General features: G+C 43.6%; 1 protein-coding gene across 1 annotated transcript; it reads right to left on the bottom strand.

The window, feature by feature from the left end:
• Nucleotides 1–18,851: 18,851 nt before the first annotated feature.
• Nucleotides 18,852–103,079, bottom strand: DDAH1 (dimethylarginine dimethylaminohydrolase 1). Its single transcript, XM_054981720.1, has 6 exons — nt 102,622–103,079; nt 48,454–48,553; nt 46,704–46,777; nt 45,921–46,040; nt 25,281–25,424; nt 18,852–24,185 (listed from the first exon to the last, which is right to left on the bottom strand). The coding sequence occupies exons 1-6, from the start codon at nt 102,925–102,927 to the stop codon at nt 24,069–24,071; spliced, it is 861 nt and encodes a 286-aa protein (XP_054837695.1). The 5' UTR covers nt 102,928–103,079; the 3' UTR covers nt 18,852–24,068.
• Nucleotides 103,080–121,714: the final 18,635 nt, after the last annotated feature.

Here is a 121,714-nt window from a genome sequence, read left to right as displayed (position 1 = left end):
GCCTTTGGCCTCATACAATAAATGCTTTCTATTCTGCATATACACACACACACGGGTGTGTGTGTGTATGTTTCTGCAAACTGAACAAGGACCCCAGGATTGTAGAAAAATACAGGGTGCTAACCCCCCAAATGTAAAAGTGATTTTGAACATGTGCAGATTTCATTTAAAAAAGGACTTCAGGTGGCATTTTGGGTTGCAAGAGCTGCAAAAAAAAAAAAGGAGGAGGAATTGAGACGGGGGGGGGAGAGATGGGAGGAAAGCCAGCAACTGAAAGAATGGACAAGGGAGGGGAGCAACCAAGAGGAAGAAAGACCAGGTAAGCAGTTGAGAGATGGGATAGGCAGAAAAAAAGGTGGGTGACCAGGAGGGAAGGGGAAGAAGGAGGTAGGCCCAGTGCGGAGGGAGGGAAGATGAATGGGCAAGGTGAGTCAGGGCAAGAGTAGGGAAGCGGGGTAATGGGAGTTTTCCTCAACCACAAATCCTCTTTTGTCTTTTATTTTAGAAAAAGCTATAAATAAATAAAAATAAAAGTACCTATAACATCTTTAAGGGAGCACAACATATCTAAATAACTATTTTTCTTCAATCCTGTTGTGATCTCAAAAAAGCAAAAGATACTCTATTGAGTTTTTGAAACAAGTTCAAACATTAAAAGGAGAGAGAGTTATTTTGGATGACTGACTGGACTGCCTGTCCTTGGAAGTGTTATCGAAGTCAAATCTGAGGATCTTTTGGAAACTTCATAAACCATTTTTATTTTGGTCGGCTTTTAGCAGTTGGTATTCAACAGTTCATCCAGGTCAATGACAGAACAGACATTAAGTTTGTCAGATACTGACATTTGCATTTTAATGCATTTAAATGCCTGGTGAATGTAGCCAGTCCACCACTGTCATGTAGTTAAACGATGTTGAGCCCCTTGTTTTCAACTCTACACACTGGGTTGTATGCTATTATTGTGTGGTCTATGACCGTAATAAAGATTGACTGACAACTCTACACAGGACTGCACCAAGAGTGGCCCACAGAAGTCAGTCGATCTTGACATAGAAACAGCATCGTTTTATCACCATCACCAGAGTGCCCAGTCCCCAAGCGATTGCTATCCAAGCTCTCTCTCTCTAGTCAATTTCACCCTCCTCCTAGTTCCTACTTCCTTTCACATCTGAGAACTGGAAGTTCACTGAAAACTTGCTTCCCATCCAGTTCCCAGTCCCTTCCTCTTGCCCACCCATTACAAGTGTCCTGTGTTCCATTAAAAGGATTTTTGAAGTCAACTGAGATATCAATTATGACACTGTAAAGGGTATTAATAAAAGATACTCAGGGCAAATTTCATAGAGCTCTGGGATGGAACTGTCTTAAATATAGAAAGGAAATCCAAATATTTTCAATAAATTATTTCCTCTGGATTTTGTTTTAACTCAAAGAAGCCAGGGCAGGCAATGATTCTGGGCAGAGGGAGGGTAGGTGAAGAATTCCCCTCCTGTAATTTTTTAGTTCAAAATGGCTGTTGTCATACAATTGTTTTGCCCGGAGCTGTTAGTTCTTTTAGGTGCACCCAACTTGTGAGGTCTGTCCTATATCTGTCCCAGTGTGAAGGTGCTGGAACATAGAATTCTGACAGTCCTTAAAGGACCACAAAATGCACAATGCCTGACATTCATTAGTATGCTGAGTGGAGCATGCTTTTAAAAACCTGATTCTTCTTCCACTCAGCCCTGACTGTTGATAGCATGAGGTCTGAATTAGGATCTTTGCTGTTTCTGTATACATTTCCCATCTGCAGTTCTTTTTTAAGTGTATTGTCTTCACCTCCTCCCCCCTCCCTCACCATAGTGCATGAAATGTGACTTATGAACAGTTCTATAAGTAAAATGATCAGGTGGCTATTTGCACCAGAAGGGTAAGGATCAGTTGGAGCTTTACATGGAACAAAACTCACCTGGAGCTAAGAGAACTGTCTCTGCATGAACCTCATTTATCTTTGTTGTTTGTCACACTGTTTCACTTTAAAAGATTCAGCTTTTGTTTAAGCATCAGACACTGAGTTCAGTTGCCTCTCTTGAGGTTTTATGTTCTCTTGGGATCTGACAAAATCATTTCCAGTGTCTTTTTATTCCAATAATGAAATGCAAATCAAAGCATTAGTCTACATGATTAACACACAGGCCCTTGTTGAGTTTTCACTCTGTATGAACTGTGAGAAGCATTTGTACAAGTGTATCTCACTAAAGCCTGTCAATACAATAGTATTGAGAAACAACTATCACTGTGTGATCCATTTAGTCCCGGTGAAATTTTTGACTAGTAAACCAAAATCTTCTAACTGCCATGTCAGTGAAATTGACAGTAATGGCACGGTAGCCTTTTATCCACCATCCCATGCACTGGATTGAAGTGTGCTTGCCACCAACACTCAGATAGTTTAAATATCTTGGGTTGATTATTTTAGACCTCAAAATACTCCTCAAAATACTATGTGAGTATCCTTATGGAGGCAGGAATGTCTGTTAAATGAAGCAAAGCTCCTTCCTGCTCTCTTCCTCTGTTTTTATTGTACTATTTAGTGGACCTAGGAAATAAAATAAAAAGTTGACCCCTTTACTTGCCCCACTATTCTGAGTCATAATAACATAGTTTTCTGTTCGTTACCTTGATCAACAGTCTGTAGGACAAAGGAACAATTCTCCATTTCATCCTCATCAGTGTTTGTGTATGTGCCTCTGATCTCCAATCTAGTCCAACATCCCGTTCTTCCCAGCCAATAGTTCCTTCTGTCCATTCATCTTGTGTTGGTTTTTACCAGTTTATGACAGTTTATCTCTGTCATAAAAATTGGTTTGTCAACTTTCAGTTGACAGGAACCGACAAATTAGAACAATGACATGAAAATAGCCCAGTTACTGGCTGCAGGAGATGGGATGGAAAGATGCTAGCAGGTAGTTTTTAGCTTGTGCTGGTTATCTTGCATATGTCTTTTAGGGAGAAGTCTTTTTAATATTCAGAACTTTAAAAAATAATAATATTTGATTTATATACTATCCTTTAGGAAAACGTAGCGCCCACTCAGAGCGGTTTACAAAGTATGTTATTATCCCCATAATAATCACCCTGGGAGGTGGGTGGGGCTGAGAGAGCTCTGGAAGAGCTGTGACTGACCCAAGGTCACTCAGCTGGCTTCAAGTGGAGGAGTGGGGTTCTGGTTCTCCATATTAGAATCCTTAGCCACAACTCCAAACTGGAGAGGTACCCTCAAGTTTTGGCAACTCAAATATTTTCTTGCAAATTCAGTAGTACTGAATCCATTCTAACTCCATCCCTCACCTAGAAGCAAATTATACCATAATTTTCATGCCATATGTATGCATCAATTTCTGTTACCAGATGATGCATTGAGAGCCAATGTGGTGCAGTGGTTAGGGTGTTGGACTAGGATTTGGAAACCCAAAGTTCAAATCCCTGCTCTGTCATGAAAGTTGGCTGAGTGACTTTGGGCCAGTCTCACGCTCTCAGACTAATTTACCTCATAGGGTTGTTGTGAGGATGAAATTACTTAATCTATACCCAGGCTGGGTATAGATTAAGTAAGTAAATACTGTACATTCCTGAAGTCAAAAGCTTTCAGTCCTGCCCATCCATGCAATAAAATGGAACACACTGGAAATATTCTTGAGTTTAGGGAAAACATGCTAATTATTCAAATTTTACACGCAGCTGTATAGCAGGGTTGTGTCAAGTGAGAATAGAAAGTGCTGCAAATGTATGCTCTGCTATGGCCTAGCTAAGAAATTGTATACCAAGCTCTTTCTTCTGAGGCTCTGCAGGAAATCAGATATGTTCAATAAAGAGAATCTTGAGTGAACAGATCCTGTTTCTTTAGAATGTTGCAGGAAATGAGAGAGAGAGAGTCTCTTGTAACAACTGATCTGGAGATATCGAGAAGAAAAGACTAAGATTTCTTAACCAATCAAGTTTGTATAACTATTGACAATAGCAAAGTCCTCTTCTATGACAGTCAATGAAGGCTCTGGCAGAGTCATTCCGGTTTCCTGTAAGATGTCCAGGCAGCAGATTAAGAAGGGAAACTGTCAGAGCAAAAAGATTTTAAAAACTAGAAGGCTGAGCAATGTGGCTGGTATGAAATTTTACTCAGGTAGGTTCAGACACTTGTTCTAAGCATGTTTAATCTTGTTCATTTTTGCAGGAATTGCTAAAAATGGATAAGGGGATGATGGGATCAATCAGTAGGATATTAGTATCAGTTCCAGCTGAGTCTTCCTCCCAAGTGCTAGAAGGATAGTTCTGAGAAGCAAGTCTCCTTAGTTCCGTTTCCAAAACTGAGAGCTTTGTGAGCTCTTTTATACAGCAGTCCTAACAGGTTCGTCCATAGAATGATGTGCTTTGCAAGAAGGCATGGCTTCAAGGACATTCATCAATATATGTAATTCTCAATGTAGCCTTATCTAGGGTTACTTAAATTTGAAAACTGGAGACATGAACAGACAAGACAGATCTTTTGACAAATCTGAGAAAAGCCCCAGGTTTTTTTAAAAAACGGAATCTTATCCTCTTTCCGCCCCCACCCAGACAATGCCTGTATCTTTAAGAAAGTAGTGAACTTTCAGTGGCCATGGTAGGTGGGGGTCGTTAGGCAACCACAACAATTTTGCCAGTCTTTAAATCTCGGTTTCTGTCAGTAAAAAGGTAGAAGGAGGCCCCATTAAGGGGCTCTTTTGGCCTCCCGCTCCACTGCTGCTACGTTGACTCCTGCCTTGGATGGAGAATTAAGGCCAGGGCAGCAGCAACCACCAGCAACATGCTACAATGCAATTAGCAGGACTCACTCAGATGCATTAGTGGCAACCAGACAACTTGGTAAAATATAACTTACCCAGGCCCAACAGCAGCCTCCATATAACTAGTGTAATTTGGCTGGGGCTGGCAGTGGCTACCACACAGCTCCTGTGAGTGACTTGCTACCATTACAGCAACTTGGCCAGATTTTTCCTAGGGTGGGATAGGACACCAGGATAATGGAAGGGGGAGAAGCTGATGTCAGTATGGTGTGTGCCTCTGTCTTTATAAACTCAAGACTCAGCTTTCAGCTAGAAGTAGTTCTGGACTATCAACCTTGCCTGTCAGTTAGATCCATTCAGTTTTGGCATTGGAGGGCAGCCAATGTATGGAAATACTTTTTATATACAGCTCCCAGGGGCCAAGAGATTGTATGGATGTGAACAAATCCCAGGACAACATGGACTGAGATTTTGCTCACCATATGTTCCCAGAGGCTGCTCTACTCAGCAGACAAACATCTACTGGTGTTCCCTGGTCCCAAGGAGGTTCGCCTTGCCTCAACTAGGGCCAGGGCTTTTTTGGCGCTGGCACCAGCCTGGTGGAAAACTCTCTGTCTGTGGAAACTCGGGTTGGATTTGTTTTATTTCCGCTGGGCATGCAAGACAGAGATGTTTTGCAAGGTATATGGTGGTTGAGGCAGGTGGGCCACCAAACCTGCCTCCTGCCCGGGGTGGGGGGGAATGTCCTCCCAGACTGTGTATTCATCTGGTAGCTGGATTTGTTAAGGCCTGATGGATTGTGCAATATGTGTGCAGCTGTTTTAATGGATTATTTTATTGATTGATGTTTTAATTTATGCTACCATGTTTTTATTGTATTTATTGTATTTTGTGTTTCGCTCTGAGCCCACTTGTGGGGAGACCAGAATATAAATTTAATAAAATTAAAAAAATAAAATAAATTGTACTCACTAGAAGAAGAAGAAAGCTTTGTATCCTCAGCCAATCTGTTTCTGGTCCTGGTTTCAATGATACGATCTGATATGAAAAATCACAGCATTCAAAAACCAGTGGGAGAACATTTCAGTCTGCCAGGACATTCCATTACTAACCTAAGAGTAGCAGTTCTCAAGGAAAGAAATTTCAACGGAAAATTACAAAGCGAGTTTGCTGAAATTAAGTTTATTTGTAAATTTAGAACAATGGATCCCCCAGGGTTGACATAGGATTTTTCTCACATTACAAATGCTAATTTTCTTCATTTCACACCCAGGGTCTATCAAGTTAATTACAACATGTATTATAGCCAGCTTCTTGACACTCTAATATACAATACCCCGCCCTCACACCCTCTGTTTGAATTATAAAGACCCCTTCCTTTTTCCACTTCTCGTATCTGACAAAGGGAGCTCTGACCTTGAAAGATCTTACCCTGGAAATCTAGTTGGTTTGTAAGGTGCTACTGGACACAAATCTTGGACTTCTACTACAGACCAACAAGGCTACCCACTGGAAACTATGATGAATACAGAAACTGGGCTACTCAGCATTTGTATGCAGCTCTTAAGTCATTTTCTAATCATACTTTTATGGTTCTTTTCATCTTTTGCAGCTGTCTCCCATTTTTCTATCTATGCAAGTTATTTCCATTTCAACACTTTTACAACAAGACTATTATGAATTGACATTAAATTCATTCAAAGTGGCCTTTAAACAAAGATGTGGCTTTTCAAGATCATGCATGTCAACATCTTTCAGAATGTATGCAGAACTTGTAACCTTTGGCTGTGCTGCCAAAGACGATTTCTTGGAAATGAAGTAACAGCTTTCAGCAATGCTGGTACCACTGCTAACATCTTTTCTCTTCCACTTTAAACTTATCTCTGCATGATCTTTCTGTTTTTGATTTCCTCTTTGATTCACAATTCATCTTTGTGAATCAAATTGTACCAACTCGAGCTTATGGCTTCCCACAGAACTTGTCTCCCAGCTAACAATCTCTATTCATGTATACAGATCTTTCACACGTCAGCTTTTCAGAAACTTTAATAGAATATTAAATCTGTAACAAATGGAAAACTCGACCATGTAGAATTGGCTAACAGGGCATAGAAGCTGTAATAAATAAATAAATAAATTAAATAAATAAATAATAGGAGTCTTGTGCATATTTCAACAGCTGGGAGATTCAAATGGCCTCAGGCTTTTCAAAAAGTACACTGGAATTATCAGCATGGAAGTAGCTATCACATCTTTATCCCACCCTTCTCTGAAGGAGCTTGCGATTCTCCCTTCTCACTTTTTCTGTACAACCCTGTGAAGTAGTCTAGGCTGAGAAATAGTGAGCATGCTTTATGGTAGAGTGGAGATTTGAACTCGCATTTCCCAGATATTAGTCCAACTACTAGCAACATTTACTTTCCAGCATTTAAAGAGCTAGTGTAACTGTGACAAAGTTGCGCTTGTCCTTGCATCTGCACTAGTTAATGAGGAAAGTGCATTCTAGTCCAGATGAAGCTTTCAAACAGTTTGGAAGGGAGACTATACATAGAGAGCACTAACTATGAGGTTAGGTTGGTTGCAAGGTCACACTATGCTGCAGGAGCCACACGTAAATCCGATAGAAAAGAAGAATATGCTCCTGGCTTCCACTGCCAAGAATATCCAAGAAAAGTGCCAAAACTTACTAAACGTATGAATCTGGTCCTTCATTGAGTAATTTTCTTTAGTAATAGAAAACCAGAATTCTAGGATCAGATTCAGTTTGTTTGATGATATCCAACCTGACTGAAATGGCATTAAATTGAAAGATAAAGCTTAGTATCATCAGAAGGGTAATTATATCACACTCTTGGTGCATCCAACACTCCTTTCCAATCCAGTTATACAGTCCCAGTATAATCTAGATCAGTACACATACCACCAATGGGACACAAAAGTGGTCTCGGTAAGATACAGGGGTTTTATAGCTATTAGAATTTGGTCTGTCTCATTCCCATGTCCACCTGCAAATTTGATGTGCTGACTCCCACAGAACCTACCTGCAATGGATTGTCCGTTGGTGACCTTTTGGCATGGTAGTAGTAACCTTTCACATTCTGTATTTCTATTAATCTCTCATTCCCCCGCTCACCAGCAAGTGTCTTTGACATATCACTTCCTGCCAATCCTACCAGCCAGGGATAATCCTTCATGCTTCTGCAACTGTTTATGTCCTCAAAACTTACTGTAAATGATAAATATAACAGAATTACTGTAATGTATTGGTCGAACTGTAGCTGATAGAGAACTCAAGGCTTTGCTATCAGTGGCCACTAAGTACGGGTGGCAGCAAATCAGGAGAGCCAGATAAAGACCAATCACTGAGCTGTAAATAAGTTACAATGTATGTGAGTTATGCAAACGAGGGTATTCTAAAGTACGTGTTCTCATTGGCTATAACTCTTTGGGAGGGAAAACTGGTATGTATATATATTGAGGGTTTCTGTCAGTTGTTGTTGTTGTGTGTGGTTATACTGAATAAAGAGCTGTTGGTTTACTTCAAGTCTGAACCCACTATTTAATACTGGCGACGAAGGTGGGATTTCTGATTGGGTATGCAGCCCCAATACCAGAGCGATATCACTAACAAGGTGCTTGGGTAGGCAGCCCCAAGACCTAAGCTGAAATCTTAAGCGTGAGGAATTGTCACCTCCACCATCCGACATACGCTCGCGTCGTCCAGAAGGCAGACATGGCCGCTAAGGGCCACTTCGAACCGTTTGACTCAACAGCCGAGGACTGGGAATCCTACATTACCCGCTTCGACTTCTACCTTGAAGCGAACAAGATTGAAGACACAGATCTCGCGAGAGCAACGTTCTTCAGCGTGTGTGGGCGTTCCACGTTTGATATAGCACGGGCACTAGTGGCGCCAGCCCAGCTTCAAACTACACCGTTCGACACAATAAAGAACAGACTCAAAGAACACTTCTCACCACAGCCATCAGAAATAGCCAGCAGACACGCGTTCTACAACCGCAACCAAGCCCAAGGGGAATCCATAGCGGCATTTGTCACAGCCCTCCGGCAGGCAGCCCGGCAATGCAATTTCCCTGACCTAGAGATGGCACTTCGGGACAGGTTGGTGTGTGGGCTGCGAAATGAAAAACTACAAAGACGACTCTTTGCGAAGAAAGAGCTGACTTTCAAAACAGCGCATGAGGAGGCACTCGCTGCTGAAGCAGCAGAACAGTCTGCAAAAGAGGTCCGGCAGTCGCACACTTCCCCATCATCCCGCAGGGCCGAACAGGTACATCAGGGGTGTGTAGAGGACCTGTCATCATCAGAGGATGACGAAGAAGAGGTCCTGAGAACTAAGTTCCACGGCAAGCAACCGGGGGGGGGGGCCACAACATTTCAGGGCACCCCTTGCGCAAGCTGTGGAGGACCTCACTGGAGGAAGTCCTGCCGGTTCCGGGAAGCACAATGCCGGAACTGCGGGAAGATGGGACACATCGCTCGAGCCTGTCGCTCTGCAAAGAACCAAGTCGGATCGCCCAAGTCCAGCCACAAGTCAGCACTGGGCTACAACAAGGCACCCAACCGCAAGAGCGACTGCCATACAGTCACTATACGCCACGCTAATGTAGCCCAGACTAGTGAGTCATCAGTGCAAGCATTACGACCTCCAAGCAGCAACAAAATAAAAGTAACCGTGAAAATCCAAAACATGCCATGTGAAATGGAAGTCGACTCAGGGTCCGCGTTATCCATCATCTCATCACACACCCTCAAGCTGATACGCAGAGGGTCATCCACACCTCATCTTGAATCAGCAAACATGGTGCTGAAAGACTTCCAAGGCCGCCGCGTGCCGATCATGGGCATCGGCACATTCCAAGTAAAGTACAAGGACTTTATTGGCCCACTACGATTAGTGGTAGTTCAAGGCCGCCAACCTAGCTTACTTGGCCTCGACTGGTTCCGCCCTCTCGGCATCCAAATCGCAGGCATGCAGCGGCTGCATCGTGATGAGGTAGCATCAGTATGCAGAGAGTTCTCAGCAGTCTTCGACGGGGCCCTTGGTAATTACACAGGACCGCCTGTCTCGTTTGACTTAGACCCAGCCGTGGCCCCCATCTGCCTGAAGCCTCGCAGGGTTCCATTTGCGCTCAAGCCAAAGATAGATGAGGAACTGGATCGTCTGATCGAACAGGGGATCCTGGAGCCAGTTTCTCACGCTAAATGGGAAACTCCCATAGTAACCCCACTGAAACCCAATGGAGCGGTCCGAATTTGCGCAGATTATAAATGCACAATCAACAAAGCACTACACAGCGGACACCCAGGCATAGTCCGCATGAAGGCAATGGCGCGCAGCTATGTTTGGTGGCCAGGCATGGATAGGGCTATCGAGGAATGGGTCCGTACCTGTCAGCCGTGCCAAGAAACACGCCCAGCTCCAGCGCAAGCCCCAGTACATCCTTGGGAGTCAGCGAGAGCACCCTGGTCGAGACTCCACATTGATTTTGCAGGGCCATTTCAGGGACAAACCTTCCTAATAGTTGTGGACTCTTATTCAAAATGGCTAGAAGTTGTTCCCGTCTCCACAATGACTACTGCTGTGGTCATTAGGGCCCTACGTCAGCTGTTTGCAACACACGGTTTGGCTGACACGGTAGTGTCAGATAACGGAACACAATTCACGTCAGCGGAGTTCCGGCAGTTCCTGGCCAACAACGGCATCAGGCAAGTCACGTCTGCTCCGTTCCACCCTTCCACCAATGGGCAGGCAGAACGGATGGTGCGGACAACAAAGGACAGCCTTCGGCGAATCAGCCAAGGAGACTGGCAATCGCGATTGGCTGCGTTCCTGTTACAGCAACACGTCACGCCGCATTCTACGACAGGGCATAGCCCCGCTGAACTACTAATGAACAGGAAGCTCACCGTGACTCTCGACAGGCTGCACCCCGACCTAGCGGATGAGGAAAGGCCCATGCCGGAAGGAGAGGTAAGGACCTTCCAGCCAGGGGATCTCGTATATGCCCGCGACTACAGCGGACGTCTGCCATGGGTGCCTGCGACCGTGGACACCACAACGGGACCAGTGTCATACGCCGTTGTCGCTGCGGATGGCAGGAAACTACGAAGACACGTGGACCAGCTACGATGCAGATGGCTGATCAGGACAACGGGAGCCGAGAGCTTACCAACGCCCAGTGAACAGGATACCATCCCTCCAGAAACGGACAGTGAAGCTATACCACAGCAGGCACCAACGGTCAGCTCACCGGCTGCAGAGGCAAGTACTACCCCCGAGAACCAAGCGGAACTAAGTAACGGGCTACCAACCGCCCAAACACCGGCTCAATTGTCGGACGCACTTTGTCCCTCGCCTCAAGTGACCTTACGAAGGTCCCAGCGGACTCGGACTACTCCCAGCCACCTGAAAGATTATATTTGTTAGGAGGTCAGTTCTGACTTAGGGGGGAGGAGTGTAATGTATTGGTCGAACTGTAGCTGATAGAGAACTCAAGGCTTTGCTATCAGTGGCCACTAAGTACGGGTGGCAGCAAATCAGGAGAGCCAGATAAAGACCAATCACTGAGCTGTAAATAAGTTACAATGTATGTGAGTTATGCAAACGAGGGTATTCTAAAGTACGTGTTCTCATTGGCTATAACTCTTTGGGAGGGAAAACTGGTATGTATATATATTGAGGGTTTCTGTCAGTTGTTGTTGTTGTGTGTGGTTATACTGAATAAAGAGCTGTTGGTTTACTTCAAGTCTGAACCCACTATTTAATAATTACTATAAACATATAAATATTCTTCCTGGGAAAAGTTTGCTTTTCTTTCTGTCATGGGAGAACCTAGTTTCTTCAATACAGTGATTGGTGAGGCCCAAGATATGGAAGGTTGAGAACCACTGATCTGGACCACAGTATATGCTAGAAGCAGAAAGCAGGTGTCAAGCAAATTGCTTCAGATAATCTATCTATCTATATAAAGACAAGTGTTCTGACTAACTCATCAACGCCCAGCTCAAACCCCTGGACCTAGAAATGTAAAATTTGGGGAGAACGTTCCTTTCATGATGTAGAGACTCACTAACAAGAGATTTTAAGAAATTCGTCCCCTAAGGGGTTAAAAAGGGGTAAAATGTGTTTTCCCATAGGTATACAGCTTCCCTGTGTGGCTGGCAGTCTGCTCATCCCCCTGCCCCAGCCAAGTGCCAACTTGGCCACTCTTTCCTGAGGTCATTTGCATATGCGGCTTGATTGGTCATCACCCCAACATTCTAAACAGTATGCAGTTGCTGTTGGGAGTCATTGAATGTGTCCTGAGGTAAAAATACACCTCCCAGTCTTCCCCTCCAGGGTTGCCAATCTCCCTGTGGGGCCTGGCTTTCTTGTGTGGCTGGCAGGCTTCTGCCTGCTTGCATCCTCCCCCTCCCTGATTGGTCAGCTGTGGAACGCTGTGTTCCACAGCTGAGGTTATTCTGGGTAAAAATCAGGTAACGGAAACTGCATTCAGTTGAAGAAAGACAGTACAAGACTCCTGAATAGGGATTTTATATAGAAGTCAGTACGGCAACTGAGTTTTTGAATGTTCATGGGGAGATGGTGCATGACTTTTCTAGGGGCCATTTCAGTGTGAACCTCTCACATGAACCTGCCAAAGAGCCCAGCACACCACCCCTCCCTCAGTCCAACTCCACCTCACACCTCTCGCAGCCATCACCTCTTACTGCCACTAAGAAGCCTTCTGGAAGACGTCGTGCAAGATACACCAACGCTGAAAGGAGGAAGCAATTTAGTGATGCTGCAAAGAAATATGCACATCCTACTCCTGCGGTGCACCGAGCAGCAGTGGCCAAGTACCAGCAAGATCACCCTGAGGTGCCCAGAGGGGCAGAGTCTCTCTATGAGCAAAGCAATCCTGGAAGACGAGTAGAGAAGGCGCTCACTTCCATGGAAGGTCAAGGCTTACTCAGGCACAGCATATGGCTACCTTAAAGCTGCCTCTTAACCTCATCCATGCAGAAACACCCCTGTTCAGCATCTCAAAACAAACAACATGGCCCAAGTGCTGTGGAACTGTAAGCTCATTGTTTGGGATGAGAGCACCATGGTGCACAAGGGATGTTTTGAGGCACTGAGCATAACCCTCAAAGATGTCAGAGGCACTGAGAGAGTGATGGGGGGGAGTCACCGTGCTGCTGGCTGGAGACTTTTGGCAGACTCTGCCAGTAGTCCCAAGGGAAACTCGAGCTGATGAGGTTATGGTGTGTGTCACAGTATCGTGTCTGTGGCCCCTCATCAGGAAACTCCTACTAAGAAAGAACATGAGGGTCCACTTGAGAGGCGAGGCGTCTGCTGGGGAATTCTCTGAACTCCTACTAAAAATAGGGGACAGTATCCCGAGTCCAAGGGAAAAGTGACCTTCCCGGCAGGCCTGGGCACAGTAGTGACAACAACCCTAGCAGACCTGATATCGTCACCATCATGGAGAAGTTTATGGCCTGGCTGTTATAGTGTGCCATTCTGACCTCCAAGAATGACAAGGCTGCCATCATTAATGAAAAACAACTCCCTTGAAGAGGCAGAAATGGAGTACAGATCTGTGGACTCAGTGGTGCAAATGGATGATGTGGTCCACTGCCTTGTGGAGTTCCTCAATATGCTCAATCCCCCTGGCTTCTCAGCCCACAAGCTTCTCCTCAAAGTGGGGGTTCCAGTGATGCTGCTCCGGAACCTCAGCCCACCCAAACTCTGCAATGGCACCAGACTGTGAGTCAAATCCCTCCACAGGAACATCATTGATGCCACATTGTTCACCGGCAGTGCTTGGGGGGGGGGATTGGTGTTCATACCATGCATACCACTCATACCATCAGAGAACCCCTTTGAATTCAAGAGAGTGCAGTTCCCCTCAAGGGAACTTTGCTATGACAATCAACAGGTCCCGTTGACACTGAACATGGCAGGAATTGACTTGAGGGAGGATTGCTTCTCACATGGGCAGTTCTACGTGGCCTTCTGCATAGTGAGCTCACCCAGCAGCCTGGTGATCCTAGCACCTGAGGGGGAAACCACCAATGAGGTCTACAAATAGGTCCTTCAGTAGAAAAAAAGTATGTATGTATTTTTCACTTTATTTCTTGCACTACAATCTTTTCCTTTTAAAAATCTCTTCAATAAATGTCACATTTCGAAATTCACTTCATCAGTTTTCGGCATCAACACGCTTTGCTTTATTTAAACACCTTTGTGAAGCTTGGGTACTATGCTATTATACTACAAAACCAACTCAAACCATGCCCCCTCAAACAAAAAAATGTTACATACCCATAAATATTATAACTGGATTTAAAGTAGTTAAATACTGTAGCAAAGCATGGGCATCAAGCTAGTCTATCTATATATAAAGACAAGTGTCCTGACTGACTCATCAATGCCCAGCCCCAAACCCCTAGACCTAGAAACATGAAATTTGGGAAGAACATTCCTTTAATGATGTAAACACCCACTAAGAAAGGATTTTAATAAATTCACCCCCTAAGGGGATAAAAAGGGGTAAAATGTATTTTCCCAAAGAGATATAGCTTCCCTGTGTGGCTGGCAGGCTGCTGCCTGCTTGCACCCTCGCCCACTGCCAGCTCGGCCACTCTTCCCTGATTGGGCCAGCCTTTCAAGATCATTTGCATATGCATGCTGATTGGGGCTCACAACATTCCACACCTCATCCCCCCTCCAGACAGTTGGAACACAGAGGTCATTTGCATATGCAGCCTGATTGGTCCTCAACCCCCACATTCTAAACAGTGTGCAGTTGCTATTGGGAGTCATTGAATGGTCCTGAGGTAAAATGCACCTCCCATTCTTTCTATAAAAGTTCACTAGGGTTGCCAATCTCCCTGTAGAGCTTGGCTTTCCTGTGTGGCTGGCAGGTGCCTGCCTGCTTGCACCCCCCTCTCTCTGATTGGTCATCAGTTCTCAGGTAAAAATCAGGTAAAGGAAACTGCAGACAGTTGAAGAAAGATGGTACAAGACTCCTGAAAAGGGATAACACGCTTCACTTTATTCAAACACCTTTGTGAAACTTGGGTACTATGCTATTATACTATTAAACCAACTCAAAAACAAAAAAAAACCCAAAAATGTTACATACCTATTAGTATTATAATGGGATTTAAAGTATTAAATACTGTAGCAAAGCACGAGCATCAAGCTAGTTTACATATAAAGAAATACATAGCAAAGAAGAAAAGGCAGCCAACCCAGAGTCTCTGGACAAAGACCTGGGCTGTTTCCACACTACTCACCTTCATCCGGAATGCTGTGGAACATTGCGAAAAAACCACAGAAGATAGCGTCTGCTTGCACGAGTTTTGCACATCGTGCAAAACTCACGTGAGAAGACACTATCTTCCGTGTTTTTTTTGCGACGTTCCGCAGCGTTCCAGATGAAGGTGAGTAGTGTGGAAATGGCCCTGGTGGGGAAAATCATTGCTTTTCAATACGAAATAGTGCTCTGAAAGAGAGCAAACTCATAGAATCTCACAAAAGGTAAATGTATGTAATATATGAGTATGTAATAAATACATGAGCATGAGCGTGCAAGTGTATGATACGAAGCATTTCTTCAAGGCCCTAATTCCTCTGAAAGAGAGGGGGCAGAAAGTCAGGACAAAAGATCACATGATATTAGAATGTTTCATATACAAATAGATAGGAAGTTGTGTAGTGTAGAGTGTAGTGTAGTACAGCTGGGAACAGCAGTGGTCTAAAGCCACAGTGGGGTGCATATCCTGCCATACTATCAAAGAACCTGAATTACATGTACACTGATACTTTTCATGTACACCGATACACACTTTTTTGGCCTGAATTGCAAGTTACTGCTGAACCCAGAGAATTAATGTTTTGATTCCATCTACTTCTGCAAGTAGTAGACATTCAGCTTCCACTTTGAGTACTGAATAAGCAGAAATTTTACTTTAGTCCAAATGAAGCATGAAAACCTCAGTCTCTGCAAAGTGACAGTTTCATAGTAGAAAGAACACCTTCCACTGATGCTGTTACAATCTGTCTCAGTAGTAATTATCCTGGAAGAATAGCAGACAAAGGGTATGACCAAGTATGTCCTTAGTTGTTTGGGTTATAGATATTGTTTAGTTACGTTCCCCCCCATTATCCCATTCTATGCTTTATAAGCTTACTTGACTCTGCAGTTCCTTCCCCCTTTATAATAATATTATTTCCCTTAGGCCATAAATCATCATGAATCCAATAATTTTTTTGGGAGATGAATGGTTGGGGAAATGAATCCAGATCAGACATCATGGGACAAAGAGAGATCTGAACTACAGTTTAAGTAAATTAGCACTTAAGATCTCTAGAACTGCTAGCTGTAATTCTATAACAAAGCAACAGATGCACTGTTTGTGTGTAGGAAGTTTCGGGGAAGGTAGGATGTACTTAATGTTTTTATGATCCCTGTATTTAATGATCCCAGTTTTTATGGATTGCACTTCATAATCTCAAGGGAAAGGAATTCCTTCAGGACATACATATCCTTTAAAACTGCTCAAGCAAGTCTCGAGGAATATTATAAAAAGTTATATCACAGAACTATCCTGCAGCAGCTGTAGGGCTATATGATCCAGATTACATTTCTCTGATTTCATACTGGCACAGGCTGCCATCGATAAAAGTAATGCAGTGTGCCATATTTTTCAGTAGCCTATCAATTGTATCCAGGTGTGATACCAGCTATTACTCTTTTTAATTACAAAATTTGTTTCCTTTTGCACCACTTGCTAACACCTTATGACATTCCAATAATTTCCAAAATTACCCATAAAATGCATGTCAAATTATCCAGCAATCAGATTTGCAAGCAATATGCCTGTATTGCTACTTGGTTTATTCTACTTTTGATCATACTGAGAAAGCTATGCAATGGAAACTGCCATACATAAGCTTTTACAATGCGTATTAATAATGCTCCAGGCCAATGACTGTCACTAGATGGCAGTATACTGCTGTAAAAAGCTTCTTGCCTATGTTCTGATCAGCCTCTCCTATGGGTACTCTCTCTCTCTCTGTTGGGCAGCTGTGGGGGATGTATGATCTGCACCCAGGGAAATGGCTGTAAAGCAATCAACAAACAACAACTCTTTCTCAGTCCTTCTCAACTCCTCCTCCTCCAGCTGCCAACAGCTTCATTTGGAGTGTTCAGAAATGATGTTCCGATGTTTGCTGATGAGATGAAAGTGAATTTACTCACAAAAGTTCTTGTAAAATGCACAGGGTGCATGAGAGTTCATCACTATCACAAGGCGCAGCCAGAAAAGACGGTAAAAGATTTGTGTTTCAATCTTTTTTAAAAGATGCTAATAGAGAACTGGGAGAGTCAATTCAAGTCAAGCCTGTGAAACTGGGACAGGGGATAAACATTCTCCCTGTATTCACACAAGACATTTTCCCAAAGCATGTCACTGATCTTCCCACTGCTATTTTCCCTGCAAGAGAAACCCAAGTAAGCACCCTATGGGCACCTGCACCGTTGCTCTGAACAGCAGACAGCAACTCTGGGGTATGTGCATTCTGCAGCAGGAAACTGGGTTTTAAAGCTATCAGTAATAGCCCAGGTGAGCCTGATCTCATCAGATCTCAGAAGATAAGCAGGGTTGGCCTTGGTTAGTAATTGGATGGGAGACCTACAAAGAAGACCAGGATTGCAGAGGCAGGCAATGGCAAGCCACCTCTGATAGTCCCTTTTCATGAAAATCCAACCAGGGGTCACCGTAAGTCAGCCATGACTTGAGGGCACCACACACACAGAGTCTTGATAAGTGTTCATATTTCCCTCCCCCCCCTGACCTGGATAGCCCAGGCAAGTCCGATCTCATCAGATCTTGGAAGCTAAGCAAAGTCAACCTTGGTTAGTAATTGAATGGGAGACCCCCAATGAATACCAGAGCTCCTATGCAGGGGCAGGCAATGGCAAACCACCTCTGTTAGTCTCTTGCCTTTAAAACCTCAACTGGATAAGTCAGCTATTACTTGAGGGCATTATTTTTAGATCATGAATGAGTTTTGAATGCGTTTTGTGAACACTAGTATGCCAAATTGCTCCATGCATATTATTAAAATTAATGTTACTATTAAATTAGTGTTTTTTAAAAAGGGGTTGGGGTAATAAGGTGTGAGCCGCCGCCCTGCCCCGCCTGTTGCTCCCGCCCTCAGCTGTCTTCCTGGGTGCCTTGAGGAGGCCTCCCTCTGCCTCAGAACTAGGCAAGGGAGGGGGTTGCTCCACCTAATCCTGCTCCTGCCTGCTGGTCGTGCCTTCTGCCCTTTCTCTATCACTCTGCTCAGGCCATGCCAGTCATCTCCTCCCTGGCTCCCTTGGGAGGTCTCCCTTTTGTGGCTCCCTCTTGGCCCACCCCCTCCTGGGCAGCCAATTTGCTTCCCCACATCTACCTTTCCTGTGTCCCTTCTCCCCCCAATTGGTCCCCCTCCTGCCCTTCTTCCCTATGCCCTTCCTGCTCCTTGGGCTTTGCCACAATCAGCCTTCTTTTCCCACTCTCTTGCCCCGCCTCTCCATCCCACGATCCTGCCCTCCTCCCAGTGCAAGCCCCACCCCCTTCTGGCGTCCCCTCTGGTCAGGCCATGGCGCCAGGGCTAATGGTGTTCCTCAGGATCCCTTGTGGCTCTGACGGTCCTAGCTGGGCCTCTGGCCACTGCAGCTCCAGCTTCGAGGGCCGGGCTGAGGCCTGCATCAGCGGAGGTGGCTGATAGGCCGCGGGGCTGCTGGGTCCTGCCCCGCCCTCAGTTGGGCTTGGGGTGGAATTGGGGCCAAGTCCGAGGCTGCTATGGGTGGCTTCAGACATAAGGTTAGTAAAATACACTTACTTCAACAGATTTAGAAGGGTGTAACTCTGCTTAGGATTGCACTATTTACTAAAAATGCAACATTTGCAAAAAATCATATACGATTCAAGTAATATGATGGAATTAAAAAGAAAAAAACAAACACAGTTCAAGTACAGCTAACAATTTTATTCCATAGTGATGGGTGTACATAAAGTACTGAAACTGCAAAAGACAGAACAAACAAAAAGAAAACCCAGAATAACTTTTCCAGTGTTAGACTATGAAACGCTTTAACGTTTTGGCACGCACACACAAAAAAAGGGGGGGGGAACAGTATTCTGTACTATAGTAAGCATCTTTCAAAGGTAACAGTCTAATACTGTGGTGATTTAGTAGTAATATTTTGTGTTCCGAAGAGCAGTACAATGCACATGATTCATATGTGACTCTATACAAGTTACATCATCAGACATCCACCAGCAGGCTTTCTGGGAGTTCATGTGAGGTTCCTGATATTTTGTTCACAGCTACTAAGAGATGAAAACTACTTTCAAACAGGTTCTCTTATTCTCTATGGATACGCACCAACTCCTGAGGACTTTTTGATTGTTACTCAGATTAATTTTAAGTGGCTAGAGTGTACCAACGAGAGTTTGTTTTTAATAAGGGAAAGGAAAAAAGGGAGCAAATTTTACCATTCTGTACCAAGCTGAACATGGTGTTCTACATGAGCCCCTCTCAAGGGGATTGTTGTATTGCATATGTCCTTAAAAATCCACATGATGCTTCTATAACACTGCATCTGTGTAAGATTTAACTGAGTGTATAGTTTGCGGTGTGGGTGGGACTGGAAAAATGCCGAGGGTAGCAAACTAAGGTACAACATGTATACAAACTCTTTATTGGCACAAGCAAGGGAACCTTAGCTGACACTGATCATGTTCTGTCCAACAGGGAAACCCACATATTGCATCACATTAGTCAGCCCATAATCATGCAAAACAAGCCAGGCAGCAAGGCCTGGAACAGGGAAGCCTATCAAGGATTTCCAACATCACTACCACCAAAGTTCAGGACAAAAGATACCAGCCTATATAACAATCACATTAAGGGCACTTAAATTTTCTCAAGAGGGGGTGGCAATTTCCACTGATTCTCCCCTCTTAGTGCAGACCATCGTTATGCTGTTCCTGAAGGGCCAGTGACCGCCCCTAGGACAAAATATTGGGAAGGAGGGACTTCTATAACACTGCATCTGTGAAAGATTTAAAGGGACTCAGGAGGCTGCAGTGAGAGAGGAGAGGTTTCAGAAATCACTGCCTCCTTGTAAGAGAATTTAAAAACACTTAGCTTTTCTTAAATACTTGACTGGATACAGGCCACCAAGTACACAATGGACAATGACAGGGAAAAAGTGGAACGAGGTAAGTGCACCTACAATAGTGTTAGACTTGCCACTTTTTCATTTAATCTGTTCAGGACATTTTAGCATGGAGATGGGTTATGTGAGAGGGCCAGGTTAGATGCCAGTAACAGATACAGGGCCAATTTATACCATCAGTGGGATCAAGTGGTAAATATATTTTCCTGAATTTAGCTACTTCAAGCTGCTCATGGAACATTGTACATTTGAATGATCCAACAAAAGATTCTCTGCACATAGAAAAAAAACACCTTATCAGTGGAGAAAGATATGCTGAACACTGCTCTTTGACCTGCTACATTTTATACAGGAGACTATTCAAACATGCTGTCCCCTTTCTGAAACCTAAAATGATGCATAACATGAATGGCTTTGCCACTTAATTTTGCTGATTGTATAACTGTCTGTGAGTCAAGGCCAAACAGAAGTTCAACCCACTATTTCTTGTTCAGGTCAATGTTCAGTTCTTTAGCCTAAAAATAAACTTTATGGCAGATATAGGATGGCCACAGAAAACAGCAACTCTGTCTGACCACACATTAACTGTAGAGATTTAAGACTCAAACTTACTGGTTTTGGCATCAATCCTACATACCCTGTAAAATTTAAGCCTCAACAGGAAACTTTGCTACGCTATGAAATTGACCTATATAAATTGAGTCTGAAGTATACACGTGTTTATGTATGTATTTCTATTGTGCAAAGGAGAATGGATAGAAGGGTCAAGCCAAACATGAGAAATCACAGAATGAAAGAGTCCAAGGAATCTTTTCTTCTCTACATGAAAATCATAACATTGCTGTGTTGTTGAGAAAGATGGTTCTTGATTCAGGATATGATCATGAATTGTCATGATCAAATCAGGAAAAATGGTAATACTACAACTATCAGATGCATTAAAACATGTGACTGAAGAGCATCTGATGAGATACTTGGGCTCTCAGAAAATTTGTCACAAAAGTTTCTATTCTCGTGCAATATTTTATGGTTTTCCCAGCTGCTTTCCCTATTCTTCACTTCCTAACTGCAGTTCCAAACAAGTCATATGAGGTATCATAAAAAATGTATGAGCATAAAACAGACATAAATAACCCACCAGATTTCATTTGGAAAGATACATGTATACGTTGGAAATATACTAACAGCTGAACACTAGGTAGGCAACAGAGATGATAGGAAGCACCAAAAATACTGAACCTTTCACAGGGCTGTTCAACTTCTGGCTTCATTTGAGAAGAATAACTGGCTTTGCACTGTGTAGTAACAAGAATTATAGCAATAACAAAGCAGAACTCCTCTCCTTTTGTGCTGTGGGGTTTGTGTTAGAAGGTAGTGGTAGTTTCGTGCCCCTTCTCCTTCCCTTCATTTGGTGAAGGATGAGGACTTGTTGAAGAATTTAAGACTGAGTTTACGCAGCCATTTTTTTGGGCAAGGAAATACCATTATGAAGCTCCCTATAATTTTTACATGGTTAACACCTCTTACCAATATACTTTCATATGGTGAAGCAGCCCTTATTTCCCATTTAAATACACATTACATTAAATCTTTCCATTAAGAATCAGCACTGGCTCTTCTGTGGATGTTTTTCTGTTTCCCCATATGTAAAATTATGTTAAGGTCTCTGGCAGAACATGATCAATACTTAACAGGCAAACAAGATGTTTTCTACCATTCTTGAGAGAGAACATTTTCTCATTAAAGGGAATAAAAGATTAATTCATTAGAAAGCATTTAAGAATAAGCCATTTACTTCTTAGATTTTCATATGGTTACATGGAATAGTTTCAGCTTTCATTTCTTATCCTATTTACGTAGCGATATGAACTTCCTGATATTGCAACTAAACTGCTGGCCAAAAGCAGCTTTAGAAAGTGACAGGATTTCCCAGGAAGTTGCTAAAACAGTCTGACTTATATGTGAGCCTTCGGAGAGTTCCAGCCCCTACTTTAGTTACATAATCTCTCCATTCTTTATGATTTCTTTATAGATTTCATGAAAATGCAATTGTATTTTCTTTTCTTTTGTGCGGTGAAAAACATATGACTAAGGCCATAAATGTGCTGCAGAATTTGCCATAACAAGTATTTCAATTGAATTCCATAGTAAACATTCACACAATTAAAAACAAAAAATCCTGCCTAAGATATCCATTGTTCTAGGCACGGCAACTGTGGTGCTTAGATAAAGTACTCATGGTAACCTGTTGGAAAATAACTCTCTTCCTTATTTCTAATACCTTGGTAAAAATAACATTTTGACCTGACATCCCACTTTTTTCATTCTCAGACTTTTCCAAGAAGTTTAGCATCAGCTCTTAACAAAGTTGACCAAATGAAATTTTAAAACATAAACAAATTCCCTCAAAAGCATAAGTAAAGCATAATAATTTGGCAATATAACTTTTGCAAAGCCAGTTATCTGAGTGTCACCACATTATTTCTGAGATTTGCATTATTATACTCCCTATTTTTTAAAAAAAACATAATCAGGGGAAAATTAAATTGTGAGTTCTCAGGATTTGCAGTGGTTAAAAAAGGTAAACAAACAGGTCACTGTCACAGCTTCTAGTACATACTTACAAATGATTTAAACCTTGCTGTAATTCAAGACTACCAGAATAAAATCTCCTTTGAATCCTCTTCTGCAGCAGCTTTTTCCCCAGGTGCCCCCTGCAGTTTGCAAAGGATTCTGCTCATGCAGAACCCAACAAGTAGCAACATGATACTATGGGATAATGAGCACTGTTAGTTTTACACTGCAGCTGGTACTGTAGGGGAGGTCACACAGACCTCCACACAGAAACACAGGTTCCTAATGCTATTGAATTTCTTTCTTTTTAGAAACGTTTCCTATAACTTCTATGTCTGGAAGAGAGCAAGAGAACAGTTATGGAAAGCAAAGGAAGGGAAAAAGAACAGAGGAGAAGGAAAATGTAGCTTTCACGTTTATGTTATAAATAGACAGGATCCTCAAAAGTACAACAGTATTTCCACTAATTGGGGGATGGCACTATTTTTGTTGATGTTTCAGAGCAGAGGAATGGTGTAAGGTTGCTTAGCCCTTTTCTTGCTACCATTTTCCACTCAAAATCCTTCCCTAAGCAGACTGGGGGCCATATGATTCCCCCATGAGTGGCAATTGTTGAGCAGAATAACAGCCACGGAGGAATGAGTTAAGCAGTCCTTTCCTGCCATTCTTCTAATCATCTCCAGATTTTCCTGTGACAGTCTTTTTTCACTAAGGAAAAAAGATGTAGTTGGCGTTTATTCCTCACCAATACTGGGCATACAGGATAGGGGCATCCACAGGACAGGACTGGAGAAACCATGGAACACATGGAAGTGTTCTGTGATGTCATCCTCGGCAGCAGAAGCAGAAAATTAAGCACTTTACTATTAGGCCCTAGCACCTGTGTTATTCTGGGATATTAGGCACAAGGGTGCAGGTCAGCACAGTCCTCCTGGGTACAACTCTGGTTTGTATAAGATGGTCAAGAAAACATTACACATTCTATAAAGGCTGGTCATATGGCCATAGGGAGACTTGTTTGTTTCACACTTTGGAAACCGTGAACTCGAGGCATGTCTTGGGAGTGAAGCCTACATAAAATTAATATGCACCTAACCACTGCAAAGTGATACTTGACACGGGGCTTAATATTTGGATCAATCAAAAGTAATGCTAGAAGTGCCCCTAGCTCTAGTTCCTAGTTCAGTTTCACAGCAATTATATAAACCATTAAACATTATAACGGTCTTCTGTTAGGCCAGCCAAACATGCTGCAGAGTCCTTTTACATTAGGAAAAAACCATATGTACACCTTAATTACCATCTGAAGGGGCACCATTGTAAACAAAGGTTAGTAGCACAGTGGCACAGTAGATTGTCAACAAAACCAATAAAAGTGGATACAGATTCATCTATCTTGCTCGTACATTATTATTGCCAGTTACAAAGGAGGGAGTCTCTAAATTCATAATTCTGAAGTTTTGTTAATAAGAACAGAAGTACAAGTGAGTGATCCATCTATTTTTTCTAGCTCTGTACAGGCTATAGGGATCAGCATGTGGTCCTTCAGTTTTTCAAAGACCTATTTAGGAAACAAAAGGTGAAAAAGGAATTATATATGTGAATAAATGTTTCAACAAGAGGTTGCACTAGTACAATTTTGTCTCTGCCCCAGATTAATTGGTAACTCTCCACTGTTCTTATTTAGATATCCTTATGTGCATGCATACAGGTATACTCAAACAAACCCATACTTAGAATGTATTTCAGTCTGAGGAGAGACCTCTTCGTAAGTATTTGTGGCAGAAAGGACTAAACTTTTTCATCCTAAGAAGTTACTGAAGTGGGAAAAGGTAGAATATGAACCAAATTATTCCTCATTCAGAGAAAAGGAATGTACACATCAGGGAGCGGATTGGAGGAAGGGCTGAAAAATCAGGTAGTAAAAAACATTTCGTGAGTCAGCATTTGATTTAGAACTGGCTCAATGGACTAAAAATTTAACAGCAGCAAGTATTCCAGCCTATGAAATGAATCCCCCAGTCTAGAGAAATGTAGGGTGAAGTGGAATTCTTGAAGAGGTATAACAGATCAGCAAGGACCTAGAAAAAGTCTCTGCATTTCCTGTGTGGTAACTAAGCAGCCAAACGAACGCAACACATAAGAATAATGAACACACACATGAAGCTGCTTTATATTGAATCAGACCATCAGTCTATTGAAACCATTATTGTCTACTCAGACTGAAAGTGGCTCACCAGGGCCTCAGCTAGAGGTCTTTCACATCACCAGCTACTTGATCCTTGTAACTGGAAATGCGAGGGGTTGAACCTGGGACTTCCTGTATGCCAAGCAGAGGCTCTGTCACTAAGCCATGGCCCCACCCTGTAATCTTTACAATGGGATCACATATTTTTAGATTAGTAGTTCAGGGTTCCTCAACAAAGAACACAGCATCCATCATCTAAAACTCTCGCTAGTTGCATATACATTTCTATATCTTTAGAGTTCGTCAGACCTTTCCCTCATTCATGATGAGTAACATCAGTTTTATGTACTGTTGGCAGTTTTTGAACACCAAGGTCATGATGAACCCCCTCTCCCCCCAACAGTTATTCTGAAATATAGCACAGATCAGTACCTTATAGGAACAAGGCCTCATTATTGTTGCATTTACCTTTGCACTTTCTGGATACTCCTCAGGGGCTCGGTGCAACAAAATATGGCCTTTGCCAGGAATGTTTAAATATACACAGTTTGCTGCACTATCATCAGGAACAGTAAGCTTGTCATAGCGGTGATCACTCATCTGCTGCATAGTCTGTAATTAAATTTAAATAATAGATTAGTATAGTTAACAAATAAAACCACACAAAAAGAATAGTTGCTCAACAGAGGTTGCTAATTCAAGTATTGCACCAAGTATTTCAAATGGAGGGCATCTCAGTACACAGTGACATCACAATTAATAGTACAATTTAAGACTTAACATGTCTGTATAACAGTGGATGCTAAAAGTAACACGTACCACTGCCTGTCGTCCTTGAAGAGTGTCCCAAGATGCTCAGTATCTCTGACAATCAAGCATGCTAGTGTCCAATAAAACTTAACTTTTTCAGGAAACCCTGAATTTCAAAGTTTAAAGCAGCTAGGCTGCTTTAATTTAAACATCTTTGAATCATTTATCTGAACAATTAAAGTGGTGGTGATGGAATTCTTTAAGGCTACTATGTTCTTACCTTAGTTTAGTGGTGAAGCTGGGCTTGCTGTACAGCTAGGACTCAAGTCATAGCTGACTTATGGTGACCCCTGGCGGGGTTTTCATGGCAAGAGACAAACAGAGGTAGTTTGCCATTGCCTACCTCTGCAACCCTGGTCTTTGTTGGAGGTCTCCCATCCAGTTACTAACCAAGGCCAACCCTGCTTAGCTTCTATTTATTATTATTTATTATTTCGATTTATAAACCACCTATCCTCAGGGGCTCTGGGCGGTGAACATCAGTTAAAATTAATAACAATAAAAAACAATAATTCTAAAATCAACATACAATAAACAATAATAAAATAAAACAACCAAATACATTAAGGTGCAATGGTGGGGAGAACCCCCCACCCCAAAGGTGGGAGGCCAACATGGCACTGCCCCCTTCAACCACCGAACACCTGGCAGAACAGCTCTCTTACAGGCCCGGCAGAATGATAATATGTCCCGCTGGGCCTGAGTCTCCATTGACAGAGCGTTCCACCAGGCTGGGTCCAGGACTGGTTGAAGTGAGACGGGCTTCCTTAGGGCCAGGGACCACCAGTAAACATTTATCCGCTGATCGTAGCGGTCTCTGGGGAACATACAGGGAGAGGCGATCCCGAAGATATGCCGGTCCCAACCCGCTCAGGGATTTAAAGGTAAGAACCAACACCTTGAACCTGATTCGGAGATCTAACAACATCAGGCTCACCTGGGCTATCCAGGTCAGGGTGAACAATTAAAGTACATACTACTTAATTCACTCTGCAATTTAAAAACACCAGGCAGACAGCTGCTTGAAATGGGAAACTTTGGAGCACTTTGTTTAACCTTCCCCGAATGAAGGGGTAGGTGGAGGCACAGGTAGTAATGAACGAAGAAGCATGGAGGGGACAAGTCTGACGGCTTGAACTAGGATTTGACTGGCTACTATGCTCTTACCTAAGTTTAGTGGTGAATCTGGGCTTGCTGTACAGATGGAGTACATGTTGGGAATCAGCTTTTATATCACATCAGCCTTTACTCTGAATGTGTATGTGAAATGACACTAGCAGATGTGCATACAAATGCATGTATTCTATGGCATGGTGTCTGAAGAAGGGGGCTCTGAGGGCCAGGCTACAAGTGACAAATGACACAGGTTGGACACTTGTCAGCTACCCTCAAGTTTGGATGGGAAATGTAGGCATCCTGGTCTTGCAGCTTGGCTCTCCGACTGCTGTCCAGTGGACTTTTCAACTGTTACTTGTCCAACATTCCACCAAGCTGCCTACATTTCCCATCAAAACTTGAGGGAAGCTGACAAGTGTCCAACCTGTGTCATTTGTCACTTGTAGCCTGGCCGTGACTTTCTAAAGCTTACACTCTGAAAATCTTGTTGGTCTCTTAAGGTGCCACTGGACTCAAATCCTGATGTATTCTAAGACATTGTCTAGCATAGTTTGCCGTGCTACGGCTAAGAAGGTTCATTTTGAACATATTATAGGATTATATTTTTTCTTCTGTATCTTTAAAGAAAAGAGCAAATCTTTCTTAGCTTAAACATCATAATCAGCAAACCAAATGTGGCCATTTAATTTTTCTTGGTTATTAAAACAGTAAAGGCCTCTACTTTGCTGTTGCTCTATACACTGGAGTTATATCTGTTTTATACTAAGCACCATCAGTGCCATTGCAAGAGTCAACGTTCTAAAATTTTTAAGATGGAAATTATTATATTAATTTATTAACACATTTGCTTCAGAAGCCATTTGGCTATCAAGACTAACAGCCACCAACAGACCTATCCCCTACACATCTCTCAATACTTTTCAAAGACAATCTGGAGGCCATCACTGCATCTTGTGGGAAGCAATCTCCATATGATGATGATGCATTACATAAAGCATTTGATTTTATCTGTCCTGAACTTTCTGCCATTCAGTTTCATTATATAACTAAGTTCTAGAGGGGAAGTTTTTTTCTGTCTTTCCAGAGCATTCATAATTCATAGTCCTGACCACATGTTCATATCATGTTCCTGCTTAGTCACTGGCTTTTCCCACAAGTACAGATTAAAGAGTTGAAATCAATACTCACTTATGCTGGTGGAAGTCACTTTTGCTTGTACTAAGGGGATTCCCTCCTCCAAATGCACCCCCAAAAGCCACATCCTGCACTATTCCCAAGGGTTGGGAGGGGGCTAGAAGGCTGTAACAGGAAGATGAAAGAAGGAACTATCTGTTCTTTAAGTGAACCTCCACTGTGGTTCTCCAGATCCTGCTCAACAGCCGTGTACTTCTTCCCAAGTATCTCTTTGCTAATGAGTGCTGTATGTCACACAAAGCTGCCTTATACTGAATCAGATCACTGACCCACCTACATCAGTACAGTCTACTCTGACTGTCAGTGGCTCTCCAGGGTTTCAGGTCAGGGTCTTTCACTTACCTGACCCTTTAAACTGTAGATGCCAGGAACTGAACCTGGGGCTTTCTGATTACAAAGTAGATGCTCTACCACTGAGCCATGCCTCCTCTGAGTTCTTTCGTATTTTTGTTCACATAAACCTTTTTGTTCCCTCCCCTCCAAAAATATACTCAACCTCATTTACAGAAGATGCAGTTTAGAGAACAGTAGCTGAACACTATTTCTTTACATGTTACTTGTCTCTAAACATACAACTTAAACATATGGATATTCCTCTGATAAATATGGCATGAAGGCCATGTCAATCTGCCTACAAAATGGAACACTGAATAAAAATCTAACTCACAGCCATGCCCCCCCAAAGAAGCACACAAATCTTTCAATAGTTCCTTGGTATGTCTGGTCACAAGAGCCACAGTACGGCTGACTCACAAATATCCTGTGGAGAATATGAAAGTGAGTAAGGAATGTCATACATTCCTGAGGAAATGTCATAATTGTCCTCTAAACTTCATGCTTTTCTACCATCTTTGAAGCAGTTCTTATGGCTGTCTAGGGTCATTTTTGTTTCCTTAGTAGAACAAACAGCTATTGCTAGAATACAAGACTACTTAGTAGGTGAACATGTATAGCTATACGCACAAAACGATTTTTAAAATTCCTATTTATTTCATTCATAATTCTTTCTTCCAAATCTTTGTTCACAGCAGTATATAGTCAAAAGCACAAATCCTAAAAAGAAAGGTTTCAGAGCAATGAACAGTTAATACACATTTTAAAATGCAAATGTTAAAATACTACTTAAAAATACATATACTTTGATAATTTCAATACTGAAGAACTGGAAAGTTGCAAATGAGACACCAGTTTTTAAAAAGAGGATCCAGAAGTGATACTTGTTTGAGGTAGCTAAGTAGAAACTGCTATTAAAGATAGAATTATTAAACTTGCAGAGAAAGAAAGATTTTCTGCAACGAGAAGTCCTACCTCAGCATTCCTTTGGCATTCTTTGAGAAGGCTAACAAGGATGTGATAAGAATGGATATAACTGGATTTCCAAAAGGCTTTTAATAAGGTACCTTACCAAAGACTCCTGAATAAACTTTGCAATCATGCAAGAAGAGGCTGTATCCTCTTATTGATTAATTGTTTAAACAACAAAAGCAGAGAGTAGGAATAATGCACAATTTTCACAGCTAAAGGAAATAAGCAGCAGGTTCCCATACGAATCAGTGCTAGTTAATCTGTTCATAAATTATTTGGAATTAGGGGTGAGTAGTGTATTGCCAGGTTTGCAGAGGAGACCAAATTATTCAGTAAGGTGAAAACCAAGATTGTGAAAAATCCCAATATCTCTTCAAACTGGGAGAATGGAATACAACTCCGGAAATGAAATTCGATGTTCATGACAGCAAGGTGGAACAAAAATTCTAACTTTAAATATATGCTGATAGGATCCAAACCAGTGGACTCAAAGGGAAAGACATCTTGGGTTTGTGGTAGTTATAGCTTGGCAAAAATGCTGAGACAGAGTGCTGAAATGGTGTAAAAAAAAAGATAAACTCCATGCTGGGGATTGTTAGGAAAGATGCTGACAATAAAATGGCCAATATTGTAATGTCCTTGTATATATCTATATTTATTTATTTAAAATATTTATATGCCTGCCTTTTTCCTGAACATCTCAGGACCTAAGTCTATGTTGCAGCCTCTTCTTGAATTCTGTCTATAGTTCTGGCTGCTGTAACTTAAAAAAGATATTGCAGTGCTGAAGACAGTACATCATGTTGTACTCATCTACACTGAACTTCATTCATACAAGAAGCATCTGAAGAATCTGGGGCTTTCCAGTTAAGGAAAAAATACAACTAAGAGGGGAATGGGGGTATGCACGGGATGGAGAATGTGGATGGGGAGAGAAGCTCTCCTGTAATATGAAAACTAGGGGGCACACAATGAAGTCCAGGTGCAATACATTCAGAAAGGACAAAAGTAGTACTTTTTCACTCAGTGAATAACTGAAGGTCTCTCTAGATGATACATTTCTGCATGGGCTCGCACTGGTTTTAACATGCTTCCCTCAGCCACATGTCAGCTCAGGGGAACTGGTTCTTTTTTTTCTTTTTTTTTAAAAGGAGACTTGAAACAAGCTCCGAACCGTGTTACAGGGGGAGGAAAGGCTCCTGTCCTCTCCAAATGCCATTTTCTCACATGAAAAATGCATGTGAGGCGAGTTATTTCATTGATTTTGCAGCTCCACATGGAGCAGCAAAGTCAGCAAAACAATCCCCCCACATGTTGTTTTCATGCAGGAAAATGGCTTGGGGAAAGGAAAATGGCAAGGGGTAAGCAGCACTCCCTTGGAGTGCTGTTCTGAGCTTGTTTGAGCTCTCTCTCTCTCTCTCTCTCTTAAAAAAGAAGCCATTTCCTTCAGCTGATATGCGACTGTGGGAAGCCCATTAAAACCCGTGCATGCCCATGCAGAACCATATCGTCTACAGAGACCCTAAGTTATGGCTTCATTGGAAGTGGATGGAGAGTTGGTCATGAGCACACATGGCTTTAAAAGAGGAACAGACATATTCATGGAGGATAGGTCCATCAACGGCTACTACATCATGGGAGGACCTTAGCTTCCATGTCCTGCTTGTTGGCTCTCCAGAACCACTACAGGATGCTAGATTAGATTGACTACTTGTCTGATCCAGCAGGGCACCTCTTGTGTTCTTACGTTATCATCTCCATGTTCTCAGAGACAAGATTCTTTTGCTTTTCAGGGTATAAGGCCAATTACAGAGGGTGGATATATGTATCATGTCCTGTATGTGAAGCATCTGGCTGTCCACTATGGGACACAGGATGCTGGACTTGATATACCTGTGATCTGATCCAGCAATGGTGCTTCACATCCAATAACACTCAACACCAGTAAAACAACTATGTAATTCAAATAATTAGCAGAAGAAGCCTAAGGTACACAAATATTGGCAAATGAGTGCAAATGTTTTTCATTTGCACAATTTATACACATCAGATATTTTAATTCTTCTTGGCACAGAATGTGTGTTACCTTGGTGAAGTGTTATTTCAAAATACACTATTTTCACAAAGAACTGAACTATCTATCTTCCATCTTCATATATACCATTTATTATATTGGCATAAAACTACTGGTTTTAGCACAAAAAGAATCAAGGATTGGTTTAGTCTAATGCAGTGGGGAGTCTCAGTCCTGCTGGAAAAAAAGTAAATCAAAACCTGCTATTGTAATTTTTATGGAAGCAGTTGCTCAGCTCTCAGGAATGTATTTTGATTCAGTTGCAAAAGATCATTTAAACAGAAGGCACAGAAACCAAACACCTTTTGCTTTTGTTTACAGTATTCAGTGCTTCTTTGGAAAATATAACCGTGTATTGAGCAATACCTTCCATGATACGTAAGGCCCCAAGCACAACAGCAACTTAAACTAAGACCAAACACTGGGACAAAGGATAGTAATAATTGGAAAGCAACCTGGACATATAAAATATGGATATTATGATCATGTTAATCCAAACAAAAATATGTAGATGTTCATGGATATAGATCAACGTATATTATGTGTCTTTGGAAGAATATTAAGCCAAGAACTTTAAGGCCATTTGAAAAATAGTAGCTACATTAAAAGGAGGGAGAGGAGAAGAATCATTACTCGAGCCTGCAGTAGATCTTCGAACCAGTGATCTGAAGAATATCAGGCATGGAACAGAGGAGAGCAATCAAGATAATCAGGGGCCTGGAGACCATGCCCTATGAAGAAAGCCTAAGGGCCAAACTACAAGTGACGAATGACACAGGTTGGACACTTGTCAGCTTCCCTCAAGTTTTGATGGGAAATGTAGGCAGCTTGGCGGAATGTTGGACAAGTGACAGAATAAAAAACAAAAGGAAAACAGGAAACTACTGAAAATTTTTGATCCATGTACTTGAGTTTGTGTGAGATTTCTGAAAATCTACAACACTGCTTCTATCCATGTAACAATTTTTGAGCGAGTAGCTTACCTAATCCATGCTTGCAACAATGCCTGAATGACCACATGATAGGAAGACTATATTATAGTTTGAGTGTTTGGTCTACCCCACCTTTTAACCACCTTGAGCCTTAAAAATAGAGCAGAATATGCATTGATGAAAAACACTCTATTTGCAGTTACTATACAATGGACCAAAGGAAGCAGCCTCTTCTATTCTTCTTTAGTGTAACTGTCCTGAAAATACTGCTCAGCTTACACCCTGCTCCCTTTCACTTTCCTGTCAAGAAAATGGAGAAAGAAAAAGGAAAATCCTTAACAGTTAGCAAACAGTAGCACTGTGTATGTACTACTGATAACACACAAGTCTATGCAAGAAGCGCCACAGCTGCATGGTACAGGAATGGCTCTACATAGTGAACAACACTGTCATCCCGACTTGATAGCGTAGCAGGTTGCCAGGCAGATGTGGGACACTGCATAGAGAGCACAGCCAGGTGTTGAGAACAACCTGTTGAAAATGTAGTGCAGTCATGACTACAGCAGGATCATTTGGGGACCACTAGCTTCTTTCTGCTGTGGGTGCAAATCGGTTTCCCCCAAACTGCTCTACATAAGTCCTCCAGTCCTCCAACAAGAAATTCTACGCATCTTCTCTCTTTTAATGGGAAGCACTGCATTCACTGGAACCTTCCTTTTTTTACTTCTCGCAGAAAGGTTTTTTGAGGCAGATGATGGTCCAATACCACTACTTAATTCAGTTTTGTAGAACAGAAACAATGAACATTCATTTTGCCAGACTACATTATGTAAGATGTACTATTGGGAGAACTTCCTTCCTTGTTTACAAAAATTACAACAGTGACAAATTCAATTTGTCTGAGACTGGTTTCCTGCCCAGAAACCTTTGCATGACCAGCTATACTAGCAACCTGGCATTTCCTGTATGCCTGATTTTTCTGGGAATTTTTGTCCCTCCTGGACAGGGTAATTTTTGCTTGACATTCTCTTAGTCCTTAGTCATGCTTTCCTGACATTAAACAAAATGATTTCCAAATTTACAATCTCTTTTTTCTCCAATTGTGTTTTACAATTAATATTAAAGACTGAGTGGCAAAGACTGAAGATAGATTGAATATTGTTAATTCACGTGAAATTTCCTCAGCTATGATTTGCGCTATTATGTCATGATCCTCTATCTATCTAGTCCAAGCACTCCAGAATTGTAGTTGAGCCATCAGATACCTAAGAGTTTGCACTTCATTTAAATAACTATGACAACCAGAGTGGTATAGTGGGCAGAGTACTGGGCAAGGATTCGGGGGAGACAAGTTAAAATCCCACCCTGATTAACCTTGGGTCAGTTACTCAGCCTTATACTAAATTTATACTAAGTTAAGCACTGCTGCCAGAAACAAGTAGAAGATGCTGAATTAAGCACTGCTGCTAGAGAAGCTGCAACGAAGGCCTTCTCCCAACTCAGACTAGCCTGGAAGATGGCCCCTACCATGACACAGCCGATCGGACCACTTGAATTCATGGCACTGTAACATCCAGACTAGACTACTTCAATGCACTCTATATAGGCCTCCCCTCAAAGCTGACTCTGAGTCTACAGCTTGTGCAGAATGCTGCAGCTCGTATATTCTCAGGAGCTAGATGGAGCATGCATATCACCCCCGTTATTTAATTTATAGCCTGCCTCCCCACAAACAGACTCAGGGCAGGTTACAGCAGTGTAATCATACAAAGAAAAAACATTTAAACACATTTAAAATACATTAAAATCAAAACCAACAATATGAACAATCAAACCCAAGATGGCAGTCTCATCCACTCTTCCTAGTACAGCATAAACAAAGTGGGAAGAGGGGGTACAACTGATGATTTCCACTGTGACTTCGCATATGAGACGGCAGGGGGTTATAGCCCCGCCCCCAGCAGACCAGTCAGGAGGCATTTCCAAAGAAATTTTAGGCTGGCCTCAACCATACGCCTGGTGGAACATCTCTGTCTTCCATCTTATATTTTCCACCGAAAAGATATAAGGTCTTGGCGGGCCTGGGTGTCCTCCATCAGAGAGTTCCACCAGGTTGGGGCTAGGAATGAAAAAGCCCTGGCCCTGGTCGAGGCCAGCCGAGTCTCCCTGGAGCCGGGGACCACCAGTAGATGTTTTCCTGCTTATCTAAGCATTCTCTGTGGTATATACGGGGAGAGACAGTCCCTCAGATATGCTGGTCCCAGTCCGTGTAGGGCTCTAAAAATTAAAACCAAAACCTTGAACCTGATCCAGAACTCTATGGGGAGCCAGTGCAGCTGCTGCAAGATCAGAATAATGTGTGCTCTGTATGGAATACTCATCAGGACATGTGCAGCAGCATTCTGGACCCATTGCAATTTCCGGGTCAGACCCAAGGGAAGCCTTGCGTAGAGCAAGTTACAGTAATCTAGTCTGGAGGTGACTGTTGCATGGATCACTGTAGCTAGGTCATGGGTTGACAGATAAGGTGCAAGCTGCCTGGCCTGCCGAAGATAAAAGAATGCAGACTGGGCAACTGTTGCGACCTGGTCCTCCATTGATAGGGAAGAGTCCAGCGTCACTCCAAGATTCCTGACCGATGGAACAGGTACAAGTGGTGCCCCATCAAAGGCCAGGAGCTGGATTCCCAAATCCAATGGCCCACAGCCCAAGAACAGGACCTCCGTCTTCACCGGATTCAACCTCAGCTGGCTTTGCTTTACCCATCCAGACACTGCCTCTAAAGCACTCACCAGAACATCTGGGGCACAGGCTGGCCACCCATCAACAGATACAACTGGGTGTCATCCGCATATTAGTGACAACTCAGTCCAAAACTCCGTACCAACTGGGCAAAAGGGACAACAAGGGGGAGAGTATCGCCCCTTGTGGGACACCACACACCAATGGTTGGCATGCGAATAACTTTCCCTGGGTGCCACCCTCTGTCCCTGACCGTGGAGAAAAGAGACAAGCCACTGCAAGGCAATCCCTCGAATCTCCACATCAGCAAGGCAGTGGGTCAACAGGTCACAGTCTACCGTGTTGAACACTGCTGAAAGATCTAACAAAACCAGTAGCACCGCCCCGCCCCGATCCAGGTGCCTACGGAGTTCATCCATGAGGGCGACCAACACTGTCTCTGTTCTGTGGCCCGGGCGGAAACTGGACTGGAATGGTTCCAGGATGTAGTCCTCCAGGAAAGACTGCAGCTGTTCTGCCACCACCTGCTCAATCACCTTTCCAAGAAACTGGAGGTTCAAAACTGGCCAGTAACTGGATGGATCAGTAAAGTTCAAAGATGGTTTTTTCAGAAGAGGCTTCATCATGGCTTCCTTAAGAGCCCTGGGAAAAACCCTGGAGCTCAATGAAAGATTAATAATGACCTCCAGTGGGGCCCTCAGCTTATCTGTGCTGTCTTTCACCACCATGAAGGGCAGGGGTCCAGGGAGCATGTAGTGGCTCAGGATCCTGTCAACCTCCTCCTGGGAAACCAAGCTGAAGTGATCCAGAAAAGGACCAGAAGACGGCCAAGGGGCATCCAGTTCCCTTACTGTATCAACATAGCTCAGAGAGATACATTGGTAGGGACAGGGACTATATAAAATTGGTTAGTCTTAAAGGTGCTACTGGACTCTTTTTGATTTTGCTACTACAGACTAACACGGCTAACTCCTCTGGATCTGTTGGGTACTGTTTGCTGATGTAGTCATGCACCTACTAGGGAGTTTCCATGTTGCTAAACATGCAACGTAAATTAGGTATGCTTGGTTTAGAAAGATTTCATCTCAGTGTCTTGGCTTTATGCTTGTTTTCAAATTTTCTGCTTATCATACCCTATTGCATCTGTTTCCCTGAAAGCTGTAACCATTGTTCTTAGCTGTTGATTATATTGTATTTTCACTTGTACTGTGTAATCCACCCTGGATCTTATTGAGAAAGGTGAACTATTAATCATCATCATCATTGCAATCATTGTCTACCTCATATGGGTGTTCTGAAGATAAAATGCAGGAGGGGATAACCATGAATGCCACCCTGAGCTCCTTGGAGGAAGGGCGATATAGAAGTGCACTAAATAACTTAGATCTTTAAGCTACGTATGGAAACTTATTTGAATAACTTAAGAACTCAATTAAACAGTTCTTCAGTGCACTGGAAAATGTATCCAGACAAATATGAAGATAGCCACTCGTACACACAACTATGCAAGAACCAGTTATGGTTTAGTAAATTCCTCCTACCCGTACAAAGGTTCTTCAGAACTAACAATTTTCATGCTGTTTTAGCAAGAAGAGCATCTTTTTAGTCAGGATTTCCATAAGGCGAATGGCTTTTTAAAAAGCACATACATCCAACCATAATTATTTCTCTTTTGCCTTTAAAAGCCTGTTTCATCTTGCATTAAACTAGCAACATGTGCTGGGCTTACTTCTAACATGTGCTCATCCTTTGCTGCTACATCTGAAATAACCTTATACCACAATTCTAGCAGTGATTTAGCATCAGCCTCTGAACAGGAACTTTTGCAGAATGCAAAAGCATGTGCAAGAAAGAGCTCAAGGAAATGGTTCAAATTGTTGTTGCATTAAATGGATTTCTGAGAATTAACATCCTGTTCTTTGGAACATGAACATGGGAAGGGAAGCTGGTCCTCTGGAAAGCAAACGAAAACAAATGATAGCAAGGGAAGCAAAATTCTTATTTATGTCACTCTGACAGCCACTTCTGTAACAAGATCTAACTCCTCGAAGAGTCAAATGCATTTTTACAGGAGAACCAAGGTTTTGCATATCTCATGCTTTTCTTGATTGTTTCCTTTTGCTATCTTCATGATTATATTTTAAGTGTTTTGGTGTTTAACTAATGTCTAGCAACGCTCAACTAGTCTCCCCATTTAAAATGCAGCTGCAAAAGTTCTTTAAAAATCTCAATTTTTTTTCTAAATTGTGAAGTAATGAAACTGCTAAGACAAGCGCCAGTAAATGGCTACTTAAGAACAACCATTACGAGTCAAAATATGCAAGGAGAGTGTTTCAGGCTTGGATGTACTTGGATAAATGGGATCTTGAGTAAATTAACTACCATCCTAAATGGTGTTGTTCTTGTGGTGTTGGCCGGGCACAGGCAAAAATATATTCAACTGTCATCAGAGAAGACCATCCGAAGGAAGAAGCCTCCTTCCCTATTATGTCTGGATCCAATGCAGATAAGAACCGTCCCCTTGCCACGGACATGTGCATTAAACTTTAATCTCACTCTAATTATTTTTCATTCTTGTATACCGCACTGGGAAGCAGATTTGACTGAAAAGCAGGATAAATGTAATCAATTAATTCAGTTCAATATACCTAATGTATAATCTTTCATTTCAGTGAGTGAATTGTGATTATTTGGAAATAAATTCTGAAAACATAGGCATGACAGATTCCCATGACAGTACTCTTCCTGCCCAAGATATCAGAATGGACTAATCAAAGAACAAAATATTAAAGAAGAGTCACAAAAGACCAATTACAAACAGTGTAGTTTTTCATAGATGTCAACCGACAGAAGCAAATTTTAATTACAGGGTTTGAAATTCAGTAGCATACATGTTTTATTTCTAAAGCCCTTTTTTAGCTGTGGTGGGTTAACTGATAAGAAATGCATGTTTCTCTCTCAATGATTGTTGCTTGATAACTGATTAATCACTACAGACAGCACTTTTGTATCAACATAACGTCTCTAAGCATAATACATTCTCCCATGAAGACAGAGCCCACAAAGGGCTGAGCAAAATTCGTCTTGGCAAGTCTGATAGCTAAAAAATTACTTTAAAAAGTGAACCTAGTCTTTTATACAAATGTCCTTGCTTCTCATAATGTATTCAGTCTGTTTTCAGTTAGACTTGTAAGTGTACTTAATGGTCAATTATAAGGAACAATAGGCTGCTGCAAACAATAATTAAAACATTAGATGGCAGTGGCACACATTATACTACTGATATATAGTGCCGAGAAAGGGAGATGAAGTTTCATGGAAAGCTCCCATTAAAAAGCCATTTATGATGTTTTTAGGATTTCTTTTCTTTCATTCTTTGTAGTCTGGCTTAAACAGAAATCAGCCTTCTCTACCTGCTGATTCCTTACCTGAAGTAATTCTCTTTTAGGTTGTTCGTATTTGGGTATATAATCATTACCAGAGTTACCCACTAACTACTACATAAAAGGTGAACCATATTGGTGATGACTCACTTTTTATCCTGGCACAGGTGCACTGAGAAGCCTGTGAGTACGCCTGAGTTGTTGGTGCAGCAGGCGTCTGAGGGGCTGCAGAGCCAGCGGAGAGGAGCAGTGTGGCCCTGCAGCCACCGCAGAGGTGATGGGAAGGCTGTGTTGGGGGCTGGGCTGTCCATAGCCTCTGCAGGGCCTTGGGAGGTCCATGCTGGGACTCTGAGTGTCATAGCAGTACAGTAAAAAGCTATAAAGGTGGTGGAGTGTGTATGGTAGGCACTAGGAGATACTACAGATAATTCCCCTACGTGGACCCTCTGTTGCCACTGTGAATATTTTCCCTTCACAGTAGCAATGAGAGCACAACAGAGAATCATCATCTTGTGGAAAAGCACTGTGCTAGGAAAGCACTGTACTAGAACCAGTAGCCATTAGCAATGATCAATATCCATTAAACATCTAAAGGCAGCTGACAAAATTTCAAAAATTAACAGTGACATGTTAACCAAATGTCTGGCACTATCTTAGGATAAAAAGCCTTTGCATCAACCACATCTCACAATGACAAATGTTTCTAAACCTCACTGGGCCAAAAACCATGTTTAGATTGTTCTGTAGCAGCCCCCCCCCCAATCTATCTAGGAGATGTTTGCAGAACTTGATTTCTCTCTGCATAGTGCCCCTACCTGTCCCACTCTTTTATTGTCAAGTGACTTTTTGTACTGGAGAAACTAGCAGATAACTACAGTTTCACCAAACCTTTGATCACTGTCATCAACTAAAGGCTCACTTCAACCCTGCTGCACCCCTTCCTCTCACTGCAGGCAAATTGAGTTATGACCAACATACCTTTTCTAAATCAAGATACTACAGGGAAGAAGTACTGTGTGACTCAAACTTACTATATTCTTCACTGTCCAAAAAACTGTAGTGTAAAGGATGTCACGTCTTTATTTTTCTATATAGGCAGCATCTAATGAACAGGAAAATGTCTACTAAAAACTATCCCAACAAAGCAGTATCAATTTTTTATGGCATGTACACAAAAACACTTAATGCTGAAAAGAAATTCAGACTGTCATATACAAAAGCCCTTTGGAACTATGGAAACACTCTGAAAAGCTTTAAAATGACAGACAGCTTGTAGCACAAGATACACTTCTTCGGCTAGTAGATTCAATATTGAATAAGCCACAGTCTCTGCTTTCCTACAACAAGGAACACTGAAATATGCTGCCTGGTAAGACTGATACAAACTCTACAAGATTATACACAACCTGGTAGCTGACCACTTATATTTGCCTGGCCAGCTAAGTAAACAGACTCTGCAGCAGGGAAGGATGAGGAGGGCTGCATAATAAGAATAAAGTTGGGTTTTGTTCCTTCAGTAATTCTTGGTGGTGATTTTGTCTAGCCTATGTCCCCAGGGCTAATGAAACTTTAACTGAATTACATCAGAAATAGGCATCATTTCAACTATTGCATCAGCAGGATTGTAAGGGCTGCTGAAAAGTGACTCTAGAAACAAAACACAGGATAGGGAGGCCATTTTAAAGCATAATATGGAGATAGACATCTGTTGGCTGAGATAAAATCTAAGTTACACTGAGCATGCTCACAGTTTCATACAGCTCAAATTTCTGATGGAACTCAGGAGCACTATTGACCTACTGGAATAATATCCAGGAAGACAGTGTGACTTATTGTTTTTTTCCAGATTAAGTCAAAACAAGTGAAACAGTATATGTCACCAGAATGGAACTGGGATCAAAGATCCAGACTCTATTAGAGACTCTGTAGAGAATAGGAAAGACAGTGCAGTCATAAGAACATTTTGCTGAGAGTAAGCTCCATTGATCTGAATGAGATTCTGAGTAAACTTACTTAAGATTGCTCCAACAAATGCCCAACTCTTGTAGCTCTTCCATTTTCCTACTACAGCTGAGGAAGATAAGAATCACTGCACTGGTTTTCTAAGCTGTAGTGTTGGAGTTCTATTCGTTCTATGAACAAGCAGTATTATGGAAGTCTAATATTAATATCAAGGCTGAAGAATCTACACAGTATGCCGATTAAGTTGGGAGATTCAGGCAACAGAATTCTGAACTGTACCAATTCAGACTTCAAAGGTAGTCATACTTTGAAATGCTTCTTCAGACTCCGCCCTCAAAAAAACCATTTTCCTATGCAGTATACTAACACATCCAAGAGAAAAACACAATTTGAACAACAGAAAATCTCAGTAATTATAAACAGAATTAAAATTCAGAAACAAAGTAAAAATGCAAAGAACTTCTGTCAGGATCCACAATAGACTTATTTAATCTTATGTGGCTAAGAACATCTGCTCTTCTTAATAGAAACCATTTTATTCTCTGTTCTCAAAAGGAACAAGAAGGGGAAAAATCTTTATATATTTTTGCTGGAAAGCCATTAGATGGCACTTTAAGTAGCAGTTATGAGTTCAGTAAAGGGGCTGGTGTGCAACCTTTTCATTCTAGGGGCCAAGGGCCATGTTCAAGCTTTTGGGTTAGAGGTTCTGCCGAATATTTATCACACCACATTTTTCTTTACATGAAGTGAGATGCGGAGTGACTACAAATCTCAGCCTACATTTCCCCTCACCTGCATTCTGGACAAGTCCAATAGTTTTTGACACCCTAGGCACACTATAACTTTGGTGACCTCCCACTACATTCAATACAGAGAAGTCTAGAGATAACATGCTCAGACCTGTGTAGCCCAGGTGAGCCTGCTCTCATCAAATCTCAGAAGCTAAGCAGGTCGGCCTTGGTTAGTAATTGGATGGGAGACCTCCAACAAAGACCAGGGCTGCAGAGGCAGGCAGTGGCAAACCACCTCTGATAGTTCCTTGCCATGAAAACCCCACCAGGGGTCGCCATAAGTCAACTCTGACACAAGGGTGTCTGACACACACTCAGAGAAAACATATTTGCTTCCATTTAATTTGGTGCCCCATAAAATATGACATGCTAGGCTAGTCCTGTCCCCATCATTTTGGAGCTATAGTTGAGACATGCCCATGACATTGTTCCCCAACATGACAGGGAACTAGCTAACCAAAATGCATTTTAACCCTTCTTCATTTGCTCCTCTCATGTATACCACTGAGCTCAGAGCTCCTCACATTTCAGAAACAGCCCATTTAAACTTTTGTTTTACTTTACAAGGATGCACTACAACTCATTAGAAAATTAACACTTCTTTTCCCTTTCTACTTAGGCAGTGCTATGTTTCAAATAAGACGGACTGCCTTCTCCCATATTGTTCAGCCCAACATTTAAGATCTGCCTCAGTAGGCCTGCTCTTTATGCCCCCACTTTCAGAGGTGAGGTGAGTGACAACCAGATAGGGCTTTTCTGGTAGTACTACCCCTTCTATGAATCGCCCTTCTCCTTGAGGGTTACCTGGCACCTATGCAAGTCTCTTTTATACATCAGGCGAAAATGTTTCTTTACCCAGAACTTCCCCTTTACCCTTTTAATTAAGAGGCTGAAGTTTTATCATCATTTTGATAGGGTGTTTTAGTTTGGAAACTAGTACTAATTTTATGCTGCTTAATTATCTATGTTTTAATGCTCTGGTTGGTTGGCTTATGCGGGGTTTTAGTTAAGAATTTATTTTTTTTCATCTCAAGTACAGTCAGCTTTAAAGAATCATAATGTGGTAATAAACACAAAGTTCAACATCAGAGTCATAGTCGGATGCATGAGGAATATGCACACCGAGAATACAGGAAATAACTTGAGACTAGGGCGGCATAGGTTTGAGAGTGTCAGATCAGGCCTAGGGAGAACTAGGTTCAAATCCCATTCAGTCATAAATTTGCTGAGTGACCTTGGGTCAATCACTCTCTTTTAAAACCACAGATGCACTCTGAGATTCTTTGAAAAAGAGTGGGATAAAAATGAGATTGATAGGGTACACACAAGACTTCTGCCACGGATACCACCTTCAAATGTCCATGTACTTCAGCATTCTGTTTCTCACAATGGCGAACCAAATAGCTCTAGGAAGTCTACAAGCAGGTACATAAAGGCAATAAACCTAATTTAAAACATGAATGGTGGTATTAAATCAGAACCCTGTGCAACAATCACAATGTATTTATTAGGTACTATATGATTAGAAAGTAGTTCTTGCTAGGTACTGGTTATTACATACAAAGCTCTTCACAGCCTTGGCCCGACATACCTACGGGACCGCCTCCCTCCCTATGTCCCTCCACAACAGCTTCGCTCATCCGAACAGGGTCTCTTGCAGGTGCCAGTTTGCACATGGGCGAAATCAACAGCAGCCCGCACATGGGCTTTCTCTGTGGTGGCCCCTACCCTATGGAACAGCCTGCCTGAGGACGCAGGAGAGCCCCCACACTCTTGGCTTTCTGCAAACTATGCAAAACTGAATTATTCAAAAAGTCTTTCTACTCAGATAGGAGAGAGGTATTGTAGGGAGGGGGTCTCAGATGTTTTGCTAATGAGTTAGGAGGAACCATAGACTTCACCATTATGTTGCCTTACATACTATCTGTTGCTTTAAATATGTACTCCTATATACTACTTGTGTTTCATGTTGTCTAATGTCAGTCCTAGAACTGATTATGTTCTGTTTCAGTAATTCTTCAACCCTGGTAATGCTATGTCTTTGTAAACTTGTATTCATTTATCCTATGACATTGTTTATGGAAATATCTTTGACACCGTATGGAAATGCCTGCTCTTGTCCCTGCCACTGATAGTACTAATCTCACACTATGTAATCCGCCTTGGGTCTCAGTGAGAAAGGCGGACTATAAATAAATAAATAAATAAACAAACGAGCAAATAAATATTTCCCCTTTAAAGAAAAATGTTTATTAGTTGGGGTGGGTTTATTAGGGGGTCTGTTTATTAAGTGGGTTGGGATTTTCCCCACAGAAAGTCTTTCTATAGATGTTCATACATACAGGTTCCAGTTTTGTAGATTAACAGCTTTAAAAACAATTTCTATTGATTGTTTTTCCTGTTACATTTGAGAAGAATTTGTCATTAAGAGCAGATATACAATATTAACAAAGCTTACACACAGGAAAAATAGCATTTGTTTTGCTATGCATAAATAGCCTTCACTTTCCTCCAGGCAACCTGCTGCTCCTCATGTTATTAGAGGTCAATGCTAAAAGCCGTCCTAGACAGACAGAATCCTTAAAAGTAAGAATATAACAAACAAATTAATGATCCGGATGCTATTTCCTTTTAGAGCTATTTTACTTTACTGTATACTCATAAGCCTTGCCATTTTAGTTGCAGGACAAAATGAGAGGAATCCTTTTACAGGTATATTTGTCTCATGTCTAAATTAAATTTTCCAGTCTGAAATATATCCTGCTTCAACTTCCTAGCCCACTGAATTTAAGCATATAAACTGAACAACACGAAAGAAAAGAGCCCTTAAAGATAATAATATCAAGAACCTAAGTTCTCACTGGGTTCTATGGACAAGCTTGACGTGACATGGGAAATCCATGGTTAGGATTTCCTATAGCTTTTGGGTTTTTTTCCTATAGCTTTTGTTTCCTATAGCTTTTGCAGCAATGTGTGGCTATTGTTCTAATTATGGAAACAATAGTGGGGAAGAACGTATGTACAGTTCTCCGGTGTAATTTCCCCTGTGCAATCAAAAATTGCCATCCAAGGCTGCTATAAATCCACAGGGAAAGGAGAGGAGCACCTTCTGAAATATAATTTACCTGATAGTTTAAAACCACTTGTCTTTATCCAATTTGATACAGAACAAGCATGGGGTGGGAGGAGTCCTACAAAAGCAGATAAGGTTGCCAGTTGCTGCCTGAAGATCTGAAATGATTGATCTCCAAACGACAGAGTTCAGTTCTCCTAGAAGAAATAGCTGCTTTGTGAGGTGGATTATACCCCACTGAGGTCCTTCCTCTCTCTAAACCCCACCCTCTCCATGTTCCACCCCCGTAAATGTCCAGAAATTTCTCAACCCAGAGTTGGCAACCTTTGGTATAAAGCTGTTCATTTTCGAAAGCTTATGCTACAGTAAAGTTGGTTAGTCTTAAAGGTGCTACTGGGCTCTTCGATTTTGCTACTACAGACTAACACAGCTAACTCCTCTGGATCACTTGGTATAGGGAAGGATTTTTTTGCAGACAATAATTACAGACTTGACTGTGTTAATTGCAGGAAACTATTTTCTTAATGAAATATCTTCAAAATGTAATTGTTTTTGATATACCAAAAGATTTACTTTAATCAGTTACTTAATCTGTTAAGTAAATGCTAATTGATTCAGAAGACCCTGTAATTGACTGATAACTCTAGTACATAAATATTCTCAAATTTATTACCTGGCTTTACTCCCTAAGCCACTGTTCTAATTCTGGTCTAGAGCACCGAAAAGGTTGCTAAATTTGATACTAACACATTAGGCCAGACAGCTGAAAACGTTTCTCTGATTGTGCTTTTCCTCTTTGTTCCTTATCATATCAAGGTTATTTCAAATTTAATTTGTTCAATGGTAAGTTAAATCTACTTACTCTGTAAAGTAAGTATAGTATGATATAAGTGCAAACATTTATCTATATTTTAAATTGCAAAAATACGCTTTAAAACAGGGAAAATAAAAACTGAAGTGCTACAACTGCAACCAAGGCAAGACAGAAGTCAGAAAACTGCAGGGGCAGGCTCAGTGGTATTTGGGTTGGTGTGGCTCAGACGTAGAGCATTTGTTTTGCTAGTAGAAGGTCCCAGGTTCAATCCCTAGCATTGCTAGCTCAAAGAATCAGACAACAGAGGATGAGAAAGACCTCTGGAGAGCTGCTATCAGTCACAGTACTGACAGCAGTACAGTAGAGATTGCAGAAACATCTGTGAAGAACACATGTCAGGAGTTGCAATGTTAGCCAGAAGGGAGTTTAAAAAGACAGCGCCAGGGGCAGAGCAAAGGCTTTGCTATACACTGGAGCAGTGTGAAGGGACTGTGAATTGCCAAAAGGGAAACTTCAGCCTATTATAACTTCTCCAGGTCCAAGCCCAGCTCCGGAAGGCAGCTCCAGCCCATTTCCATTCCTCACTGCCCTCTGGTTAAGATTCCACACAGCTTTAGACTGGAGAGGTAAAACTGACAGAGCCTTAGGGGAGGCGAAGATGAAATTAACAAACCCACTGAGGTGTGATCTCTGCTGCCTCTGTCTTTTTAAACTACCCTTCCCAACTAACATTGTGTCTCCCTATACTTGACAAACACGCACCAAGGCATCTCATGGAGAGAGACCTTCAGTATAAGGCAGCTTCATGTGTTCATGTGTATACAGAGGTTCTCCCTCACGTAGATTCTATAAGAAAACAACAGGGTTTTAAAGCAACATTTGTCAGTGCAAAAGATTTTCAGCATGTTTTACCTTGAGGGCTTTCTGTGCAGCTTCACTTGAACCAATAGCAATGAGGTTTGGCCCAGCCATGCTACAAAAACTCTTCAGATGCAAAGCACCAAAAACGGGGACTGTTGAGACGGCATAATCCTGTATAGAAATTAGGTATTTGCAAGGAAAGCACATTAGACCACCAATCTCAAATTACCTTATTGGTAAACTGTAGTTTCTTGGTAAAGGAATGAATGTGTTTATCTTAACAGCATAAACTGCAGAATCAACTCAAACTATAGCATGTTTCTTATCTGCTGTTAGCCAACAATACAAATTCAGAATTATAATTATCTTAGAAGAAAAATAACAATAATTAACAATATTTATGGAGAAGAAGCCTGTGGAACATTGATATTTTAAATTCACATGATTTCTCCTACTTTAATCTTCACAGCAATCCTGTGAGGTAGGTTAGTTTGAGAGACAGTGATAAGCTCAAGGTCCAGGATCTGAACCCAAGTATTTTAAGTTTAAATCCAGCATTCTAGCCACTGAACAGCACTGGAATTGCAAGGTTCCCTAGAATTTAACTTTATAGTGTGTTCAGCATGGATGCAAAGAAGCAATTCAGATAAAAATCTACACATGTACCCTTTTTCTTATGTTAACCACAAGTCAAGTAGGGCTCTTGATTTCCCAGGCACTTTAAGGTAAGGAGCTACCACAATGGATTGAAAGTGACTGAAATCGCACTGAGTCTTAGTAATTTCCTTCATGAGTGCCAGTTGTCTACCAGTTGCAATCTACAAGTCTACTAACCTTAAAGGTGTCTGCCAGAATTTCTGCACCACGACGATTGGTCCGATTGGAAAGACCCACAAAAAATTCCCTTCCTAAGAACAGAAAAGATGGTCAAATTTATGTTCTAGGTAATCATATAATACTTTACTTCTGAATATATTGAAGTCTAAATCTAAATAATTAAACCAGCTACAGAGATGACACACACGATTGTTCAACACTTGAGTTTAACTATAGTTCTAAAATGTTAAAAGTAGTATCTTACAACAAAAAAATGTATCATCCTTTCCATTTAAAATTCCATACTAATCATGTCACAGCTCTACTGATTTAATAGGTCTTTGGCCTTTTGCTTTTCCATACAATTTTCCATTTGAATTTAATTTCTTATGCTTTACAGTATCCATATAAATGGGCTTTGGATTTTGCCATTTTAGGAGACATGACAAACAGACAAACAACAAAACCCAATTCTGAGAAGCATAAGGATTGCACGTACTTACTAGTACAAACTGACACATTAAAATTATCATCTGTACGTCTTTGGTTTTCATTCTTTGGAATCAATACTGCAAAATAAAAGTATACCCAATCCCCTAATATACATAATGGCCTATACCACAAGCAAGCTGAGCCTGGACTGTTGGTCATGGATATTGACCTAGGTATGCTGGATATACCTAGGCTATCTTAGTAACTCATCTGTCAGCAATCAGCACTTCTATATATTAACAATGCAAATGCTGCCTGATCACAGATGAGTATTATTTCTACAGTTGCTAAATCACATAATTAAAATAAAGGGCCCCAGTTCCTTTAACATTCGCGTATCACTACAGCTTAGCAGTGTGGACAGGTTTCTTAAGGCCCCTTATTCATTTTACATATTACTTAGAGTGGCACGGTTGCTGCACTTTTATGGCTGTCTCACACTGCTCAGAGAAATGTTGATGTGGTTAGAGCAGTTTATAGGTTGGCTCTAACCAGTTTCTTTCCTGGTGAAAAAGTGGGGAGGGGTCCTATTTCACCACCAAAAACATTATGCCAGGGATCTGGGGACTGGTATATTCAAAAGCCATGGAAGATGGGGCCTGTAGCAAGGCGGGGAACTAGGTGAGAGAAGGAGCTAGCTGGATGCAACCCTATATGGTTATTTACCAAACATATGAAAGTTCTGGAAAATTATCTATCCAAACATGGCTGTCAATAATGACAATATTATACTATTATAGCAAGGTATTTATCTGGTGGTGGGAAGTGCTGTCAAGTCACAGCCAAATTATGGCAGTCCCGTAGGGTTTTCTGGACAAGAGATGTTCAGTGGTGGTTTGCTATTGCCTGTCTCTGCCTAGCAAACCTGGCTTTCCTTCATGGTCTCCCATACCAAATAGTGACAAGGGCCAATCCTGCTTAGCTTCTGAGATCTTATGAAATTGGGCTAGCCTGGGCCTTTCAGGTCAGGGCAAGTGGACTGTCTACCAAAATCATAATTTTTCTTGGTACATCATACATCACAATACAGTTATACTACGGTAACTGATTAAGAGCTAAGCTAACATAAATGTTAAGTACTTTGTTTACTTCGTGTAATTTTGACATTAGGGAATTTCTGCATTTCAACAATATTTCCCATACTCAAAGACTGTTTTGTAAACAAATGAGCTCATAAAAGTGTTATGTCAATAAAAACTGCAAACAGAATTTAAACAGTTTCCTATCATAAAGTTTTTACGTAGCCAAACATTAAATGGCAGTTGCTTTTTATTACCTGTAAATAAAACATCTCCTCCATCTAAGGTTGCATTTTCATCTGTCATCTCTACAATATTCAGGTTAAGGCTTTCAAGTGCTCTCTTCATTGCATCAACCTGTGTGAAAAATGTACAATTTAGCATTCCATTTAAGGCAGCCATCCTCAGCATGCTTAGGTGGGAGCAAGTCGCTTTATATAGGCTTGGACTACAAGTTTGTTTCACTGGGAACATCCATTAACCAAACCAAAATGAAGTCCCTGAAATTATTTTTTTAAGGTAACATAATTTTTCAGATTTTGTTAAAGATTATTTTCTCATTTAGCAGACAGATCACTAGAGATGCTCAGGCACCCACTGGTTTGGTTTACATCTAGTTTGCCACTTTTAAGCAGGGAGCCAATTACTTGCTGAGTTGTTTGGAAGTATCTGTTGCACATGATTACTGCTTACTTGCATGTGTTGGATTGTACCATCAACCTCCATTTGTATTGCTTACTTTGGTCGCCATTTTTTTAAAATGGAAATTGCCACTATTTCACCATTACAATATTTCTAGCATTAAGCAGTAAGCCTGGTGAAACGGTATAATTGAGCTAACTGGTTCAAACTAAAAAAATTATAAATATGGAGATATATTTTGCTGATGTTTACTTAGAGAGGGAGAAGTGCTGTAAGGTAACTGATTGCAGTGATTTTTCAATGTAGCTGCCCCATATTTATATTTCCATATATTTCCAACTTTAAAAAACTATCTCCAATTTTTAAAAATATATAGTTAAAATGAAAACATTCCATTTGAATTGAGACTATTACTATTTAGGTGTTTCTGGTTTCTCTTCCTTATGATCATAATCTACTTCCCCCTCTGTTTATTTATATTTGCGGAATAGTTGTGGCATCTCTGCAATTTAGGGGGGGTAGTTTGAGTTGATTAGCATTATTACATCATGCCTGTTAGCAGAAATAGTGAGTTGTATCCAGGGATTTGTCAGAAGACGTTGCTGAGGGTCATAGATTTTCCCTACCTTCCCCTCCTCCCATCAGTTCTTCCAAACCCAAGAAAGTTAATTCTTGGTATGACAGGACCTGCATGGAGTAATAGCTACATGGACTTGGCGGGTTGCAGGGAAGAGGAAGAAAGGGGGAAAATCACTCTTCCTGTTTCTTTCATTAGCAGATCCAACCCACTATGATGGTATAACAGGAGCAATTTAAAATATTAAACATTATGACTGCACTGGAACTGCAAGAGCCAAAGAAGCAATAACCTCCTGTAAAATAAGAATTTCTTTTCAGAAGCTCAATGATGCTCAAGCTCACTTCACATCTGTTTTAGTTAATCAAGTATGAAAAGTTTGCCTCATGTTCATGTTGCAGTTCACGGCACTCCTAGTTATTATATTAAAGATTAACATTGCTACTGTTGTAATAGGGGATCTCTCAACTTGCGCTCTATACTCCCACACTTATTTCTAAAATCAATTTATTAAAACCATAGTGATTCAAATTTTTAAAAATCCATATTTAATGAATAGCTTGACTTGTACACCAAATCTGTTTTAATATTGTTTACTTTGGGATACTGGGCAGTGCCCTACAATCCACATGCAGAAGACACATGGAGTTGTCTCACATCTCTACAGCCTCCTCTGACCCCTGAAAAGATCATTCCTGGGATTGCAAGATCCATGCAGAGAACAGCCGAAATGGTTGGCAAGATGGACCACGAATGGAGAAGGGGATGAAACTCCCCTCCTTTCAGTGGAGCTGTGCTTGTGGAAAAGGAGAGAGGAGCAATTTCACTTCCTTGCTCCCCTCAATCCAGACCCCCAACCCATGCAGGTGTTCCTCCACACGGGTCCTGCAACCACAGGACTGATATCCATAGGGGTCAGAAAGAGCCATAGCAATAGAGAGGAAAGTTGATGGGGCCTGCAGATGTCCTGGAATTACAACATATCTCCAGTCTAAAGAGATCAGTTCCCCTGGAAAAAAACCTACTTGGAAAGGTGGAGTCTATGGCGTACCCCATGAACTCCCTCCTCAACCCCCCCCCCCCTCCCCAGGCGCCAACCTTAAATCTCCAGGAATTTTTCAATTCAGAGTTGGCAACCCTAACATATGTCTTGAACAGTATCCTGTATCTATTTAATTTAGAGTGGAACTACAAGTGACAAAAGGCACAGGTTGGACACTTGTCAGCTTCCCTCAAGTCTTGATGGGAAATGTAGGCAGCTTGGCGGAATGTTGGACAAGTGACAGTTGAAAAGTCCATTGGACAGCAGTCAGAGAGCCAAGCTGCAAGACCAGGATGCCTACATTTCCCATCAAAACTTGAGGGAAGCTGACAAGTGTCCAACCTGTGCCTTTTGTCACTTGTAGTTCTGCTCATAGACAAGGATGTCCATGCAGATCTTTCAAAAAGGAATTTTTAAATTTCAGGAAATCTGCCTGGCTTTTGTTTCTGTAAAATCTTCTGGATATATAAAATATACAATACACGCAACTAATCATTCCTCTATTCCAAACTACCCTCTTCCTGATAAGCATAATATAAGTTTCATATCATGTAAAAACACTTATTCCTTGATAAACACGAAATACTGAATTTCATAAGCCCAGCACAGTTGCTTTGCAAAAAACATGGAGTGACTGCCCCAGGGGTCATTTTGTAGAAAAAGAGCTGTAGGAACTCATTAGCATAACTCATTAGCATATGCCATGCCCCTTGACATCACCAGAAGTGTGTCATTAGCATAACTGATTTGCATATGCCACGCCCCCTGACATCACCTATCCTGGCTGTTTTGGACCCAATCCTGGCCGAATTTGGGCCCAAAATGGCAAAAAGGGGCTGAAAAAGGCCGAAAAGGGGCCCAAAATGGTCAGGATCAGGCTGCTGCTGAGTGGGAGAGTGATCCACCACCCGTCAGAGGCCTGAGCCAGGCTGTTTCAGCCCCAATCCAGGCTGAAACGGGCCCAAAATGGCCAAGAGTCAAGTGGGCAGGGCCACCTGACATGTGACCTCTTTGGGGAACTGCCAGAACTGCGTTCCTGCACGTTCCCCCTCGAAATGAGCCCTGGACTGCCCAAGGATAATCACCACAATGTGCTTATGAAGGATTAAGCGTTTTTAAATGGTAAACCACCCTACAAACTTCAGTAAGTATTTTGGATCATGGATGTTGCTGCAGCTATACTGTGCACATTTAAGGTTCTTTGCCATGTGAGTCAATTGGTTTTGTTAAAGGACTAGGGAGAACAAGTAAGTGACAAAAGAGTCACGTGAATTGGCCTTCAAGTTCCACAAGTTTCTTTGGCTTACATCCAATATGTCAGATCATTGTAGTAACGGTGACAAGATAAGCAGTTGAGAAAGAAGTAGAAGGGAAATTTCTGGAATATCAAGATTTATGCCAGCGCAGAGAGCAGAGTCTTCTCTGTGTACGCATGCACTGGAAGAGTAACCCAAATGAATGGGCTGAGGCTGAGATCAGATTAGTTTATCTTCCTGGTATAAGAAGACATATGAGAAGCTTAACAACCATATTGATTCAAAGTAGGGTTGCCAGGCCCCCTCGATCTCCCAGCGGGAGATTGGGGCCTGGCTCTTACCTGGGGGGGGGGGGTGCGCGGGTGCGCAATCCTGCAAGCGCAATGACGTCACTTAGTGACGTCACCACGCAGCCTGTTTGGGCGCGGATTGGGCCCGTTGTGGGCCCCTGCGGAGCGCAGGAACGTTCCTGCGCGCTGCAGGGGCCCACAACGAGCCCAATCCATGCCAAAACGGGCCCAATCCGCGCCCATTTTGACGCAGATTGGGTCCATTTTGGTGTGGATTGGGCCCGTTTAAGGCCCCTGCGGAGCATGGGAGCGTTCCTGCGCTCCGCAGGGGCCCACAACGGGCCCGATCTGTGCCAAATCGGGCCCGGTCCGCGCCCATTTTGGCGTGGATCGGGCCCGTTTTGGCATGGATTGGGTCTGTTGTGGGCCCTTGCGGAGTGCAGGAACGCTCCCACGCTCCACAGGGGCCCTGATCCAGTCCAAAACAGGCCTGATCCTGGCTGCTGCTGTGCGCAGGGGCGCACAGCACCACAGGGCGGCGCACATTGAAGGTGTGTGCCCCCCCCACTGGCCAGGTAGGTGGGGGCGGGGGTGGGAGGGTGGGGGCGGGGGATGCCCTGCCCCCACCGGGGGTCTGGCAGCCCTGATTCAAAGGAAGCACTTGACAATTTGATGCGTAGCTAGGCCTTAATGCTATTCTTGTGTAACTAGAATTAGGGCCAGAAATCAGAAGTCAGGAGGCATCACTGTTTAAATCTTTTGTCTTAATCACCAGGTGTCAAAAGTTTGGTCATCCAATCAATGATGACTGGCCATTTTATTTTTTACATTACTGCATTGTTTAAGATTTTGGTGTAATATGTTAAACAAAAATATTTCTATATATTGAATTCACATTTAACGCAAGCTAGACTGGTGTGATCTTAGTTTGGGCTCATCAACAATATGGGGGAAACCTCTCTTATTCTTCTCCGATATTTTTGTAACCTCCACCCCCAGTTATTGTTATATGTCAGATTAGGTGATGGGATTTGTTTTTATTTTCTTTCCATGTCTTCAATAGACTCAGCAGGGTATAACTTTGCTTAGACTTGCACTGCTGGTCTATAAATGCTTCTTGATATTTTTCACAATGTTTTTATGTCTCAGGAAATGGCTAAATAAAGGAGAAGGTTAGGCAGTCAAAAGTTTTTTAATCCGCAAAATGCTGCACACAAAAAAATTCAGCACAAAGTATGCTGATTTAATCAATTTTCAGTGATTTCAGTGCCTGCTTCCATTTGATGAACTTTAGACTGCATTGTAAGCACTCAGGAGAAAAACTATGAAGTTTTTATTTTCCTGGCACAGCGCTGCCTCCCTTTTTGAGTTCTTAAAAGAACCACATATACATTTATTTCACTACATACTAATTTTTCACTTTATTATAATGATAAAAAAAACCAAAGAGAATTGCAAACCTTCTCCAGGGATTTTGAAGGTTGAGAGAGGTTTGTGATATCACGGGCTCTAACCAACAGTACTCTTAATAAGTGCATCTTGCCTATTCAAATTTCATTAAGTTGAAAACCTACACAAGCTATTGTTGTTAAAGGGCTGGCATTGGTTAGAATATATACATCTGCTTATAAAAGTAGATAAATTGCCTCTACCCCTCTCATAGTGGTACATTTGTATGTACAATTTAATGTTCTCAAGAATCCTGATTCTCTTTGTATATGCTCAAATTTAAGTTTGAGAACATAACATGACTTTTATAATAACTTCTATCCATTAATATATCAAATGGCTGAATATTTAAGCCTTTATGGCATTGTACACTGATTTTTCCCCCTAATAAGCACATTCCTGTTGTGAGATGAAATGTATCTAATCCATAATAAATCTGGTTGAAAGACTCTGAGTTTAAGCCAGCTGAGCCATTTTAAGGAAAAGGACATTAAATGTGTTTGATGGCATTTATAAAAATCTAGTTTCCTCACCCTCTGAACTTTAAAAATCAAACTCATTAGTCTCAGCAGCAGAGATGTAGCTCATCAATTATCACCATTGCTCTATGCAAAATAGCCATCCTTTCCATATTCATAGCAATGTGCTTTAAATTAAAGCCATTTCTTAAAAAGTTATTTATTGGCACTAAGTTATCTCAGCTCTGGCAACAAAACAAATGTTTTTGAAATGAGAACAGAAATGACAGATTGATGAGCAGTAGGAAGGAGGGGAGAGACAGAGAAATGGATACTTTGTTTTCCTATTTGTCCAGTGCAACCAGCATCCAGTATCTTACCAAGCGGGTATAAAGCTAAAATGTTGAATAAATGTCTTTGAGAAAATCTGGATCTATATCAAAATGTTATAGTTCTATTTGTCTTTGCATGCATTCTTTTAAGATGGCCAGCACAATAGCTATATGTAGCTTAAACCCACGCAGGAGCTAAAATGTCATGCAGTGGGGGTTGAATTTCTCCTTTCATGAATACTTTGTTTAGAATTTGCTTCTATGTAACTGTTAGGGGAAAGATTGTAAATATATCCCGCCCCTCCCCCAAACCTCCTATAGAAATAAACAGTAACGCAGGCAAACATATTAGAACTGCCTCTGAACCCTGTCAAATGCAGGGGTCAAATGATTGCCAGGGTTCTAGGCCAGAACAACACATCTCTGTCCAGTGTTAAGTTTGTGGCTTCTATTAATAGTGTTGCCAACCTCCAGGTGAGGCCTGGAGATCTCCAGGAATTACAACTGATTTCCTGACTAAATGAATCTGTATCCCTGGAGAAAATGGCTGCTTTGGAGGGTGGACTCTGTGGAATTATACCCTACTGAGGTCCTTATCCTTTCCAAATCCCCACTCCATTCCCCAAATTCCAGGAATTTCTCTGCCTGGAGCTGGCAACCCTATCTATTCATGAGTTTCTACAATTATGCTTGTTCTGATGAACTTCTTTAATATTTCTAGTCTAATGGCTGTTAGAGCAATCACGTGGGTTACCGTTCTGGTCTCTACAAGCAAATTGTACTCACCCAAACAACAAAACAGGAGTCCAGGAGTCACGACATTTATTTCAAGAAAATGTTTTAAATAAAGTTTGTAAGCCTTAAAAGGTGCCAATTGATTCCTGTTGCTGTTGCTACACTCTATAGCAGGGGTCTCCAACATGGTGCCTATGGGCACAATTGTGCCCATCAATACTTTTCCTGGTGCCCTCCAAATTTTTTTAGAAAGTGAGTGGTGTCAGGTGGGGCTTTTGCAAAGCATGGCTTCTGATGGCCATTGGAGGTTTGATTGGCTGTGCAAATTTTTAAAAACTTTTCTTTGGCAGAAGCTGCTTCCACAGCACAACGATCTTCACTGTGTGACTGAAGGTAAGTTGTACCAGTCACTTTGTCACTGGCTCCATCTTCTGCAGCAGATTTTGTGGCAGCCATTTTGTCGCTGTGCCCACCATACGGTGTCAGAATTCCAAATGTACCTGGAAGCTCAAAAAGGTTGGGAATCCCTGCTCTACAGACAAACACGACTATCTGAAATAATAATCCAAACTTGAATCTCTGATCTTATTACAAACTGAAAGCTCATCTTTATCCATGTTTGTACAAATGCAGGTTTATCTCTCTGTATACAAACACCTAGGATTGTCAGGTGTTCAGTTTTCCTCCAGACAGTCTGGTTTTTTGTTAGAATGTCTGGAGGAAAGAGAGTTGAAATACTGGATGCCTGCACACTGGTTGGCCTCCTGCGCACTGGAGAAATAGCTGGCCCACGCACCCATCTGGCATTCTGTATGCTGAGGAAGCAGCCAGCCTGCTCACCTGCCCTCCTGGGTGCAGGGGAAGTGGCTGGCCTGCCCACTTGCCTGACAGCCCAGTCTCCTGTGTTCCAGTGACGATGTCATTCCCAGGAGTGATATTATCATGTTGGGGCTGGGAGTGTGCGAGTACTTTGCATGCATATAGAGACATTTTTTAAAAATGTTCCAGCACTCCCATCCAATTTGGGGGTGAAGCTATCTGGCAATCCTACAAACACCACCTATTATAATTATTATTTTCTTCTTGTATACCCCATTTTTCTCCTCACTGGGGTCCCAAAGTGGCTTACAACATTCTCCCCTTTCTCCATGTTCTCCTCATAACAATGCTGTGAAGCAGGTCAGAGTAAAAGTGTATGACTAACCTAAGGGCACCCTGACCTTCATGGCAGAGTGAGGATTTGAACCTGTAGAACCTGAACTGTAGTTCAACCATGCTGGCTGCTAGGAGCTATGTAATTGCCACATATCCCTATTTTAACTAAATAATAATTATGAAAAATCAAAGATGTACATCATTTCTATCCATTTCACTTTTGAAACTCCTTCCAGTTTGTAAAGAACTTGACAGAAGAGATGCGAATTGAAAAAGAATTGCTGATAAAAAAAACAGTTTGGTACATACATTTTGTAATTTGCTGATGCGCATATTACATTGATGGATTAAAGTAGCATATATTAGTTGTCTGTTTCGAATGGAGGATAAACTGTTCTCTAAAAACATGTGTCCTGGTTGATTTTGGAGTGGGGAGTGGGGAGGTAAAGAAGGCAGAAATGCTGCCAAAGAATGTTAAGATGAGACATGGAAATAGGTTGTAAAGCTATGGAAAACTTTTCCTGGCATTTGTTAGCTTGCTACAAAATACCAGTAAAGATTTGGTTGGCTAGAGATGATGATAGAGAATTTAAATCTTACACAAGTATGCTGAGAGAGCAGCATTCTAAATACTTCTCTGCTCACAGCTACAAAATGGCCAATTGTTAGATGCTGGACACAGAGAGGCACAGTCTATTCTGCCTGGACATGCACGGTGGGCCAAGAATGCACCTGCATAAGCCAAGCATTCATTATCTCTGAGACACCTAATATCCCATAATACCCAGAGTGACTGCTAGCTCCAAGTCCACCATTGACCACACGCCATGAGCCTTGTTTTTTTGCAATGAAAAGTATTTAAAATTCATGAAGCTTGCTGAAAGCTCAGCTGTCACATTCTACTCATTCCAAAGTGTATGGGAAAGAGAGAGCATAATGGACATTTCAGCTGGACCCATTATTGCTCTTGAATAACCAATATTCCATTAAATTGCTAATAAACCCACTTGACGATGTTGATAACAATCAAGCCATACAGAACCATTTCTTTCCCTTACACTGAGATGTCAGATTTCACTTTGTACAGTACTACTGTTTCTGTGCTGTTTGTTTAGTGTTTGACACAAGGTATTCAGAACACTTATTCCATTTCAGAGAATGCTAGCTGCTCAGTTTTAAACACTGCAATCCTACACAGCTACTGAAATCAATCAGCTTAGATTGGAGTAACTCTGCATAAGACTGCAATAGAACTAGGTGAAATATCTCTTAGGCGGGGAGTACTGTTAAGTACCCTCTATTAATGATTATGATAATAATTATAATATTTTTATTAGGCACCAAAATTTAACCAGTTTTTATACAGAAACAAATGAGGATCCACAAGAACTTGCAGGGGTATCTCATTTCCCCCTCCACCATATGCCCTCTTTCACTTCCTTGCTCCCTATAGCCTCCCCCCTCTTTTTCTGTTCATTCTCTCCTTCCCACTCACCTTTCTCCCCTGCCCCATTTTCAGCCCCCCCCCCCAAGCCAGGCCAACAGCCTTTCCCCTATGGCCCAGTTGTATGGTGTTGCTGGGGTGGGCTCAGTTGTATGGTAAGGAACCTACAACTTGGAGGAACACTTTTCCTTGTATCCCCTTCCTCACACTGTTTCCTCTTTCCATCCTCCTAGCAGCCTCCATCTCTCCCCTTTCCCTATCCTTCTCTCTTTCACATTCACTAAGTAACTTACCTTTTATATACCCCCCATCTTCATCAATAGTTCTTAATTTACTTTATTTATATGCTGCCTTTCTCCACAAAGCAGCTTATATCATTCTCCTTGCCTCCACATTATCCTTACAACAGCCTTGAGAGGTAGGTTACACTGAATGTGTGTGACTGGATCAAAGTTATCCTGTGAGTTTCCACAGCAGAGTGGTGATTTGAGACTGGATTTCCCAGAACCTTCTCTGAAATTCTAACCACTACACTACACCAGCTGTTGTACAGTACAGTACATGTACATGTACAGTAGCAAGCAACCAAGCTATAGTGAGTCATGCAAGTCATGTGGTATCAAGTAGTCCAGTGGCTGCTAGCATAGGCAGGTCCCTTCACTCTCCCAATGGGAGATTTGAGACACTGACTCTTGCTCCCTATAGCCTCCTCTGCATCTCTGATCTTCTTGCGCTCCAGGATGACATGATGACATCACTTCCAGAAAGTGACATCATCATGTGGGTCAAAGGGCGGCCTGGGAGCACTCCCGTGTTCACCAAAGGGCTGAATTGCCCCCCTGCGGGGCCCGATGAAGCCTGAAACAGGCCTGTTGTGGGGCACAGGGGTGCACTGCACTGCCAGGGGGGGCCCCAGGGGCATGCCCCCCTGCTGGCCAGGTAAGTGAGGGTGGGGGGAGGAAGTGGGAGCAGGGGATCCCCCGCCCTGGGTGGGGGAGTGGCAAGCCTACTGGTTGCTTCTGGGCCTGGCCCCAATGAGTCTGCCCTGAAAGGCCAAAACAGTCATTTGGGTTTTTTTTAACCCTCCTTAATATATTTTTTTAGATATCAGATTCTTCTGCAAACCTGGAACATTTTTCAGGTATGTAGGAAGATATGTCTTGCTCATTCATGGCTCCTATCTCTGGATTTAAGTATCTAAAATCAGGACCATTTGGCTATTAGTATAAAATACTTATAAACAAAAATGGCACCCATCAAAAACTTTAAATCTAATCAATTAAGTAAATGAGCACATGCTTGCCACTCTTGTTTGGGTTTGAGATAATCTTGACAATCTCCTGAATAACCCATCCAGTTAATATTTTGAATTGCAGAACAACTATATGATTTTCTGCAGAAATTTAGCATATACATGTAATAGCTGGAATTGAAATATTTCCCTTAACTGAAAATGTCCTAATCCAGTGCATGGGACTGAAGACCCCAAAGTTCATCACAGAATTAAAAAAAAAACAACTTTGGAGGTTTGAGTATGATACCAGGTGCAAGGGAAAACATTTGCACTTTGTTAGATATTTCCTTTTCTTAGTACAGAAACATTTTCCTTTGTCTATATAGTAGCACAGGTACCTATGAGAAACTATAAAAATATAACGTTGTCAATTCCATCCAACCTGCCCATTTCATTTTCCCATTCATTATATTTGGGAGTAAACAAGACCCTAACACCATCACCACATACATTTCTATTTGCAAAAAAACACAAGTGGGGAGGGTCATTATATATAAGGCAACTGACTGCATTAAGATGGAGGAATGCAGAGAGTAGGGAACTACAAAAGATTGGAAACAAAGGTTTGTTTCCCCCCCCTCCCATTTATCTGGGTCAATTAAATGTCACTTTTTGATTAAGAATTTTATATACTGAAGGACAATTAGAACATTTTCCTATTAGATGTGTTCTGTTAATAAAATTAAATAAGAAATATTTCTTAATTGCACCTCCTGCTTCAAGATGCCAAATGTCAACCTTTCTTAGCCTGCAAATTACAGCTTTAGAGAAGATAGCTGGCAACTATCCCTTGCTAGTTAGTTTACATTTTATAATGTGCTAATGCTGTATTTGATGTACATTTTCTGGGACTGTATGCTATCAAATAAATCTGCTTTCAAAGAGCAATTCCTTTGCAAGCCTTCCAACAGATTTCATACAGCCTTCAACATAAACTTTCAATTAATGGTTCATGTTCTGTTCCTGTTTGGAAGGGAGGGGGAGCAAAGGTTCCATTCAACAAGGCTTCACTACTTATCACAGAAATGTAGCCTGACTCTTCCCAAATGCATAATGTTATTAGTAATTTAAACAGGAATTAATATATTTTGAGACTTTTGTGGAAATGGAAAGCCTGTCTACTGAAATATAATCCAGAAAGCAAGGATACCATGGAATTAAGCATTACTTTGTAAGTGACCTCTCTCTTTTTGTGTGTGTGTGTTGCCCTCAAGTCAGAGTTGACTCATGGCGATCCCTGGTGGGGTTTTCATGGCAATAAACTATCAGAGGTGGTTTGCCATTGCCTGCCTCTGCAACCCTGGTCTTCATTGGAGGTCTCCCATCCAATTACTAACCAAGGCCAACCCTGCTTAGCTTCTGAGATCTCACAAAACAAGGGGGTGTAAGGGGGTACCCACTTCCCTATAGAAATGCAACCAACAACCAACCAAGGAAGTGTATCCAGGCACAAGGAATAAAGAATTATGTTGTAACTTTTATCACATACAACTCATTCAAGAGTAATCGTCCAAAAGTAATTTTTTCAGTTAACTAACATTAGAAATTCTACAATCAATAAGAGGAACAATTTCCACAGTCCAACTGGGACGCAATAAGTTTCTGGAAAGAACAAGTACAAACAATAATAGCCATAACAGCTGTGGATAGTATGCCAATTTCCTTCAATTGCAAATTTGCAACGCTGCCAGGGGGGGCAGCGTGAAGAAGAGCAGCTTATTTGCGACAGTAGCAAATTCGCAGCGCTGCCAGTGAAGACAGCGTAGGAAAGAGCGGGCGACGAGCATGAGCCGGCAGATTCCCTTTCTCTTGTTTCAGACCAATTCTTTCATCAGGCCACAGTATATTCCAAATCAGTTAATCTCGTACGTAATACATCCAGGATTCCGTTGAAAACGCCTTTTTCCTTGAAACCCCTGGGGGGGGGGTATATAAATTGGCTGTGACTTGATGTCCTTTTCCACCATCATTCCATCCATCCTCTTTTTTTTTTGGAACACGCTATGCCTGACCTCTCAGCACCATTCTATTAGTTAAAACAGTCTACACAAACAAGCAATGGTGTTTGTTTTCTAAACCAGGTGAGGGTTGGGTGATGGCAGTGTTGGCTCAATTCATTTTGCCTTCCTAAGCTGCAGGACCACAGCCCAGCATGTACCATTTTTGTCTAGCTCTACAGTGGCACATCTTGAAGCTTAGCAGCACAGCAGCAGTGGCATGAGTATGGAGGAGGTCATGCTTGCTCTCCTGTGCTCCCACTAACTCCATGCACCCATGGAGTATGTTTGTTGGGGATTAAGAAAGTATAGCTGCCATTTAGGGTGATGTTGTATTGAACTCAACTGTCTCTTATTTATGATTTTATTGTTGGTTTTAAATCTGGTTGTTATCCACCCTGAGCCCATTTGTCAAATCAATCAAAGACAAGTGAGATGGAAACAAGTTTCTCCTCCCTGCTCATGCTGCCCTGCCTCCAAGGGGCTGCCTATATTGGAGCTGGGCAGGCTTGGAGCTCACAACAGGCATAAGCCATACCTGATGCCTCCCTCCCATGCTCCCCACCAATATGGTGCCCCAAGCAACTATTTTGGCAGTAAAGTGACCTTTGGTGAGTACATTCCACCCAGAACCTCCCATGACATTGTAGAAGGTTCTAGGAATGGTTTTCATTTTTCATTGGGAGCAGTCATTACAGAAGCATGTGTTTGGACTTGTATACGGCTAGTGGTGTGGTGGATGGCATCCTTTGAACTGTCAGGTGGCCTATTTATACCTGCATAGTCAAGCTAGTCCTCAGAACTGGAAAACCTCTAAATAGCAACCCATGCAGTAACAGAGATAATGACAGTCCACCGCACACTGCCACAGGTGTAAAGGCAGGGCCAAGAGCAGGACACAGAACCAATTGTGCAGTGCAATTTCCCAATTCAGCAAAGAGCTTTTCTTCCTCAGGCACAGTGACTATTAAGAAGCTGGGTAAAGGAACAGAAAGCAATCAAAACAATGGAATGGAAATAGAACAACCACAGAAATGTCATAAAGTTTCTATAATACATCCCAACAAATGAGTAAGCTAGTCCACATCCATTCACCAAAGCAAAATGTGGTTCAAAATAAGCACATACTGGAAGTCAGTCTTGGAAAATGCTTCAGTAATGTCAACATAAATCCTATCCTAGCTTATCCTGCCTCATACAGAACAAAAAGCAATCCTCATATCTCAAATAACTCTTTGGGATCATCCATAATGGTGATGCGAAATCTTCTGGATTGCATTTAAAATGGAGAAAGCATACTACATCCTTAATACTATAAGAACAAGAGATTAAATGCAGCGTATTACATGCGTATATATTTCTCATCTATATATTCCAGCTATCTGAGACCAGAAGAACTAGAATGTGTGTGTAAAAACTTGCCATTAGAGTGCAATTCTTGCTACCTTACGTAAATCTTTACCAATGAGCTCAATAGACTTTTCACTGTGACTCCAATGAACCTTTTGGTTTTAATCAATGGAAGTCAAGTTTAAACTTAAATAACTTATTGCTAGTTTAAATATACAAATACAGAAATGCTGCTAAAAACACGGCTCAAGGAAGTAAGGAAGGAAGGAAGCAGAGAAGGCAGGAAACCTAAGGGTATACTATAATACTTTTCTCCCTAACATATGCTACAACATTAACAAGTCCAGACCAGGATATTTATTCAAGCCTTGATTAAAGAAAACACAGCATATAAACATACATCTCTCCATGGGAAAAAAAATCTGTCAAATATTGTTTAGAGAAGGAAAACCTATTCTGCTACTAGGTAAGTGTAAGTTTCCATTTGCATATGTTGCTGCCTACGCTGAGAGTGGGGAGGGAATGCTGCGCCGCCTCCCCCACCATGGCTAAGATAGAGAAAGACCGGTACAAAACCTGACGGACAATGATGCTGGAGTAAAACAGGCCACAACTTTATTAACATAACAAAGGAGCATTGGCGCGGCATGAGGGTCAGATCCCAGATCGAATCGGCTGGCCCGCCTGCCAGCCGAATAACCCACCCCCCTCAGCCATGCTGAGGGGGGGACCCAAGGAGTGGCCTTATTGGGGAGTCACCTGGGTGTACACCCCTGAGTGGCCTCCCCAGCCACCTGGGAGTGAGTTTTCCTAGCTGCCCCCGAGCTGGGCATGCTCCTCCGAACTCACCCCCAAGATTCCTTATGGGAATCCCCTAAGGGAGGGGCCTGGGCGCGCAGGCCCTGGCCCCCCCAAACGAGATCTGACCCGATGCCCACCGCCTACAAAGTTGCGACGAAGTAAAATTATTAGAAAGGGAGTGGTGGGTGGGTGCAGGAACTCCGCCGGCGACTGAGCTGGGCGGGGCCGGCCACAGGCATATATGCCATGCGGTCGGACCAGAGGGAGAACCGCGGTCGCGATTCCCCTCAGCCACGCCCCGGGCGCCCGTGATTGGGCGGCCGGGGTTTGAAACTATTGGCTGGTCTCGCCCCAGGATGACCGGGCGAGACCAGCAACATGGCGGCCGCCACGCTTCCCTCCCCGCAGCGCCGGCACCAAACAGGCCCCAGGTAAGTCTGAGGCCACAGCTTGCTGCCTACGCTGAGAGTGGGGAGGGAATGCTGCGCCGCCTCCCCCACCATGGCTAAGATAGAGAAAGACCGGTACAAAACCTGACGGACAATGATGCTGGAGTAAAACAGGCCACAACTTTATTAACATAACAAAGGAGCATTGGCGCGGCATGAGGGTCAGATCCCAGATCGAATCGGCTGGCCCGCCTGCCAGCCGAATAACCCACCCCCCTCAGCCATGCTGAGGGGGGGACCCAAGGAGTGGCCTTATTGGGGAGTCACCTGGGTGTACACCCCTGAGTGGCCTCCCCAGCCACCTGGGAGTGAGTTTTCCTAGCTGCCCCCGAGCTGGGCATGCTCCTCCGAACTCACCCCCAAGATTCCTTATGGGAATCCCCTAAGGGAGGGGCCTGGGCGCGCAGGCCCTGGCCCCCCCAAACGAGATCTGACCCGATGCCCACCGCCACGAGAGACCGGCTTCCCGGGCTCCCCGCCAACGCTCCTAAAACCCCAGCCAGGCCAGCAGGCCGTCCCTGATGTCCTGCAGCCAGAGGTCTTGCCCCCCAGCTGGACAGATGGACCCCATCTGGCCGGAAAAGTGCCTCCAGGCGGTGTGAAATGTCCAGGTGCTGAATGCGGAGGCCCCCCCTCTCCAAGACGAACCGCTCAATGGCACGTGCCAGCCTCTGCCTGATGCCATCCACCTTCCTGGGGCAGCGCGCCCCCCGCCAGACCCGCCTCTGCAGCAGATCCGACCAGAGGAAGGTCGTCCGAGGAAAGAGTCCTTGAAGATGCTCCAAGTCGGCGCACATGGACCGCTTCAGATCGGGGCAATCCCGCTTGCCGATGTCGTTCTCTCCTAGCTGAATTACGATGGCGTCCGGCGGGCGCTGCAGCCGGGCCTGGTGCGCGAGCATGGGGACGAGGGATTCCCACAGCATGCCTCGGACCCCCATCCAGCGGACGCAGAGTTGGTCATCCAGTCCCAGGTGCTGGCCCCAGCCAGAGGTAGCCGCGTACTTGCCCGCCCAGTGGACAATACTGTGGCCGCACACCCAAACACTCTTCCTCCTGCCTGAGATAACGACAAACCACAACGTTAGTGCGAGGCCTCCCCGGTGGGGCGAATATAGGAACGGAAAGCGCCGGAGCGCCAGCGCCCGATGGACTGAATAACCGACGGTGGGAGCCCCAAGCCAGCGGCCACGGTTGCCGCCCCTATGCGAAATGAATGTGAGCCAAACTGCATGGGGGGAAGCCCCGCGGCCAGCAGGCAAGCCCTGAGCACCGAGGAGAACTGGTACCGAGAGAGGGGGGACCCGTCCTCATGTATAAAGAGGGGCCCGGGGCCGGGGGGGGCGGCAATCCAGGAAGGCCCTGACCGCTCGAACCGGGCAAAGCACCCGGCGCCTAGCTGCCCGCAGCGTGACGGTGGACCCTCGGCCGCGCTGGTCGGTCTTGGAACGTCGCAGGGTGATGGTCACGAGGCGGGGGGAACAGGTCAGGTCCGAGGCTGCCAGGGCGCGGCCTGAGGTGTCGGAACGGGAACCAGCCACGATCTCGCTAACCCGGAAAGCACCGTAAAAGGCTACCATGAAGGCGGCGCGAAAGAGCCGGGCCTCGCCTGGGGACCAACAAAGGCCGGGCAGAGCGTGAAGCACGCGCTCGAGGATGTCCAGTGTGATGGGGCGCCTGCGGTCCGGGGGAAGCGGGGCGAGCCTGGCCCAGCCCGTAAGGGCCCGGCGGACAATGAACCCGCTGCAAGGGTCGGGGAAGCCCTGGGCCTTACTGAAAAAGGAGAGGGCTGCTAAATCTCTCCGCATGGAGCGAGGGGAAAGCCCCAAACCCCTGAGATGCACTAGGTACTGCAGGACGATGACCTGAGAGGTGGGCCAAGACCCATCACCCCCAGCGGTTCCAGCAAAAGCCAGGAAGCGGGTGAGAGCTGCCGAATACGCCCGGAGGGTGGCCGGGGCCACCGAGCACAATACTCCCTGCATTACGGCGTCCCTCCAATCAGCCACAGCTCCTCCGGGAAGGGGTCGGGGGTGCGTCGTGCCTCTGGAGCCAGTGCGAAAAACCTCTCCATCTGGAATCGAGATAGTGCGTCGGCCAATCCGTTATCCACACCTGCAACATGGCGGGCTGAGAAGGTAATGTTAGCAGCGAGGCATGTTAGCACGAAGCGGCGGATGAGGCACATAACCCGCTCAGAGCGAGAGGACTGCCGGTTGATGACCTTGACCGTTGCTAGGTTGTCACACCAAAAAGTGACCCGCCTGTCCCGCAGTTGTGGCCCCCAAATGACCACAGCAACCACGATGGGAAAAAGTTCCAAGAAAGTAAGGTCCCTGAGGATCCCCGAGCCCGCCCAGGAGGGGGGCCAGCGCTGAGCGCACCAGTGCCCCCTAAAATAGACCCCGAACCCCAGGCTCCCAGCCGCATCCGAATGTACTTGCAAGCTCGGGCCCAGGTCCAGGGCGTCCTGCCAAAAGGAGACCCCGTTGAAGCCGGACAAAAACTTCAGCCAAACCTGGAGGTCAGCCTTGATACCCTTGTTGAGCCGAATGCGGTGATGGGGGGCGGCTACCCCCCGACATGCCCTGGTAAGGCGGGAACAGAAGGCCCGCCCTGGGGAGACCACCCTGCATGCGAAGTTAAGGTGGCCTATGATGGATTGAAATTCCCTGAGAGTGCACTTTTCCCGATGGAGGGTGGAGGCTATGAGGGCCTGGAGCCTGGCCAGCTTGTCGGCGGGGAGCCGAGACAGGCCGGCGACCGAGTCCAGCTGGATACCTAGGTATGTGAGGCAGGAAGAGGGGCCCTCCGTCTTTTCCTGCGCGAGGGGGACCCCCAGCTCACGGGCCAGGGCCTGGAAAGACCTGAGGTGGTCGGCGCAAGCCGAGCCACCTGGGGGGGTCATTATCAGGAAGTCGTCCAAGTAATGCGTGACGAAAGGGGACCCCAAGCGTACCTTAGCCGCCCATTCCAAAAAGGTGCTAAATGTCTCGAAGGCCGCGCAGGCCACCGAGCACCCCATGGGCATGGCCTTGTCAACATACCACCCGCCCTGGAACTTAAAGCCCAGGAGGCAGTGGTCGAGTGGGTGGACCGGAAGCAGGCGGAAGGCTGACTGGACGTCGCACTTGGCCATAAGTGCGCCCGGCCCGCAAGCCCTAACCAGACGGATGGCCTGATCCAGTGAGGAATACCTGACCGAACAGCACTCAGGGGGAATTAGGTCGTTCACTGACGAGCCCTTGGGGTAGGACAAGTGGTGTATTAAGCGGTACTCCCCGGGGGTCTTCTTAGGGACGACCCCCAGCGGGGAGATCCTGAGGTTAGGCAGGGGAGGGAAATCGAAGGGGCCCGCCACGCGGCCCGCTGCCACCTCCTTGGCGATCTTGGCCGCGACCACCACCGGCAATTCCCTGGCGGACTTTAGGTTGCCGGCAGTGGTGGCCACGCGGGGGCCCATGAAGGGGATACGAAATCCCACTGAGAAGCCCTCCCTCAAATATTGGGCGGCTTGCCTGTTCGGATAGCGCGCCAGGAGGGGAAGGAGAGCCGCCAGCCGGATGGGGGTGCTGGCGAGGCCCCACGAAACCTGAGCGGGACTAGGAGCCGCCGCTGGCGGCTTAGGCAGCTGCCGCGGCCGATCCACCGTCCCTCCGAGCTGCTGCAGCGGAGGACCGGCCCCCTCGAAAGGGCTGAGGCGGGGCAGAACCCCGGGAGCAAGATGGGCGGGCATGGGGGCCGCCGCAAGCATCACAATTGTGATCGAACCGGCACTTGGGACGGAAGCACTTCCCCTGATTGTACTCCCAGCAGGGGCCCCTGGGCCTGTCGCGGCGACCCGCCCAGCGCGAGCCACGAGACCCGTCCCCCCGGCCCCGCATGTGCGGCCCGACCAACCAGAGCCACAGCTTCTGGTTGATGAGGTCCCACCGTGCACGGGGGTTGTGGGAGGCCCTCTTTCGAAAGGCCTCGTCGTATTCCATGGCTGCCTGCTCCCCGGCCAGGGCCCGGGCCCGGAGGACGTTGCTAAGGTGGTTGGACAGGTGCCAACCCCGGTTAGGGTAGGCCGCCTGGATCACCCCCATATATACCGCAAATCCCTCCAGCCAGTTGGCAAACGTGCGCTCGGCCACCCCCTTCCTCCCAACCTTTCTATCGCGCTTAGATGAAGGGGCGGACCTGCCATCTTCCGCTTCAGGTTTTAATAGCGAGAAGATATCCAGGTAGTAACCGTCCAGGATGCGTTCCCGCACCCTGCGGGACAGGTGAAGGCCGGGGGGGTCCTCGTCATCCGTGAAGGACGAGGCCGGGGGGGCGCAGTCGTCCGTGCCCCAGACCTCCCGAGGGGCACCCTCCTCCCTGCGCCCCGCAGAGCGCCGCCGTGCTGCCCAGGCCGGCAATCCCGGGACCCCCGACGCCACCTCCCAATAATCCTCCCCAGATGAACCGTCCTCCGATGACGATGACCCACCTGATGTATCCCCGCTGTCTGAATCCTCGTGGCGCCGCCGGGTCCTCTTTTTGCGCTGCCTGCGCCCCCTCTTTGGCTTCCTCCGCTCCCTGCTGCTGGATTCCGCTGAGCTAGACGAGGGAGAGCGTGGCGCTTCCCGGGATTGGGCAGAGCGCTTCTTCCCTTGTGTGTCTCTGCCGCGTTGGGGGACCTCAACGGGCCCGGGGGGTGGCTGGCCCCCCCCGGGCCGGAGTTCCCCAGCTGCTCGACACGGGCCGCCAGGATCTCCAAGGCCCGGCCGATGCTGCTCAAGGACTCAGGTGCCTGCGCCTGCTCAGGGGAGCCTGGACTTGTAGCCACCCTGGCCGGCCTAGCCCTTCTAGACCCCCGTTCTGAGGCCTGCGTGGTGGGTAAAGGCCCTCCGCGCTTGGCCTCCGCGCGCCCAGTGCCCTTAGCCTTGGGGAGGCGGCTACTCCGCTCCCTACCCGGCCCCGAGGCAGTGGACTGCCCAGCTCCCTTAGAGCTCCCGGGAGTGGCAGAGCCCTTTTTTCCAACCGGGGGGTGGTGGTTTTTTCCTTTGCCAGGGGGGGCTTTGGCCCTGCCCCCCCGGCCTGCCGCTGACGGGGTGGAGCCCCCCCCGGCCCCGGAAGGGCCGCGGCCCCCGTGCCGCCCGGCCGCCCGAGATCCCATCCCCTTGTTGGAGGGGGCCATGCCGCTGGCCCTGCACCCACGCGCCGTAGGATCCCCGCCCCAGGTGCTCGCCCCAAGCTGGAAGGGGGTCAGGATCACCCTCCCCCCACGCCTCAGCCCGGAGAGGGAGAAGAGCGAGGCCCGGCTGGCCCCACCCCGCTGTCCGCCCGGAGCGCCGGCACCGAGTCCCGCCGACACGGGACCTCCGGGACCCTCGTCTGCTCGCCGCCGCGGCGCCGCTTGCTCCCACGAGGCACGAGGCCCAGCTCAAGCCTCGTGCCGACGTGCTCTTCAGGCGCCCTCCGAAGTCTTCTGCCGATGCGGGCGGCGAAGCACTCCCAGCTGCGGCGGAGGAGAGGCTCAGCTCCGACCCCTTCCTCCGACCGGCGACCGCTTCTTCCGCCTTCTCCGCGTCTTCAGTCTTCTCCGCTTCTTCTGCCTTCTCCGATCTTCGCTGCAGGAACTCCGCCGGCGACTGAGCTGGGCGGGGCCGGCCACAGGCATATATGCCATGCGGTCGGACCAGAGGGAGAACCGCGGTCGCGATTCCCCTCAGCCATGCCCCGGGCGCCCGTGATTGGGCGGCCGGGGTTTGAAACTATTGGCTGGTCTCGCCCCAGGATGACCGGGCGAGACCAGCAACATGGCGGCCGCCACGCTTCCCTCCCCGCAGCGCCGGCACCAAACAGGCCCCAGGTAAGTCTGAGGCCACAGCTTATTGTAGAGTACTTTCCCGATTAATAATAAATTCTTATCTGCTTTTCAATAACAGGTTGACTTACAAAGGGGTTGAAAGGGCACAAGGTTGGATAAGGTTAGAGTAAAACACAGCCATGAGGTAAAATATATACTTGCAGAAAGGAGGGAGGATCTACTGTTGTTTAATAAAACCTTCAATAAATAGAGGGCACATAACCCATCAAACTGCACCAAGGGAGGGGTGGGCCTTCTCCAAGCCACACACAGATTTGGTGAGGTTTCAGGAATAAAAGAAGAAACTGTTTGTGTTTCATTAAGGAAAATGTATGTTACCTCATTCAGAGTTGTTTTTAGGAACATCATAAAGACAAGGACTTCGGGGATGGGGGAATCAGACTATAAAAAGATATTTTCCTCTTTCTTTCCTTCTATTGCACACTCAGTTGTGAAAAACTAGAAAAAGCAATCTTTTTCTACATGAGAAAAAGCTGAAGGCACATCGTCTTATGTAAAAAGGTGGCATGAGACTGTCTATATAAGCAAATAGTTCACTTAATGATGGGAAAAAGTGCTGCCATTACTAGAAAAATTGCTTCTAGTTGTATCTCTAGATAACCCGGTGACTTTTTGCTACACACACAGGCAACAACAGTTCCAGGCAGCTTACTATGGGTTGGATGCTACTAGTGCATTCTGTGGGCATTGGTACAACCCATGAGTGCACTCCACCAAGACAAGAGCCTCCTCCACTGGCAAAAGTTTCTTTGCACCAGAAAAACATGATGGCAGTAGTGGAATGGACTAGAATACAGGGGCATACACATCTCAGTTTTCAGGGGAAGGGGGGACACACAGGGCTGAACATGGCCCAGGACCTAGCTCTGCCTCCACCACCCCATGGGCAGGCCAGCCTGTGCTCTGCCTCCCTGCCACCACATGTGGGATTGGGAAGGGCTATACTCAGCCCTTTCATCACAGGGCTGACCCAATCCACTGGGAGATACCCCAGTGTGCTTAATGGCCAACCCACTCCAGCCTGTTAGGTACATAGGTTGAGAATGTGCAACTGGCCCAAGGTCAACCAGTGAGTTTCCACAGCAGAATGGGGATTTCTGATCCTAGTCTGAACCGCTAATCACTACATCACACTGGCTTTTGTGGGGTGGCTATTGTTGAAGTTTACATCCCTGCCAGTATAATCCAACCCACTACTGGTTAAAGGTATTCCAAGCAAATCATAGAAGCTAACTTTATGGTGTGAGAAATCATTCATACTTGCTTACTTAGTAACTACTTCTCTATTTCCTACACTCCAGCTCACAGCAGCATGTTAGCTATTACTTTAGAAAATGTGTGACATCTTCTACTTGGTCGATTTCTCAACGTTTAGCTCTTTTTGGAGCAAAGCTGGAGTTAAGCTTCTGTGAATATTTGATAAATCTCTTAGCAACTAGACACTAGATTGGATTCAGACAACAATGGATAATTCACACTTTTAATCAGAATGCACAGACTTGTCTGCCAAAATGGCCTGAATAAACTCTCATTGCTAGACACTATGATAAAATGTACCCCGATTCCTTTTATATTACAGAGAAAAGTGAAGTACCCTACATTCCAAAAACTAAGTTGGTGCCTGGAAATACTAACTGAATTCTAATATCTTGTTTTCACGAGGCATATTTACAATTTCTTTCTTAATTACAATTTCATTCATTAGAATAACTCTTCTTATAAACTGGGATATGCAAAATGGGGACAAATATAAAACAAGAGTGGGTTCAAACACCACTGATTACAGTGAAGACAACCTTAGGAACCTCTTCTGTGACACTTGTGTTGCATGACTCATGCAGCAAGTTACCACTCAATGAGATGCATCCACGTGAAAGTGAGGATTCACGAGGAACTGAGAACACCTTTTCTCTTGCTGCTCTGAATACTCAGAAATCTGTTCTCACAGCAGCATGTAAACAGCTGGCTATGCCAAATTCTGCCAGTGGCATCAACATTTATACAACTACTTTAGTGTGTGGCATCCACAGAATTCCCAAAACCCACAGGTGTCAATCTCTGTGAGAATAGAAGGACTCCGAATTCTGAGCTACACTAGAGTGGGTCTCAAGATCATTGGTGGGAAAAATAATTGCAAGCACATTTGAACCATCAGGAGGGTTACAATAACAAGATTCTAGTAATTAAAAGGTTTCCAGGGGGGGATTTGATCCTAATGAGAAGGAGTGTAAAGAATACAGGTAGCTACCAGTAAATACTAAACAAATATTTATTTGTTTATTTCATTTATAATCTGCCTTCCTTATGGAGATTCAACTGGTACCAGACCTTGACTGGTCTCTCTTGCTGATATTTGCATTAGGGAAAAATTAGCTGCATTTCACAAGCAATAAATTCAACAGGCAAGAGCCATCTCTGCATGCATGCAGGAGTGTACGACAGCCATCAGAATCACTGTGAAAATTCTTAGCAGGCTGGGGGATGCTGCTCAGCTAGCCCAGGGGGCAATGAGGCCAGGCAGGTGAAATAGCCAGGCAGAGAAAGGGTGCATCAAGTCAAAGAACCATAGCAACTGGCTTTGCTGTGAAAGTACCAGACCTGCTATGCTGGCCAGGGGAGATGGAACCATGCCAGAACGAACGGCAGCTAGTTATGCCAGTGCCTAGTCCACCCCTGCCCTGTCCCCCAGCTGGCACTACCTTTCTCCTGCCTCTAGCAGCCATAGCTTGTCCTTGTTTACCTGGCCCCATTGCCCCCTGTCTGGCACGACTGCAGCAAAGCCATAAACCATGGCTCCTACTTCATCCATGCTTCACAAACAGTATAGCCACAGCAAAAGCCATGGCCCTTGGCTTCACTGTGACACTTACAGCAGTGGCTCATTGTCTCTCAGGAAACTGGACCTCCTGTTTTGGAGCACAATGCCAGGGACAAAGTGCTTGGGAGGGCAAGACTTTATACCAGGCAACCAGAAAGGCATGTTAGGAGGGGCCATTATCCCTTTTCCAGTACCAGGTGACTGTCCCAGACCACCTTTGCATGCTTCTGGCCTTATTAAGAAACTTCAGGCTTCTGCTTTAAAATATTCTTCTTTTGCATCTTCTTCTCCAAACTGCATGGGCACAAGCTGCTCACAACTTCTAAAGAGTACAAGTAAAGAGTATAGATTATTTTATGGATTACATATGTATGTGCCGTTAAGTCACAACAAACTTATGACAAACGCAGCAAGGGGCTTCCAAAGTAAATGAGAAGCAGAGGTGCTCTTGCCTTCCTCTGCAGAATTTTACCTGGTGGTCTCTCATCCAAGTACTAACCCCACTTAGCTTCCAAGATCTGATTAGATTGGGCTATACCATGTCAACTTCCCTCTCTTGTGGATTCATAACTGGTTAAGGAACAAGAAGCAGAGTAAACTGACAGTTATCCTAATGGAAGAAAGAAAGTAGTAGAATCTCCTAGAGATCTTGGGACTGGCACTATTTAACTTTTTCATGATGATCTAGAAACAGTGAAATGGCTGAGTTTGTGGATAACACCTATTTACTCAGACTGCTGAAAACTCAGGAAGTTGGCAAGAGTTCCAAAAACATCTCTCTAAATTCAAACTGGGCTAATGGGCAGCAAAATGGCAAACAAGATTCAGGCTATGGGTAAACTGATGCACTCTGTGGTGAAAAACATAAATTTAAAATATACACTGATGCAACATGAACTGACAGAATCTAACCCAGAAAGAGATTTAGGTACTGTGATTAATGGCTTGATGAAAACATCCATCCAATGGCAAATTCCAAGCAGGATTATTGGGAAAGGGTTGAAAAGGAGATAGCCAGAGTCACAGTGCCTTTATATAACTCTGGGTAGTTTTAGTTTGGGATTGTGATTTAGATCCTATGCTACACAACTTGTGCTGGGATGCATATATGGTTAATTCTGTCTCCTTCCTCCTGTTGCAGACATCTACACCCCATGTAATTGTACTACCATGGATCAGAAATGTCCTGGGGTACAGTGAAGGAAGAACTGGCAAAAATCACCTTCCTTCTCTTAAGTAGAAATGCCTACTATCAGCGGAAAGGAAGTTTAAAATTCAAGCTACTGCATACATTTCCAGCCACCCATTTTCTTAAAAAAGAAACTGGAGAGCTGGACAAGGCACAGAATAGATACATAAAAATGATCAAGGACTGGAAAGACTGAAGTGTTTAGGGGCTTTTGGTTTAGAAACAAAAACTAAAGGACAACAAAGAGCTGTAATATTATGAAATTATTTGGAGAAAGGGGCTAAAAAGAATTTCCTTTTCTCATAACACAAGAACTGGGGGCCACTCAATACTACTGAAGGGCAGTAGCTTCACAGCAGACAAAAAAAGTACTTCTTCAGACAACGCATAATTAATCGACAGAATCTGCTTCCACAAGATGTGGTGGCAGCCACTGATGTAGATAAACTCATGGAAAGCAGACGTATCAACATCTATTGTTCATAGTAGCCAAATAGAAGCTGAATATGAAATGAACTGAATATGGCAGTTCACCGGCAGTGTCCCTATGAATATACGATGATGTGTGGCAGAACAGAGGACTGTTGTTGCCCTCTGCCTCGATTGTAGTGTTCCTGGAACCAGCCGACTAGTGATGAAAACTAGAAGAACTTCTTAGAGTGATCCAGCATGGCTCTTACATTGTTATTATTATACTGGGAAACCACTAGTTCACAAATGGATGCCATATAAATGCTATAGAATTAATTCCTTTTAAGACTGAAAAAAAAACAAAGCAATTAAGAAAAGAATTCTAGGGCCTTTCATTCCATCACTCCTCTCCAAGTCTGGCTATATAGCAATCATTAACTTTTCCCTCAGGCCAAGTATAACCAAAACAAAATAACTAATCTTGTCATCTTCTATCAGGGCCTACATGTTACTTCCTACATTACATCATTGTTTGTTGGACACTGACATAAGATTCTGTCAGGTTTCCTAAAAGAAATCTTATTTTCCATTGATTTACAATAGAACAAACTAATCTTTTCTCTGGGCTAAAATCTTACATAAATTTAACTGTTTAAATGCCCCACTATACTTTTGGTGCTTTAAATTTTAGGGTTTTTGGATCTGCCGTATCACATTCTATTTTTATGACTGCAGCTTTTAAGGATAGTTTTTAATTTTTTCTCCTCTCTAAGCCTGCTTTTAATTTTAGCAATTTCATCCACTCAGTTCCACTCAGTTATTTAACCTGCTCAAGTTCATTGCTGCTGTTCTTGTATGTTTTAGCTGTGTTGTTTAATTGTTTTAACCTGTACAGTATGGGAGTTATAAGCATTGTAGAATCCTCTATGAATGTGATTAAACAAAAGTGTTTTCATCACTCGATATACAATGTATCTCAAGCCAAAATTCAGTCTTGTATTCAACCATCCTAATATATTGTTACAATTTAAAAGAGCACCACAATATGATATTTTGGTGTCAAAGTATACCATATGAACTCCTATTCGGTTCAGTTCTAAGCATCACTGCCATCTGTACTACAACTTGTAGACATAAATCACACAATTCATGAAATATAATGCATGTCACCTAGAGTGGTTGACACAAAACGCTAATGAAGTATAAACAATAAAAAGTATAATGAACAAAGTATGTTGCGCAGAGTGAGAGATGCACTTTTTAAAAATTTTACCTTTTAAGGGAATCAGTTAATAGTTTTATGAACCTGTCTCTTTGCACAAATTTTTTGCAGCTGCTGAGATGACTTCATAACCAAACTCTGAATTTGGATTCCTACATGTTGTGATAATCAGCTGGGGTTTGGAAAATCCTTCAGAAATCAAAATGGTCTGGCAACTTAACAAGGCTTCTGAAAAAACAACAGTTTAACATCTGGAACTTTATGGGAGTAGTGACTTACCCAGCACAGAACATTTTCTCCTACAATTAAGTTTTAGTCTAACAAACCCAATTGATCTTAAAGTAAAAAAAATAATCACTGGCCATATAAAGATGTTGAAATCTTTGAATTAAGGTAAAATCTGAAACAAAGGAACTCAGGAAGAGCCATTAAATAATTTGAGTGGGCAGGGATAGTGAAGAAAATCTTACTTCCTGCACGTTTAGTTCTGCCTCATGAATTTTTTCAGGCAATTCCTTAATATTAGAAGCCTGCAGCCAAAGAAGTGGTGGTTAATTCCAATCAACTGCAAAATACAGCCCATCCTTCCTGTATCTCTTATAAACCTCATCATCTCCTCTGTCTTTTTCCTTAAGGACTTTTCTCCTCACTTACTCTAAACTTCTATATCTTCTAGGAAGTCTTTCAAGTTCTCAGTTACTTCCTATCCCTAAGGCCTACCTGTAGGGTTGCCAGGCCCCCTCAATCTCCCAATGGGAGATCGGGGCCTGGCTCTTACCTGGGGGGGGGGGGGGTGCGTGCGCGCACGCACGCTCCTCCAAGCATGATGATGTCACTTTGAAGTGACATCATCACACAGCCCCCTGGCTTACGCCGTTGGGGGATGCTGCGGAGTACAGGAACGCTCCTGCACTTCGCAGCAGCCCAAAACGGGCCCGATCTGCGCCAAAAAGGACGCGGATTGGGCCCATTTTGGTGCGGATCGGGCCCATTGTGGGCCCCTGCGGAGCGCAGGAATGCTTCTGCACTCCGCAGTGGCCCCGATCCAGGCCAAAACAGGCATCCTGGCAGCGGCTGTGCGCAGGGGGGCGCAGCACCGCAGGGGGGCATGCATGGAAGGTGCGCCCCCCCTGCTGGCCAGGTAAGTAGGGGCGAGGGTGGGAGGGTGGGGGCGGGGGATCTGGCAGCCCTACCTACCTGGGATACAGACTGCGCTAAACTGATAAATTCCCTTTCCCTCACTGATAACCAATGGCAGACATTTTCTTCTCTGAGCTATTCATAAGGTACTATGCTATCTTACCATCTCAGCTGACTGATGTAAGAAACTTTGCTGCCACAAGCTCAAATAGTATGAAGACTTCCCTGTTGATCTTACTGAATTCTGTAATGCATTTCATAGGATTGGGTCACATATTAACCCCAAAGCTAGTAGCACCCAAATTCTGTTGAACTAATTGAGGGTTCACTTAACTTGCAACTAACTTCAACAGAACTAAGGGGCAAACTACATGCAACATTGGAAACTCCAATTCTGCTACTCCTTGAAGGAATATTTAGCTGCAAAAGCAGCTGTGTGGAGTTACCAAAGACTATGGGCAAATCCACACACCCTTGGCGCGTCCCAGCGTTGCGCTAAATATTCGCTAAACACCCGGAAGTATTTTTTTTTAATTTATATTTCAATTTATATACCGCCCATCCCCAGGGGCTCTGAATTGCACTAGAAAGACACTATACTTCCAGGTGTTTAGCAAACATTTAGCACAATGCCTGGACACTGAGGGCGTGTGGATTTACCCTATGTGAGGCCTGGAGTTATGCCAGAATTACAGCTAATCTCCAGACCCGCTGCACTGGAGCAAAGGGCTCATAACACAGAGCATAGGAAAAATGGAAATTCTAGAATGGCTAAAGAAACTCTAGGACTTAGACTTCTCCTATAGAGTACCATACAGACTAGAAAAAAAACTATTGTCACCTGAAAGTTTCTTTTATTTAAAAACAGTACCAGTATTTTAGGTATGCCCACCTCCACCTCCCCCCTGGTCCCAATCACCTGGCTGACAGGGGGCGAGGGAGGCAGGCTGGGAGCCACCAGAATACACGGCAAAATGGCATGCATGTTCCGCAAGCCCCAATAATGTACTTCTGGTTGAAAACTGGAAGCTATAGAGTCTCAGCGTGGCCAAATCGGCCCCAAACATAGTGAAAATGCTGTTTGGGGCCAATTTCCCCCACCCACTGAGACATTGCTGCTTTTCATTTTCAGTTGGAAGTGACATCATTGGGGCATTTACAGAATGCATGCAAGGTAGCTGAATCAGCCCCCACCCATGCCTACAACACAATCACCAGTCCCTTGCTTGAAAGGGGGGGGGCTGGCAATCCTACAATAGACATATGTAAGATTGCACCAATTCCCACTAACTCCCCCTTCAGGACTTGGAGAGAATGCCAAAAAAGGTGCTGGTACTCAGTACCACTAAGCATCATCATAAAAAAGACAAAGGTCATATGCGAGTTGGAGACAGGAATGGGACTGTTGTTGGCTAGTATCTCCCTATGAGCCTTCAGAGTGGATTTTTCTCCTCAATACTGAGGAAAAACCTGAAGAAAATTTTGAAAGTTTTTTTTAAGGCTGAAGAATATAACTGGATAGCAGACTCACACCAGCAAAAATATTTAGGATTAAAGGATTATAGTACGACATACAGAACACATGAAAACAGAAGGCAACAAGTGATGTAAAGGGAGAGGAAAAGGCAGACGGAAGAAAGGTTGCCAACTCCAGCTTGGGAAATTCCTGAAGATTTGGGGGTGCAGCCTAGAGGGGGTGGAGTTTGGGGACAGGAGGGACCTCAGCAGGGTATAATGCCATACAGCCCATTTTCCAAAGCATCTGTTGTCTCCATGGGAACTAATCTCTATCATCTGAAGATCAGTTTTAATTCCAGGAGATCGCCAGACCCCACCAGGAAGATGACAACCCTAAAGGGAAGTGATTTGCAGCAAGAAATTAACAATTGGAATTTGGTGGGAGAACATAACCTGGTAGGAAGGAACTGTGAGGCTAAAGTAGAAGAGAGGAAAACCATGTGAGCCGCCATGAGCTCTTTGAAGGAAGGGGGGGAACAATAATTACAATAAAAATAAATATTTGTTCTTTACTATTTCCCCCGTAATAAATGACCTCCCTGGGCTACTTTTAGTTCCAGAAAGGAACAAACAAGAGGTATCCGTATGATGCCTGTCCCTTGCTAGAGCTGGGAGGGTTCAGCCAAGGCAATAACACAGGAAAGAAAACCCTCCTTCCCTGGTTCTGCAGCCCCAATCCATATTGTCTCCCTGGGTGCTTTTTGTAGGTAAACTACACGTACATGTACGTTACAGATCCCTAATGTCACATGTAGTTAGGTCGATCCTTAAATTAAGGGTCATTTGCCTCTTCATTGCTACTGAGTGGTATCCAACTAACTGTCAATAAGCAATTTATGAGAGGTAAGCAAGACCTCTGCCTTCCACTGGCATAAGATTAGGCTACATGGTAATCACCCTAATGTAAATACCACAAAAATGTATTCCACCCTGTAGTATTTTCCCCATTTTATGATAAGAGAGGGGGGAGAGTTGGGATGGGTGGGAATCCTACCATCCAAGCTCTGTGAGGCTTGCTATGAAATGCTTACAAAAGGCAAACATATATTTCCCACTTGGCAATTCTGTCATTACTGTGCTTTTGTGCTATTTTAAATCGTTCTGCTAATGAAACTGTTCTCAGGCCAGAAACACAATTTCAGACCCCTTTGTTGTCAAGAGGGCTCTAAATGCACTGCAGGATGAGCAACAAAGCTTAGCAAAACAAAACCAGATGGCTCAATGCAAGCAAATTGTACCACATGAGAGAGGAGAAAGCAAAAACCCATGGGGGCACTTCCTTAACAATGCAAAAAAAGATGTCTAGCTAGCTACCCCACTACTTTTTACATTTTCATAGCTACTGCATTCAACTACATTCCTTGCTCTCTAGTAACTAGCAACAGGCAAGTCTCTCAGAGCTGGCTGACAATCTCAGGAGACAGGATCTCACAAGCATTTCCTGCTTCTGGTTGGGCCAGACAACAGACACTCTTGTGGTATTTTGGCACTTTTATTCCATTTCTTGTTTATCCAAGCCAAAACCCAGTTTCAGTAGAAAATTAAGTAACTTAATTTGGGGGGTATTAGAATTTACTTTCTTCTGCTCTGCCTCTCATTGGCTTAAAATGTTATTAAAGGCTACATGAATATTAAATTTACAATTTCTGTTTATTGTTAAAGACTAAGGAGCTGTGTTACCAGAATGCTCTTCAAGTAAACAACGTAAATGTTTCATAACGTTTTGCTTTGGGAGCTCATGAGTGTACAGCTACCTGAATGAACTCCCAAAGCAAGAATTCTTAAAAGGCTACAGACCTAACTCTGCTAAAATTCATCTTTATATATTCAACTGAATTTACAACCAATTTATCAAACCATTAATAATTGCAAGTATAGACCAGAACCATGCTAAAAACAAGTTAAAGATAAGAGGCTTTGTACAGGCATGAATTTTGAAAACACACCCCTCGTATTTTCTAACCAGGACTGGCATCAGCGGTATGTATTTATGCAGAGCCCATAGCTGATCTCTGATGTGCTTTTGGACATCCACAACCACCACTACCAGTCCTCTCTGTCTGGACAAGGCCAATGCAGCAGGGCCAGGCTCCTTCCTCCTTTGATGTATGCAGAAAGCACAGGGATGAGTGGTGATGAACCCATAAAAGAAGGGAAGAAGGCCCAATCTTTGAAGGGGCGGGGAGCAATGCCCATCCTTCTACTCTACTGCTCAGGGAGGTGGGTGAGTGGGCAAGTTACAGGAGCTGCTGCTCTTTGCAGCCATTTCTACTCATTCATCCAAGCAAATGGACGTGCAAGCAGCAATGATGCCTGGAAGCAGCCACTGCTCACTAGGGGTGCGCAAGCAAAGCCACCTGCCATGCTCACTTGCCATCCTGGAGTCAGGGACCAAGGAAGCAGTAGAGAAAGAATGTGCTGCAAACACAAGGCAGCTAGCAGAAGGTGAGAAACAGACAGAAGCAGAATCCGAGTGAGGGGAACAGTGTTCCATGAGAGAAAGGGTATTGTGTGTGTTTGTGCATGAGAGAAAGAATGCATCTCTGTATTTTGTCAGTAAGAGAGAGAGCACTTGTTTATTATAAAAAGGAGGGAGAATGTTTCTTTGGATGCATGAAGTGGGTGATATACAATGGATAAATATTTTCTGTAACCTTTGTTTCTTAAGGATTACTGAGCTGTGATTTGTGATTTACTTTTTTGAGTGAGCTGCTGCATCAGCATTTTGAGTTCAATGCCACTGATTCACTGAATATCCTTAGGACTGGTATCAGCCTTGGTTTCACCCATCTACTAAAAATGAGAAAAATTTTCTAGAAAGCATTCTAATGCTTAATTCCTGAATAACATACCATATGTCACATATGTGGCTTGATATGAATTGTGTAACTGGATTCACCTCATTTAGTTATCTCCTCTGCATGAACTTCTAAGTTCTTCTCTCATGTCACAGGCCGTTTTGCTCTCATGTCTGTATTAGGACCAGCTGTGGTGACACAGTATTATGTGGGGCTGATACTGTGTGATGGGAAGGGTCTGTAAATTCATGCAATAGCTGGAGATGAACAGATAATTCATGGGCTCCTCCCTGATTTCCTCACTACCATCTCCAGACTGTGCAAATACAGTAAATGTATCTTTCCAAGAGATTATAACTGTTCCAGACTTTTAAGGATGACAAGACTTGGGGCAGATTAACATCAGAGAGTAGGATGGAGGAAGAGTGACTAGGTATTTCCAAAATTGGCCAATAGCTTACAAACAACCATTTCCACAGAGTAATACCACCAAATAGACCCCAAATTTTAAAAAAAGAGAAAATACTAGCAGATGTCTAATATAGCCACTCAGAACTTGTATATGTGTGTGCTGAAGGAGGGAACTACCACACATAGGATAGAGTAGGGTTGCAAACTTGCTTGTAGAAAAAATATTCTGTCCCTTTAATAGAGAGGGAGGGGGGGAGGGAGAGGGAGAGGGAGAGGGAGAGGGAGAGGGAGAGGGAGAGGGAGAGGGAGAGAGAGAGAGAGAGAGAGAGAGAGAGAGAGAGAGAGAGAGAGAGAGAGAGCATCAAGTCACAGACAATTTGCAGCAAACCCACAGGGCTTTCAAGGCAGGAGATATTCAGAGTTGGTTTGCCATTGTCTGCTGCTGCTTAATAAAGATTTAATGGGATGTTATTTATCAGGTGATAATAGTTGCCTCCATGTCATGAAAAGCTTCAGTTGCCCATTTCCACCCATTAAGCATCTATTAAAGGGACAGCAACTCTACAATCAAGAGATCATATTATGGCATTCCAAAAGGAAAGCATTTTTCATGAATTTAGGCTTCAAAAAAACTAAAGGATTGCATGACCTGAAAGAAACCACTCAACTGTTTCAAGTTAGCATGTTCCTTGGTTTTTTGTTTTGTATTTTTAACTTGATGTGTGGAACAAGGGGGAATTTGCACTAAGAAGCCAGAGGAGGCAAAGGTTGAGAGGCACAAAGGTCTTGCCATCATATTGTAAGCAGCAATGTGCTTGGCAGATTCCGAATCTGGACTAAATGCCTGAAGAAGCTTTCTATACTGCTACTTTTGAAAGTACTTTAAAACACCAAGTTCGGAAGCTGTTTGTTTAATAATCCAAAAAGAAAAATTATTATTTCCTTTCAATCTTGGATTCATGGTAGAGGTAGATAATGTTTTTAGCCTTATTTGCTGGAAAAAACTGCATTGTCTACCGGTAAAAATGTTGCAGTGCTAGCAAACAAAGGGGAAGGGGAGATGTAAGGGTTGTACAGTGCTGATGGATAACTGTGGGTTGGGAGGTGATGACGAACATAAGCTATACCCACCCATTGGTTGCTCCCACACTGCTGTCCCTGGCAATACTGACAGCACCTCAGGGACTTGCCCCAGTTGTTTGGGCAGAGAAGTGGTTTTGTGTGCCAAGTAAAAGGGTTTGGTTGCCTGCGGGATTTGCAGCAGCTTTAAACACTGCTTTTGAAAACAGTCATTCATTTTTATTTATTTATTTAATTTATAGACCGCTCTCCCTGCAAGCATGAGAAAGCATGGTACGAGAGCATTAAATAAATATTGCATTAAATATCCCAGCATTTCAAACACTGGAAGGAAATATTTTTTAAATTTAATTTTCTCCCTGATCCTTTCTGGGCCTTCACATTTCTAGTTCCTCTGTGTTTTTTAAGAGAGCACTATTACACAGAGTTTTACAATGCATTGCTCCAGAGACTCATTCAACTGTCTCAGGACACCCACTCATATGTTCCATGACTTTATGCGTAAGACAATTTTCTTAAATCAATGCTTTATAGGGAAAACCCTCAAATATCTTTAAAAACCTGGACTTTATGCCAGACGGCATACCTAACTCAGTTACTATTACATACTATTTCCCTTTTTTTCTGCTCCAGACTGACTGGTGTGATCTCATTTCTTGGTCAGGTTTTTAAGAAGGATCTGGCTCAGGCACCGACACTATTGGCACAATCCAACTTTCTCCTGCATGTTAGCCTTTTGCTTCACGCCAAGCAGCTACGCAAACTAGACCTGGTATCTGATGACATCTTTTCTTAAGCAAAAAACCTTGAGTTTCCCAAACTGATTATCTTGATTTTTCTATTCATAGTACACAATCAGAATGTTGTGCTAATGTTTGTATGTCATGAATGAATAAACATAGGTGAAACTGCTATTATGAAAGCACACAGATAACATTTTATTGAAATATTCTTTTTACTTGGTGCAATTTCTTTTCTACAACATACTCAAAATGCATTTTTTAAACACCCAACAGTCAGTTACTTCTAATTAACATTCTGCGAAAGAGCCTAGATTTTTCAACACAAAATTCAGTTTTTTCACTCTGCCTAAAATACCTCTTCATACCCTATACAAAACTATTACACCATCTTCAATCAACTGGTGTGGTTGATCAACTAAAGATGAAATTATAAATGAAAACTGGCTTCTTCCTAGGATTGCTAGGTCCCCCTAGCTACCCAGTGGGATATGTGGGGCCCAGCTCCTAACTTTCATTTTCCCCATTTTACGCGTGCACTCCTTGTGTGATAACATCACTTCTGGGAAGTGACATCATCGGGCAGGTCACAGCTGCACTGGGAGGGCTCCAGAGCAGCCTAGGGGGCCAAATCAGTCGACTGCAGAGTGCGGCAGTGCTCCCAAATCGGCTCCCACACAATGCAGCGGCCTGATTCAGGTCCAAATCCAGCGGCTATGGAACATGGGAATGCTCCTGCTCCCTGCAGCAGCCTGATTCGAGCAAAATCGAGCCCAAATAGGGCCCAATTCGGGCCAGATTTGGCCCGAATTGGGCCACTGCGGCACGTAGGAGCATGCCGTGCCACCCAGGGTCACACGCCAGGAGGTGTGATCTCCCCTGCCAGCCAGGTAAGCAGGGGTGAGAGGTGGGGGTGGGAGTGGCGGATCCCCCTCCCCCAGCAGACTGGCATCCCTACTTCTTCCCTTCCCACCCCCACCAAAATAATAATTGGGGCTGGCTACAAGACAAAAATTCTAGGGCTGGAGCTGTTGAACTGATTTTGCAGGCCACACACATGTACCTCGCATCAAATGTATTATTCACTTCATTTATTCCCTACCTTTCTCCTGTACAGGGACCCAAAGGGGCTTACATCATTCTCCTGTCCTCCATTTGATCCTCACAGCAACACTGTGAAACAGGCTAGGATAAGAGTATGTGACTGGTCAAGGTCCCCCATGGCAGAGTGGGGATTTAAACCCAGGTCTCCCAGATCTCAGTCTGACACTCTACCTACCACACTAGAACATCAAATTGGGTGAGAAGAATCTCAAGGACGGCACATCCTTCTGCTCTGTATCCAAAAACTGTCAGATTAAGCTATTTCACATTTTAAAAGGGGGGAAACCTTGTCTTCCTCTTTCTGGGTCTTTAAAAGTAAGCACCCTTGGAGGTGCCTCCATGCAGCAAGACTTATGTGGAACAACATGCATAAGGTTTTCTCCAAGCCACTGCAAGCCTCTTTAAAAAGAATAGTTTGTAGAGGTAGGAAGAAAATAAAACAATCACTGTGGTTAAGCATGTATGAATGGCTTGCCACATGGAAGCAGTGCTAGAAGCAGCTTAAAGCAGTCTCCCACACTGTGGCTATTTTGTGTGCAGGAGTGTAAGCACCTGGGTTGGGAGACAGGGGTTCTTGAGACAAAATAAGCTAGGCCTGATGATTACCACTTTGGCTAGTCTGGATGTGAGGACACATCCTTTTTCAAGAGGGTGAGCAAAGCAATGATAGTGCTCAGACTAGAGAGGGCTGCATTTTCCAATAATTCTTTATTCTAACCTGGACCAAGAGAAAATGAGTTGCCCTTGGAGTGTGGGACAGAGGCGAAACAGGCGGGTCAAATGAGAGAAATCTTTGGCAGGCCTGTCTAAATTCTGGCCTGCCAGGGAGTGAAAAATGTCAATGGGGATTCGGAAAGTGGAGTGAAAAAAGCATGCCCTCCAGACCGAAATCAAAGGTAGAGAGAGGTTATGCTAGGACAGCCCTAGGGCAAAAAGAGGCCTAAATGGTAGTGGGACCTGTACGCGACCATTACTGACTTGGCAAGCATAGAAGCCTACAAAAATTGACACTTTAAATCCAGTTATTCACTATACCCAGTTATTTGCTGCAGCTGACCTATTTTACCTATATCATTTAAAACTACTCTATCTACTCACAAGATTTTTTTTTTAAAGCTGCAATAGTTGGGAAAAAAGGGGGTTGCCTTTCAGGGGCCATTCTGTGCCACAGTAGGAAGGGAGAAGAGAAAAAAAATCATGCTCAGCAGGCAGAAATCCTTCTGTCTGTGGAAATGTTTTGATAGATCCAAGGCATTATGTTGCTAACAGAAGTGGGCACGAACCAGGAAAAGACCACAGGGTGACAGTCTGTAGTCTGTGGAGTTTCATAGATCAGACAGACCACGAACTTCCATGAACTGTGGACAGGTTCATGGGTACGTGGACTTCCCCGCCAGTCAGCTAGAACAGGGAGGGGTTAAAGCACTCCCTGAGCTGCTTACAAGTGGTGCCAGGAGCAGTTTAAACGTGTTTAAAAAAAAAACAAAACCTGGACCAATGTTGCGGGTCTGTGGGAAACAGGCGTCCCCCACGACCTGCTGGCTCATGAACAACAAACCAGGCCAGGCCATTGAAATTTAGGTCTGTTTTCCGGTCCATGCCCATCTTTAGTTGCTAAGTATGTATTCTGAAATATCCATTTGCCAAGATGTAAATGCATCCATGGAGGTGTTTGCAGAAAAAAAACTGGCAGGCAGAACTTAACTCTCCCTACACCACTCAACTCTCCTCTGAAAATGCTCTGCCCCCAGGCTGTTAATGCCCCCCTGGGACTTTTGGTTACACCTGAAGAAAAATAGTTTAAAATCACCTCAGGACTATTTCACCCCTTCCTATAATCTGGTTTTCCCTTGCAAATGCCCCCGTTTCAGCATTTCTCTTTCATGGAAAATGTTTCAGGAACCCGTGGGTACCTGTAATGATTAGTTCCACCCATGGAATACACAACCCTACGCACACTGCTCAATTTAATTGTTTGAGTCAATTTTAATTTTCTTCTGGGCTAAAATAACCACAACATTAATGACAATGTAACACACCATAATTAGAGGTGTTTTCAATTAGCACTTGGACGCCATCACTGTACCTAGCTCAAAGTGTGCTGACTGGCAGAAGAGTTGTGACCAGCATGATTCCATCTTGGAGAATTTTAGAATGGCTGCAGCCTGCCTGACAGGCATAGAGTGGCTGGCTTCTCTGAACCCCATAAATGTTCAACATAGGGGGAGGTGAAGTTTATGCACCAGCAACTGTGCACTGAGAACTTTCAGAGAATAACAGTTTGGCTTATGGGTCTTGGTTGGGGGTAAACTGCATGGTGAGAGCCATGGCTGACTGCCTGACTTTTTTGTTCTCTCCTGCTCCGTATCCTTACAGCAATACATAGATTAGGCTGAGAGTATATGACTCTCCCAAGGTCACCCAGCATGGCAGAACAGGGATTGAAACCTGGATCTCCCAGATCTTAGTCTGAACCACTGTGCCACACTGGCTCCTTTAAGACCAGCTTAGGCTGAAATGACATGTTGACAGTCTAGTTTCCTAGATAAAAGCCATTAAAAACACTTTTATTATTTGACCAAAAGTGTATTAGGCAGCAAACTTTCCTTTAATAAAGTTCTTTCATGTCTTAGCAGCATCCAAGCTGGAACCTATTCTGTGTACTGTTAGTTCAAATTAGGTTTCATCAAGTTTGCAACATTAATTTACTGAACAACACTGACAATTTTCCTGGCAGACTGCCATCCAGTGCACGCTTCAAAAAGAGAATAATTGGGGGGATTCGGTTTCGTTTTCTCAGCCATGCCGGACGCTCCTCTCGGCTGGTCCGGGAGGAAACGACCGGGCACCCTGACCGGGCGGCTGATCCGCAAGGATTAGCCCCCAGGACTCCCAGGGAGGGAGCCAGGGTCCGGGACGCGGCGGGAAGAACTCCCCGAAATCAATGCGGGGGGGGGGAATTGCCCGTTTGTCCCTATGGAGGCCAGCAGACGTGCGCGGCGCCTCGAGTGCCACCGGGCAACGAGAAACGGCAAATAAAAGAAACAGGCGGAAGCCCGTAAACAAGCGAATCCCTTCTGTTCTACAAGCGTTTGTGAAGGAGAGGTTGATCTGATGAAGACTCGTTCTTCCCCTTCGCTGAGTTCCAGAATTTTGTTGGCGCCCCCCCCCCCCAAATGGCAGCAAAGAAGCAAAGTCCCGCTCTCGGTAAGTCAATCTCGGCTACCTTGAAGGGGGAGTCGCTCGAAGAGTTGGTGCGCAGGGCGGTGGTGGAAGCCATAAAACCCTTTGTTGACAAGCTGAATGAAACTGATCAAAGGGTGGGCTTAATTGAAAGCGAAGTGAAAACCATTAAGGCAGCAGCGGGGGGGGGCAGAGAAGTCTGCTCTGGAAAGTGCGTCACTTGTGAAGGCTACAAAAAAGGAGCTGAAGCTGGTTGAGAACCAGCTGATCGGGCTACAGATGGAACGAATGCAGACAATTTTGCATCTCCAAAACGTGAAAGAGGAGGAAAAAGAGGATCTGTGGGAGGTGGTCTCGGAACCCGCGAGAACGACTAAAGAAGAGGTTAAAAGCGCCATTTTGGAGGTCCATCGGGCTTCTTCAAAATATGCAACAAAGCGACAGTTGCCTCGTGAGATCATTATTGACTTTTCATTTAAAAAGATTCGGGACACCATCCTATATAACTCATACAATGCGGATTTGGACTTTATGGGTTTGAAAGTCAAGATTTTGAAGGACGTTCCATTTCTAGTCCGGAAACGGCGTTTTAAATATAAAAAATTTGCAGCTCTTCTGAGGGACCATGGAATAAAGTACAAATGGTTATTCCCGGAAGGAATATGGTTCAGATATAAAGATCAGGCCTATAAGATATTATCAGAAGATCAACTAAAGGATTTTGAGAATAAAAACCCAGAACTCTGCTGCACCGAGAACGAAGAAAAGGAGGAGGGAGGGGGGGGAGGAGGAGGAGAGCACCGCAACAGCGGTTGCACAGAGAGAACTGCGTCCGGGACCTAGAAGGGGGAGGAAAGTTTAATCAGAATTTGAAATGTTTATTCTCTGTATGATTAACCACTCCATCATTATCCTATGGAGCTATTTTTGTATTATGACAGTATGAAGGGAAACATTGAAGTGTAGTGTTTAGTGTTTGTAGTTCATTCCCCCCCCCTTTTTTCTTTTTTTTCTTTTTCCACCCCCCTTTGTCCCTTCCCTCTCCCCTTTCCTTGTGATAGTCTTGTGTAGTGCTGTGTAGTATTTTGTAGTTATGAAAAATAAAAAAAATTATTAAAAAAAAAAGAGAGAATAATTGGGGAAGATCTGACAGAAAAAGTAACTGTTTTATTTTACATGTATATTTGTGCACCTAAGTATATATGCTCAATAACTAGTAACTCAAACATGCCATGAACTACTAAATCATAAGCTTCTGGAAGCATCACATAAAATTTAGAAACAATATGGAAAAAGAACACACTGCACTAATTCATTTGAATAGGGCAGCAAATCTGTATCCCTAGACACAAATAGATGTTCACCCAAGTTGAAATTAACGGGTAGACAGCAGGACAGGGCTCAAGAACTTAAATCTGTTTTATACTTTACTGATCCACATACAGTGCTGAATACTAAATTATGTATCAAGCATTCCTTGTCTGAAGGCACTAATGGTACAACTAGAAACCCTCTCTCTGAATGACTCAGAATGGTAAATACACTGTACAATGGCGTACCCTAAAGATATACTCATATATCCACTGTGTAATCTGTCTTGAGTCTCAGTGAGAAAGGTGGACTACCAACAAACAAACACAAACAAACAAACAAACAATATCCTGAAGATACACCAGCACCAAGCTGTACTGGGCCAATATAATTCCAGCACTAGTGTAGAATTAAGAGGCTACTCATTGGAGGAATGGGGTTTAATCTGTATCCTAAGTTTTGCCAACACCAGTCACACCATCCAAGTTGGAGGGTGTAACATTAAGCCAGCACATTAAGCTAGCACTGACATAACGTTACACCAACAACAGCCCTGGCCTAGTTTTAAACTTTGCATACAATACACAGGAAATGAAAATACAAGATTCCCACCAGTCTCCCCAACCCCTCCAGTACTGGCACAACTTAGGATACTAAGCAAGACTGCAGCTAACAACCCTCCCAAGCACTACATACACTCCAGCCACAATACGTGCAGCTCAAATGATAGGGCAGAGCATGGGGGCTACATCGCTCTGGCTTCACATCACGCACAATTAGAACATACACAAAAAGAGCTGGAGGAACTCATTAGCATATGCCATGCCCCTTGATATCACCGGAAGTGTGTCATTAGCATAACTGATTTGCGTATGCACACTCCCTGACATCATCTATCCTGGCTGTTCTGGACCCAATCCTGGCCATTCAGGGACAAAATTGGGCCCAAAATGGCAAAAAGGGGCTGAAAAGGGGCCCAAAATGGTCAGGATCAGGCCGCTGCTAAGCGGGAGAGTGATCCACCACCCATCACAGGCCCAATCCAGGCCATTTCGGCCCGAATCCAGACTGAAACAGGCCCAAAATGGCTGAGTCAGGTGGGCAGGGCTACCTGTCATGTGACCTCTTTGGGGAACTACCAGAACTGCGTTCCTGCATGTTCCCCCCTCAAAATGAGTCCTGCCTTCAAAACTCACTAGTAATAAGTAAGTACAATGCAGAAAGAACGTAAGGGGCCTTGCAGATATGCCCAGGGCCAGCGCGCCCATTGAGGCAGATCCAGCCCCCTCCTCGAGCACTGAGGTGCCAAAGGGGGTGCCGGAGGAGGCGCTGGGACGCGTGCCGCGGAGCTGGCGTGCCTGGCCCGCAGCTGCTGCAGCCTGCCATTCCTCCTGCCCTGTGCCGCTACTGCTGCCGCCAACACGCCCCCGCCCAGGCGCAGCAGCCATGGGCCAGGCATGGCAGGCATCCGGGGCTGCATGCAGAACCTCCACAGCTACCCACCGCACCCAACTGGGAGCGTGGGCAGCCTCCGCGTGCTGTCCCAGCCTCCCACCAGCCAATGGGGCCGGCTTGCTGCGTGATGACGTTACGCAGTGACATCATCACGCAGTCCAGGGGGGGGCGTGCGCACGCATAGGGGCAGCCTCGAGCACCAGAAACCCTGGTGCTGCCCCTGGATATGCCGGCACTCCATCACTATGCTGTCTGTAGGATGCTAACCTTCAGGTGGTGGCTGGAGATCTCTTGCAATTACAACTGATCTTCAGGCCATAGAGATCAGTTGCCCTGGAGGAACTGGCTGTTTGGAGGATGGACTGTATGGCATTATACTCCACTGAGGTCCCTTCCCCTCCCCAAACACTTCCCTCTCCAGGCTTCACCTCCCAAATCTCCAGGGATCTCCCAACCTGGAGCTGGCGACCCTGTCTGTCTGCATGTTGCTATCTCACCATATCCTCTCCTTTTCTCTTTCCATTCTAATATTTGCTGTTACTAATCAAACATGATGGCTGTGGTCTTGCAGAGTCAGAATCCCATGGGACAGCCCCACCAGACACAGTTAGAATGCCGTTTCCTAGAAGAAATGATAATTATTAGATCACTGGTTACACTACGTCATCCCCAAGTAGTTGCACTCCACTATGCAGGAACTCTTAAGAGGGGAGAGCCCCACGTGCAGATTTGTAGAACCTCTCCCTGCAAGAGAGAGAGAGAGAGAGAAGACCGAGAGGGAATACTGCTGATGGCCATCACATTGCAGAGCTTGGGCCTGATACACATTTTGCTTTTAATGACCAGTTGAGGATGAGCTAAGGCAGGCAATTAAATTGTTATTAATAAAATCAATTTGGCATTTATGGAACTTACTACCTAGGAAGTCTGTTCATTGTTACAACCTAAATTTTATGAAAGTGATATTTATTTTTTTGAAAAATGTATTTAATAAAATGTATACTTCTCTTTCTTTTAATGAGTTTGTTAAATATACATGTGTTTTAAAAGTGTTAATTTAAAAGTTTTTCTAAAACAATGTTGCAGAAAGGATGGTTGAGGAAATTTGTTTTCTCAGATCACGGAATATGAATGAATGCAATTCTGCCCCCCCCCCCAAACCCTTAACCAAACAGATGTGTTATGTTTATTACAATTCTATATTTGGAAGTCAGCAGGTATACAAGATCTTGCTGAGCTTATCAAACTAAAAATGCCATGAGCATCCCTATCCTATAAATATTAGTCATCATCCCTCTGCTGCTAATGATTCCCAAATTCCTCAATGTGTATAATATTCCACACTAAAAGAACCCTGACCAATTCAAAATAGAAAACCTTCTGGACTCCTATGCAAGCCCTAAGAATTGTTACTGCCATGGGCTGAGCTAGCCCAAGCAGAGTTGTCAAAGTCCAGTTCAAAGTCTGCACACAAGTCCCAAGCCAGAGGTGAGTTCAAAATCTAAAAGCCAAATCAGGGGGGTCTGTAGGTCAGTTACTGATAAGATCAGGTCTAGATGCAGGCAGAGACAGGACACGGTCCAAAGCTACAGAAGCAAGACAAGGTTCAAGGGAGTGGTCACAGCAGTAGCAAGAATTGAACACATTGCTTCCATGCCCGGCAGGTCCTCTAAACTGGCTTTTATAACCAGGCGTGGTTTGCAGCCAACTGCTTGGGCTCTGTCCTGATGCTACTCATTGTCACTATCCACACACAGCTGGTGTCGGCCCAGGAGGCAAGCACTGTGCTGTCTCTCCTGCAGTTCCACTCTCTGCCTTCGTCTGCAGCTGTGGGCGAACCTGGGGAGGGTGGAAGCCTCTGGCTGGGCTTCAACTGTGGTTTTGGAGGTTCCTTGCTGAGCTTCCTCTGTGGTGTTGGGGCTGGAGGGCGCCGGTGACTCTGCCTCAGCTGCTGGCTGTGGACTCTGATTAGCCCGCAGCTATTCTTCCTGATCGCTGGGTTCTGCTGAGTCAGGGATGGCTACACAGAACTCTTCTTCTCTTGAGGAGTCAGGGCTGGCTACACAAGCTCTCACTGAGGAGCCCTCACTGAGGAGTCCTCACTTTCACTGAGCCCAGACTGGCCCATGACAGTTACTTTCTAGGTTGCACCCAACAGCATCAGAAGAAAGGTTAAAGGGAGGGACCATACAATTGGAAAGGTAACCACAACTACAGGACAGAGGAGAATTCTTAATTGACAGTGAAACTCTAAGAACACTTTCCTGAGAGTAAGCCCTATCAAATAGATCTGATTAGGATTCTAATTAGATGTTCTCAGGATGACACTGTTGAGTTTAGAAATAAGATTTTGCTATCAAAAACAGAAGCTGTCTCACCAGTGAAGGAGAGTTGAGAGAGCCAGTTTGGTGTAGTGGTTAAGAGTGCAGGACTCTAATCTGGAGAGCCAGGTTTGATTTGCCTACTCTTCCACTTGAAGCCAGCTGGGTGACCTTGGGCTAGTCACGGCTCTCTGGAGCTCTCTCAGCCCCACCCATCTCACAGGGTGTTTTGTTGTGGGGATAATTGTGACATACTTTGTAAACCACTCTGAGCGAGCATTAAGTTGTCCTGAAGGGCAGTATACAAATCGAATGTTATTATTATTATTATAAAAAGATGGGGGAAATTCTGATGCCAATACCAGCCACAGCCCTAGAAACAGCTCAGCACAGAACTAGGGGAAACTGGGAAAGAAACCTGAAAAAAGGTTAGTTTTGCCAAACAGATCTTTCTTTCTCAGAAAAAAAAAAGGAAAACAGAGAGTTTGCTGGGATTCATTACAAAATGAATGGTCCCCACCACTCCAAGAAATTCAGGGTCTTTTGAGGGGGTGGGGGAGTCTGCTAACTGAATGCCTAGAGTGAAGTGGTGCCTAAATTAACAGAAAGGCAAAGTTCACCACGTGCATGGCCTGGCACACACCAATATTTTGCATGTGGTGTACATCATCACATTGAGAAATTTAAGAGTATGAACTGGCATTATGTAAATATTGCAAAATGATAAAATAATTTCAGCTTTTTTATTTGAATCTGCATTTTCCCACTGGCAAACATTAATCCCCCAAGGTAATGTAAATGGTTCACTGCCAAAACTGCAGAGACACTATTTTAAATGATCTCCCAGTAACTAGAGATATTGCTGGTACTAATGTGCAATGTAAAGAAGTTAATTAACCTAATTAATGGTAGAGAGGCAATATATGGCTGACATTGATTAGCTTTACTTATTAAGAACCTTACTATTAATCATCTTTTGGTACCAAACTTTCCAGTCACATGATATTCTACTATTTTTTTAAAAAAAACTGCATGCAGATACATAGTCTTGGTAGTACTACAGTGTTTTCAGTTGTCCCAACCGAAGCCACTTGAGGGGCTGGGTAGCAGAGTCTAGGCAAGGAACCCTTGAAGTTTAGGGAACCTGTACTTAGAGCCACAAGCAGGCTTGTAGAAAATGCTATCCCATTAACATTCCATTAAGCTTCTATTAAAGAGACTGGACATTTTTTTCTCCAGGAAGCTGCAACTCTATTTGTACTACTCTCCCTTGCTGGGCTCTGGACAGCTTGCTCTCAAAAAACTAAACAGTGAAGGTACAACAAGCTGCCAGATTTTACTGGTTACCTATTTGTTTCCAGGCCTAATTCAAAGTTCTGGTTATTATCTTTAAAGTCCTTCCATGTCCTGGACCCCTCATACTTAAACAACTATACTTCTCTGTAAACACTTCTCTCCCATGTGCCAACTACAGTCTTCAGACAGTCTTCTTCTCATAGTACCATCTCCTAGGATTGTTTGTATGGCAATAGGTCATCATGGTTTTTTTCTTGGTAGGTTCATTCCTCTGAAATGGCCTACCAGAGTGGGTATGGAGATCAATTTCATTCAGAAAGGCATGTAAGATTGTTTTATTCAGAGAGCATTTGGTGAAGTGTATTCAGATAAATTGGGAGTTTGCTTCTTCTCCACAAACTAGGACTTAACAATTTTGAGTTCTGCTTCCAAGGAGAAAACAAACGCCAATGCTAGGCAGCCACATTTGGACATCTCAAGTAGAATTTGTTTGAAGGCTGACAAAAGTGTGGTGACAATCCATGTTTTTGTCCATCGTAGTCTAACAGAAGTCTAACATCTGAATATCACTCAATATCATATTAGATCATCAACCATTACAGCCCTTTATACTAACAATTAAGTCCCACTGAACTCACTGAGGCTTGTTTTTGAGAAAACAGCATCCGGCTGTTAAAACTGTAAATTAGCCCATAAAATTTATTAAGATTATAGAATCAGAGGGTTGTAGATAAGAACATAAATATCACATCGCCTCTTTTCCAAGCAGGTCTGTTAAACTGAACTGATAGTGCATCTATACACTAATTTCAGGACTATTGAGCAAAATGTCTTTAGCGTTATCATCTTCCTTTTAATAGATTTAAATAATTTACAGTATCATATTCTTAATACAAATGCCTTTTTCAGATAGTTTTTGTTGCTGCCCTGATCAGTTAAGGCTATATAATGAAATACGCTTAATCATCAGGTGAATCAGTCAAGAAACATTTGTTGCCATATGCAGTTCTAAGTAGAATCTTTGTGAAAGTGAAATTCTAATTATGTGTCTGGGGTCTGAGGCTTAGGCCCCGGACTCACCAGGAGAAGAGGACAGGGGACGGCCAGGAGACAGCGGCACGGCTGCCCCAACGGACACACAGGTCCAGAACCCACCGGCACCAGAGGGAGGGAAAGAAGCTCCCAAGCCTCAGAGGGTCAGATGGGGCAGATGGAAGCCAGCTAGCAACACCCTCCTATGGGAGGCTATGAGCCCAGGCAGGGAAAGTGAGGACAGCCGGGAAGGGACTCAGCTAGAGGGAGAGGACACAAGAAGCAGGGACAGGCAGCCTGTAGCAAGCCAGCCAGCAACCTCACCAGCAGGGAAGGAAAGGCAGCAAGGGCAACCAAGGGCCATGCTCCAACCTTCAGGCAGGCTAGAAGGGGTTAGCCAGGACCAAGTGAGGCTAGAAGCAAAGCAGCCACAGGTGTGGCTGCCTGAGGCCATCAGCAGAGAAAGCCCAGCAGCCAGCAAAGGAGGCGCAGGTGTGGCTAAAGCAATCAGCAGAGAAAGCCCAGCAGCCAGCAAAGGAGGTGCAGGCCCAAAGCAGCCAGCAAAGCAACCACAGGTGTGGCTGCCTAGGATAGCCAGGGCCATGGCTAGAGGGCTGGGGGCCTGGTTGGCAGGTGGAGCCAGGAATGGGTAAAGGGATATAAGGGAAGTGGGTTGTGTAGGAGGGAGGTGGAGGTGGAGAGAAAGGATGGAAGAGCTGGAGGAGAGGAGAGGAGAGGAGAGGAGAACCAGAACCAGAACCAGAACCAGAACCAGAACCAGAACCAGAACCAGAACCAGAACCAGAACCAGAACCAGAACCAGAACCAGAACCAGAACCAGAAAGGAGGAGGTGAAGAGGGTGGAAGCTGTGGAAGGCTGGAAGTGGGATGATGCCACAGGTACCCTGATAGGTTGAGCAGGCTTGCGAGTGGTAGAGAGGGAGCAAGGGTGATGTATACCTCCCCTCCTTCCACAGAGCGGGGACCTGTGCAGTCCCTGTCCATGGCCAAGGGCTGCAGTTCAGGCACACCGACGCCATGTGCAACTATGCCCCTGCCAAAGCCTCACATGGATTCATACATTTAAACAGTTATTAAGCTCATTAAGAAGACTTTTAGGCTTAGTTCAGAGGGAAATCGGTTAGTATTTAAAACAGGCATAATTACAATCTCACTACTTTAATTTGCACCTTAGCCACTAGAAGCAAGTTAGAACTATTTTTAAATATGTGCCTCATTCAATTTTGGGTCTTATTCCCCACGGAAAAATAAATTTTCATCTCATCTTTCTCACACATTAACTGATTTTCTTGCTCATAATGAAAAACTGACAGGAAGAGAACTGATTTATTTGAAATGTGACAATGGTGAAGAAATTTACAGATACAATGAACAGCCAAAATGACAAATAAGAGGGTTCTAGAGCATATCAAGCCTGAATTCTCCCTAGAAGCTAAAATGACTAAATTGAGGCTATTGTACTTTGATCACATCATGAGAAGACAAGACTCACTGGAAAAGGCAATAATGCTAGGAAAAGTGGAAGGCAGTAGGAAAAAAGAATGAGACAGAATGGTTTGATTGAATGAAATGAGATAGACTGAATGAAGGAATTTGTTAGATTCAGAACAAAAAAAGAATATTAAAATGTTACTTGCTCAAGGGGAAGCCATCTTTGAGTTCTTGGCCGATTCCAGACGGGCACAAATAAAGCGAGTGCTTTCGCTTTTTCAGCAACAGCACTCATAAAAACCCGCAATTTCCCGTCCCGGCTTACCTGCGGTCCATGGCGCTCGGTTGCGCTCTATAAGCGGATGGTGTGAACGCAGTATTGCAGGTTTGCACACTTCTGGATGCTTCGTCGCTGCGGAGAGGCCCTCCCCTTTCCCTCCTTCCTTTGCCGGCCAGCCGGCAACAATATTCCTTTAATTTTTTTTTTAAACCGGGCGCCATTTGCGCAGTCGCATGTTTGCGCACATGAACCTGCGCAAATGCACACAAATGCACAAAAGCACACAAACGTCGACGCTGCGTATTCGCATACCTGAGTGTTTGCGCATTTGCGCAAAACACGTAAAAAAATTTTTTTAAAAAAACGAAATGCGAACCAATGAAGGCCCCCGACGTCAACTGTGATGGGGAGGAAACAACCAATCCCCAGTACCTCAGTTGGCCGTGCGAACATCCGGAAGCGGGACGGCACGGCACGCTGCGAGACAAAGCGGATGGAGACGAAAGTGAACGTGTGGACGGTAAGCGATTATTTCCGCAGAAAAACCGCAATTTCTGGCCATCTGGAATCGGCCCTTGTTTCAAAAAGAAAGGAAGGGCACATGTTTAAAGAATAATAAATAAAGAGGTTAGTATAGACACCTCAAAGAATAAAAAAGAATTTTAAAAAGCCAGTATCTTACATACATTCCATTCATTCTACAGTCTTTCTTGGTTAAGAAGAAAATAGGATATAAGATAAGATAAAAGATAAAGACAGGTACACCCTTCTTCACATATGCCCCAACTATCTAGCTCCGTTTCTTTTCATTCCAATATGTCACTTCCACTCCTCTCCTTTCTCACTTTTGCTCCTTCCTCTACCTTTCCTGTTGATGGCAAGATGAAATGAAAAAAGATGTGTGAACTTGCTTCATTGTTATAATTATGCATATTTCTATGGCTTCTGAATACTCTTCCTTGAATTACTCAGGTACATGGAGGGAAGGAAATGCATCTAAAGAAAAGTATCTAAGGGTAGCTAGGCACCATAGGCCAGCCATCAGAAAGGCCAAAGTTCAGAATGAGCTGAGACTGGCCACAGGGCTTGCCACAACAAAAAGATGTTCTTCAGATACATGAGTAACTAAATGGAAAAGGGGGTGATATCCCCTTTTCTGGTTGAAAATGGAGAAACCCTGACAGAGGACAGAGAGAAGGCAGAAAGGCTAAATGCTTATTATGCTTCAGTTTACTTCCTGAAGGAGAGAACAGACCCATCTAGAAATGGTAGTAGGCAAGGCATGGCTTCGGGGCTGCTGGTTGACATGTGCAAAAAAGTTGTTGAGAAGCCCCTAGCAGCACTGGATGTTTACAAATCTCCTGGGACAGATGGGGTGCACCCTAGAATGCTTAAAGAACTTTCAAAAGAGCTTGCAGACCCTTGTCAATCATCTTCCAGACCTCTCGGAGGACAGGTGATGTGCCTGAAGACTGGAAGAGGGCAAATGTTATCTCAATTTTCAAGAAAGAGAAAAAAGATGATCCTGAGAACTACAGACCAGTCAGCCCGATGTCTGTCTGAGGGAAAATGCTGGAGCAGATATTAAAGGCATCAATCCGCAAGCATCTGATGGACAATATGGTGATATGGGAAAATCAACACGGATTTGTCCCCAACAGGTCCTGCCAGACTCACCTCATCTTGCACTAGCTTGCAGGCTCCAAGTGTTGGGCAAGGCAGTGCCATTCACTTCAAGGTCAGGGTTCCAGAAATCAGACAAGGCAGCATCAAGTCCAAGGTTGGGGCTCCAGAAATCAGACGACACAGAGTCAGTGGCTTAACAGCTATCATACGTGTTGTGTACACACCTAACCGCCTCTCTTGGCTGTTTTTATAATCACATGACTAAGGGCTATGCTTGCAACCAGCTGTTCAAGAGGAACCCTGCACCAACTCATCTCCGTCATCAATCAGCAAGCAGCTGCTGTCGGGCCAGGAGGTGTACACTTTGCTGTCTCACCTGTAGTTCTGTTTTCAGCCTCCTCCTGCAGTGCTCTAAGGGTGCAGGTGATGCTGAAGGGCTGAGAATGACCAACTGAGTTGCACCAGCTGAATCAGGGCTGGAGGGTCTCTGTGGCTCTGCACCAGCTGCCGTTTGTGGATCCTGACAGGCCTGCAGTTCATTTTCCTGCTGGTTGGCTTCTGTTAATGCAGGGGGCTCCTCTTCACCTGGGGAGTCCTTGCTATCGCTGAGCCTTGGTTGACTCATGAAACATCTACTTCTATGACAGAGTGACAGGCTCACTGAATTGCGGGAATGCTGTCCATATAGTTTGTCTGGATTTCAGCAAAGCTTTTGACAAGGTTCTTCATGATGTTCTGATGGATAAACTGGAGGACAGTGGACTGGATTCTGGGATGGTTAGATGGATAGATAACTGCTTGTATAACCACACTTAAAGTGTAGTTGTCAATGGCATCTCGTCTGACTGGAGGGAGATGTCCAGTGAAGTACCCCAGGGCTTGGTTCTGGGCTCAGTGCTTTCCGCTATTTTTATAAATGATCTGGCTGAGGGTGTAAAGGGATTACATTAAATCTGCAGATGACACTAAACTAGGAGGAACAGAAAATATTCTTGAAGACAGAGATAAGAATTTAACAAGATCTGAACACACTTGAAAAGTGGACAAATTTGATTAAGATGCCATTTAACAAGGATAAGTGCTGGATTCTGCACGTGGGTAACAAAAATGCAAAGCATGCATACTGGATGAGGGATACAATTCTGGGTAGCAGTGTGTGTGAATAAGATCTTGGAATATAGGTGGATCAGAAGCTAAATATAAGCAGTCAGTGTGGTGCAGCAGCAAAAAAGTCAAATGCAATCTCGGGGTGTATCAATGAAGGCATAATGTCCAATTCACAGGATGTCACTGTCCCACTATATACCACAATGGTCAGGCCCCATCTGGAGTATTGTGTGCAGTTCTGGAGGCCTCATTTCAAAAAGGATGTGGACAAATGGGAACGGGATGATCAGGGGCCTGGAGGCCAAGCCCTACGAGGCAAGACTAAGGGACTTGGGAATGTTCAGTTTACAGTAGAGGGGGTTGAAGAGAGACATGATTTCTCTCTTTAAATATCTAAAAGGCTGTCACTTAGGAGAGGTAAGGGAGCTGTTCTTTTTGGCAGCAGAGGATAGGACTTGCAATAATGGGTTTAAACTACAGGATAGAAGATACTGGCTAGATATTAGGAAAAACTTCTTCATGTTAAGAGTAATTCAACAGTAGAATCAGCTGCCTAGGGATCCCCCTCACTGGCAGTCTTCAATGGGTGGCTGGATGAATACTTGTCGGGGATGCTTTAAGCTGTTGTTCCATTGGGCAGGGGGTTGAACTAGATGGTCCGTAAGGCCCCTTCCAACTCTTTGAGTCTATGATTCTATGTATCATTCCCCAGTGATGCCTGAGGTGCCTGTTCCTTGGAAAAAAGAGGAAAAGGAGAAAGAGTTGGCAATTGGTGAAGGTATGCTCTACTCTTTAGGGAACTTTATTTGGATAAAGGACCAAAAGATGTCTACACCCAACACAGGATGTAACCCAGCTTTTCAAGAACACACTTTTTTAAACTTGTAATTAGAATACGCTGCTCATATAGCTTTTAAAAACTTTGCATTTAGTATATGTGTAAGCACTGTGACCCCGGCACAGAACCCAGTCCTATACACCTGCATGAGTTTCTGTTCTGGGTCTGCCTTCAAAACCAGAACCTGACTCAAGCAGAGTGCAGTAGGAAACCTCTTGTGAGTTTGGCTAATTCCGCCATCTTTCTTCATCAGCAGTAACTGAGCAATCCCAGCACACCTATATTCACTGCTGACACATGAGGGCTTATCTGATCATGCAGAGGTTGTCTAGAAGGATGCAAAGCCAGAGCAGTGAACTATGCAGAAATATAACACTTTGTGAGTAACAGGAGTTTTAATGCCTTTCTCACAGCATACTAACAATCCTCTTGCAGCACAGAGTTCTATCATTTCTGATGTAGCTGTTATCTTATTGAAGTCAAAGGCACATTTTTCAAATATTTGAAATGCTGTATAATTAAATGAGATTTAAATACACAACTGTCTCTGGATATACTTTTTTTTTTTTGCTGATTTTCAGCAGCTGGTATGGCATGGGAGACCTTTGTTATATTTTGCTGTTGTATTATTAAACAGCCCAGTTTTTCTTAGCCACTAATCTGCTTCAGCCATTTCCCAAATCAGACTCTGCTGACTGCTTTTATTTCATTTTCTGGTTGGCTGATCTCCTCCCTGCCTGTCTGAACCAATTGCTTAGGTGGTTCCTGACATGACCGTCTTATGCCCTGGAAACCAATTACAGCTCACGGGGGCACATCAGTGCACTGAAACCAAGTAATGCAAAATACACTTGGATTTGCTCCAACTTATATGTGAGAATATTAAAAAAAAACTGCACAAGTACAGCACACTAAAGCAAACTTTGGAAAATCTGTACTATAATATAAAATGAAAAATGTATAATATAAAATGAAAAATAATATAAAATGAAATAAAATATTTAAAGGCTCAGATTCCTGCAAAACCGTCTACTTTTAAAAAACCTTTCACATCATTTATACTCATCTTTCTCTTCAATTAAGATCCAAAGTGGCTTACATCATTCTCCTCACCTCCATTTTGTCCTCACAACAACCCTGTGAGGTAGGTTAGACTGAGAGTGTGTGACTGGCCCAAGGTTGCCCAGTGAGCTTCCATGGCAGAGTAAGTATTCAAATCTGGGTCTCCTAGATCCTGGTTCATCACTCTGGCCACTATGCCATATTCTCTCTGCTTCAATCTACTTCTATGGTTTTCCAACATGGGAGTCTAAAAATGACCCAAGAATTACTCAATGAAGGAAAGAATTCTCAACAAATATGTTGTGTACTACCAAATTAGTAAGTGAAGTCTGCATTTATGTAAGATATTTAATATTTCCCAATTTGAGTATCCTTCCTTTACAATGTGTGATCATGCAAAGAATCTTATACATAACACGGCAATAACACCTGCTTGAAGCCATTTTTAGTGAAGAATATTATGACTCAAAGAAAACAATAATTATTAATTTATGTGTAAATGCAGGATATATCGGTTTCATATCTGCTGCTGAAAGATGTGTAAAAAACCTATGCCTCATTTAAAGAGAGAAATTAATTTTAATTTCAAGTTACCAAAGAACCGAAAGCTGTTAAGGAATTGAAAAAGGCACACATTTTAGTAAAACCAAACACAAACATACTGGTGTGGCTGATGAAGCATCTTTAAACTTTCTGTGGTTGTGTGCAGAAATACAATATGACTGCAATGAACTGTCAAGCTAATAATGTGAATGTGTGTATTGTTTCAAAGACAAACTATACTAATCAAAACGGCTAGTCCAGTGTGACAACTTCCCTACATATGTCCCTTTACTTCCAAAGCAATATCCATCTGAGTTTTGAAGAACCTTGTTCAAAATTTGCAGAAAATGTGTCAGTTCAGCAATATCCATGTCCAACTTTTGTACCATCCATTCAAGTGCAGATTTCTTTTTAATCCTGTGAAGATTCCTGAAGTTTTTAACTATTTGTGATAAATATGAGCATCAACCTTGATTTGGCTTCATTAAAAAGAATCCTGCTGTGATTTACTCTGAAGCAAACACAAGCCACTGATACTTCCTAAAAGCATGTGTGCAAGACCGTATTCCCACCCGCCTGCTAACTTTAAAAAACTCATCACTTCTAAATTGAGAGGGAGGAAAATGCAAAGAAAGGAGCCAAATTATCTTTTCACGCCAAGCAAATGCAGTTCCTTCTAAAACAAACCATCACAAAGCATCTGGGCTCAGCATCCCCCTTCCACAAATGAAAACTGACTGTGATTCATGGCAAGACAATGCTAGTTTCAGAAATATTTTTCCCCACCCTCACCCTAATTTGCAGATATTGTGCAAGCCTGATGAAAGATGAATAACAGGAGGGCTTCTGAGTTAGCAATGAACATATGGGGTGGGGAGAGACACTGTATTTGCATTAAGCATCTTGGTCCTCCCCTCTGCCGTTCTGTCTTCTGCCTCCCCTCCTCCCAGCCTGCCACGCCTTACAGTACCGCACTCCACACCCAAAGAAGTCGCCTTCAGGAGCGAGCTGTCAGGGCTCCTTGTGATTCCACCCCCCACCCCACCCCGCGCCTTGCTTTAAGCCCATGTCTTTGCATCCTCCACAAGCTTTTCTTTCAGGTCCTATCAATGTCACTGACAGGAAACGACCGCCTGCTTCGCTGTGCTGGGAAACGAACCGGCCCATCCCAAGATGCAGCGGCAGAAGCCGGTGCCGCCGCCGCCCAGGCGCTTCCCGCACCCGACCTGCCCTCCCAGTCTCAACACCTTCGGCTGGGCTGGGAAGTTGCCTCGGTTATCAGCCAGGAGGCAGGGAAGAAGGACCCGCTCTTTCCTCAGTTCTTCCCCTGCCCCACCCCGCAGCCTGCACACCACGGTACCTCTTTCCTTCTGCTGGGCGCCCCCGGGCGCGTGAGGAGAGCTGTCTCCTCGCACACGACGGCCACGTCTTCCACAAAGACACAGTCCGGCAGGCTCTCGTCGGCGGGCAGCTCCAGCACCTGCAGCCCGAGCTTGGTCTTCAGCACGCCGACCAGGAGCTGGTACTCCCGCTCGGCGCGCGCGAAGTCCACCTCCTTACCCTTCTCTCGCCTCAGCGCCTGCTGGCACAAGGACTCTGGCAGAGCCCGCACCACGGCATGGCTGCACCGTCCGAAGCTCGAGATGCTGCTGCTCAGCCCTGCCATGTTGCCGGAGGGACAGTAAGAGGGAGAAGGGCAGCCGCGGCGGGAGAGCACCAGGCACCACAGCCCGCCTCCTCGTCTGGCTTCGCGCGCAGCACAGCACAGCACAGTACAACAGGCGCAGCGGCGGCCAAGCGTCTTTCTCCCCCCCCTTTCCCGCTGAAGCGCCCTCCTCCCTCTGAATGGGAGGAGGTGGGCGCACGCGAGAAGCTGAAGCTCCTTTGGATTGGCCAAGCGGCACCAATATTTCCAATAGTCCGCATTCAAAGGAGCACTCATTGGCTAGCTGTTTTGGTTGGAGTATCTGATTGGTTCAGACTGTAAAAAAAAATTTACCTGTGCTTTGGTCTGCAACCTTGCAGGACCTTGTTAGATACCTGCCAACTGCACTCTGTTCGATAGGTCAGTTTACATAATCGCTGGTGCTGATGATTGCAATTATACCTAAGGCAAGATATAAAGACAGTTTCAGTGTATTTTTTTTGTTCAGATGCATACATTCAAAGCAAACCAGTTCCATTTTTTAAAGCTTTCAGGCCCACACAGGTTCTTCATCAGGGTGACATTTGGACACTTACATGTTTACAGGGCACCTGTTGTCCCCTTTCCTGTTATTTTAACTATAATAAATTTTACTGTACTGTTATTTTCATGTATTTATTTGCATAGGTTGGAGGCGACTTGAGGGCACATCACACACACGCACACAGTTATGCAAAATTCCAATAAATTTGCAGTGCAATCCTAAAAAGAGTTATTCCAGTCTAAGCCCATGAGTAACTCGCTGTTCTTAGAATTGCACTGGAAAAGTTTTTTAAATGACATTCTGGCAGGAACTTGACCTTAGCTCCCCACACCGCAAAGGCTGGTGGTAGTTTCAACAGTGACCCTTGTGATCTGTACATTCATTCCAGGGTGTTTTTTTGAAGTTTTTGCTTTTTTTTAAAAAAAAAAAACAGAACTGACAAGAGATGACAGTGAGAGTGAGGGACGAAATGCTGTTAAAAATGAATTTCATCTCATAACCTTAATTTCTTCATTTATCTGGAAAATCCCACCTTTCTTGCTTTCAGAACCTATTTGTAGTGGATTAAAATACTTTTAGAAATTGTCAGAATATTTCTCCTGTGCATTAAAAGCAGCGATAAGTATATGTGCAATGTTTTGTCAGTATCCCATAGCTACTCATTCTTTACCCACTTTCAGCACAGGATCTAAGAGATTCATCAGTATATACTGGGCTTGAGAATTTCCCTATGTGTAACTAAAGTGTTTGCACCTGTTAAATTTATCCCCATCTCTACTTTCAGATACATTAATTAACTCCATTGTTTTTGCAAACTTTAAGTCTTACAAGCTTTTTATGTACTCTGTACTGGAGATCTATGGATGCCATTTTCATCGTTCAGATACGTGAGAAAGAATCTCTTGAGAGGTTCTCTCAGAGTTCAACTATTTTCATGCCACCATCAACCTGAGCATGAACCAGTCTGTGTAACCAGACACCACTGTGCAAGTATATAATGGACACACAAAAACCATCTTATAGGCAAAAAAACATTGATCATCCTCCATACGCACATGTTTCTATCTACCATCCTCAACAAACAATCATCTATAGTCAAGCATTATATTACAACTGCATTTGCTCCAATCCCTCTCACCTGAAGGATTCACAAATGGCATTGTTATGATTACAATATCCATCCAGTGAAGAAAACACAGACAAAAGCCAAACTTGTACATGGAACCAGCTGCTATAAGGAGGTCAAAAGGAGATAACACTACTGATTGTCATCTTTGGCTCACAACTCAAACAAATCCAATGAATCACCAATTATTAGCAACCCACTCTGGAGAATTATATTTCTCACTCACATGACTGCGGTGGCAGAATTTATCCTGTTAACAGACAGTATCCCCCTCCTAGCCCCAGCCTAAAGCAGCTTATCACCAACAGCTATGAATCACTCAAAAGAGGCACAATCCCAGGAATCAAACCATACACCACACCCAGATGCCATTTTTTTCCACATATACCCAGACTATATTATTACAGGACCCAATAACATCAGCCATATCATTTTAGCCTCAGCCACTTGCTCATCTTCCAATTTAATGTATGCCCATCATACATTAAAAATGCCTTTCTGATCTCTATATCAGACAAACAGTGCAGTGGTTGTTGTGGGTTTTCTGGGCTGTATTGCCGTGGTCTTGGCATTGTAGTTCCTGACGTTTTGCCAGCAGCTGTGGCTGGCATCTTCAGAGGTGTAGCATCAAAAGACAGAGATCTCTCAGTGTCACAGTGACACTGAATAACCTGACTGAAGAAAAATCAGAAATTTATTTATTTCGGGTGTGAAGTAGAAAACTTGTATCCCAACCAAACATCACTCAATCATATCTTGTAAGATTTTTGTTTAAAATCAGTCTAATCACTTCTGAAATTATTAAGTATAAAAGAATCACAATGATACAAAAACTACTAGCATATGTCAATGGAATTAGAAATAGAAAAGTATACATGTCTCATTCTATTTTAAATTTAAAAGATAAAATATAATTTCTCACCAAAGTGCTTTCAGAAAGATTCGGTTTCGTTTTCCCGGCCATGTCGGATGCTCCTCTCAGCAGGGCCGATTCCAGACGGCCCTCTGCCTCCCGAAACGTTGCGCGTCGTCGCGCGAGAAAACGTGATATTTTGCATTTTCCGCGCGACGACGCGCAACGTTTCGGGAGGCAGAGGGCCGTCTGGAATCGGCCCAGGTCTGGGAGGAAACGTCCGAGCAGCCTGACCGGGCGGTTGACCCGTGAGGGCTAACCCCCAGGACTCCCAGTGAGGGAGCGAGGGGTCCGGAGCGCTGCGGGAAGAGCCCCCTGAATGCAATGCAGGGGGTAAATTGCCCGTTTGCTCCAACGGAGGCCAGCAGACTGGCGCAGCGCCTCGCGTGCTACCGGGCCATAGAGAACGGCAATAAGCAGATTTAAGGTGAAAGCCTGTAAGTAAGCGAATCCCTTCTGATTTTTAAGCGTATGTGAAGGATTGGTGGGAGCTGAAGCTAAGAAGGCGCGGATTTCTTCCCCCTTTACCGAGTTTCGGAACTCAGTTGGCGTCCCCCCCCCAAGATGGCGACGAAAAAGCAGAGCCCAGCAATGAGCAAATCGGTGATGGCGACGCTACAGGGGAAGGGGGAAACCTTGGAAGAGTTGGTGAGACGAGCAGTTTTCGATGCTGTGCAGCCCTTTGTAGCGAAACTGAATGAAATGGGGCAAAAGGTTGATTCAGTGGAGAGCGAGGTGAAAGCCATTAAAGAAACAGTGACCGGAGCAGAGCAGTCTGCGCACGAGAACGCAGTACTCATGAAAGCAACAAGTAAGGAAGTGAAGCTTTTGGAGAATCAATTAATAGGATTGCAAGTGGACCGTGCCCAAACGGTACTGCGTCTTCAGAATGTAAAAGAGGAGGAAAATGAAAATTTAAAAGATGCGGTGTCTGGACTTTGGGCGACATTCACAGAGGCAACTAAAGAAGAGTTAAAAAGCGACATCTTGGAGGTCCGGCGGACATCTTCAAAGTATGTAATGAAGCGGCAGCTGCCTCACGAGATTATTATTGACTTTTCATCTAGGAAGACTCGGGACACCATTTTATATAATTCGTACAATGTGGACTTGGATTATTTGGGCAACAAGGTTAAAATTTTGAAGGATGTTCCATTTTTGGCTCGTAAAAGAAGATTCAAGTATAAAGGACTTGCGGCTTTCTTGAGGAAATGTGATGTGAAATATAAATGGTTGTTTCCAGAAGGCGTTTTGTTTAGTTATAAGGATCAAACTTATAAGATTACATCGGAAGCCCAGCTGACAGACTTTTTGTTCAACCATCAGGAGTTCCATCAAGATGAACGTCCAAAGTCTGAAGGGGAAGGTGGGGGGGGAGGAGAGAGCGGGCACAGCTGCTCCAGCTGCGCAGAGAGAATTGAGACCGAGACGCAAGGGGGGGGGGGGAAGAAGATCTGATCCTGAACATGGCTTGTACTGTATAAGATCTACTAATCTGATCGCATGTTAGAAAGTTAACTTTTAAGAAAAATTGCAGCATGAAGGGAATACAAGAGATGTAGTGTAGTGTTTATTGTTTGTATATTGCTTTTCCCCTTTTCCCAGCCCCCCTCCCCTTTCCCCCTCCCTTTTCTTTCCCTTGTATTTTTGTAGTTTTTTGTAGTTTTCTATGTTAGATATTAAAAATAAAAATTTTCAAAAAAACAAAACAAAGTGCTTTCAGAAAGATAAGATCCTCTCACACAACCCTGATTTATGTTTTTAAGAGCATGGCTACCTTATATATGTCCAATTATGTGATGCTCATATGGCTGTATTAAAATAATCTACTTTGTCTCCTCTGAATATTGATTGTCATTTTCCCAAGAATAATTATTTCAAAACCATTCAGTTTATTCTGTTTGATCTGAGATTTTGATTGGGTGTACAGCCACCTGTTCATAATCTTTCTCAAGGATGAAACAGTGAGCCATGCTGATACAGCAACCAACAAACATGGATGCTGAAAATTTCAGGCTTGCTGTTCTTTAAATCTATAGTATTAACAGTCAGAGTCTGTACCGCACCCACCTCCTGCCAGACCATCTTATTAAAATCTATCAGTCCATGTCGCAGGAGAAAAAGAAACATGAAAATTAAGAAAAATCAATTAATTGAAGTAAATTTTTAAAAAAACTTTCATTGTGGTAGAAGCAAAAGCAATAACAATAGTGGTCAGTCATAGTAGGTTAAAAACATTCTAGTCTGGACTCTCCCCTTCAGCTTGAAAGGAAATAAAATTCCTGCTGATTGCATGGAGAGAATAATGCATACCTTGATCTTCTTCCAGGACAGTTATCTGTGAAATGTATCCATCATTTGAAGATCATGAATTCACAGCTATCATACTTGCCTCCCACAGTTCCAAGAACTTTGATAAACCAGACATCTCTACGTTTCATCTCTTGTACTCAAAGGATATCAGAATTCAGTCAGAGAATTCCATCAACTTGACATCAGTATGGATTCCATCTTTTATCATTTTAAAATCATTCTCCTGTAAATAGAGCAACATCTGTAAGAAAGAACTACTATATACAAGACCAAAAGAAAATGAATTGACTATTGTGCTTTAAAAATCTTGAAAAAACATGCTTATTTCCAAAAAATAAAAAATAAAAAGACTCTTGCTATCATTAAAATTGGCCAAAAATTAGTAATAAAAGTTATCAGTAGTTTCAATAGTACTTCCATTCAGTTGAGCACTTGCTTTTAAAACTGACACAAAGATATAACCGAATTAAAATCACAGTCTTCAGTTAAAATCTTAAGAAACTTTCCATTTATAGGTGAAATATTTCATAATGAAATCACCAAACAAGAAGTAGCAGAGTTACAGTTCTCATAAAGATCTAGGAACCCGACTTATATTTCTTTCAAGGTTGCTAATTGATAGCACCCAGTTTTGTTATTGGAGCACAGTAGCTTTAAGAAAACGGAAATCTGAATGTATCAACTGAGCTTCAAGATGAGGATATAATATAATTACACAACACTCAATTTCTTTAATCTATACCATTAATAGTCAGAGCCCATAAAAATACCATGTACAACATTGTTTAACATGTCATGTTTAATTCTTATGCTTTCTTCAGATGTCAGTTGTTTCATGTTTCTGCAATCCTAGTCCTATTCATTGCTTATTAGATGCATCGTCCTATTGATTGCATTTATTTACATTGCATAACTTGCTTAATTTTTAGAGAGAAAAGTGGACTATAAATAAATTAAATAAAATTGCTGGATATAATACTTTTAGCAATAGTGTTCTGGATTTTGAATGTCTGGAAATTACATGAGACCCATGATTTGTAAAATACACAAAAGATTCATATGGAAGAAAAATATGAGTTGATACAGTTACATTTTTAAGTTTACACGATTCAGTTTCGGCAAGATAGAGTGTATTTGTTCTCCAGCTGATCTTGTTATTAGTTTAATAGAAATGTTATTCTCATATAACGTAAATCAAAATATCCCCATTTTCAACTGTCAAATATTAAAAAATATGTACTTCAATATAACTAAACACAACTTAGTCACAACTGGAACAGAAAAAGAACTCCCCCCAAGAGAAAAGGCTGTCATATTGAAAGCATTTTTGAGGCAATGATGTTACGTTGGAGAACCTTATCTAGAAATAAGGTTGGTGGAACATGATAAAGAGATCTTCAGTATATAATTATATGATACAAAGACAGCACAATAATTCTTTTATACTGTAGACAGAAAAACAGCAGTGTAATAGGTTTAAGATTAAAAAAAGAAAGAACAAACAGATTTCACACAATTTACAGGCAACATTAGCACAGCAACCAACAGTAGAATCTGCTGAATAAAGTCTTGAATTTGGACTGGGGAGATTTGGACACCCCCTTTAACTAAAGGCATTGAGTGACAGGATGACATTGAGAAAGTCCGGACCAATTCTCCACAGATAAACTATTTATTTGTTTGCTTTTAAAAAGTGCTTATATTAACGAGGCATCACGTATTTATTTATTTGTTTTGAATATACCTCATTTTCAGTAGAAACCCCAGTGTAGCTTCCCATAAAATAAAATTCACAACATACAATAAAACACAAGATATGCAAGAGACTCAAGAACAACTAGCAGATAAAAATCAAGCCAAAAGAAAGAAATATGATAACCCAAAACCCAGCATCCATAGAAACCAAAAACAAATCAACTCAGCCCCAAATGTTGCAGAGACTGTGATGGGAACTACAAAGATGTCTGGGTACCAAAGACCAGCAAGGCTTTGGAGACACCTGACAACTTTTAGGTGAAAAGCAAACTCTAAGCATGTGTCCATTATGGAATACCTAAACTGTCTGACTGCAAAGTAAAGGGCATAATTATAGTGATATGATTACTCCTAAATCTAGATAAATCTTGACCACACTGAAAAGCAATTCCACCCCTAACTAGAATGAGCACGATCAGTAGGTTCAGGAAGTATTAGATCTAATCATATTTGAATTCCCCCCAAATGTGGAAGGGCTGAAAGTTTATTATGATCTCCAGAATCTACAGATAGTAATTAACACATTTATATTAAAGAGCTAGTTCTAGACTTAATTAGATGTCAATTCCAGAACATTATAACCCATCACGAGGACTGGGACCTTCACCTGGACCAAAAGAAGAGCGCATTTTATTAAGGGACTTTTTCTCTTTTTAGTTATGTTTTCTAGTGCAACAACACAGTCAGTAAGGGCTGCTGAGCTTCATTCATTGCAATGATATGCAGTTAATAAATTTCAGTTAGCTTAGGATTTCCGCTTTTTTTATTCTATGGAGTTTTTTTATAATACAGATATAAGCACATACAAAGAACTTCAATTTTTATTTTTTTATTTATGTCATTTATAGTCTGCCTTTCTCACTGAGACTGAAGGCAGATTACACAGTATGAGATTAGTACAATCAGTATCAAGTACATTTCAATACAGTATTGAGGACATTTCATAAACAATACCATAGGGTAAATCAGGGCTTTTTTTCTGGAAAAAGTGGTGGTGGAACTCAGTGGTGGAACTCACGACCACACAATGATGTCACTTTGGGTCTGCTGAAACAAGGGGGGAGTTTTTTAAAGTTTAAATCACCCTCAGCGAAAATGGTCACATGGCCGGTGTCCCCACCCCCTGATCTCCAGACAGAGGGGAGTTTAGATTGCCCTCTGTGCACTGAAGTGATGTCATCACGCAGCACGGGGAGTGCGCGCACGCACAGTGTGCGCATGAGAAGGTCAGCCTATGGCTGCCCCAGGCACAGGCAACCCTAGATCCGGAGCTGGTTACCATAGCATAAATCAGCTATAGCGGCTGCCTCGCCAAATCCACTTCAGTCTGGTTCTGGCCTGCTTCTCCTCAAGGGGGTCTTCAAACTGGGCTCTCAAGGCTCATACAAATGCCTCTAAGTCTTGCAGCTCAGGGGCCTGCACTCCGTATAGAGTGACATACCATTTGGCTGCGGGCCCCCCAATCAGGAACCCAGGTAGCTTACCCGACTGTGCTCATTCGGGAAGGTGTGGCCCCACTCTCGAAAAAATTCCATCACCTGCATCAAGAAGAAACCCAGCTCCTCTGGGTCTCCCTTGATCCTGGCATCCAGTTTACGCCACCCCTGTGGTGGTAGAGCCACAGGGGGAACCACTGGCGGGGCGCTGGATGCTCCCCAAGGCCGTGGAACTGCAGGAAGGATCACTGGTGGGGCGGCTGGTACTCCTTGAGGTTGTGGAGCTGCAGGGGGGATCACAGTGGCCCAGCCGGCGCGGCTCGCAGCCCTGGCCCAGGTACAGTTCCGTCTCCATTCCGCTCCAGTCCAGCCTGTCCCCCGGTGGGAGGCAGTCGCCACATCAGCTCTCGTAGTCCTTCCATCACCTGTAGCATGCTGTCTAGGTCATCCAGTTCTCCTCAGATGGCTCGCATCTCGGCCCTGATGGCTTTCTGACCCCCATGGGGTTTGCTGCCTTGGGGGGTTGCTCTGGTCCGATTCTGACACGTCGTCTCCCTTCTTGTCGTCCTCTGACTCATCCTCATCTGAATGGACAGAGGGGTTTTTCTTGGGGTCAACTGGTTCACCGCCATCCCCCTTCTTCTCTTCGTCCCCTGTGCCCTCATCATCGAATTTGACGGGGACTTCCTCGGGTTTCACCAGTTTTTCAGGCTTCACCAGCTCCTCCAGCAGGTTCATCAGGTCCATTAGACTGTGACTGAATAATTAGCCTCGCCGCCTTAACTTGTCCTCTTGAGTCTCCGACTTTTGGGGCGCCCACTCACGCAGGGTGGTCAACAGCTAGTTCTGATGCATCACCTCATATTTGGGAATTGTCCCAATTCCTCCTCCCATTGATCCTTGCTCCTGAGTGGGGAGGGTGGAAGGCTTCTTTGGTATTTCTTTGGGTCCTGTACCCGTCTCACTTTGCATGGTGCAGGTAGCGAATATTAAGCCATTCGTTCCAGAGGAACAGCAGGACTTCTGCCAAAATGCCAGTTAGATCCCCAGTTACTTCGCTGAAGACACCTCAAGAGGCCAATAAAAGTTTCTTTATTAGAGATCCATCAGTATCAGTACACTCAGACTACAGCATTGGCAGAAGTGATGTAAATGGGCAAAGCAATGTTACTTATAGGGCAGGATTCCTGCCTTGGGATAAAGACCATTAGAATTTAGGTGTGCAGGGCCTAGGAGGTTGGAGCGGGTAGGGAAGGGGAAGACAAGGATGAGCTTATTTCATGTCTCAGGGAGATACAGCTCTGACTGGCATTTCAAGGACACTTTCACATGCCAGTTGAGAAAATGAAAGCAGCCACCTGCGAGATAAGCTGCTCTTGGCTACATCATCAGACAGTTACACAGATAGTTCTTTACATATTCTCAGAGGCCCAGAGTACAGAGTATAGAGAATAATAGACATACATGGCAGATCAGCAGGGCACATCTGACACCAGGGCACATTCTTTGATGCCCACTTCTGTTTCTAAACGCCTCAACAGGATGGCATGGTCTACTGAGTCAAAGGTTGCCCAAAGGTTGCAGATAAATCCAATAGAAGCAATAAAGAGGAATGGCTTTTGTCTATATTCAGATGGAGATCATCCACTAATGCTACTAGTGCTGTCTCTGTCCCATGCCCTGGTCTGAAACCTGACTGGAAAGGGTCCAGAGCACTAGAGTTATCCAAGAAGGTCTGGAGTTGGTTAGCTACTGCTCTCTCAATCACTTTGCACAGAAAGGGCACATTAGAGACTGGGCAATAACTGGCCACAGCATTTTTGTCTAGGGATGGTTTTTTAAGTAGCGGACGGATAACCACCTGTTTGAGCTGCTGGGGAAAGCTGCCCTGAGTTAGTGATTGATTTACAATAGACCTCAGTGGTTCACTTGTGGTCCTTACTTGAAGTTAACAGCCAGGATGGGCAAGGATCGAGCGCACAAGTAGTGGTTTTCATGGACATCAAGATCCTGTTATCTGTTATTGTGGCTGGTTCAAAGCAATCCAAATGTAAGCTGGATGATGCATTTATCATTTCTTCTATCTCGCTTGCATTGCAGCTAGCATCTAGATCAGAGCATATTCGTGCTATTTTATCAGCAAAAAAATTAGCAAAGGCCTCGCAGCTAATTGTCTGTTCCTGAGACTGTAAAGGTTCAGATTTAGGGGTTAGGAGGCATCTGGATATCTTAAACAATTGGGATGGTCATGAACTAGCTGACACAATAGTTGCCAAAAAAATAACTTTTCTTTGCCGCTTTCATTTACACTTCATAGGTCCTCCAGTGGGTTCTGTAGCATATTGTATCTGCTTCTGTGCGAGTTTTTCGCCAGTGCCTTTCTAGATGTCTTCCAACTCTCTTTAAGTCAACTAGCTCCGTGGTAAACCATGGGGCCAGCATCCATCCCAAGGGCCGGAGTAGTCGATAAGGAGCAATGGTGTCATACCTAGATAGTGCTTATCATTAGCATGCTAGCCACATGTGTGTCACTATAGCTTCCCTGGCAACCCTGGGCCTCTCACAAATAGTGACAGGCCCTACACATTTCTTCCAAGCAGAAATAAATTGCAAATGTCAGGCAAACTGGTTCATCTTGCTTAAACACCTTCAGCCAGTCATTCTGATTGTTGCTACTCCAAACAAGGAAGTAGAATCAAAGGGGTGATCGCTGACAGTACTATCAAATTAATCACTTTGGCTTCCCACTTGCTTGTTTTCCTTCTTTGATGCTTCTAGTGCTGGAGAAGCTGGACATTTGGAACTGTGTTTAGAAGCAGCACAGGTACTTATTTTACCTAATGTGGTATGATAAATCCATCATCTTTTTCTCCTGCTATTTCTCACATTCAGATGGTGTAGCAATTTCTGCAAATTTACAGTGAAGGAGGTATTGAACGGGAAGGAAAAAAACCCTGCTGTAAAAGATAATTCTTTAGAAATCAGCTTCTGACAGCATCACTTTGTATATGTACAATCAAACCAGAGGGAATATATAAAACTGTGAAGCACTGTGAATACTTAAATTACAGTTCAATGATTAAAGGTAGGATAAACACTGGGGATTCTTTGATCAAAAGTCTTGGGCAGCTAAAAGCAAAATGCTGCTGTTCAGGACCAAAATTAGGCCAAGAATGCCTGAAGCAGAAATAAGTGAGAGGGGACTACTATTTCAGAATACAGGGGGAAGGATCACCTTTTTGAATGCTTTTCCATGCTTTAAAGAAGACTCCCAGCAAATAAAACCTGGAAAAGGTAAAACGTATTCTCTCTACTATGCTTGTTCTCTAATTGCAGACTTTTTTTAAATAGAAGGAAGCATTCAGAATGTAATTCCCCATTTGTAGTCTGACGTGGTACTTACAGTCCACTCCATCACCGAACCACAGAGATATGAAAGTGAGACTTCTAGGAACTCATCCCTTCCATCACCTTTCCATCACCTGCTCATCCAAACAAGAGTGCATCAAAATGTGACACAAAGTGCACCATTATTATAAATATTACACCAATACTACAAATGTGACACAAAGTATTTCAGAACTGTGAAACTTTGGGTAATAATATGATGGCACTGATGGCATTATTATCTAGTGGACAGGTGCATTTCCAAAGTGAAAGCTTGGCAATATCTTAAGGGATGTTGCTTGGCAACAGCATAAAGAAGTCATCATAAGGTTTTCAGCTTCTTTGATGATCTGGTCATATTCCATGTGGGTGGACTGCTGGCCAGAATTCATACACTTCTTGCAAAGATTGAAAAGAATATTATTGAGTTTTCTGTCTGATTGCTGTGAATGGGTCTCACTGTGGTTTGCCTGAAGTTACTCTAAATAGGAATCAGAGATTTGTCACAAATGAACTTTAATGCTCTTTAATAATGATAATGGATCTATCCCGAATGGGCAATTCATCTGCGAGAGTGGGGTTTGAGATAAGTGCTTAGATATATGTGTGAGAAACAAAAGTTTTGAAGCTGGAGTAGACAGAGAGAGCTGTGATTTTGCAGAAGGTGAAGTGCCTGGGGTGCAGAACCTGATGTGTGGTACTTTGTAGGAATGCCTGTTCACTTCCTTTTATTCTCTGCTTCTATATTTTTATACAAAACAAATATTACAAAGATACCATGAAATCCAACAAGAAAAGCCATATTGTTGCCTTTTATTAATGATGACATTCAAAACAATATAACATAGTATGCAAGCTTTCAGGTTCTTGAGAATGCTTTATCAAGCTAAAATGTTTTTTAAAAGGGGAGGGGAGATATTTTAGGCAATGATTATAAGATCTCTCCATCCTAGATAGATTTTTTTATTTACTCTAATGGATGTAGGATGTGGCTGTTGCCATTCTAGGAAGAAGCAAAAAATGGATATTATCCAACCAAAAGCATAAAGACAAGCAGTTGAGCAAATTACTCCCTGACATCAAATTTGTTTGTTTGTTTATAGTCCACCTTTCTCACAACAGATTGCATACAGTTCTCTTAAAAGCCTGAGAGCTCAGCAGAAAACCATGATAGTCTTTATATTAACAATACTGGAAGGATAATTTTAATTGATATGGAATTCCAATCTCCAAGGACACAGAATCCTTGGAGGTTTGTGGTATACTGTACAACCATCTCATATGACCCTTGTCCTTTCTAGCTCATTAAATCTGATGGGAGAAGGGCTAGTTGACTAGATCCAAGAGTTAATGCCTCCTTAATGGAGACAGTGTTTGCCGCAGCCTTGAAACAGACTGTGGTGCACCCACTTTTAAAGAAGTCTATCCTGGATCCAAGAGATATTAATAACTATCAACCAGTCTCAAAAGTTCCATTCCTGAGCTTAGGTTTTGTTTAATCTAATATATATTATTTATTTTACTAGTGTGTTAAGACAGTTAAGAATAGAAAAGGGGATATAAGTTGTAGATTCAGACAGCAGGTTGGATAACTGTTGGAAGTCTTAGATTAAGGGGGGAGGGAAAAGGGTGGGAGAACATGGAAGCTAGGGTTTTAATTGAAAATCTGTAATATTAATTTTTACTCACCCAATAAACATTTCTTTTAAAAAAAAGTTCCATTCCTGAGCAAGGTGATTGAAAGGGTAGTGGCTGGACAACTTCAAGCTTTCCTGGATGAGGCATATTGTTTAGATTCTTTCCAATCTTGTTTGAGGCCTGGTTATGAGAATGAAACAGGCTTGATCGCCTAGGTGGATGAAATGTGTTGGGAGATGGGCAGGGGGAGTGGAACTCTGTTGGACCTTTTAGTGTCTTTTGATACCCTCTCTCATAGCATCCTTCTAGACTGCCATGCTGGGCTGGAATTGGTAGGCACTATTCTGTAATGGTTCCAATCCTACCAAGATGGTAGGCTTCAGAAAGGAGTGCTGGGGGACTGCTGGTCAGGCCCTTAGCCTTGGCCTGTGGGGTCCCGGAAGGCTCTGGCCTATTTCTCATGTTTCTGAATATCTACATGAAACTGCTGTGAGGTCACCAGGAGATCTGGGCTGGGTTGTCACCAATAACAACACTTAGCTCTATCAGCTGATCCCAAGGAGGCTGTAGAAACCCTGAACCAGTGCCTGGAGGCCATTTTAGAGTGGATGCAGGCTAATAAATGTAATCTGAATCCTGACATGAAAAAGTGTTATTGGTAAGCAGGTGGTCTGACCCAGAATTTAAGGTGTCACCTTTTCTGGATGGAACTACACTCCCCTTGAAGGAACAGGTATGTAGTTTGGGGGTGCTCTTGGACCCAGTCCTACTGCTGGATAAGCAAGTGGCAGCTGCGGCCAGAGATGCCTTTTGCCAGCTTCAACTGGTTAGTCAGCTGTAGCCTTTCCATGATAAGAAAGATCTGGCCACTGTGCTATGTGTAGGGTTGCCAGCCTCCAGGTGGTAGCTAGAGATCTCTCGGAATTACGACTGATCTCCAGGCCAAAGAAATCAGTTCCCCTGGAGAAAATGGCTGCTTTGAAGGGTGAACTCTATGGCATTATATCCCACTGAGCCTCCTCCCCTCCCCAAATGCCACCCTCTCTAGGCTCCACCCCTCAAATCTCCAGGAATTTCCCAACCTGGTCCTGGCAACCCTAGCTACGTGCTTTGGTTACATCTAGAACAGATTACTGCAATTTGCTCTACGTGGGGCTGCCCATGAAAAGTGTTTGGAAACTTCAATTGGTGCAGAATGCTTCATCCAGGATGTTGACTGGAATGGGTACAGGAAACATATCACTCCAGCTTTGGCTTGCCTATGTTGGATCTCAATCTGTTTCCGGATACCATTCAAGGCACTGGTGCTAAGATTTAAAGCCCCCTATGGGTTGGGACCAACATACCTGAAGGACTGCTTACAACCTTATGAATCTACCTGACCACTGAGATAATCTTTGGAGACCCTGCTTTGGGTGCCCTCACCTTCCAAGATTAGGTGGGTGGGAACCTGGGAAAAGACCTTCTGAGGGCCAAGCTACACATGACGAATGACACTTGAACAGCAAGTGTATTTCTCCCTGTTCACTTGCCCTCCACTCAATCCACTTGCCGTTCAAGTGTCATTCGTCATGTGTAGCTTGGCCCTCAGTGATGGCATCAAAACTCTGGAACTCTTTTCCCAGGGAGATTCACTTGTTCCCCTCTGTTGTTTTCTCTCAGTGGGGAAGACTTTTTTGTTTCCCTCAGAGATTCTTCCTCTCTCCCCAATATTTTAACAGTTGTTTTTACCTTTTGTTTTTATTTTAAATTCTGGTTTTAAAGTGTTTTAATGATACATTTATGTGTTGGTTTATGGCCTTTAAGATTGTATTTTAAGTTGTATGCTTTAAGTTTGTTAGTTGTCTTGGTGGCCCTGTGAGGGCAGAAAGGGGGGAGGAGTAAAAATTATTAATAAATATTAACAACCATAATAAAATTATGTATGCATTTTTAATACATGAGGATCACCCCCAAGTACAAGTTCTTTTTTGAATCAGACCAAATTGAACAATGGATGATGAAGAGACTGTAGTTAGGGAAAGAAAGGGGAAAAACACATTTTTCTATTGATTTTCTAATTAAATCATGGTATACCAACATTTGACATTGCTAGGATTTGACAGGACAGCCAGTGCTAATCTTAGCCAGTTTCTAGTAAAAAAAGGGTACTTCTGAGCTCTTTTAAAAAATGAGCATTTTTAAAAAATGTAATGCACAGCCAGGGCCGGATCTACATATTTTTTGAGGGCGGGCAAAAGTGAAAAATGGCACCCCCTTATATTTTTTCTTTATATATACATATATGATCAATGTTTTAATATCGATATATAATAAACAACTCTTAAACCACAGAATAAATTGCGTTGACTTCTATGAATTGTTAATAATAACAACTTTACATTATCTCATCCATCATTAGCTAAGCATTCCTCCTAGAATTCCTTTTGTTGTAGAGAGCCAAGGGAGTTCATAGGCAGACATGCATGTTAGATATTAGGAAGACAGAGTTTAAGGAACTCAGAGGCCTGACGAGAGTCATTCCATGGCAAAAAATACTGGAAGGGAGAGGAGCAAGCGAAGGGTGGGCTCTCCTAAAACAAGAGCTATTGCAAGCTCAAGCTGTCAATGTTCCAGTAAGACAAATGTGGTAGGGAACTCACAATGTCAGGGGAAATTTAAACTCCAACAATGGAAGCCCACTACCCAAATAAAGAAAATAGATTCAAATTCTTAATTCTAGAAAAATAACATTTATTGATTAGGCAAGGCAAGTTTCTGACACCCAAAAGAATCCTCAGCTGATGCAAAGTAGAGATATATGAAAAGTAAACTCTCTTGCTAGGGCATCATGTCCTTAGGAGAAAATGCAGATAACTACTTAACTTCAACTAAAAGTGAACTTTTCTGGCTTTTTTTCCTGCAAAACTTCTCACAGCATCATCATAATTTATGGTATTCGCCACACCACTTTCAATAGACAATATAGCCAGTCTTGACAAACACTCCTGATACATTGCTGACCTGAGGTAATCTCTTTTGGCTGGAGATCAGATCTAATTCTGGGAGATTTCCAGCCTGGAAGCTGGCAACCACCATACCATAAGGCTGAATGCTAAGGACTGTTCTTACTAGTGGTGTAAAATTTCCACAAGTTTTCAAGCCATAGGAAAAAGGTCCCCCCTCCTTTTTTTTTTTTTTGCTACATAACCTGGGAAATTTGGGGGGAAATTGATATGTATGCAATTCATTAACTTACTTTCCTGACAAATCATATCTTATTTTATTGATTTAACAACTTAGCATATAGAAGTGTGCTATGTGGAATAATTAAATTTAAAAGTATAAAGTATATTAGTATTAGTATCCCACGCCCCTACCTTCCTGCCTTGGTTTGATCATCTCCCTCTGTGCTGATCTCTAAGCAAATACAGCAAATAGAATGGTGCCTGCCAGCTGGTGGGGTGATGGAGGAGCCCCCCTCCCCCTCCATGCGCACCTTTTGGCGTGGTGGCACTTCAAGCTCTTCTCATCCCGGGCAGCAGCGCACACATGCAGAGACAGGAAAAAAGCGAGTGAGCCAGGCACAAGCGCCTATTTGCTGGGAAGAGAGGCAAATGCAGATCCCCCTCCTTGCTGGCGCACAGGCCGCTCTCTCTTTGATGGAGCAAAGGGAGGCGCCTGCTGGCTGCCAGGGCCTGGGGGGGCGGCAGTGGAGCCCTTCCCCTTCCCCTCCCCCTTCACACACACATGCCTTCTGCTGGCTGTCCCACCGTTTGGTGTGCTTTGCTCTTGAGAGTTGAGGCAGAAAAAAAAAAGAGGGAGAGCTGGGCACGAGCGACTGTTTGCTGGGGAGGAGAACTCGGATTCTTCTCTTTGCCCATTTGCCGCCCCCTCTTTGATGGCGCCCGGGGCAGGCAACCCCCCTGCCCCCCCCCCAAGATCCAGCCTTGTGCACAGCTAATGTTGGAACCAATGTATCTCTATGGTCTCTGCTACTTGAAGCAAGTGCTGTGTATCACAATACAGTTAGTATAACCAACTTAAAGGATAACTCTTATAAGTCATGGTTATTGGAAAGGGCTGTGATTCAGTGGCAGAACTTGTGCAGATGGGGCCAGATTTTATCCCCAGCATCTCCAGCTAAAGGATCTCAGGTAGCAGGTATTGAGAGACCCTTCTCGACTTCAGAACTTGGAAAATTACTACTAGTATTAAGCTAAATGAACCTAAGAATTTGGGTAAAAATAGGCAGGGTAAAATATAAAACACCCCATGAGGTAATATACTGGTGCTTATAAAATCAGATTCAGTATACGATGCCTTTGTGGCCCATTTCACCTACTATGCAGAGGCAGATCTGCTGCTGCTGATCTGCTCACCCCCGGAACAGTAGCAACCTAGGAAGTTTCTCTGCTTGAGAGGCATGTTTTCAAACATGTGCTTGCTGTATTCACACTTTGTATTTTCAGATGTGCACTTGAAACGTTATAAGTATGCATTTAAAATGCTCCAGCAGGTGAAGGCTTTTTTGTTTTGTTTGGCATTTTTTTAATCATAAATTTTATTAAAGTTTTAAAAACAGCATAAAAAGATAAAAAATTTAAAAAGTAGAAAAGAAAAAAGGAAGGAAAAAAACACAGTTATAAAGAAATAGAAAGGAATAACCTCTGATTTTTCTCTGTGATAGAGCCATATACATTACACGCTGTACACTCAATGATTACAATAAACAAAATACATTTCTTTCCCCTGTACTTATCTTTTTTACCTCTTAATTTTCAAAAGCACAAATCGTCAGTTCATTTTTTCCCGTTTCACACAAATAGTCTATAAGGCATTTCCAGGTAGCCATGAATTTAGACAATATCTTTTCGCTAATCAAAGAAGTAAATATGGCCATCTCTGCAAGCTCCATCGTCTTTACCAACCATTCCTCTGTTGTAGGCAATGTCGAAATTTCCATTTGTGAGCATGTAACAGTCTTGCTGCCATTGTTATATACAAAAACAAAGTTCCAAGAGTAACTTCTAATTGTCCATTAGTTCCAGCAAAAATAGCCCCTGGTTTCATTTGTATATTAATCTGTAAAATCTCTGAATAAATGAACGTATTGGTATCCAATTTTTTTTGGCTTTGTTACACAACTGCCATAAATGATAAAATGTCCTCTCATGTTCACATTTACAACATGTATTCAAAACATTTTTATACATTTTAGATCATTTTTCTGGTGACATATACCAATGATACATCATTTTATAAAAATTCTCTTTCAGACTAGAACTTAATGTTAATTTAAGACCCTTCAACCATATATTTTCCCATTGTTCAATTTGTATATTATATCCAAAGCTTTTTGCCCATTCAGTCATACATTCTTTAACCTGTTCTTCCTCTGTCTCCAATTTCAATAAAAAATTATATATTTTAGCAATAACATGTTCATCATTCAGATGTTTTGTCTGGCATATCCCCAGTAATTCCTCCTTCACGCCTAGAATTGCCAGGGCCACTTACTCTTCCAGCAAGAGGGATCCAGCATTCGCACTTCACAGCAGGTTGATTTAGACCCCAAATCAGCCTGCTGCAAAGCGCTGGAGTGCTCTCGGGGCAGCACAATGACGTCACTCCTGAGAGTTATGTCATTGAACCATCCCAGGAGCGCACCCAGGAGGCCTGTTCCCCCACCTTTTCCCCATGCCAGCCAGGTGAGT

The sequence above is a fragment of the Eublepharis macularius genome, chromosome 5, assembly GCF_028583425.1.
Source record: "Eublepharis macularius isolate TG4126 chromosome 5, MPM_Emac_v1.0, whole genome shotgun sequence".
Classification (NCBI taxonomy): Eukaryota; Metazoa; Chordata; class Lepidosauria; order Squamata; family Eublepharidae; genus Eublepharis; species Eublepharis macularius.
Note: the sequence above shows the minus strand (reverse complement) of the source record. Positions and strands in the feature narration are given on the sequence as shown.

Excerpts from the sequence above, each read along its gene's own strand:
- DDAH1 (XM_054981720.1), bottom strand. The coding sequence starts at position 102,927 with ATGGCAGGGCTGAGCAGCAGCATCTCGAGCTTCGGACGGTGCAGCCAT. Across the intron at positions 46,778-48,453 it reads AGGAGATGTTTTATTTACAG|GAAGGGAATTTTTTGTGGGT; the intron begins GTAATAAAAAGC and ends TTCTGTTCTTAG. Across the intron at positions 46,041-46,703 it reads TTCTGGCAGACACCTTTAAG|GATTATGCCGTCTCAACAGT; the intron begins GTTAGTAGACTT and ends ATTTCTATACAG.